Here is a 144179-nt window from a genome sequence, read left to right on the forward strand (position 1 = left end):
TCTACAGCTTTCACTTCGCAACTGAGGTTGTTGGCATTCAACGAGGCACACACTCCCCGAAGCGATTGGTGGACAGATAAAGCTATGTGGCAAAAAGTAGTTCAGCCGCCAGTTGGGCCTGCGATCGGTGTAGAACAAGGCGGCCCACAGGGAGAGAGACTTATCCTAAAATATGTATCGAAATCCAAATGGTCAAGTACATACGAATACAATAAAAACACTGTTGCATGCAAACTGATTATATTATGTACCAGTTTATATAATAATACACTTTCCACAGTAGTAAACACTCTCTGCAAAGGTTATACTACAATATAAAAACATCAACAATAGATAAATGTCTTGAATGATGTTGATTTATTGTCAAACTTTGATTGTTATGTCACATGGACCAGAATTCTGTGGAAGAATTCGTAGGAAGGAACTCATAGGCTTTCGTCCTGAAATTGCTTGTTAATTTCTTCCAAAGCGTCCTTTATGACACCAGCGTTCTCTTTTGTCCATTGAACACTCACCTCGGCTCTTGACAGATGTTCGACAATATAATCTTCTACAGAACCAAATTCTCCTTTGTGATCGTCGTAAAGTTTCTTCGCCTGCAGACAAAGTAAGGTCTAATTAGCAACTGGAACATATCTATTATACACAGCCCTGTTTTAGGCTGGGCGACCCCAATAATAGAAATATCAAAGATACTTATTATGATTATATGATTTGCTCCGATTTTGGGTGGAATGAAAACGTTCCTACTGTGAGCCACTAGCCTCACCGTGATTCAAGTCCCTATCTTTACCATGTTTCAGAACACTTTTGAATGCAGACACGTTCGTCCAGAAGCGGGATAACAAACTTCACGGGGAGGGAATGTCAGGGGAATCGAATTGCAACACCAATAAAATTTCACACTAATATTTCAAAATTCCCCTTACTTCTGACATATAATTAAATTAAGATAATTAAATTAATTTAGATAAGACTGCACAAGCATGTCACCGCCATTCCACAGCAAATTGTTCATTGGCTAACCGTTGAAATATCTGCAAGAAGTTGACATTCGGTGCGACAATTTAAATTCGCATTACACCATCCCTGCACGTGCATATGATTGAGTTTTGGTGAAAAAGAATATTTAACTGTTATAACATATTCCTGGTTAGCAAACAGAACTATGATAAAATGTATTCATTCTTTTGGCTTTTAATTATAAGTCGTTTATGGCGTAAAGTACGTTCTACGTTACATTAAAGTGGATGAAAGAAAAGGTGAACATGGTTGCCAAATTTCTAAACTACTGTCCGAATGCTCTGCCACGTTATTGATTTTTTTTGTGAAGTGGGTGACTTATCCCCTTCCCCCCATCCCACCTCGTGAATTCATCACTGATTCAGGAACAATTAATTTCGAAGTAACCACGAGAGATTTATTTCTTTCTGATCTAATTCAAATTTGTTCTAAGTAATTTTATGCTTAGATAGGCTAATCAGAACTGAAGTGGGATCCCAGCCACTGTGCAATGTGCCTCCATCGGGATCGAACACTGCACACGTTAATTACAAGGAAACAGCGCTTCGAACAGAAATAAATGTTGAATGTAATTTTACCTCTGACTGAAAAGAAAATAATTAATAATTGTAAGAACACACATTAGAAATTTCCTCATTCTTACAGTTACTCAAGATTGTTGCTAAAATTGTTAATACATTCCAATTGCATTTGGATTTATTCTAGGATATAAGAGGGTGGCACGTTCACTTCTCTAGCTAAGAAAGTCCCAGTACTCATTGGAACGCACCTTTACTTCAAAGAAAGTTCAGGAAGATGAGTTTCCCCCTGAAAACCATATGTCAAGTCCATGTTGACCTCAAAATATCCTCCCCTCAAACCTTTCCCACCAATAGCGTTCGTTTAAGTCTCTGTCCACGTGGATTAAATTAGATGTTGCCAATTCAGTTTCTCTATAAATATCTTAACATGAAGTTGCAGTTGCGTTATCTTTGATCGGTTGTGTTGTGTTTTTTCTTTTTACAATGTGGAGGCCTTGAGAGTATAACGTCGCAGAGAATGAATGGATGTCTAAATACTGCAAGTAAAAGTGACAACAGCGCTTTTCAGAAAAAGACAGGTGCTGGCTCGAAACCAGATACGAGACCGGACGGTTTTCTCTCGAGCTGTGTCAAAGATACCAAACTGGCGTTCGAATGAGGACTGTAACTATTGCCGGATCTACAAGCCGCAAAACCCCACAGTGCAGGGGGTCCCGCAGACAAGTAAAGGTAGGTGTTTAAAGGTAGGTAAGTAGAGGGCACTTTGATAATATTTTGCGGGGGGGGGGGCATTAAATCCGGCATTGACTGTAACCATAATGTTGCACATCAGAATCAACATTGGCTCCACAGACTGAATAACTGAAAGTATAGTCTATGCTGTATGGTATATTTTGTTGTACAGTTAATTTTAAATGGTGGATGGGAAGAAAATATATTATTACTCCATTTATGCAAATGGCATCAACGTATTACGTCGAGAATTCCTTGCCACCAATGGTCTCTCCGAATGCCTAGTGGTAACCCCTTGTAATAAAGGGTTTCTGAAGGCACATAGTGGTTCGTTTTCCACTTTAAGCTCTAGGTCCTGTCTCGATTAGCCTATATGTGCAAAAAGTGGCTGAAAACAAAGTAAAACCTTACCATCAACTTTGAGGATCATTCTGCAGGTGAAGTATATAATCCTGAAATGTTATGCCACCATACTTACAACGTGCTCTTTCTTAACTATAAGGTAAACTAGAATCATTTATGGCTCTTACCGTACACCTAATGCTTTGAAAGCAAAACAACGAAGATACCCAGATAGCACGAAAGCTTTTGGCAACCTTGATGTGTAGCTTTCTTGTAGCTAGTCAAAGCCAGTTGAATACGGCAAGCTTGATATTAACATAATGCAAACTTGTTTCATTCATGAAGCTTTCTGTGACAAGCTTGCTTGACACGTGGTAAGTAGTTGGCTTGATTCAAGATGTCTGTCAACCTGTAGTAGCACCATTTTGAATTCGAAAAATTCCTATGCCATGATGATCTATGGGTTTTGTACAGTTTTGAACAACCTTTAAAAAGTTTTGAATCCGATTCAGTTTTTCGTAATAACGAATTCAAAAATGCTACTACAGGTTGACGCCTCAGTAGCACTTTCACCAAATTCAACGGAAACGATGCCATTTCGTAGTCTAGGTTATGTATCGTTTTGAACAACCTTCACAAAGTTTTGAATTCGAAGGACAACTTCAAAAATTCAAATTCAAAACTGCTACTATAGCAGCACTTGTTTTAAATTCGATAAATTCCTAAACGATTATGATCTGTGGATTTTGCATTGTTTCGAGCAACCTTTGAAAGGTTTTGAATTCCAATCGGTGTTTCAAAATGACGAATTCAAAAACGCTTTTTCAAATTTGCAACTCAGGAAAGTTTCAACAAATTCTACCGTTGAATTTTCCATTTCTTAATACACTCAGGACTGTGCACATTACACTAGAAATTGTTTCATCTTAACACGTAATATTGAAGTTGATAGTGCCTTAGAAAAGGGGCCAAGCCTTATGATTTTGTCCGGATTGCAGGAGCGAAATACTGATAAAATAGTGCGGACAGATATAATGTTTATGAGTTTTACAAGCACGTATTCTCTGGCCCTCTTACTCTCATTCTATCTCCTATTTTTTTGTTTTTCTTTCGCCTTTTTTCTTTGCTGCTGCATCACGTCTTATTTACCCTTTTCCACCATTGTCCTCTGCTTGTAATCCAACCACATCGCGCTAAGACGCCAGGTGTCCCAGGTTCGAATCCTGGCCTGGGCATGGATGTTTGGAGTGTCCATTCATCAATTTCATCACATCATCACTCATCCCCATCTTCGAAAGTTAGCCAAAAGTGACACAAATAGCGAAGCAGAATAAAGCAAATCAATCAATCAATCAATTGTATTACAGCCCTCTCTTCCACTTTCACCGTTTTTCTAATGTTCTTGTTAACTGTGTCAGTTTTAGTATCTCTATCCATTCCAATCTAGAAAGAAGTAGGGAAGGGACTCGATGTTGTCACCTGTTGTAAAGCAGCTTGTCTACCATTCCTATCTCTCCTGTTTCAATCTTCACATAATCTCCCTATTTCACTCCCTCTTGAGTTTCCCTAGCTCCGGTCTCCGTGGCGGAATGCATAGCTCGTTTCTCGGTTTTGAATCCCGGCCTGGGAATAGGTGTCCCTTCAATCAATTTCATCTTAGCATCACTCATCTTCATCTTCGCGATTAGCCATAAGTGGCAGAAAACCGAAACAAAATAAAATAAATCAAATGAAAGTTTCCTAGCCTTCATTTTATCCCTGTCCATGTATTTCAGTTGCTCGCTGTGGACTTTTCTCTTTAAGTTATACTAGTATATTAGGTGAACCAAGCAAATTACATTAATTGATATGAATGACTTGTATCATTTAGATTATTATACTGGCTTTGAGTCCAGATGTCAAAGGTTTGTTAGTCCGCAAAATGCAGTCTAGGGTGTACTAAGTTAGCATTTAGGGAACAGATTAGAGTATATTGTTTAATTCATGCGACAATTATAAAAAATATGGAAAATTTTCTTTAGAAGTGCAAGTGACACCCAAGTTATACTATAGCCGTCCGTAGGAGAGGAGCAACGTTTCACATTTCATGGATGGAAGCAAACGAGCAGCAAAACATTTTGAAATGTAAATTTAGCGTTTTATATTCTGAAAGCAACTTATGCCAAAATTCGAAGTTTACAGTTGCACCCTTAGTTACTACTACTAACGCACTTTTCAAAAGGAAATACCTTGTTTTTTTCTTGCTATACAAAACAATGTTGTTTGTGCCGTATATTTTCAAGGATGATGACAAAGAGACAGATATTGACAATAGGGTTCTTGCGTGTCAAATCATCACAACTCCCAGCCCTAGCATCTAAGATTTTCATAAAATTTGGTAGAATGGTAGAGGACATGAAATATCTTACATGTGTAAAATTTTAGCTCTCAATGATACACGGTGTTTCTGCAGCAGGGATGCCAAATTCATAAAAAATGTCAAATTTATTCTTACAAGGCCAACAAAAGATATCATGACTTTTCGTCTAATTATTGTGTAACTTTCATCTTGGGCTTGTTTTGGAACTAAGGGAGCATAGGTTTCGTAAAAAATAGTCTTACATAAGAAAAAATTAAGTTTCTTTACTTCTTTACTTCGAATACCTAGCAAAGCGGATCTTCAATTTTGGTGGGAATAAGGTATGTTATACAGTTAAGTGTATTGTCTGTTTGGTGTACGTTTCATTTAGGGGTTGATTTGAGAACAGGTATAAAACAAATCTGACAGTAGTATATGCTACATTGAGTGAAACACCTTAGAACTTAGTCTAGTAATGTCGTCTGGGCAACTAATTGCAACAGAAATGAAACTAACTGCCTCCATAGCAAAAAAAATGTGACGAATCCGATTTTAAAGAGTTTACAACTCTCTAATCTGTAACTTCGACGACATCTTGAAAAAGGGCGCCAAGATTTAACGTTGAAAATTTAAAAAAAGAATATCTCGAAACCGGTGAATTGTGCACTAAAACTGAAGATAACCAAAATTAAAGAGCAGACCATTTGATAACTTATGGTTTTTGTTTGATAAAGTTATCTTATATCTTAATTGAATTAGAAAGCTCCAATTATTTACTTTAATTTGGGGATTAGAGTAAAATTTAATTTCTTTATTTGATTTATTTTACTTCATTTTGTGCCAGTTTTTGGCTAATTGAGAAGATGAAAGATGATATGATGAAATTGATGAATGGACATTCATAAACATCCATGCCCAGTCCAGGATTCGAACTCGGGACCCCTGGACCTCTGACGTCGTAGTGCAATTTGCTAACTACTCCCCCAAGGGGCCCGACTACAGTAAAAGTTGGTTTGTGACATAAATAACAGCAAATATGTAACAAACTATGTAATATATGTCCTGAAGACACTGAACAAAATAAATATATATATAATATTCTGGATATATTTGTGTTGAATGCAGATACATAACATTCAGATGAGCGTCAACGTGTGTTTTATAGCGACATGTTAGTACCTCGTTTATGTGAAAATGTGAAGTTTAATGTAAGCAAAAGCATGTTATATATTATCGCATTTACAAAGAAAATCTAAATCACACTGCCAACACACTCAAAGACTTTGTGAATCCAATCGAAATTGTAACAATATCTACAGCTGAATGTGAAAGCGGGGTCAATGCTATGAATCTAGCTTTATCAGATGAGAGAAATCAATAGAACCGTTTCGTTTTATCAAGTCCAAGGATCTCAGTGCCCTTCACACAGCAACTGGTTAACCATCAGACCTGCAGGAACAGTCCCATTCATTTGTCTAATCAACAGATTTATATGATTTTTCCTATAGCTTGATTTTAGGATTTAACTTTGAATGTTTGTAGTTTGATTTTAGAATTTAACTTTAAATGATGTTAATTTGTGTTCCATGTGATAACAAAACTAGATTTTAAGCAATTAACATGGAATTAATAGCACACTTAATTTATAGATAAAAGATATAGTGCATGCGAGGTTTCAATTAATAGAAACCTGTGTGTCTTGGAAACTACTGGCACACACCTACAAGCTTACTCAGATAGTAAACTCACAACCTATTCGAAATATTATCGAGATGAGACGAGTCGATACTTGTCACAATCTCGTTTCGTCTTGTGTATGGTGAGGCCCTTCTCCTTGTTTGTGTTTGTTCTCGTCTGAGTATAGACTCAGACGTTTGTAAAAAAAAACAATCTAATCGGGACTGAACCAGGCGATTAAATTGAAACAGAAATACCTATCTGCAAATAATTTATCTGATAAAAGTATGTGACCTTTTTAATTCATTTATATATGCATACAATGAGGAAAATATCAATTCTTCTTAGTGATGGAATACAAAAAGTTACAATATATATAATTTCATAGGTAGTAAAAATTCCTACAATATCTTTTGTGTGAATTGTGTAAGTACGGTATTTAATTTCGGAAAATTATTTTTAAAAAAATCTGAGGGAAAGAAGGCCTGCAGCATAGTCTTCTGAAACAAATTTACATCTTATCAAGCAATCGACGCAGTGCGGTATCTACAAGTCTTGGGTCCCCCGCAAAATATTACCAAAGTTTACCCCCCCTACCTCCACCCACCTACACACACCCACCCAACTATTTTTTTTTAAATGGCAAGGGGGTTATGTGATCGTATATAGTACACTGTTTTCTCACACCTGGAAAATGATGCATTTGTTACAATCATGCAGTCATATTTTTTTCCTGATTAAAGATAGGTTGAAGAAACCTTCACCACTGCATTTCTCGTAAAATTCTAGCCTGATTTGATTCTAGTCTGACTGCCACGCGGGAGAACCAGGGTGGGTGATCTAAGGTCGTAATTTTTCCGGCTTTGTCCCCGTATAAAGCGACCCTAGGGCCCACCCAACCTCAAATCAAATGGAATCTGGCCGGGGACACCTATTCCCAGGCCGGGATTCAAAACCGAGAAACGAGCTATGAATTCTGCCACGGAGACCGGAGCTAGGAAAACTCAAGAGGGAGAGAAATAGGGAGATTATGTGAAGATTGAAACAGGAGAGGTAGGAATGGTAGACAAGCTGCTTTACAACAGGTGACAACATCGAGTCCCTTCCCTACTTCTTTCTAGATTGGAATGGATAGAGATATTAAAAATGAGACAGTTAACAAGAACATTAGAAAAACGGTGAAAGTGGAAGAGAGGGCTGTAATACAATTGATTGATTGATTGATTTGCTTTATTTTGCTTCGCTATTTGTGCCACTTTTGGCTAACTTGCGAAGATGGGGATAAGTGATGATGTGATGAAATTGATGAATGGACACTACAAACATCCATGCCCAGGCCAGGATTCGAACCTGGGACACCTGGCGTCTTAGCGCGATGTGGTTGGATTACAAGCAGAGGACAATGGTGGAAAAGGGTAAATAAGACGTGATGCAGCAGCAAAGAGAAAAGGCGAAAGAAAAACAAAATAATAGGAGAGAGAATGAGAGTAAGAGGGCCAGAGAATACGTGCTTGTAAAACTCATAAACATTATATCTGTCCGCACTATTTTATCAGTATTTCGCTCCTGCAATCCGGACAAAATTATAAGGCGTGGCCCCTTTTCTAAGGCACTATCAACTTCAATATTACGTGTTAAGATGAAACAATTTCTAGTGTAATATGCACAGTCCTGAGTGTATTAAGAAATGTAAAATTCAACGGTAGAATTTGTTGAAACTTATCCTGAGTTGCAAATTTGAAGAAGTGTTTTTGAATTCGTCATTTTGAAACACCGATTGGGATTCAAAACCTTTCAAAGTTTGCTCGAAACAATACAAAATCCACAGATCATATTCGTTTAGGAATTTATCGAATTTAAAACAAGTGCTGCTATAGTAGCATTTTTGAATTTGAATTTTTGAAGTTGTCCTTCGGATTCAAAACTTTCTGAAGGTTGTTCAAAACGATACATAACCTAGACTACGAAATGGCATCGTTTCCGTTGAATTTGGTGAAAGTGCTACTGAGGCGTCAACCTGTAGTAGCATTTTTGAATTCGTTATTACGAAAAACTGAATCGGATTCAAAACTTTTTAAAGGTTGTTCAAAACTATACAAAACCCATAGATCATCCTGGCATAGGAATTTTTCGAATTCAAAACAAGTGCTGCTAAAGTAGCATTTTTGAATTTGAATTTTTGAAGTTGTCCTTCGAATTCAAAACTTTCTGAAGGTTGTTCAAAACGATACATAACCTAGACTACGAAATGGCATCGTTTCCGTTGAATTTGGTGAAAGTGCTACTGAGGCGTCAACCTGTAGTAGCATTTTTGAATTCGTTATTACGAAAAACTGAATCGGATTCAAAACGTTTTAATGGTTGTTCAAAACTATACAAAAGCCATAGATCATCCTGGCATAGGAATTTTTCGATTTCAAAACAAGTGCTGCTATAGTAGGATTTTTGAATTTGAATTTTTGAAGTTGTCCTTCGGATTCAAATCTTTCTGAAGGTTGTTCAAAACGATACATAACCTAGACTACGAAATGGCATAGTTTCCGTTGAATTTGGTGAAAATGCTACTGAGGCGTCAACCTGTAGTAGCATTTTTGAATTCGTTATTACGAAAAACTGAATCGGATTCAAAACTTTTTAAAGGTTGTTCAAAACTATATAAAACCCATAGATCATCCTGTCATGGGAATTTTTCGTATTCAAAACAAGTGCTGCTATAGTAGCATTTTTGAATTTGAATTTGAATTTTTGAAGTTGTCCTTCGGATTCAAAACTTTCTGAAGGTTGTTCAAAAGGATACATAACCTAGACTACGAAATGGCATCGTTTCCGATGAATTTGGTGAAAGTGCTACTGAGGCGTCAACCTGTAGTAGCATTTTTGAATTCGTTATTACGAAAAACTGAATCTGATTCAAAATTTTAAAGGTTGTTCAAAACTATACAAAACCTATAGATCATCCTGGCATAAAAAAATTTCGAATTCAAAACAAGTGCTGCTATAGCAGCATTTTTGAATTTGAATTTGAATTTGAATTTTTGTAGTTGTCCTTCGGATTCAAAACTTTATGAAGGTTGTTCAAAACGATACATAACCTAGACTACGAAATGGCATCGTTTCCGTTGAATTTGGTGAAAGTGCTACTGAGGCGTCAACCTGTAGTAGCATTTTTGAATTCGTTATTACGAAAAACTGAATCGGATTCAAAACTTTTAAAGGTTGTTCAAAACTATACAAAACCCATAGATCATCCTGGCATAAAAAAATTTCGAATTCAAAACAAGGGCTGCTATACAGGGTGGGCCAAAAGTCCCTTACCACCCCTCGTAAAAATCGTTTTAGTGGAAATTGATGAATAACAACCATGTGTGACCACATTAGGCCTAGGGTAAAGTCATAAGGTGGGGGTGCCCTTGACGGCGGCCATCTTGAAAGCCACCATCTTGGATAAAAGTCCAGTTTTGTAAATGGGAAGGTAGGCATGCGATACATAATTTTAGGCTAGAATTTGATAAGGAAAACAATGGTGAAGTCGTAATGTTGAAACCTTCATTTGTTAAAAAGTTACAGGCATTCAAATGTTGGAATCACACCTTCATTTTTATTTGTTGCAGGTGCCTAAATCATGCCACTAACCACAGAGGAGAGGAAAGAGTTAATAAAGGCATGGGGTGGAAGGAGTGCAAGGGTTGTAGCAGCTGAATTTAATGAACGGCACCCAGATCGACATTCTGTGTCTCATGTGAGTGTTGCCAACCTCTTCCAGAAATTCATGGATACTGGTTCAGTAGTGGACAAACCCAGGTCTGGAAGACCCACTACTGCAACAGACGAAGGCACAACCATAGCAGTGTTGGCATCTGTTGCAACATCACCACACCGCAGTACTCGTCGCCTCTCAGCGGCATGTGGTGTCAGCCGTACATCCATCAGACGCGTCCTAAAGAAAAACAATTGGCATCCGTACAAATTGCTACTTCAACATTATTTATCAGAAGACGACCCAGATCGACGCCTGGAATTCTGTGACTGGGCAGTTGCCCAACTTGAAGCAGATCCCACATTCGCCTCAAAAATCCTGTTTTCCGACGAAGCGAATTTTTATGTGCAAGGAGAGGTCAACAAACAAAACTGTCGCTATTGGTCCGCTACCAATCCTCACTGGGTTGACCCCTGTAAATTGGTAGGAGCTGGTAAAGTTATGGTGTGGTGCGGCCTATGGGGTACCAAACTAATTGGTCCATTCGTCATTCCTGGTAACCTTAATGCTGATCATTATTTGGCAATGTTGCGTGATCTCATCCTGCCGTCCGTGTTGTCCGAGGATGGCACATTTCCCTTATTTTTCCAACAGGATGGTGCACCTCCACATTATGGATTAAACGTCCGTGATTATCTGCATGAACAATTTCCTGGACGGTGGATCGGGCGTCGTGGTCTCATTGAGTGGCCGGCACGTTCACCCGATCTGACTTCATTGGATTTTTATTTGTGTGGTCATTTAAAGGCCAAGGTATACGCAGAGAAGATCAGGAATGTTGCTCACCTGGGAGAAAGGATCTTCGAAGCCTGTGCTGATATTTTACTTGACACACTTAGCAGGGTCATGGACAATTGGGGTGAACGACTACACACGTGCGTGGCGCTGGAGGGCGCTTACGTAGAGCACATAGAGCACCATCTGTAAAAGTGTGATTCCAAGATTTGAATGACTGTAACTTTTTAACAAATGAAGATTTCAACATTATGACTTCACCATTGTTTCCCTTATCAAATTCTAACCTAAAATCATGTATTGCATGCCTACCTTCCCATTTACAAAACTGAACTTGTATCCAAGATGGCGGCTTTCAAGATGGCCGCCGTCAAGGGCACCCCACCTTATGACTTCCCTCTAGGCCTAATGTGGTCACACATGGTTGTTATTCATCAATTTCCACTAAAACGATTTTTACAAGGGGTGGTAAGGGACTTTTGGCCCACCCTGTAGTAGCATTCTTGAATTTGAATTTGAATTTTTGTAGTTGTCCTTCGGATTCAAAACTTTCTGAAGGTTGTTCAAAACGATACATAACCTAGACTACGAAATGGCATCGTTTCCGTTGAATTTGGTGAAAGTGCTACTGAGGCGTCAACCTGTAGTAGCATTTTTGAATTCGTTATTACGAAAAACTGAATCGGATTCAAAACTTTTTAAAGGTTGTTCAAAACTGTACAAAACCCATAGATCATCCTGGCATAGGAATTTTTCAAATTCAAAACAAGTGCTGCTATAGTAGCATTTTTGAATTTGAATTTTTGAAGTTGTCCTTTGGATTCAAAACTTTCTGAAGGTTGTTCAAAACGATACATAACCTAGACTACGAAATGGCATCGTTTCCGTTGAATTTGATGAAAGTACTACTGAGGCGTCAACCTGTAGTAGCATTTTTGAATTCGTTATTACGAAAAACTGAATCGGATTCAAAACTTTTTAAAGGTTGTTCAAAACTATACAAAACCCATAGATCATCATGGCATAGGAGTTTTTTGAATTAAAAATTGTGCTACTACAGGTTGACAGATATTGATTCAAGCCTGTTGTAAGCTTACAGCAAGCTTGTTCGCTTTACATGAAAAGCTTGTCTGAAACTTGAAGAAAGCTTACTGTGCTATCTGGGTAGGGAATGGTTCAATGACAATCAACAAATGGAGAAAATTGATATGAACCTCACGGCTCATATCCATGTGCCGTTAATTATTCTGGGTTATTTTATATTAGTTAGTTCTTATTATTTGATATTTAATATTTCATATTTCATAATTTTTGATAAATAGAAAGATTATTACTAGACTTATATAATCCACTAATATTTACTTTATTGTAACAATAAGTGTAAACGCAGCCTAATGTAATAATCTATATGTTAATTTTCTGACCGAATCTTTAATATTGGATATGTAAATCTGTGTTCTTTCACGGCAGAAAAATGTTTATGATTTAGATTGACATAGATTTCGTTTAACAACAATGGGAAGATCGAATCTGTTCTTTTAAGTTTAATGTATTCAATAAGGTTCAAGTTGCAACGGGGAATGATTCGTGTTTAGTCTTTATTAACAGAGGCGAATCGTTCCCCTTATACAATTTTATTTGGTTTTGCTGCAACGTGGAAATTAGTTCAACTTTGATATTGAGATTGTGAATATAGACATTGATGAGTATTTAGTTTTTGGAAATGTCGCAAGTCGCGCTGTGCAAATTACGTAATGCTTAACAAGTGAGCATCGATTGGAAAGGTATATAAGGAAATGCGGAGCTTAGTTTGCACGCATTCCATCAGCGTCGGCTCTACGATATAAACATCTAATGACACTTGGGAATAAAGATACCTGTATTTCGCCAAGCACAATTTATACTTCGAAATTTATAATGTTATGGGACGACAGGTTAGGATCGGCCGAAATCCTTTGAGGTTAATGACGCTTGCCTATTGGACATGTATTTGTCACTGTTGACCCATATATTCTCATTCTTACGGATAAATGATAGAATTTCAGATCTCCGAACTTTATTTTGGCCTTCTTCAAAATTTATTCAACGTAGACTTATTTGGGCAAGGAAGCAAAACTAGACATGTAATGCAATGTCATCATTGGCGTGTATCTTGATGCAAGCTTTGCATATTAACGTTTCTCGATCCCAAGTACTCAGGGGAGCCCGTAGATTCTATTCTGCTTAAATCCTGCCCGTATTAACATCGATACTCGTGACACATTTTGGTCGCAATACTGTAGGAAGGGGCACGTACGAAAGTTTTTGTCCGCTACTGAATGGTAGGCCGTAAGCTTCGTCTACGGTTGCAAAAACGACAGGGTTCTCTTCCCTGGTACGGCTTCCTCCTGGCAACACACATACACACGTAACTATTCCCTGCACATATACATATTTGGATTTTTCCCGTGGAGACATGCAGCAAATTAGAATTCTGGATTCATCGAATCAAATATTAACGAACAGGGGATTCTGTATTTCTTTTAAATTTAAGGATATTCATGGATTGTAAATTGTAACTTGAGTGTAATGTAAGCTTTCGTATGTATTGGAAATAAACCATCTCCTGGATAAAAATGAATGAAAAGAAAGGTCAAAGTAACCTCCCAGAAGATGCAGTTGCCAATCTTAAAATTTGAGAAGAGTCGTTCATTTATTTTATGATTCACCATCTACACCCTTAAGTTCTCGATGCTTTAATTCACCAAGCCCGTACCTGAGAGGGGTCAGAGTATCCCATTTAGCCGCCTGAGTTTTAGCCGAGGTGAAATTAGAACATAAGGTATTTGGAAGATTGAGGCAGGCTAGGATTACCATAACTTGCAGCTCTGTGTGTGTGTGTTACTGAAAGACTATCTATAGTGGAGAGTGAGATAACACACAGTTATAGTTATATGAACATACATATATATATTACGCAGATGAATTGCGTCTTACATAAAGCTAAAGTCAACCCTCATGCGTGAATAAGCGCGCGTAACGGCCATAGTAAGTCTCGCAGGTAGGTAAGACGAGCAGAGCCGCGCTCGCTGTGAAAGAGGTTGAGTTGACAGTAGCGTCGAGACGTTCGTCGCGTCCAGTTTAGCAGCTGCCGTGCGACCGATCAGTGGTTGTGCGTTTTTCTTCGCCTGTGCCTCATTTGTCTACAGTATATTTGGGTGGCGTAGTTATTGTTTTGGTTGCGGCGCATCATGTCGCAAACTTACGACCGTGACAAAATCTATCATTAATCTAAAAGAAAAAGAAACAGAAAAAAAATCATACCTTCTGAAGATATTCCTCTGTAGTGATACGACGCCTAATGGAAGATGTATACAAATATATCCACAATGGAGGGTGGTCAGCATCCCTGCGAAAGAAGAAAACACGCATCAGTGAGTTCATGTAGACTGCAGGCTGCGCGGCATGTCACGGATGCCGCCATTTTCGACTCGTGACGTCCCGCTTATTTTTACGCAAAAATCTTTAGCTTGCAAAAAATATATTGTATAACGAGTATTAACCTGTGTTATAAGAGTTCTTCAAAGTGGTGGCCAACTGCATTCTCGGCACTTTTTGATGACATTTGTGACATGCAAGAGTTCATCTTTAGTAATTCTTGCAAGTTCTGTTCGTACATTATCTTTCAGTTTATATATAATGTGGGCATTGTTTCTACATACTCCATTTTTTAGGATTCCAAACAAATAATAGTCAGTTAGTTCCTTAGTTCCTCTTTCAGTGCTGTAGAAACACTGCCTGGGTAAATTTTACCCAACGCGCGGTCATATGTTTCAGTTTGATATTCCAACGTGTTAATTGTTCCTCGTCTTATCAAATGTGTGATTCAATTCAAATGTTAAAAATTAATAAAATTATATTAATGGATGAAGGTATTACTAATTGCATGCCTTAAAACAATTACAATTCAGACTAGAGAGGTACTTCTTTATCTGGGTATTTTTTATCCATGACGCGTCCTGCAGGGGTTAACAATGGCAAGAAAACAACTTGCAAACAGAAGAAATACGCCAATCAAAATTTCATAAAAATATTCCGGGAATGGGTGAATGCAATTGGCCACCACTTTGAACAACTCTTATAACACAGGTTAGTACTCGTTATGTAAGATAAATATACATGGTAAATATGTGTACTTAAAAATATGTGGGACATCACGGGTTGAAAATGCCGGCATCCGCGACATGCCACGCTGTCTGCAGTCATGTGCTATCTCGGCCCAGGGCCAAAATGAATGATTGAACTGGAAACTAATCGTATTTTAAAAGTATGTGAAAGCGTGAAACTTAATAATACAAAAAAGGAGTCAATATGTATCACAGTTTTATGTAATAAGCGATTAATAAGAGCCCCATGACTTTCGCAATACGCTGTACCAATGTACAAAGCTAGTTATAGATTTCTATGTTCGGGGCGAGAATATAATCCGTTCCCCCAATACTTTGGTCAAATGTTACAATTATCCATGTACCCTCTCTTATTTTAAAATACCATACGAAAATAGTAAATCGAAACCAGAGGATCCAGGTTAGAAAACTGATCTGATATCGATGTATCATTGTGTTTATCCTATTTTCATTTCCATATCGTCGCGATTAATTCAAGGATTATAAGACATACACAATAACAAAAGCAGAAAATATAAGCACAAGGCAGAACTTTGTAGTGGAATTTTGAAATTTCCTTGCGGTTGGTCACGTGAATACTCAAAAATTAATGTCCAGAAGAAGGGCAATTGGGTGTTTTGTTTTATAGTTCTAGATGTTTTTCCTCTCTATATATTACAATTATGTACATTTATATGAAAACAGTCTGTGGAATTTAAGAATATATCTCCCAATATGGAGCTCCGCATTGAAAACCTAATCAGAGAAGATATGCAAATTTCAGAAGACTTTACAATGTAAATGTTATCTTAAAGCCAACTCCAAAATGATATGGTGGTTTTTGTGAAAATCCTTAACATAATGGAAGCCGTTAATTTAAACAGATGCTGCAATTAAAACCAGTATTGAATTTCCAAACATTATTTCTGTAAATTATGACTGTACACCCTTCTTAAATATCCAAAAGTACCATTATACAAGTGTAGACATTATGCTAAGTTTTCCCTGACTGGACCAGAAAATATGTTTCTATACAAACCCCTTAATACTGTATATAACGTAATTCTTCTTATTTTATATGACCCTACTACGTTTATATCCTGTTGACTTTGGTCAGCATTTCTGTGATTGTAGTTCTTCCGTGCTCGGTAGATTAGTTTGTCTTATTTCCCAATAACACCGATTGAAATCAATTATATAAACAATATCTTAAACAATGACTGGGTGTGACACCTTGATACACCTGCCCTACACCGAGTGTCAAAAAGTGCAGCGGAATATTTGTACGATTTGAATGTTTGTTTGTTTTGCACCTGTGTATTTTTTGTGCGTATTCTAAATTGGATATGAATGATTTCTTTTAAAAATTGTTTTTGATCACGCACTCAAACCTAATGTACCATTTATCTTGTATTAATACTAATCTATTTTTGACACATGATAGTAATTCTTCTCTGGAAAAAAGAATCCAGCCTATTTGTCACTACATCATAAATGTTAAGCAATAAAAATGGAATGTAGTGTTAAGGAAAACGACTATTTAAAATACCAAGGACTGGAGAAATAGGGGCGCATAGTACCTCCTCCAATATTTGGATAAGGTTACTGTATCCCCCTAAATCCTTCAATCCGAATTGTACCCAATGCAACCCTTCCAAAAATCTTGATGAGCAGAAGATACTGTCGTTCAGAGAATCTCGTTCTTGGTAGCTAAAGACACAAACAAAAAGGTTATCTTATATATATTATCTCCCTATCCAAAAGAATTCAAACTATCGTGAATCTATTATAACTACTCCATTTTGGTAATAGCGTATCATGCCAAAGACGTGACTCGAACCCGCGACCCCTGGAGTCATAACTCGATAGTCTACACAGAGAAAAATGTTTGTTTGGATTAACCAAAAAAATGGTAGTGGTGAACAAATCGTTATTTTATATAGGCATCAACCAAACAATTGTTCACCAGTACCAAAAGATTTGGTCAAGTTCTATTTCTTTGTTGTAAACATTTTTTTGGTTACCAAAACCAAATATTAACCAAATACTTTCGTTAAAATTACCAAACTAAACGATTTGTTACATAATTTATTCACAATTACTTACCTTATGATCTGGCTAATTTTAGCTAGAGTGGATAGTGTGTAGAGACTAAATGATTTCAAACTACACATTCAGAATGGAAAGTTCACGTGAACTAAACGTTTTCGGAGCGTGTTTGTATTTCTGCGGATAATAAACCTTTTTTTCGAGCAAGGTCTCATCTCCAGGAAGCTATCAACTCTGGGCAAGCCACGGCACCTAGCGACCTGTTGAGTGAGATGACTGAAGGCAAAATGGATAATAAACCTTTTCCTGCTCCTACAAAAATATGCAATAATTAGTAAGGAGAGGTCAATGAACTAACCGATCTGTAACTACGCACTGGTAATGATCAGGCTGGAAAGTTCATATGAACTAACCGATCACTGATTTCCTCATTTTGTTTTTGCATTTCTGCGGTACTTTTTTTTTTTTTGCGAGTGTTAACCCGTTGAGAGGGTTATACCCTCACTTCGGTAAGTGATTTCATTGGAAGTGATATGTCTTTCATCATTTTGGAGGGTCTAAGTGTTTTTTATATTGCAGGGTCCTTTTCTTATTAAGATTGGTGATTCGTATGTGTTAACTTACTTTTGGGCATGGTTGAGAAGAATGTAAATATGGATTTCGATATTTGGAGTCGGAGTATTATTGGTACACTTAGGCTGTAGTGGTGGGATAAATATGGCGTGATAACTGCGATGGATGATATATATCGTACTCGTGTTTCTGTGGGTCTAGATTATCTAGATAACATGAATACATGGTGAGCAGGTGTTGTAATGGCGTAGACATATGTGTAGGTGCTGCATCATGTCTGATATCAAGATGAATGGTATTCCAGAATACCGGGTTTTCGGATATCATGGCTTTGTTTATGTATCGTTGGCGAAGGTGGCGACGTGATACAAAATAGTCGGGAAGGAAATTCTGTCATACAGTAATATTGTGGGATAAGGTAATTTAATCCGGAAAGCCAATCTAAATGCGTGCCGTTCAAAGATTTCTAGTTGGTCGTGGAAGGAGGAATATGAAAAAAATGAAAGACGAAGAAGTTATTAGTGAATATGTAAGTAAGGTACAGAGTAAATTGAAGGAGAAAGAGAATAACAGACTTCGAGTGGTTGAGGAAGAATGGGAAATAATAGAGGGAGTGATAAAGGAGGTAGCACAAGAAACTTTTGGAGAAGAGAAAACTAAAAGGAATGAGTGGTTTGATGAAGAGTGCAGACAGGTTATAGATGAGAAGAATAAAGCTAGAGAGAGAATGCTACAGAAGGAAACTCGAAGTAATGCTGAGAAGTATAAGGAACTAAGAAGGAAAGCACATAGGGTATGCAAAGAAAAGAAGAAAATGATGTATAAAAAGAAGATGCCAGAAATTGAAGAACTAAATCAGCAAAGTGAAATAAGAAAATTCTATAGAGCTATAAATAGAATGAGAATAGGATTTGAGCCAAGAATAGAAGTATGTAAGGATAAGAATGGGAAAGTAATTGTAGAAGAGAGTCAGATACTCAATAGATGGTAAGAGCACTTTAAAGAGATTTTGAATAAAGTGGAAGACCAAGAAGAAAAGCAGTATAATGGGAATATAGGAAATAGGGATGGTCATGATGTACAAGTACCTAGTATTGAAGAAGTTGAATCTGTAATGAAGAAAATGAGTAATCATAGAGTTCCAGGCGAGGATGAAGTGATAATTGAACTTATCAAACTTGGTGGTAATGCATTGTTGGCAGCAATACATAGATTGATTGTAATGATATAGGAAAATGAAACAATGCCCCATAAAGGAAATCTGGAATAATATGCCCAATTTATAAGAAAGCTGATAAATTAATATGCGGAAATTACAGAGGCATCACACTTGTTAGTGTGGTATATAAGATCCTGTCAGGATTGATCAGTGAGAGAATAAAATGTTACACAGAAGATATACTGGGAGAGTACCAATGTGGATTTCGCACTGGCAGAAGCACCACTGATCAGATATTTATAATTAGACAGATGATGGAAAAGTTTTATGAACATGATGTGGATTTGCATTTTTTATTTGTTGACTTCAGACAGGCTTTTGACAGTGTTAATCGAAATGAACTGTTTAAGGTACTTGAAGAGTATAATATTCCTCTCAAAATAATAAGACTAATAAGAATGACTATGAGTGGTACTAAGGCACGAGTAAAAGTTTGTAATAAACTGAGCGAAGAGTTTACATTCAATACAGGAGTGACACAAGAGGATGGCCTTTCGGCAGTATTATTTAATGTAGCATTGCACAAAGTAATGAATGTAGTTGACCAAAAGGGAACCATATTTGGAAAGTCCAGTCAAATATGCGCATATGCAGATGATGTTACAATCATTTCTAGAACAATAAGAACACTTAAACAAATCTATGAGCAAATGGAAAGAGAAGCAAAAAAAAAAATAGGGCTCACTGTAAATGAAAAAAACGACATAGTATATGAGAATCTCTAACTCTGAGATCAGAAGAGCACCTCAAGATCTTACAATAGGAGATAATAAGTTTGAGGGAGTTCCTTGTTTTAAATATCTGGGGACAATGGTATATAGTGATAATGATATGAGTAAAGTAATAAAGGAAAGAACACAGGCAGGCAATCGTGCATAATTTGCAAATATGCAGTTGTTTAAAAATAGACTGATCGCAAGAAATACAAAGCTTAAAATTTATAAGACACCGGTACGACCAGTTGTCACTTATGGATCAGATAATTAGACTTTGAAACTGTCAGATGAAAATGCCCTCAGAATATTTGAGAGAAGAATATTAAGAAAGATATATGGACCTGTGAAGGAATATGACGACTGGAGAATAAGATATAATGCAGAGCTAGATGATTTAATAAAAGGCCAAGATATAGTGAGATTTGTCAAAGCCCAGAGAATAAAGTGGTTGGGGCATGTGGAGAGAATGATGGAATACAGGATGCCAAGAAGAATGTTGAAAGAAAAGCTTCACCATGCAAGAAGAAAGGGCAGGCCCCGACTTCGATGGATAAACGACGTCGCTGCAAACTTGCGGAGAATGAAAATTAAAGGATGGAGGAGAAGAATTGATGACAGATTGGAATGGAGGCTGATTGTGGAGGAGGCCAAGGCCTACCAAGGGCTGTAGAGCCAGAAAGAGAGAGAGGAGTCGGAGTATTGTTGGTAGTGCTTAGGCTCTAGTGGTGGGATAAATATGGCGTGATATATATCGTACTCGTGTTTCTGTGGGTCTAGATCATCTAGATAACATGAATACATGGTGAGCAGGTGTTGTAATGGCATATACATATGTGTAGGTGCTGCATCATGTCTGATATCAAGATGAATGGTATTCCAGAATACCGGGTTTTCGGATATCATTGCTTTGTTTATGTATCGTTGGCGAAGGTGGTGACGTGATACAAAATAGTCGGGAAGGAAATTCTGTCATACAGTAATACTGTGGGATAAGGTAATTTAATCCGGAAAGCCAATCTAAATGCGCGCCGTTCAAAGATTTCTAGTTGGTCGTAGAAGGAGGCAGAAGCGTCCATCCAAGCAATATGCCCGTGAGTGATGGCTGGGCGCAAGAACATTTTGTAGGTGGTTAGGACTGTTGTCGGATGTAATCCCCAAGATGTACCCACAAGTTTCCATAATAGATTTAGGCAGTTCTTAACCTTCTTCTTTATCCTTTCTAAGTGTGGACGCAAGGTTAGTTTTTCATCTATGGTAACGCCAAGGTATGTTACGTGATTTGAAGGTAAGATGCGTCTCCCCTCTATTTTCATCTCCAAGTGTTTGAGGTTTCGGTGTACTTTGGAGCGATAGTGGGGAGGTAGGAAAACTACTGCCTGAGTTTTGCAGAGTTTATTGATAGTTTCCATTGATTGCACCAGCGAATAAAGGAGTCTACGGCCTTTTGGGGTGTTTTATTAATGGATTGAATTGTTTTTCCAAGAGTTAGGAAAGCAGTGTCGTCTGCAAATTGGAATACGTGTGTGTTGTTATCCATGGTCGGCATATCAGTTACATACATTAAATATACCAGCGGCGACAAAACAGACTCTTGCGGGACTCCTGTGTGCGAGAAGATTGGATAGGATGTTGCCGAGTTCAGAGAGATGTATGCCATGCGGCCTGCCAGGAACGAATGGATAAGGCGAATGTAGCATTGTGGAAGTTGGAATTTGTGTAGTTTATATATTAATCCCGAATGCCATACTTTGTCAAACGCCTTTTCCAGATCGAATAAAAGAAGACACGATGGCAAGGACTTGTTATAGTGGTTTGTTATAGTTGTTATCAATCTCAGAAGTTGGTCGTCGAGGCTGATGGATGGTCGGAAGCCTGCTTGATGTGCAGGAAGGAGCTTCTCGGATGAAAGGTGTCGGTGCAATCTGCGTACAAGTACTTTTTCAAAGATTTTGCTGAGGGTCGATGTGAGCTGTATTGGTCTGTAAGAGGATACTTCGTGAACAGGTTTCCCGGTTTTGAAGAGCAGCATTTTGGAAACTTTCCATTCTGTCGGAAAGTAACCTGTTCGTAGTATATGTTCATTGTTAGGTTTGAGAGCTCGGTTATTCGGGTTTGAGACACGTTTTACTGTACGTGATAGGGGTGTTTTGTGTATTGGTTCAGTTTGTGGTGTGAAGATATCTTGAAAATGTTGTGAAAGTGTACGGATTTTCCATCGACTATAATGGGATATGTAGTTCTTGACCTTTTCCCTGTGAGTTTGTTACATTTCTGCCAGTATTTGCACGTTTTTATCCAATTCCTTCTTTTATATGCAATGATATAGTTTTGTACCGTGCGAAGGAGTTGTCTATGATGCCGTAACGCTTCGGGATTTCTTGTTACAACATACTTTCGGAAGGCACGCCTGGAGGCTGAAATCAGTTTCAGATAGTTCGGCGGTAATTTTGGTTTGAAGTGGGATGGTACTTCTCGCAGCTTCAGTTAAGGCAGAAGTTAGTAATGGGACTACATCATCCAGATCCCTATCATTTGTTGGCGTATCTGCGTTTTTTACAGCGTTCTCGATTGCATTACGATATTACGATATTTTTCCCAGTCTGCTTGATCGTAGGAGTACCTTGTTATGAGAAAGGGTTTGTGAGAAGTTGTTGCAGGTGCGTCAACTGTAAAGATTAAAGGTGCGTGATCGCTACCAATGGGTTCAAGTACATCCACGTTGCTATTTGTAAGGAGGGAAGTCGATGTAAGTACAACATCTGGAGAAGTACTGCTGATTGGTCTAGATGGTTTCGAAAGTTGGTGGAAATGGCAATTTTGGCAGTTGACTATAGTTTGGTGAAACTGTCGCTTTTCGGCTTGTGGTCGACTATGGAGATTTATGTCGGCCATGATTATGTAATGCTTGTAGCTCTTTTCAATGTAAGTGATAAAGTAGTATGGTATAGGATGTCCAGGCCGAACATAGATGGTTGCTAGGGTAATGCTTCTGTGCCTCAGATATATTGTTGCTATGCTGTATTCCGGCAGGTTAAAATGCGGTGGTAATGTGTGTTCTCTATGAGGATATGATTTTCGAAAGCCAATTGCAGTCCCTCCATTTGCACGTTGAGCTTCCGTAGGCCCAACATGTCGAATCATAGTATATCCGCTGATCTTGGGTTTGAGTTTTGGCGTTAAGAATGTTTCGTTGAGGGCGAAACCTGATATATTCTTTTCCTGCAAGACAGTTTCAAATAAGATTTTGTGTTTTGTTAATGAGCGAATATTTAAAAAGAGAAAAGAATAACCCATGATTGTTATGAAGAGTCTGAAATCTGTTTTAGGATGTACTTGTATTTTCAAGAGGGTTGATATTGAAATGGACATGTGGGCTTGTATACGTAGCGTGTAACTGTAGTTTGAAAAGTGCTTTTTCAGCGAGTATTACTTGGTCCAGAATATGTGTGCGCAGAAATGGCTGGATGTTTTGAGTTGTAATGATAAAGAATCGTAGCAGATCCTCTACAGTGATTGGGTCCATTAGTGAATTTGCCGGTTTGGTTGAGCTATCTATAGTTCGGATGGGAACAACAAGCTCAGGGTGATTTGGTTCTGGGTTTGGTCTGGTTGGCATTTATAGCTGTAAGTAGGATGTCCTTCAGAGGATGTGTTGCATTTAGGCGGGTTCTGGATGTTTGTACAAGTGTTGGTAGAATGTGGCCCAGAACAGTATCCACAAATGGCTGAATTCGGACAGTTGGTTGTAGTGTGCTGATTGTATGTTTGACAACGTTCACAGCGCACTGGCAGTGGTGTTGACATCTTGGAAGGTTCGACTCTGTGCTTTCGACAATAAGCTCGTATATAGGCTCCATTGTGCAATAATTCGTCCACGGTATCTTTATCCACTGTCAGTATGCGAAACATATAGGTTGGTCCGTTGTAATTTCGAATTCTCATACACTTGTTGATGGTATGTCCTTCAGCCTGAATTTCTTCAACGATTTCTGCGTCGGTGTATTCAGGGGGCACACCCCGAATCACCACTGATACCATTGGTGCTCGTTTAGGCGAAGGAGGTTGCTTTGGACGTTTAGAGGTTAGTGGCTTCATATTGGCATTTGTACCAAAAATTTGGTAGGAGGCGTTGTCTCTCATAATGGTGGAGAAATGTGTCTCAGTAGTTTCTGGTGAAGACAATTTCATTAACTGAAGCTCTTGGCACATATTTTAGGATTTGATTTAGCATATGTTTTGGCGTCAAAGTTGGTGAGCAGGAAGTTATATAAGCTGGTATCCTCGTGTTTGGATTTTACAGTGCGATCGAAAAGTCCCCGAACTCATACTTTGAAAATATGCTACGAGGTCAGTAGGCAACATGAGTTGGCAACGTTGTTAGTAGTGACTGGCATTACCTTGAAGAATGCGATAACGTCCCGTGAGAGCTGCACTGCTATTACAGTCTGTGGTGTGAGTCATTATTGTGCAGTCGGTCGACAATGCCTTTTAAGCGAGCGCAGCGAATCGCTTTGTTAGAAGCATATTTTGAGTTGCTACGTTCCCCGGTTTAGTCTCAATGGAACTACTTAACGTTTATTCCTCAACGGCGAGCCTGAGACTTATCAGCCTACTATGAAGCCCTCAGGTTGTGGGAAATCAGATAAGGATATACTTACGTAAACCTTACTAACTCTCGCACACAAAAACATATTTAGAAGTCAGTTAATGTTAATATATTACACTTGAACTCACAATTAAACTTCTTATTACAAACAAAAGTGTATTTAGATTATAATTGTTCTTCACTACACAAATTACCACATTCACATTTCCAAAATCACTTCCATTATTCCAGCAACATCCATAATATCCTTCTCCTAACAACTCCCAATCGAATGTTTTAAGGTTAGTCCATAACCGTCACAGACTACTCATTTGAACAAAACAAATTACGTCATAATAGACAATTAACATATTAAACATATCAAACACTTAAAATTATACAATAAGTGGGTGCGTATCATGGCATCCTCCCACAAACAAAAAGAAAATTAACGAAATGAAAATGGAGTAAATTTTCTTTTTCAAAATTCTAGGGCCATCCACTCAATTCAACAACTGCTTCTCAGTTTCTTGGAGTGTAGGACGGGGCAGACGTATTCCAAGTGGTAACATCTAATTGTTTAACACTAGTTTCTCCACTATCGAAATCTTCCGTCTGTGTAGCACTTTCTTTCCTCCTCCAATTGTAGTTACCTCTATACCGGTTATAGCGATGTGAGTAGAAATTATTATTACCATATGAACTTCTTCGGAATGGCGTTCTTCTTTCTTCTCCAGAAGATCGCTGTGACCCCTCGCAGTTCCTTCTTCTGTAGAACCTGCTTCTATTTTCTTCTCCTGAAGGATTGTTACTTTGTCGAGCGCTACCACTAAAGTTCTCATTATCAGATCTTCCGTTACCAGCAGGCACCTTCGCTGAATCGAGTTGATTTCTGGAGAACGTCAATTGCCTAACTCTAGCTTGGTTGGTTCTTCTGTCCTCGAATCTCGGGTTTTCTGTCCTCCATCCGTCGAGTTGCTCCGAGGCTTCATATCTTCGTAAGAAGCTGGTAAGTTGGTCCATGTTGCGTGGATCGCGAGTAAGTACCAACTGACGCACTCGCAGCGGAAGTTGACTAATAACTAAGTTCAGCGCTTCGCTTTGGTCAACGCTATCCACAAGATTACAATAAGAGCCATATGTGTCCCAGCAATATTCTTCAAGTGAGAGGCCACAGCTCCTCGAATACCGTTTGTTTCTCAGCATCTGCATTTCTCTTTGCTTGGCATCAGCAGAGGCATATTGTTTTCTAAAGGCAGCACAAAAATGTTCAAAAGTCTTCCACTTCTTCTCATTTGCAACAAACCACGCCTTAGCCTTTCCTACCATAAGAGAGGGCAATAATTTCAATCTAAAAATCATAGGGACATTCATTAGATCCAGGTATGTTATTAGCTCTTTTAAATACCTCTCAGCAGAGACAGTATTAATCTCTCCAGCAAACTTTGAAAGAGCGTTAACATCAGACATGCGAAAAGATTTGTAGGAACTATTCTTATAGGCATTGTCACGAGATATCTCATCCTGTCCCCATCTCTCAGACTTTCCATTATTATGTCTCTTCCTGGGCTTTGTAATTTTCCTAGTTTCAGTTTCCTCAGAACTAGAGGAAACTGCAGAGCAAGAACTTGACGAGTAACGATTTCTTTTCCTCATCTTCCCCTTGGAATCACCTCTCGTTGTTGAACCGTTCATTCCCGGTTGAAATACAGCTTCACCATTTTGAGAAGGTTCTAGAACCCGACAGCCTGCCATTAACATCTGTAGTTGATCGACCTGCCTATCTACAGATGCGACTTTCTCCGTAACTTCTTCAAGTTTCTTTTCTTGCCTTCTCTGATTTAGCTCTAAATTATCAAGTAATTCTGAGGAACCCTGTGTTGCTTCTGGCCTTGCAATTATTTCAACACTCTCTATTCGTCCCCTCAATTTCTCAATTTCATTTTCCATTTCCTTTTCTTTAGCTTCTCTAGATGTTTTCTCCTGTGTCAAGTCTAAGTTCCACTTGTCATAATCCTGCTTTTGTTTTTCTTCCAGCTTTAGAATTAATTCAGCTACTTGCTGCCTCTCACACGCAATTTCCTTCCTCAGAGTCTCCTTAATTTCTCTAAATTCCTTTCGCCCCTCTTCTATTCTAAATAATAATTCTTCCTTATCTTGACTGAGCAGCTTCATCAATTCTCCTCTTTCTTCATTCCTTTTTCTATCTTGTTCATTTCTTATACTTTCCCGTTCCTCTTTATCTTCTCTTCTGATTCTTTCTTGTTCATTTCTTATACTTTCCTGTTCCTCTTTTTCTTCTGTTCTGATTCTTTCCTGTTCCTCTTTATCGGGGTGTAAGGGGTGATTTTCCACGTAGTACACCCAACTGTCAACCTCACTTCCACGTTAGTACACCCTGGACTGCGTTTTGCAGACGAGCGAGGCTCTGGCGACTGGCAATCTGGCCAGTATAATTGTGTGTTTGTTGTCCTGTTCTTTTGTCCTTGTGTGTGCTGAGTGCCCCTTTACAGCCTCAGCTTTTAACGAAAGTCAGAACATTTTAAGCTTTTAAGATTTTACTTATTCAACCTTAGAGTTGTTCTTTGTAAAGATAAGGGGCTGGACCCCGTATGGTGTGACGGGTGCAAAATAGCCTAAGTGCTGACGCACCCAAACTTTTAAAATCAAATCAAATCAATGTTCCTCTTCATCTTCATTTCTTTTTCTATCTTGTTCATTTCTTATCCTTTCCTGTTCCTCTCTATCTTCTTTTCTTCCCATTTCGATTTTCTCCATCAGTGTTTGAAACAACTGTTCCAAACAAGGACTTCCTTTGTTAGCCTTCTCTTTACAAATTATACATTTCAATTCTTCGCCCTTATACTGCGATTTTGGCAAAGGATAACCAGCACAACGTAAGTGGAAGCTTCTTTTACAATCGTTGCACTCGACCTCTTCATCATCAGCTTTCCCTTTATCGGAACAGCAACTTAAAGTATCCATTTTTAACTTACGACGATCACTTCTTAAATTACGCTTCTGCATACCCTACTCAAACACATGTATCGAGTCCCGCGTTGCGGCGCCAAAAAGTTTACACCTGCTACGTTCCCCGGTTTAGTCTCAATGGAACTACTTAACGTTTATTCCTCAACGGCGAGCCTGAGAATTATCAGCCTACTATGAAGCCCTCAGGTTGTGGGAAATCAGATAAGGATATACTTACGTAAACCTTACTAACTCTCGCACACAAAAATATATTTAGAAGTCAGTTAATGTTAATATATTACACTTGAACTCACAATTAAACTTCTTATTACAAACAAAAGTGTATTTAGATTATAATTGTTCTTCACTACACAAATTACCACATTCACATTTCCAAAATCACTTCCATTATTCCAGCAACATCCATAATATCCTTCTCCTAACAACTCCCAATCGAATGTTTTAAGGTTAGTCCGTAACCGTAACAGACTACTCATTTGAACAAAACAAATTACGTCATAATAGACAATTAACATATTAAACATATCAAACACTTAAAATGATACAATAAGTGGGTGCGTATCAGAGTGTAAGACATACAGAGGTTGTGTGGAGAAATGGAGACGTCTATTCCCTGATGATCCGGTGCCAGGAAAAAGTGCAGTGCATGATCTTGTTCGCCGATTTCGTGAAACAGGCTCAGTGCATGATCGACAACGAAGTGGAAGACCCAAGGTCGTCACACACGAATTCCTAGAGAACGTGAGTCAGCGAATGGTGCAATCTCAAAGAAAATCTATACGACGTTTGTCACAAGAAGTTGGAGTATCATATGGATCCACACAGAAGGCACTGAAAGTAGCCAAGTTTCACCCATATCGTGTGAAAGTCATCCAGGAGCTGAAAGCGTTAGATAAAGATAAGCGTATCAAGTACTGCCGGTGGTTCCGTGCTTTCACACGCAACAATGTGGCCATTCTGGATAAAACTTTTTTTTACCGACGAAGCATGGTTTAATCTCATTGGATACATCAACTCACAAAACACCTGAATGTGGGCAACTGTAAACCCACATGCCCTGCATGAAGTACCGCTACATTCTGCAAAGATCGGTGTCTGGTGTGCCATTTCGCGACGAAGGATTGTTGGACCCCTGTTCTTTGAGGACACAGTGGATGGCGATGTGTACAGGGATTTTGGTGCAACAATTCGTGGCTATGTTGGAAGAGGATGAGCGTGAATGTTGGTTCCAACAAGATGGGGCAACGTGCCATACTGCAAACGACACAATGGCTATGTTGCGCGAGTTTTTCGGGAACCGCATGATCTCCAAAAATTTGTGCCCCCTTCGTTCCCCCGATCTCACGTCCCCCGATTTCTTTCTTTGGGGGTTCGTGAAAGAAAGAGTATATACACACAACCCTCGCACATTGGATGAACTCCGACAAGCAATTTCTGACACTATTGCTGCAATTCCAGCGGAAACATTGAGGAAGGTGTCGCGGAACATGTGTAAGCGTGTAGACATGTGTTTACAGGAACATGGCGGTCATTTTCAACACTTCCTATGAACTGGAAACCAAACACTATTTTGCAATGTCCATAGAGAGTGCAGCATAACCTCCATTGTGTGTTTATGTGATTATGTTCTGTTTGTGTTGCGTTATGTTTGTGTTTTGGAAACTTTTTCCTCATGCGCTTAAAGTTATATGTCATCTTGTTTGTGTTTTACCGACCGTTGCCATTACAGTATACCTCACTTTTGGTTTACATTTATTTTTCTGTGTAGTACAAGCACTAAAGCATTTATATATGTATTCCTTTCGTTCCCATGTGTATTACTTTCTACACAATAAATTCTTAAAAAGTGAGTGCGGGGACTTTTCGATCGCACTGTAGTTGGTTTGCATGTGCTGTATTTGCTGCATCTCGTTTTATTGGTGATAGAGATCGTTGTCGTTGAGGTAATCCCTCATAGAAATTGCGACATCGGCGTTTGGTGGAATAGCTGGACCTTTGCATTGGATCATTGGTACTTCGTGAATCGAGCATCGCCTCGGAGTTTGGACCGTCCGTCCGTTTAGTACCTCCGGTGAAGGTTTTCACCCCTTCTCGCTGTCGTAGCAGCGTTGCAGGAAGACCATGATGCATATCAGAAACCACAACCGTCAGTTGTATATATGATCCAATGGAACAAACGCAAATCCTGTGGGAAAAAGGCACAAACTCAAACCAACTGACAACTCAATCCAATGAAGCAATTCCAAACTAATTGTAGAGCCCAAGACAACCAAGAAGAGGAAGGATGAACGTAATAAGGGAAAACAGTTTAAAAAAAATAGTGTAAGTCGTATGTCTGGTCCACTGAACGTGTTCAACCAAAAGGTTCCTAGCAATCACCTAACCACCGTATAGGCACCGTTTGTCCGTTCCAGACTTACGGCTTCCACCTGGAGTAATTGCGTGACACAAGAGAGACCGTCCTACGAATACCTATACCTGTTGATGTCTGCGTTGGATAATAAACCTTTTCGAGCAAGCCCTCATCTCCAGGAAGCTATCAACTCGTGGCAAGCCACGGCACCTAGCGACCTGTTGAGTGAGATGAGTCAAGGCAGAATGGATAATAAACCTTTTCCTGCTCCCACAAAAATAGGCAATAATTAGGCTGGAGAGTTCAATGAACTAACCGATCTCTAATTACGCCCTGGTAATGATCAGGCTGGAAAGTTCATACGAACTAACCGATCACTGATGTCTGCGTTACTTTTTTTTTCCCGGTCATCCGTTTAGAGGGTTATGTCCCTCTCTTCGGCACGTGCTAGATACTTTAAATATATAATAATAGTAATAGATAGGCGAAGTGCACTTTTTTCTATTTTTGGGATTATGAAATGAACATTAACCTAGTCTTGCAATGTCCTTGGATTTTTATTGCTATATTATATTACACCCTACTTTCATTCTTATGTTAGTAAATAAATACCCTTTCTTGTAGTTTGATTATTAGTTGCGATATGAAGGGTATAAATGTGGTCGTAATTGTGGTGGATGATGAATGGTGTATAGTTCATAATCGGCATGTCTGGGCCCGATGGTCAGAGTATACAGAGTTAAAAGATGTTGTAATGGAGTATACAATCTGTATGGGTAACAGTCGTGTATTGCATCTTCACGGATTGTGTGAACCAACGGTGGGTGTTCTTTGTCCATCTTGTTATTTATATATTCTTTTCGCAATGCCTCTAGGTGAAGTGTTATATGTGGAAAACTTATTCGTGTGTATAAGAGTCGAGTTGGATTTGGTAGCTTGATTCTGTATGCCAGTCGACATGCATGTCTCTCTATGATTTGTAGTCGTTCATAGAACGAGTCCCCTGCTGAGAGCCGTGCTGTATGTCCATACGTAAGTACGGGCCGAAGAAAGGCCATATAGGTATTTAGGAGGATATTTGCTCGAAGTCCCCAATTCGTGCCGACAAGTCTCTTCATCAGCTGTAGTCTGTTTTTGGCTTTCTTTTTGATGTTCTGCAAGTGTGGTGTCCATGTTAGTTTTGTGTCAAATATGACACCAAGATATTTGACGCTGTTGGTAGGAATTATGCGTGTGCCACGGATCTTAAGATCTAACATACTTGGATTTCTTTGTACCCTTGAACGACATCCAGTAGGAAGAAATATTATGGCTTGAGTTTTTGCACTATTGATGGTGAGTCTCCAAGTGTCGCACCATCGTTGAAATACATTAATAGCTGGTTGCATAATGCGATTTATTGCTTGAATTGTAGAACCACAAGCCAGTAGAGCTGTATCATCTGCGTATTGGTATGTTGACACCTGAGAGAATGTTGGCATATCTGCGACATAAAGTAAGTAGAGCAATGGAGATAATACCGATACTTGCGGTACTCCGGCGTTCAGGAAGATAGGGTGAGACAGATTGTTATTTATTGTTACATATGCCATTCGGTTGGTAAGAAAGTTGAAAATTAATCGAATGTAACAGAAAGGAAGGCGAAACTTATGCAGTTTATATATGAGGCCGGTGTGCCACACTTTATCAAATGCCTTTTCAAGATCGAATAGTATTAAACAAGAGGGTTTAGATGTATTGTACTGGTTGTAGATTCGATTTGAGAGTCTTAGTAGGTTATCCAAGGCGCTAAAGTGTGGCCAAAATCCGGCTTGGTGTATCGGGAGATAATTATTTGACAATAAGTGAGAATGTAATCGGCGGATTAAATTTTTTTCAAGGATTTTGCTGAGTGTTGACGTTAGTTGTATAGGTCTATAGCATTTTGGGTCTGTACGATCTTTATCAGGCTTCGGAAACATGAGAACCTTCGACACTTTCCATTCGACAGGGTAATATCCAGTGCGAAGGATTAAGTTGTATATCACGGCGAGAAATGACAACATTGCTAGTGGAGCTTTCTTTATCAAGACATATGTGATGGAATCAAACCCTGGGGAAGTGTTTCTTTTGTTGCGGACTGCGTTTGTTATATCATCTGTGGTGATTAAAGTAGTAAGAGGGTGATTTGCGTTGATAGTATGATGAGGACTGGGTTGCAGTTGTCTATTTTCAGGATGTACCTTCTTTGTTATTTGAGATTCTAATCTGCTATTAGGGGCAAGTGGAAGCGGAGGAGTAAATGTGTCTTGGAGAATCTGTGCAAATTCATTTGCCTTTTCGTAATAATTCGTAAGAGCTTGTTGTTGTGAAAGAAGAGGATACGTAGTACTTGTATGTTTTCCTGTAAGCATATGAAATCGTTTCCAGAATTTACTAGGATGGCTTTCAGCATCAAGGTGATTGCAAGTGTCGATCCACTGACGCTGTTTGTGTGCCTTTATGTAGTTATGGACAGTTCTTATCCATTGGCGGTGAACTCGCAGACATTCAGGGTTCCTTGTTTGTACGTATTCCCGATAGGCACGACGTGATGCAGTCACTAGATGAAGGTATTTAGGTGGTAGTTTAGGTTTAAAACTGTTCACAGTTATCTGTGGTATATGTGTGCTTGCTGCTTGTTTGACTTCTGACGTGATGTTTTCTACAGCCTTATCTAATTCGTCAGAGTTCGTTGGAGGGGTGAGATTTTGAAAGATAGTGGAGAGATCTTCTCGATAACCTTCCCAATTTGCTCTGTTATAATCGTAGATCCGCTTTGGAGGAACCTGTTTGTGTTGAGTATAGTGGTGCACTGGCAGAGTTATTTTAATTGGTGCATGATCACTTCCTATCGGTGCGACTTCTATGTTAATTTTGTCAGCTAAGGAAGGTGACACAAAAACTACATCGGGGGTTGTGTTGCTCTCTGGACGAGTTGCAGATGGTAAATCTTGAAATATACCTGTAGTATTGTTATCGATGGTAGTATGGAAAGCTGTTCGTTCTGCATTTGTTCGACTATGTATATTAATATCAGCTAGTATGAAGTAATGACGGTATGTAGAAGCGATATAAAGAAAGAAGTCTGTAGGTAGAGGGCTAGTAGGTCGTATATATACAGTTGCCAATGTCACATTTATGCTTTTGAGATAAAGTGTGGCAATAGAATATTCTTGGTATGGAAATTGAGGTGGTAATATATTTGTTCTATAGGGAAATTTTGGCTTGATCCCTAGGGCTACTCCACCACATAATCGTTGCGCCGTTGTAGGACCAGGTGTATGTAGCAAGGAATACCTGGGTATGTAAAGGGGTGTGGCTTTGGGGATACGGGTTTCATTCAGTGCAAAGAAATGAATGTCTTCTTCCAGGAGAAGTTCCTGGAATATAGCTTTATGTTTCGGTAGAGAACGGATGTTCATAAATAGGAAATTATATTGTATATAGCCCGCCATAATTATATAAATATCAGTTAGGTTTCTAAACTTCAGTTTCCAGTGGTACAATTTGAAAATGTACATGTGGACCAGAATATGTAGCGAACAGGTGGACACGAAAAAGAGTCTTAGCTGTCTGTACTATCTGTTGTAATATATGTTGGCGTAGAAATGGGTGGATATTTTGTAGGGTTAATGTTTGAAATCTAAGTACATCTTCAACAGTCACTGGTTGTTTCAGAGAGTTCTGTGGTGGAGTTGTAGAGTCCATAGTTCTTAATGGTACAGTTAGGTCAGGGCGTGAGGCTTCGGGGTTTGGGCGTGCAGCACAGCGGTAACTATATGAGGGATGAGCCTGTTTGCACGTGTTACACTTGGGTGGTGCATTTAGATTCGTGCAATCTTTAGTTGCGTGTTGGCCAGACCAATAGCCACAGATAGATGTTTCGGGGCAGTTTGCCGTAGTGTGGGAGTTGTATTTCTGGCAGCGTTCGCATCGTAATGGAAGGGGTGCTTTTGAATGTGAATGTTCAACCCTGTGTCTTTGGCGATATATATAAGCCCCTTCATGAAGTAAGCGATCGATCATGTTGGAACAATCTGTTATGACTCGCATCAGGAAAGTTGGACCATTATTGTTCTGTATTCGAACGCATTTTAAGACTTCATGGCCTTCCAAACGCAGTTCTTCTAATACTTCTTGATCAGCGAGTTCTGGATCTACGCCTCTGATAACCACTGACATGTGTGGTGGTTTGTTTGGAGGTGGTGGTTGTTTGGTGGTTTTGGGTGTCAGTTGGGAAGGAGCAGCCTGTGGTCCAAAAATTTCAAACGAAACTTTGTTTCTCAGAGTGGAGAGAAATTGTGGATCTTTTGATTTTATAATGATGCCATTTCTGGTGAATATAATTTGTTCTACTTGTGCTCAGGGGAGGTATTTTTGCAACTGTTGAAGAAGTAGCTTAGAAGTTCTATACTTGGGGTCGTAGTGTTGCAGTAGGAAGTTGTAGACAGTGGAATTTACTTCAGTGCGACCATCGGTTTGTGCAGTATCTCTGGAATTGAACTTTGATATGCGTGCTTGTTCTTGATATTTTTGTTTCTTTTGTAGTTGAAGAGGAGATCGAGAGCGATCCCTGGATGTTTTTGAATCGGCTGAATTGCTTCTTGAGTTGCCTCGGTCTTGTTTTTGGATTATCCTGTCTGTAGAGTTTGCACCCCCAACTTGTTGGGGGAGCCCTTTATGCATGGTGAGCGAAGGGAGGCAACCTAGTAATCCTTTTCAAAGACGAAACAATTAGGAGACAGAGTTATTTCAGGTGTTGCAAAAATAAGCAAAGTACAAGGTGCTGCAAACGAGAATTGTAGCACAGTTTGCTTCAAAATAAAGAGAGTACAAGTGCTGCAAACGTGGATTGCAGCACAGTTTGCTTCTAAATAAGCAGAGTACAAGTGCTGCAAACGAGGATTGTAGCACAGTTCGCTTCTAATTAAGCAGAGTACAAAGTGCTGCAAACGAGAATTGTAGCACAATTTGCTTCTAAATAAGCAGAGTTCTTACCAGTGTTTGCAAAACGTGATTAGCAAACAGTTGCTCCAAAGTAAGCAGTAATGGTTGTATGTCCCTTCACAGCAAGGCGTTCTGCCGAAGGCACCTCGAACACACCAAACCACTGTATAGGATTCAGTTTCCTACAGCCGTCCGTTCCAAACGTGCTGAAACCAAACCCACAGTGAATGTGTCAAGGGGGACCAACCGAGAGAAATGTCTGCGTTACACTTACCTTCTACTTATATAGTCCAGAATCAAAAAGGTTGTTCATGGGAGATTCACTTTTATTCACTGCAGTACATTTTCTTCTTTAATTTGTAGCTCTGATGTTCACACATCTTTCGAAGAGTGTTAAAGCACAATTCTGCACTATGATTATAATCAAAAGTACCATTATTTGTTGTACAAAAACTTATCTTTCTGTAAAACATTTTAACAGAACCATCTAGCGGCCGATGTAGAAAACTCAGTATAAAGGAAGTATATTCTGAGCATTTTTTGAGAATATTAGGTTACGCAACAACATAAAGACTCGCTTAGAGTAATCATCTATCTACATGAGTTTCAATTTTCGACAAAGGATTTTCATACTATACTCGACGAAACTGGACAATCGTTATTTCAAATTCGAAAGCACGCTCACGCACATATCGTAAATTTAACCAAACGTTTTGTTTCTCTTTACTTACAAATGTATCATTTTGTTTACGAGTACCATATTTCGTCTGACCAAATTTTTTGGTATTCTTAAACAAAATGCTTTAGTAATTACAAGCAAAATTTGGTTATCGGAAACAAAAAGCATAACCAAACAACTCAACCAAATTTTTTTGGTAATTCTAAACAAACCAGTTTTTTCTGTGTAATCACTACATAAAGAGAACCGGTCGAAGAAACTGGAAAGGGCTTCCTACAAGCACACACCGGCAATAGACAATCTTGAGCGGATGAAAAATCCGCTGACACGAAATCGTATGAAACAAAAATAACTAAACGCAGCTTTATGCTTAAAGCACCGTTTGCGACAGATGCGGACTCGCCAACTGTTTTAGCGATCGAATTTCTAATCCACCATTAATAGCTGGAGAGATCATTTCTCAGTCCCAGTTGCACTCAGAAATTTAACGCGTGAACAGTTCTTGCCTCCACGTTATGGGCTGTTTATCGATTGATACGTAAAGCGTTACCGCGGGGAGTGGTGCGCTATTGAAGTGTCATTTCAGGGACCGTGTCGTCACATCTAGATCTACAGGTAAACGAACATTTCATTATTTCCCTTCGTATTCTTCTTACAAACTTGCCAGACCAGTCATCCCCGAAGTGTTAATATCGTATGACTAAGTGTTGTTCTCCTTTCACAGGGGCGAGCCCCTCTGGTTCTGTTAGTATTCCATTATTTATCTTGGGTGTCACCTCATCACCTTTGCGTCCCTCTTACAAAGCGAGCGAGTCGCTTCCGGCTGTCATAGTCGTAGATAACGATCCCCACAATCTACCTTAGATTTTATATATTTATTAATTGATTTAGTTTATTTTACTTTGCGGTTCGTGAATCTTGGCTAATTTGCGAAGATGGGGATGAGTGATGAAATTATGATATTGTTGAATGGACCTTCACAAACAACAAACTCGAGCGGGATTCGAACCCGGGACCCTTGGCGTCGCCTACCTTAGATTTTGTACGTGGTGGAGTTTGCTTTGCTTTTCTTTCATCAATTTCCCCCCGCCAGATGCATGTACACTTTTCTTTTTGTCTTTTGGCTACGTTAGTTTGTACCCCATCTTCCGATTAGGGTATAATTTATGTCCGGTTCTTTTGGATCCTGGCCGCTACATTTAGTTTAATTTTTTTCCACCCTCCATTTTTCTCACACGTTTTTGTTAGTTCTTCGTCGTTCAGGCCGCCCGACGTATCTAGCGCGTCTCGCTACCAAGGGCGTAGCCATATAGACCAGTGGGGCTAGACCCTACAGTCTCGCCACACCTTATGGTTTGCAATTCCTTTATAATTTTGTGATCTCTCCTCTCTCCTTCCTTTCAATTTTTACAAGTTTTACACTTTATTGAGTTTTTACATTTTTATATATAGTTTATGGATTTTCTTTTTACGTGACGTTTTAGTGTCTACACTCTCAATCACATTTCTTTTTGTTAATATTTTGTAACGCAGTCCTTATAGGATATTTCTTATATTACTGCTATAGCTATCGTAACCAATCTCCTCCGTCCCATAGTAGCGAATATAGTTACTCGGACTGGTCTGGTTTATCTTTTCTTTCTTAGCTACTCCCTTACCCTACCTTCCACACCGTTCGTCTCAGCCAGCAAGGCCGCCAAAGAGGTACCCGGTACCCCTTCCTCCATAACACAAGTCAATCAATCCTCCCTCCCGGATTCATCAGGTTCCTAAGCAGTAGTCACCAGGAAGGTACGTGACCAGCTATCAGCAGAACTTCGTTCGTGACCATCAACCTCCAGAAGTTTGTTCCTGAACAGAAATTACGAGAAGCCCCCCCTCCAGATTCATCATGTTCGTGACCAGCTATCACCAGAAGTTCGTTCATGACCAGCAACTACCAGAAGTCTGTTCATGCACAGTCCCCCCCAGATTCATCATGTACAGGAACAGCAACGCCCAGATAGTCTACGCTAGTACGCCCAAGTCCCATCTTCACGCCTTAAGTGATTAAAAGTGCAGTCGCCGTCCGTCCACCCCAGGATCCACAAGAAGATGCCCCAACTGAAGGTAGGGTCTCACATCAAGAATGTTCAGGGCTCCACCTGCCATTCCCCTATCGGCAGCCGCCTCTCTTCCAATGCCCAATTTATCTACACATCAGTCCGCTCCAGTGACATCGTCGCACCTTCCAGGATAACAGTGCAGTCGCCGCGCGTCAACCCCAGGTTCGCAAAGATACATCCAAACCGTTCGTGTGTTCGACCCCCGTCGCTGGACCTTTCAGAACATTTCTGACGATCTCCATTACCCAATAAACGTTCACCACAGCGATTGCTAATGGAGTATACTACGTCAGTGAATAAAGAACGTGTCATAGTATTTATTTTCTGTTCCCAGTGGCCTCACATCGTTTTCAAGCCTATACTTCATGTAGAAAAGACAAACTTATAGAGTGTACCATCACGGAACAGTTTATTTTTATGACATCGCAGAAAGACTTGACAAACTTTTTAACAAAATTTCTGACATCAACAACATTACTTTAAAAAAATGAAATGTATCAAACAGACGGACAATTTTTGGGGGGAGCGGCACGGCCCATGTATTTATCTAATATTTGATTTTTTTTTTTTAAAAAAAATCCTTGTCTATTGTATATAATTTCATTATTTGTTTGACAGACACTCCACAGGTAAACCGCTCAGGTTATTCCTCTGTATATATTTTATGCCAATTTTCTTTCTTCTCGAGTGTGCCTAGATAAGTTTTTTTTAAAAAACATATATATGAAATTAACGGTTCAAAGTGTATGGAGAATCCGAGTGACCCAAAAAATGTTCAAGAGAGGCTGACCCTTTGACAAGGAATCGCCAATACGCCTCCATTTTATTCTCTCTCAACGTGTGTTTAAGAGCTTTAGTGTTCCGTGTGACGCGTGATAAACGTGTTCGACGTCAGCACCTGACATGAGAGAATGCTCTGTAAGCAGCAGCTGAAGTCTCATAATACGCATGCCGTCGGTATAGTGAACCGGAAAATGGTCCAGTGCTTATATTCCAGCATGTTTAGAATATTAAGTGCATGGTTTTCTGTTGTTTTTTTTCATCTTTTCACTCCCCTTGTATAACATTATTTTTTTGGGTTGGTGTAAATAAATTGTCTTCTCCAATTGACTGGACTGGCTGGGTACACGTCACAAACAAAAAATTAACTTCCCTTCGTGAAATCAATGTTTTTGCTCCAGGCAGGTGTTTCGTATCATGCCAAAAGGCGTGACTGGAAGCCGCGATCCCTGGCGTCACAACTCGATAGTCTAATTACTTCATAAAGAGGCCCGGTCGAAGAAGCTGGATAGAGCATCTTACAAGCACACATCGGCAATCGGCAATCTATAGCGGATGGAAAATGCGCTGACACGAAATCGTATGAAACAAAAATAAGTAGACGCAGCTTTATACTAAAAGCACCGTCTCCGACAGACGCGGAGTCGCCAACGGTTTTAACGATCGAATTTCGAATCCACCATAAATAACTCGAGAGATCATTTCTCAGCCCCAATTGTACTCAGAATATATCACGTGAACATTTCTTGCCTCCACGTTATTGGCTGATTATCGATTGATACGTAAAGCGTTACCGAGGGGAGTAGTGCGCTATTGAAGTGTCATTTCAGGGACCGTGTCGTCACATCTAGATCTACAGGTAAACGAACATTCCTTTATTTCCCTTTCTATTCTTCTTATAACCCTGCAGCCGGCCCTCGTGGCGGAGTGGTAAGCACATCGTGCTACGATTCCAGGGGTACTGGGTTTGAATCCCGGCATGGGCATGAATGTTTGTGAGTGTCTATTCATCAATTTCATCATGTCATCACTCATCCCCATCTTCGCAAATTAGCCAAAAGTGGCACAAAAAAGCTAAGTAAATAAAAGCAAATGAATAAACAATCAATCTTACAAACCTGCCAGACCAGTCATCTCCGATGTGTTAATATCGAATGTTTAAGTGTTGTTCTCATTCCAAAAGTGCGAGCCCCTTTGGTTGTGTTAGTGTTCCATCATTTATCTGGGATGTCACCTCATCCCTCTTGCAAAGCGAGCGAGTCGCTTGCGGCTGTCATAGCCGTAGATAACGCTCCCCTATATCTACCTTAAAGATTTTCTTCGATAGTTACTTTACTTAATTTGTACTCTAACTCGGAAAATTTGATAAGGAAGTAAGAACCTGTTTAAAATGAGTGAAAAACAATTGAGTGAAGGCCAGAGCTTCATCTGTCCGTGTGTAGTTCGCTGCACTTTTTGACACTAGGTGTAGTGTCAGTGTAGTATCCAGGTGTCAGGCTGGTGCAAGGAAATTACATTCAACCAAGTAAGCGAATAGCTGTGTTCAAGTCCAGAAGAATCAACAAATCCCTGTCTGCTGCTTTAAACGTTCATTTGATTAGTTAGCACGCACCACGTGACCATACACTACACACTACAAACGGTGCAGACACAAGATGACCTACTTGATACCAAATCCACGAAATAGACGAGTTGGTGTTGCACCTTGTAACGTGTAACCAACTAGACGCGTGAAACCAGAGAGAGCCAAAAGGTGCAGGGAACTAGAAGGGGCTTCTGTTTCGAAATTGGTTTTGAAAAGGAAATTTAGAAATAGGAAACATACAGGGTGATTCAGAGGTAGTAATCATGTTTCAGCAGTTGTTTCACATGAGAAAAATATTCATCTACAAGCACCTTAATTCATCAAGAAAATCTGTGAATATTGAACTCTTACTTACAGTGATTTCCATCCGTTAAGATTGGAAATGAGATGATTCAGCATCATACCGTAAGAATTCTCCCTCAAATAAAAAATCACCCTTCTAGCTTGACGGATGGAAATTCCTTCTTTCTTGGCCAATATATGGTCCAGTACTCTGCAAAAATTAAAACTAATTTTAGATAGCTTAGCGATGAAGTCATATTAGATCATTTCAATGAAATTACTTGCATTTAATTACAGTAAACAAACCAATTATATGGAAAAACAACCATCAATATGTCATCAAGTTATAGATTTCTTCCTAAGGATTGAGGTCCTTTTTCTTCGAAAATTGTAAAAGTAACTAAGTTTTTTGAACCAACAATTTAACTTTTGCCTCAGACTTATTTATTGATATTGCCTTGTTTCAATTACTTTCATTTTATGAAGTTCACTTTATTCAGGTAATGCAAGCCAATTTTCCATTCATAATGTTCCCCTCTCGTCTAATATGAAATATTTAAGATAAAACTCCACAAGAATAAGCAAATTCATATATTACTACAATATTGCCCGAGTATTTTAACACACAGAATCCCTTGTATTAAAAGAGGAACAAAGCTTTTGAGAATAAAATGCTCAGATTTGTGTTTGGACTTGAATGAGATTAAACATAACACCGCACGCACTGACTCGCAGTGAGAACCCACAGTTTCCACGGTTAAAAGGTCATTGCTGTGTGCGGTGTTTCCAAGTTCTACGTACATCTTTACTTGATTGAATAAAAAATTGTTAAAAATCGGTTTCGCAAGTATAAATTAACAATGATATGGGTTTTAAAAACAGAAACAAACAGCTTTAAAACAAGACCAATATTGTACTTGTAGGACTATCCAATACTGAAGAATAGGTGTTTGAAAGATTGATAAGAACAAGACAAATTCTGAAAGTCTGAAAATCAAGAATTATGTCAAGAACATTTCTGCCTGCACCGTACTAGAATTGCACACCGATTGAACCACCCGTTTTTTATTTATAGCATTTCTAAGAGAGCGATCATTTGCAACACTTAAAAGAAAACACCATGTTTTGTTCTCACGACGATAACAAATAGAAGGCATCCTTGAAATAAATTTGGTTAGCATAGATTAACGCATAATTGAATAAGCTAAATTTTAGCCTAACTCGTTTTATGTAGGTCTGTCTACTGGTTAATTTCTAATTGGAGTCCAAACTCGAGTATCAATCATTTTATTCTGACAGTAAGGAGAATTCTATCTCATGATGATGAAATATTTTATTTTGTTTGTTGGGATATAACTATATCATTACTTTCAATAACATTTGCTCGTGCTTCTCTTGCAAAATGCACCAATGGAGATCATGAATTACCTTCTTGATTTGTGATAACCCAAGTCCCGCTCTAGACGAGAGCATTTTCCTTGGCATTTTTCTTAACATTTTCTTAATTCTACCGTGGAAAGTGAAATCTTATATAATTTTGTTGCCATAGCATATTCCATGACATTTTCATAGATAGAATCGGTTCTAATTCTCTTAGCATTTGGAGTACCATAAGCAATCAGAATGCGAGCTCTAGGTCACGAGTTTAGATGTAATGGCGGCCGAAGGATATACCAAAGACAATGCATCACTTCACATTTATGAAAGCCAATAACTATACAACTGAATGGAAAAACATTTAATACGTAACCATTTTAGGTACAAATCAATGACGTTTCTTAAATATGTACTTTTTAGCAGTACACGTACAGAAGAATAAATATTTATTTTCAATTGTGAGCACCGGACACTGGCAGAAATATCTCAATATATAGGTGAAATTTATGGTTACTCAACGCCAAAAGAAAATATGAAGGGTTTCACTTTGTATACACGGTATCTTGTAAATTAAATAATCATTCCTCTTATAAATTACATCTCTTCGTCTTTACAATTATTAGTTATTAAGTGAATACCGCGTAACTCGTATGCCTTTCGTGCTGAAGAGTATCCAATGTTTACTGCACGCTTCGCATCGCATTTGCAAACGGAAATGTTACATGAAATGCTACCGTGTAAACACTGTCTGTCATAAAAATGCTATAAGATTTTTGAAAGCATTTATGCTAAAAGAAAGGCTTCCGTCTAAATCGAATTTAAGTTAAAATCTTCAGCGAGTTACGCAGAGTTAAATCCATTACTCACCTCTCAACCTTATAACCGTCCCTACCACAGGAAGCCAGCTTCGAAAGGAAGCGGTCTCTGCTGTTGGAGTCGTAAGAGCTAGGCAGGTTGAGATACCTCTCGAACAGGAAATCCCACTCTTCTCTTGATGCAAAATTTGAAATGTGGCAAAGAGCACGGCTAGAGATGCTAGGGGAAGAAAGCAGAATCCGTAATTGACATTGGAAGAAAAGTGAAACTACTATGCTATAGACATAGCAATATATATAATATTAAATGTATTGAATAATATCATGCTATTGTTTGTGAACCACATACCACTTTATCACTTATTTTCACCTTCACTGTGAACAAAGCATATCCAAAATTAAGTTGAATTAAGAAACAAGGGTGATGACAGTTGATGCTAATTATTTCATTAATGATAATTTCTACACGCATGGGGGGCGATGGGACGAAGGCCTCTCCATGAGATAATAAAAAAACAAATGAAAGCAAAGGAGATCGAGAGAAACAAACGTGGTAAATGCCATCTCCCACAAAATGAACGCCGAATACCATCTTCCTTTTTCAACAACTTTTAAAACGAAGTATAAAAATGGTAATTACACATTTACTACCTCTACATACATTATTAATAATAGAGGAAATAAACGATTTCACCCGGACATAATTGCAACACAAATGTTTTTTTGTGCCAGATTGTGCGGAATGGTGTATTGAATATACATTAAGTATCCACCATCCAAATGTTTGGGGAAAATTCACCATCTTAGAAATTGGCGGCAAAGATTTACCTTGAAAACTAAAAACATGTAATATATCGAAAACGGTGCATTGTACATAAAGTGTAAAAATAACCAAAATGAAATAGCAGAAAATTGCTAAATTATGTTTTTTGTTTGATAGAGCTACTATAAATCTTAATTGAATTTGAAAGATTAAAATATTTCTTTCATTTTTAGAATTAGCGTAAAAGTTGTTTTCTGACAAAATTATAACACCATTAAGCCTTGTTTCCATGATTATGAAAAACTAAATATGCTGACCAAGGCAGTAATTTATTTTATTTAGTTTTTATTTATTTTTATTTTTAGCATATTTAGTTTTTCTGACAAAAAACAGCAAATATGTAAGAAACTATGTAATGTACGTCCAAAAATTACTGAACAAAAGTCATAGCTTATGAATTACTCTAGATATTGCTTTCTGTTTAGCGTTTATATTTATTTATTTATTGAGAAAATTTCAGATACAGCACAGGTGGCCATTTTACACTGAAATTGTCAACAATGAGAAAGCAATAATTATAATATGCATAAAGAAATAAATAAAAAAATAAAAAATAATTAAGAGTAACAAAACAACATAAAAGTGTATAGCAAAATGAACAAGAAAATAAGTAAAAGATGGTACTATGTGATATTAATTACAAGCATTTCTTCTGATGGAAGACCGAAAGGCAAACTCAGAGGAAAATATATCAATATTTGAGGAGAGATCATTGTATTGTGCTGCAAGTCTGTAAAAGAGAGATCTTTTTTGAATTTCTAGTCTAGGTTTTTTTGTATAAAATAACCTTGGGTAACAGTTTCATGCATCGGAGACACATTTCTTCAATTTTACACAAGAAACTACTTACGGAAATGAGTTTCTCCAAGGTTTACAACCTTCGTCGATATATATTCTTCCTAAAACGTCATCGTACAATGCAGCAGAACAATAAATAATCACTTTTCATGTAATAATATTGCGCATTTTGTGAAAATCGACACATCATGCCGTTGTTTCCAAGATGTACCTGCAGATGGCTCTAGCGTCGGAAGTCACGCGATCTTGGTAGTGGAATCAGGGTTCACAAACGCACGATTTTTTTCGAGAAACGCGCGTTTTTTTTCGAGAAGCGTGCGGTTTTTTTTTCGACAAAGGAAAATTGTTTTTCGAAGAATTTAGGGCTGAAATGAGTGCTAATGGAACCTAACCTAACAGGCCTAACCTAACCTCGTGTGAATGGTTCGTGGGGTTTTACGAGAAACTTGCGTTTTTTTTTTTTCGAGAAACGAGCTGTTTTTTTTTCAAGAAACGCGCGCTTTTTTCCTAAAAACGCGCGCTTTTTATCGAGAAAATGGCATGTCATGGATGTGACGTTAGGTTGTTATCGGGCGTAGAAGATCCCTTGGAGTTTACAATCCAACACGGTGTATTGAAGGAAGAAGTTGATTGCGAAAAATGTGGCAGTGCATGTAAGGTGCATGTTACACGTGATGGGAATTGGTTATATATTTGTTCGAAGAGAGTAGATGGACAAGGTAGATCACGTCGGAAGAAAGTTCCGTGCGGATTCAAACGTTCTGCAAGGAATGGCACGTTCATAGGTTCCAGTAACCTGTCTGTTAATAAAATAATTCATTTCTGCAATTTGTGGCTTCATCTGCCGTACCCAAGACAAGCAGTAATAGAGGAGGAATTAGACATGAGTAAGAGAACTGTTGTTGACTGGTCGAACTTTTGTAGGCAGGTTTGCGAGGAATGGGTAACTGAAAATCCCCGTCCCATAGGAGGTCAAGGAGTTGTTGTCGAAGTAGATGAAGCGAAGTTCGGCAAGACAAAGAGGTGCGTAAATAGAAGAGGACGTCCAGTTAACGGGCAGTGGGTGTTCGGCGGAATAGAAAGAGGAAACCCGAGAGCATTCTTCATGGTCCCAGTAGACAATAGGGATGAACAAACTCTGCTGCGAATCATACGCAAATTCATTCTTCCTGGCACAACTATCATCTCAGACTGCTGGAAAGCCTACATAAACTTACAGGAAGCAGGCTACAGACACCTGCGAGTGAACCACAGTATAGAGTTTGTTGACACGCCTGCAAGTGGACATATACATAACGAAAACATGCGACGGATGTTGCGAGATGACATTCCAGTCCACTCCCAAAACATCGAACGAGCAAGGCGTAATGTACGTCATTCCATACCAACCTTTGGACGAAAGAAGAATCACTTCACAGGGTACCTAGCAGAGCACCTGTTTAAGGTCAATTTCACACCGAAGACAAGAATGCACGCATTTTTCAAACAAGCCGGTACCATGCAATACATGTAACTTGAAAAGATGTAATGATGTGCCATGCAATAAATATGTGAAAGATGCTGTGATGGTAAGTTAATCTCTTAATTTTTACTAACGTAACCTAAGCAAACCTAAACTAACCTAGCAACTTTGCATGTTTCGTGACTTGAAAGTATAATTTAAAAAAAAACGATAATTCATGGAACATAGGAATTTTCATGCACAATAGAGTTGGAAACGTTGATATTCGAAAACAAAAGAAGCGTTATCGTTCGCAAAGCAAGCGATATCTCTCCGTGACGTGCTTTCCGCAGTATGAAGGAAAATGGTTTATTTTAGCAGAAAAAGTGTTTCTTTTCGTGCAAAAAGCATAATGCCACCTTCTACCATGTTCCGCAATACATAATTGGTAAGTACTAACCACGAGAAAGACAAAATATCCGATTTGAATGTGTCTCCGATGCATGAAACTATTACCATAATCTTGTGTTGCATGTTGTGCGCATAGGTACTCGAAAGTGGAATTCCTCAAGAAGTGTGTTGTAGCGAATTTTGCCATTCACAAGTTTGTATAAATAACTTAAATCATTCTGCAAACGTGGCTGATAAGCAGTTTGTAAGTTTAGAAAAGACAAGAGATGCGGAATGAGGGAACCCTGTGACGGACTATATCTAGGAAGAAGTGATACACTGAATCGATTCTAGAGAGATGAGTGGGACATGCCATGGACCAGACGGGAGAGCAGTTTTCTATTATTGGGGAGATGAATGATTTGAAGTACAAGGTGAGGGCTGAGATGTCCCTAATTTCAGTGAAACGGTAGAGTAAACCTAAGAGACGCATGGCCTTTTTTGTGGTGCATAAAATATGTTCCTCAAATGTGAACTTTTGGTCGAAAACAATGCCTAGGTCTTTGTGAGAGGATACTGCTTGGATGTTATTGCCACAGATGGAGTAAGATGACTAAGAGATTCTTCTTGAGAGAGATAGTGAGAGTAGTACACTTGTAAGGATGTAATGTAAGGTTCCATGAAGTGAAATGAATGTTGCTATGTCATTCTGAAGAACATGAGTATCGTCGGAAGTGGAGATTTCTCTGAAAATTTTACAGTCATCTGCGAAAAGAAGGTAATTGCCAGAGGGAGCTGTGAGATGGTCGGCAAGGTCATCGACAAATAATATGAACAAGAGAGGTCCTAGAACACTACCCTGTGGAACTCCAGGGAGGACAGGAAGAAAGTTAGAAACAGTTCCTGGAAGAACGACACGTTATTGGCGATCGCTAAGGAAATTTATGAGAAGGGTTAGAAATTTGCCATGAATGTTGAATCTATTACATAATTTGTGAATCAGAAGACAATGATTAACAGCGTCAAGGGTTGAGGAGATATGTAATTTAAAGCACAGTCATGTGTTTCCCGATATTTTACGTGTTCTATTTCTTATGATATTGCTAAGAACATAATACATTGTTTTCTGCAGTGTTTCGTTCACTTCCGTTTATTACGTGTAGTTTTTGTTGTTTAAAAATGTATACACACAGTAGCAGCGATTATGTGTTTGAACTGAGCAAGGGAGGGGGAGCGGCATGGACAGTTTACTTTCTTTATACCCTACTGCAATTAGAAGGAATCGTATTGAAAATGGAATTCAGGCAGATGATTTTGGGTCACATCCACTGGTGGGCAAAGCTTAGCATTAGGAGACACAGTGCTGGGACAAAAAGTGTGTATGGTGGGGAGGGGGATTTCTCCCCATTCCCCACGTCTAATTGCCGCCACTATCAACATATTGAACTATTATGATACAGTTTTAAATCAGTCACTTTGCCAGAGAGTATATTTGCAGAATTTTTTGCAGATACCTGGTGCTAACATGTTAAATTTCATCATTTCCTGTACATACGGACGTGCACTTGTAGTACAGGTACTTCCCCCTGATGCAGCAAAATGAGAACATATGCATAACTGGTTGAAGATGTAAACTCCACATCCAAATACGCTTGACTTTAATGAAATTCGGAAAAATATCGATCATCCTAATGTATTGCATTAGCGTCTACTTCTGAATTGAAAAGGCCAAAGCTTATTGAACGCATCTCAGAAATAAGTTCATTTGCAAGATGCACTCTGCTGCTTCAAGTAGCTTGAAGAGTGCTTCATATACTATGAAATGATCCCTTGTGTCTCTGGCTAAGGCTTTTTCGAATTTATTTGATCTGCTTTAGTTTATATTACGTCGTTTTTCTGCCACTTTTGATTAATCACGAAGATAAGGATGGATGAATGGACAATCACAAACATATATGGACCACACAACACAAGTCTATCTGTAGCAGGTCCTGCGGCAAATAATCGAAAAAGGTGATCATCCAGGGAAACCAGCGATTTCTTCACTTCCAGATATGTATTCAATACACATTCCACTATATTTGTGGGCACTCAAAGAGGTAAATCACACACACATCATCACATTGATCAACCAATATATCTAAAAGCACACTGTATGGTAGCCAGTGAGGACGCAGATATCCCTCTGAAGCAGCCCATATTAAGGCTGGGTGGTCTTCATATCAAGATCAGTTTCCTGAGATGTGTTGCTTATCTAATGGCAGGTTCAGGCCTTCAACAATTCCTTGAGATCATTTACGGAGGTAATACTGTTAAACCTATGATAACCAATGATCACCGGAATAGGCCCTCACTTCCAAGTAGTGCACCTTGGACTGCATTTTGAAGACTACCGAAGCTCTGACGTCTGGACTCACAGTCAGTACAATCCTCTGTGGGACTCGTGTTGTCGCCCATATTCTCCCTTCATTCATCTCACCATATCATCATCAGTCCTCGAATTCGCGGTTAGCCAAAATTGACAGATAAACGCCGTAGTATGAAATAAAACATATCAAATCAAACCGAAAAGGCCATAGCCAGAGACACAAGGGGTCATCTCATAGTTTATGCAGCACTCTTCACGCTACTTGAAGAAGCAAAGTGTATTGCAAATGAACATATTTCTGAGATACGTTCAATATTCGTTGGCCGACTCAATTCAGAAGTAGACGCTAATGTATGAGACGATGTATTGACGCTTCCGGAAGATTGTGGATAACAATAATGTTGAAAAAAGGTAGCCACACAGAAACCATTTTGAGTGGTGCAGATGTAAAAATCGTCTTACTTAATGTGACAAATCAACGTTGTAAATTACCGAGAATGATCGAGGACACCTTTAACACGCAGGCCAACCTCCATGCAGGAGTGGTCAGTGTGAAGCGTCATGAAGAGAGGGAGGCCAAGTTGGAATATATAAAATTACTTGCACGTCCCATTTCATCCATTATATCTTCACTCATCGTCGCGATTAACCGAAAAGGTAGAAACGCGACTTTGTACTTTATTATTTATTTATTTTCTTCCTGGTACGAGCTGTACGAACTACATTTTTTCTCTTTCCTCAAAGTCGTGTATTAATATTCCCCTCTTTAAGTTAGTAATATACCCCTCTTTACATCTCCCAGGTATTTCTCCACTTGCTGTCCTGCTTCTTGTATCTTTATTGTCATCTACCACTTCTATCACCTCCCTCCATGTTAAGTTTTTCATCTATTTGTTCCTTAGGTCATGTGTAGAGGGGCAGTTCAGTAGGATATGATCGTCCGTCTCATCTCCATCGCACAAATAACATATAGTTTCCCCTGCTTCGTTTCTCTTCTTTAAATGCTTCCATCCACCTAGTCTGAACCATGTCAGAGCACCTCTTTCTTTTTCCCCCCACAACATTGATATATTTCGATTTACCCCTTTCTCTTACTCTTTGCTGTTCCCTGATTGAGGTCTTCGTTTGGTAGTCTGCTCTGATTTGGTTTTCTGGTGAAATGTCCCCCCCCCTCCTCCCTCTTCCCATACCCAACCGATTCTGCTATTGAATAGGAGATTTTTCAAGTCCGAACCCCAAGTGTGAACGTTTTCCTCCCTTGTCTGTATTCCCAAACATTGTCCCCTCAGCGTAGTTTGGTCCTCTTGTGATAATCGCACCCAATATTTAACAACCCTCATCCGTGATTGTGCCGTGTCTCTGTTCAACCCCAATTCCTTGAGGATCCCACAGTTGGCCGTACCTCTGCTTCCGCCCATTACCCTCTTATAAAATTCTGTTTGCGTGCCGGTTGTGTTATACTCCATAGTTTAATGTTCCTAATATTATTGATGAATATATGTTTTGAATGACCGGGAAACGCATTTCAGGTGGCTTAATTATTGTCCTTATGACTTGTTCTATTGCAAATTTTGTTTTAGTTTATCTTGTTCTTATGTGGTGTGTCCAGCTTCCTGTTATGGAGAGTGTTGATCCCAGGTATGTGAAGTTTTTAACCCGCTCGATTATATCCCCCGTATATCCATGTCTCCTGTCTGCTAAATATTTAGCCATTTTTGAAAGCAACCATTTTCTTTTAATGTTTACATTCATTTTATATTTGTTGCACTCCTCATATAGCCTATGCTATCTGTGCTCCTTTGGAAACCCTCTATTGTCTCGGACAAGATGACTATGTCGTCTGCATACATAAGGACTGTTATACTTTGCACTCCTATACATGTGATTGAATCCTGGTCCATTTTAATTTCATGTGCTACCCAATCTATGAACAAAGAGAATAGCACTGGTGATAGGATGCGACGTTAAAGGAAGTGAAAGAGCAAAGGGTATAAAAATGTTATATCATGTTCTTTAATCAACTTAATATCCGATCTATTTACATTGCACAAATCCCAAATATTAAACAAATTTTTGGGAAAATCGATGTTGTTTCATTCGATGGGGACCGCCAATACCGACTGCACTGCAATGCCGGGCCGACAGGTGGTGAGGGTGTAACATGTTAGCACCAGGTATCTGCAATGGACTCGAAAGAAAAGTGACGGATTTAGAACTGTATTTTACCGTATCATATTAGTTCAATGTATTGACAGTGGCGGTGATTAGACGTGGGGGCATAGGGAGTAGTTCTTCCCCCCTCCATACTCCTATCGCACACCGCGTCGTCATTTGGCAAATCAATGTTAGAACATGCTCAGAAGTTTTTCCGTTGAGTCGACTCCTTTCAATCACGAATCGGGCAATTGACAACTTGTGGTTTTTCGATATTGTCGTTGGTGGAGATGTAAGACTAACAGAATTGGAGACTTGATGACGTCATTCCTGAGGTGTGTGGCACGATCAGGTCATTGTTCCACGCACGTGAGTAAACTTTTATTTGTTATTATGAGTAAGAAATATTTTTTTTACAGAGGATGGGTCTAATATTTGTTAATGTTCAATTTGATGTGTCCAAATATGATTTTGTGAAATTCATATCTTTTGGGGCAGCTAGATTTTTAAAAAATCTGTTGTCGTTATTTGCCAACATTGTGAGTTGTGACTTAAGATTACAAAGCAATGAGTTCGTGAGCCAATATTGTTACAAAATATTTGGTACACTTTTGTGTATTTTAAGTTATTTTTTATCCAAATGTATATAGTGGCGTAACCAGGGATTGGTGCTAGGGGTTAAAACCCCAATTTTGATTGAATATTTTCTTTAAGAAGAAATAATTAAAAGGAACTAAAACGTAAGAAGAACTATGAAACTCTTGGGCAAGTCACTGTTTGCGTGCGCACGCAGGGGTGTGTATGTGAGGGGGGTGTCTTGGCGTGTGTGCGAGGGGGAGGGACGTGGCTTTTGTGAATGCTATTAATATCTTTATTATTATTATTATTATTATTATTATCTCAATAGGGTTACAATTAAGCCATACAGCATTTCATGTAGAAAAATATTAATTCAAATAATGACTTGATGCCCTATGTGGTAAAAAATATACAAAAGCTACATCTAAGGAAAATGAGATGAATTTACATGAGTATACAGTATAAAGTGTTCTATAGTAGCAATGAAATAAAGAAAGTTTGAGAGTTATACACATTTAGAAGAAAGGAAAATGTAAGGGTGTGTGGGTTTGGGAATGAGTGTGTATGAAATTAATGTTCGAAGTACATAATTGAACATTTTAAAACATGTGTGTGTGGTGGGAATGGTGGTGTGGGGGGGGGGTGAAATCTGAAATTATGTTACTGGAGTTAGAATTTATATGCATGTGAATGTAGAAAACGACAGAACTGCGCTTTGCTGGTACTGAGTTTGACCTTCGTCGGGAGTGAATTCCAGGTTACCGCTGCTAGGTACGAGAAGGACTTCTGGCCAAATCTGGTTTTGTTAGGTTTGAGGATTACTAGGTCTGTATGTAAGGACGATCTGGTGTTTCGGGTACTGAACTCGAGCGGAGCTTAATCCTATTATGCAATGGAGATGATTTGTTATGTATACTATGAAATACCTTATTCAGGTAGATGTAATGTATTCTCGAAGTGACTGTGGGTATGTTGTAAATCTTGCGCAATTGTTGAGAATTATTTTCTTGGGAGTGCATGTGAATAGTTCTTAAGCAATTGTTTTGGATTGTTTCAAGTTTCATCAAATGAGTTAAGTTACCGCCATAAATAAGACTAGCTCCATACTCGAATACGGGACGGATAAAGGAAAGGCAGAAATGTCTACTAAGATTTCTATTGAGATATTTACGAATTTTTTGAAATATGTAAACATGGTGATAGATTTTACGAATATAGTTATTTATTTGGAGATTAAAATTTAGCTGGGGTCTATAATGATTCCTAGATACTTTAAATGATTGCTGAATGGTACTCTGGCGTCATTAAGGGTAGCCGGGATTCCCTTACCGGTGTGAAGCAACGTTAAGCTTCAGGTTGTTGACGTTGTACCAATTTAGTACTTTGGGGAATGAGTTTTCCATTTTCTCCTTTACATCCTGGTACGTTTCTCCAACATTGTCGAGAAGGCAGTCATCTGCGTACAGAGTAATCGACAAATCTGAATTTATTAGTGTGATATCGTCAATAAATAGGTTGAATAATTTTGGGCCAAGTATAGAATCTTGTGGAATGCCCGAGGACACTTACTGCTCGGTGGAAAGTGAACATCCTACTTTCGTTGAGATTTTTCTATTCGCGAGAAAACTTTCCATGCAGAGAATTGTTTTGCTATTGAAAACAAATCTGTTTTTTAATTTTTCTATTAGCAACTTGTGATCAACGGTATCGAAGGCTTTACATACGTCCAGAGAAACTAATCCAACTAGGGAACTGCTTCTTTTTGTCCAGTGTCTCGCGCCATTCATTAATTAGACTAAGTAATAATAATTCCGAGGATACATCCTTCCTGAATCCATACTGTCGATCATATATCAGATTGTTGACTTCCAGGAAAGTTTTCAGTTGCTTCTCTATTACTTTTTCCATAACTCGGCTTAATGTTGGGGTTAAGGAAATCGGCCTGTAGTTACACGCTAGGGCAGGAGATTTAGATTTGTGAATTGGAGTTATTATAGAGTGATTCCAGCTCGTTGGAAATTGGTCACGTTTGAAGGACTTATGTCGGCGAGGGGCTTCGCTATAAGTGGGGCCAACACCACCAGAACGCTCTTGGGAATGTCATCCGAACCTCCTGCCTTTTTAACGTTTAATTTATTAAGAATTGCCAAAACTTTCTAATTTTCATTAGCTGTTATATTTTACCATTTATGAAGCTAAGGAATTACATATATTTTCTCCTCTATTGAAGGCTCTAAAGATGTCAAAATTTGACGTGATGTAATTGCCACGAGAACTGAATGACAGTGATTGATTTATGCACATAACATGGATGAAGGGAGTAGTGCGCCTTTATAGGAGGTGTTGACAAAATGGACTTCCATTTATTCTTGGTAAAGAATATTTTTCAAGTCATGAAAGTGGACCTTGGAAGTAATACTTCATTTCGTTGACTTAGTGATTTGCAGTTGGAATAAGAGAACCTAAATTATACATATAAAAAAATAGCGGGAATATGAGAGAGAGAGATATGTTATGTGGGAGAGAATCATGAAAAGAAATAAATGATCCGTTGAACTTCAGACGAGACATTTCAGAAGCTCTAATTATGAGGATTGATAATAGGAAACAAAACAGAATAGAAAACAGATAATATTGCAACAGAAATATATTAATGGTATTCATGTGTAGAAGGAGTACAAAACGATGAGATCCCTTGAATCCAATGACGTCATTTGTCAACATCCGATTTTTCAATCTTGATATCCCTTGAATCACAGTGACGTCATTTGACAACATCCGATTTTTCAATCTATGCAGACACAATGTATAAAAATATATAAAATATCATTTAGGAAACCGATATACTTACGAGCTAGAGAACATTTTTTTAGCAAGAAAATAAAATATCTGTGAGCAAAAGTCACTATGGTCTCTCAATGCTAAGCCTTTGCCTACCAGTGGATTTGGCCCAAAATCATCTGCGCGAATTCCATTTTCAATACGATTCTTTCTAATTGCAGTAGAAAGTAAACTGTCTAGATAAATTCATAAGCTATGAATTTTGTTTAGTAATTTTTGGACGTAAAATACGTAGTTTCTTACATATTCGCTGTTTTATGTATTATTATACTCTAATTCTAAAAATGAAAGAAAATATTTGAATAATTCTAATTCAATCAAGATTTATAGTAGCTCTATTAAACAAAACCATAATTTATCAACTTTTCTGCTCTTTCATTTTGTATATCTTCACTTTTTATGTACAACGCACCGCTTTCGAGATATTACATTTTTTTAGTTTTCAAGGTGAATTTTTGCCGCCATTTTCCCCAAACATTTGGATGGTGAATATTTAATGCATTATTCACTACACCATTCTGCACAATCTGACAAAAAATACATTTGAGTTGCAATTATTTCTGGGTTAGGCCATTTTTTCCTGTACGTTTGCTCTACTATAAGTTAAGACACAATGTTCACGAACAGAGCTAAAGACTTAAAATCTACTACAAGATTCATACTTCAGGTTTGTGCATCTTACTCACTTTTATATATATTCTTTCGTATTTCTAAATTAAAAATACAAAGTTATTTATTACTTACGTAAAATGAGTATCTATTTTGTACACCGAAAACGTTACGGGAACCACTGGATAGATATTAAACCTTTTGGATAAAAAATCTTTTCCTGCTCCCACAAAAATAGGCAATAATTAGGCTGGGGAGTTCAATGAACTAACCGATCTCTAATTACGCACAAGTAATGATCAGGCTGGAAAGTTCATACGAACTAACCGATCACTAATTATTCGGCTGATCACTTTTCGGGAACCATTGTTCCCTTCTTCAGGTCCTATAGCTCGGCTACTACAAGGTCACATAATATTCACCTAGTTGTTCATATCTGGCCTCGCTTCATAAAAAATTAGCCATACTTTCTATTCCTACAGTTTGTATTGGGGGGAAAATGAGCAAAAGTACTCACTCCACCGGCATCTCCTTGTCCGGGTTCTCCAACTCCATCCATTTCTGGACTTTCTGCCTGTACCATGCAACCTGCTCGCTGGCCCCGAATGATTCCCTTATTTCTATGACGTTTGTCCTCGCCTCTTTCCTTGATGGGGAATCCCCTTCCTTGTCCTCTTCTCCCAGTTCCTGATAGGCTGGGTTTGTCAGGTAAATGAGGTAGTTCTGCAAGGGACACCCAAACATTATTTTAGACAATGCAGCATGTTGCTGTAGGGTTTCAAATGAGAAACAATCATAAAATATATAAATTCTTGTTATAAATAAAACACAGAAATGAAATTACGAGTTTTGTATATTACACCATATCCCATAATACATTTTAGAACTAACAGTGATGATGAAATGTCGTTCTTCTTATCAAAGATTTTTATCGTTAATACATTTAAATTGTGAATGTTATAAAAAGATGTTATAATAACCTCCCCTGCTGAGCTCAATAAAATATAGGCGTCATACTGTGGTTAACCTCAATGATACAAGTTCTTAATTATACACATCAAAGAGTGACATAACATTCAACATTCAAAACAACTGTTTATACTATAACAAATCTTTCAAAGAATAAAGATCAATTTTGAACTACATTTATACTCTTGCACATGTTTGCTATCATTCAGTTTAAATGTCCAATATTATACATTCGTCGAAACAAAATAATATTTGCAATTAATGACACATTTTGATATTTGAGCAATAAATTAAATAAGTTATCAGCTACTCGAGCTTCACAATATCTATTGTCGTAACCCTTCTGATGAATTTCAGAAGCTAGATAAACAATCATCCACTGAGAAGATTCAAACGACAAAATTTTACAAAATCCAAGAATTACACTGTTCTACAAAGGTTTTATTTCTTCTAAAGGGATTTGGTATTGGAAATTCAAATCCGTAATTAGAATATCGCTATCAGGGACAGTTTTTTTAATTATATAAGGAAATGAAGAGTCTCATTTTACTCAGATTCACCGTTCATGATAAATGCAGGGAATTGTCAGATGAGCAGTTGGCAACATCTGCTTCTGAGCTTCTGTTTCAGATGTTGGCAATTCTGTTACTAAGCTACATAATGTGCCTGCAAGTTATTGTCAAAATACTAAGCATTGTGTTTGCAGCTTTTGTTTAAGTTGATATACTTTGTCGAATTCAACCAGGTAGCTTCTGCTACATCTGTGAAGAGTTGGCCTTTGTAAGGCAGAAGAAGAGGATTCTCTCTATCATGAAGAATTACTACAAACATTACCTTGGAATCGACCAATATAATCTCCACCCCAGCACAAACTTTACTAAATTTAGGCAAACGTGCCTATTTTGAAACTGAGCACCTACTGACTGATTGCAACGACATTAGTGGTTTAATGAACGTTCATACGTTCTTCTGATGTCACAAAGAAAGCTGTGAGATATTAAAAGCTAACTAAGTAACTCTCTAGCTTCTTAAGCCCAAAGGATTATGACTGCAGCAACACAAGCCTTCCATCTGTCCCCATCCTAGGCAAAATCGATCCAACATTTTCCATCCTTACCGATTTCCTTTAGGTCCAGGGATATTAGAAGAAATCCATGGAATATAATGAGCATAAGTGGAAGATAATTGGCGACTTCAAGATAGTTGCAATGGTTTTGGGAATGCAACATGACTACACAAAGTATCCCTGCTTCCTCTGCAAGTGGTATACCCGTGACAGAAGAACTCCTACACAAAAAAGAATTTGTCTCAACGAAATTGACAAGTGGGAGAAAAATTATACAGCGTGTGATACTCCTCTTCCCCCTCTTCACACCAAGCTAGGCCTTACGAAACAATTTATAAGGACTATGGACACAACTGGAAGAAGATTTAAGTGTATTTCAAACAAATTGCCTCGTCTCTCACCAGCAAAGCAAAAGAAACGTACTTTGTGGGACCTCAAAGTAGAGAACTTCAGCAAATCCAGACTTTGAAGCATGTCTAACGGACAAAGGAAAAAGAGCATGTATATAATGTTATATGCAATATAAATTGCAAGAATTGTAGATAAAATGAAAATCACGATTACTCGTAAACTATTCCTGACAGATAAAATCTAAATACAGATTTGAAATCAGCACAGAATTTGAAATCGGAATCAGAACTTTTTCCTCCAGAAAAGAGAAAAAAGTTTCTCTATATAGAACAGTGCTCGAAACAAAAGGACATGATACTTCCTTACCACCTCAATTACTGAGTTCAACAGTAGACATACGATAATTAATTATTGCACTTGCACTTGTGCTCTCAAAACCAAATAGGCATGTAATTGTTTAACTACAAATAAACCCACGTGGACAAATTCATTACCTAATTTCATAATGGCATATTTAAATCCTACCACTTTTACACGCTGTTCACCCGCGATACAAGCGAACTGAATTCCATCCATTTGTTCCAGCTTTATATTTGGCAGTAAAGAACATAAAGTGATCCAAACCTTATTATCCAACAAATTACATTGACTACCTGTGTCAATTAAACTTTTAAGAAACAAGTCAATGATAGATTCAGTATATAATGCAAAGGTAACCGAAACCATATTCTGCGTTGGTTACCATGACGACACGATTTGGTTATGTGGATGGTACGAACATCGACTAAAAGTACACATGAATATGTTATGGTGTGAGAAACGGGGAACGAGACGACATTATTTATATTGTCACAAATTCTTCGCTGTATTTCTGGTGCTTCAAGTAAAGGTGCAGGAGTTCCTTTATCTGTAACAGTCCACTCAGGCTCTGAGTAATCCACTCCATCAAAAATGCAACAGTTAAAACTTCATCTTTCTCAACGTCTAAATACTTAACATTATTAAAGTCACCGAGACAAGACTTAACATGCAAAAGGTATGGGTCATAATTACAAGCATGCCTTATATGGTCATCCTTTGGTAGGCAGGGCGATTTGAAACGCATTTCACCGCTTTCATTGTTTAATGTTCTCGCAGAGATTCCACTAGTAACATTCGTTATTGTACAACATTCCTGATTTAAACTAATATCACTGCAGTTCATTTCATGTCGGAAAATTCCATTGTCCCTTGCTGAAACCTCTGAGTTAGTGATAGTGGGGCCACCTTGTAATTCTCAAGAAAAATAAATTGTTAAAATTTCATCACCAGGTGCAAATATGACGCTGAAACCTGGTGCAACAACATCCTTCTGCATAATCATTGATCATGCAGTCTTACATTTCCAAAGGGTCATTGACGCATATTGAACATTGCTGTACCGACGACGACAACGAAAAAAATGCACGTCTAACTAATGGTTATTGATAATTTTTTCAGCGCCATATTTCCTCCGAATTAAAGACTTTTGATATAAATATAGAAATTACGAAAAATTATCAGAATAACGAAGCATGTGCGACGAGAAGCAGTTTCGGTTAGCTGCCACATCAACAAAGGTTGACACACAGAGCATTTGTGAGGTGTGTACAAAAAACGTTGGGAGAGTTTATCATTCAATTCGCATCAGAATTACTATTGTCAGTTCCATTTTTTATCCGTAGTAAATTTATAATGGTCCACAGACAATAATCACACTGTAATTTACACTTGACGTTCACCAGTTCTATAATGATAATCATAATAATACCTTGTAATACTCCCATGCATCTGTACCGTCAAGGAATGAGTCAAGAAAGATGCTATTCATTTTCATGAACCATGGCTCTCCGGTATCCAGGTCTCTCCGAAGGAAGAGCTGCAGGCGAAAGTGGTGGGCGTAGGAGAGGTCGCCTGACATACATAGGTAGGCACTGTAGTGGATCAGCTGGGCACGAGTCAGGGCGGGGATGTTCTTGAAGTTGTCGCTGTTCAAATACCGGATGATCAGGTCCCAGTTGTCGGTGTCGTAGTTAACGTAGTAGAGACCTGGAAGATTTCAGACAATGGTATAAAAAGAAAAAAGAACCAGTACACACTTTAAAAGAATAACTCCCTTGTAGCTATAGTTAGGGCATACTAAATATGCCTGTAGTTCAAGAAAAACTTGTAGGTGTGATTCACCTACGTCACAATCTTCTGAATTGGTACTTCGAGCAGCCTTGATGGATGACAGTTCTTGTAAACTACGGAATTCAAGCGAGAGATTTGAAACATTTTTACGGTGGTACATTATGAAGTATTCGGTGTTTCAAACAGAAGCTCACGTTATTTCACATTTTCTTGCTTACGCAAACATGCAGGCTGTGCGCACTCTGACGTCACATGAAAGTCGCTTGTACAGCAACATTGTTGGGATACCTAATAGTAAATTATATGCTTCAAGGTCAAGTCTAAATTGTAAGGACATTGTTGTAATGTTGACGAGGATGAGTGACGATATGATGAAATTGGACACTCACAATAACCACCCATGGCCAGGCGGGATTCGAACCCGACTGCCTTGAAGTCGTGGCGCGCTTTGAATACCACTCTCCCACAGAGGTCGGCTCAAGTCGCTTATGCAACGCGACTTATAACTATTAATTTTTTCAATGGACGAAAAATTAAAATTCAGATGATGTATTGGACTAGTGATCGCTACGGAAATAGGTGAGAAGATGAATGATTTACTTTGTAGTTAGTGATTATAAAATCCACCCACCACTTGCATTTATTTTTAAACATCACGTGATTTGAAATCAATAGGTGATTCTGGAAGTATTTTGAATGCTGATCACGGAATTGACATCCATTTTCCCCCATCACGTCAGGATTTTTCACAATTTTACAATGAAAATTATCATATTCGCCATAGCATTAAGTCCATGACAGAATGCAAAATAATAAATTTAAACACAGGAAATTTCGGCTGTTTACAAATCAATAGGTGATTCTGGAAGATTTTTGTGCACATGACATATATTTCTTCCCATCACGTCAGGTTTTTCCCGTAGATCATTATTTTTCTCCACGTCATTAAGTTCAATCAACACACTACATTATAACATTGAGTTTTGGTAATTTTTTAAAGGAAATCGTTATGGGGATTTCAAAAATTGAATTTACGTAATCAAAGTTTACAATTTCCATATCCATGTGTCTTTTGATGATGGAAGGTGGATTAAATGCTTAATATTCTATGTGCATTTATATTTCGAAATTGGACGATTTGTAATGTAGAAAGCCAATATTTACCCATTATCTAAACAGAGCCATCTATTAAGGAAATCATGGAACTACACATTTTATTGTGAAATTAAGGCAGTTAATATATTGCTATTTTTTTTTTTAAAAAAATACACGTGATGGGTAAAAATGGATTTCATTTATTGAATCAGCATGTTGAAATAATTCAGGGGCAACAGTCATCTGTGAGTCATCCAAACCCATGCAGGCCTGTGAATTGTTAATGTTTTCCTCTAGAGCCATTGTTTGAATTGGTACGTAGTACTAAAAATGATAACTTCATTCATTTACTGTTCTGAAAGGACAATTGGTTTCTTAGCAAAATCCCACTTTAAAGCATAAGGCTTTAATTGACACGCTGAAAATGTACGGAAGAAACCTCCTCAAATACAAGATACATGTCACACATGGAAGCGAATTGATACGTGGTACAGAACTCACCTACATACTCTGGATTGGCAAGGATAAATTTGTTTCTATCTGGAAGCCCGGTCAGCACTCCTTCCCTCTCTTGTAGGAAGATCTTAGCTCTCCTATCAACGAACTGAAGCTCGTCTTCCGTTGTGTAGGGGATGGGAATAGTCCACAGCAGGTCCTCATCTGTTTCTTTGTTTTTCCTTACAATGTAGACTTTCTGTAATAGACGTATGATAACATTCCAAAAAAATTCATTTCTATTCTTAAGTGTACACTCTAAACAATATAATAGTCGCATATAGAACATAAAGCGTTGTAAACTGATGAAAGAGGGAGATATTGCTTGATTTGGTTTATAATACTTCTCTTTTCTACCACTTCTCGCTAATCGCGAAGATGAGAATGAGTGATGGATGATGAAATTCATGAAAAAAGATACATTCACAAAGAACATCCATGTTCAACCTGGCATTTGAATCCGGAAGCCCTGCGTTGTATCGCGATGTGTTAACCACTCTGCCACGGAGGTCGATGTTAGAAAGAGAGAGATATGTTGCTGCGGTAATCAACTTCCGGGGTTTGGGGATACCAGAGGGTTAGTTAATATTTACTTTCCACAAATTGTCAATGTTTCATTCGGGAGGAGACTCACCAGGAATTCATGGCGTTGGCATAGTACTTGAACCACGTGTAAGAGATTTAGTAATATCAGTATGTTATGTGGATGAGAGCAGTGGCGAAGCGTGGTGTCACTGGAAGGGTAGGCACATGCTGTGAGTTCGTGTTGTTATGGGTGAGACTTTTTTAAAATATAAAAAATATAACTTTAAAGTTATTTTTGAAAATGTAACAACATATTCTTAACTCTTGATGTGTGCTAACTTGTAAATCGTATTTCTTCATTTTATTGTGAATTGATGCTTTAGATGTCATTCGAGTGACAGTCTTCAATGCCCCTTCTTTCTTCCTATGCCCTCTAATAGGCTTCTATGCTTGTTTTTGTAGCATTCCAGAGTAATACAAGTTATTTTTCCCTTGCTCACTTCTCGCTTACAAAAATGAAACCCGACCCCCGTGGCGAAGTGGTTAGCACATCGCGCTACGACACCAGGGGTCTTGGGATGGAATCTCGGCCTGGGCATGGATATTTGTGAGTGTCCATTTGTCAATATCATCATATCAACACTCCTCCCCATCTTCGCAAATTAGCCAAAAGTGGCACAAAAAGCGAAGTAAAATAAAGGAAATCAATGAAAGAATTATAAAAAAATAAATGAATGAAAAGAAGAAAAGACAAGATAAAATATAATAATAAAAGAACAAAGCAACAGGAGTAAATCGAGAAACTAACGAAAACGCAGAACACTGTGATAGAAACATTTTTCGCCCTCTGAACAAATTGTATTTACCTTTCTACCGTCACCTTCCCTTTCCCCTCCTTGGACACCCCGCGTTGAACAAGAAACAGATGTGAAACCCAGTTTTGTACCGTGTCTTCAGCATTGCCAACCTCCCAATCAGGAAAAGTGTGCTGATTAAATTCTTAACTTTGCTAAATGCAACTAAATTGTGCTCGGATGACTTAGGTCTTATGTTCATTTTATGTATCTATTTTGGGGGCAGTTGTGATGTGAACATGCGTTGTTGTTTAGTTAAACGATATTGGTAATTTCCACCCATCAAATTAATTACAACGGTTTAACCAATATAATTGATTCAATCGCTTGACAAAGTTTGAGAAAATTCGACGACTACAAAAGGCGGCGGCTTTTTTATCTGTGACCCTAACTTTCTAGCAATTTCCTCCCATAAAATGTTCCTCGTGAGCTAAGTAAGGAAAGATAAAGAAAAGATGAAAAGAAGGCGGTGGACCAGATGTGGCTGGATCGGCATGCTACCTTTTGTTTGAAACAAATAAGATCTGATAATAATCAGATCAAATGATCAAATAGGATTTTTTTAAATTTATTTTTTCAAAATATATTCCTCTGAATTCAACTTATCTGTCTCCTAGGGGAGCATGTTTATAGATGATGCTATATTTTACCATTATTCCAAACACAGGGTGCTAGGTGCCAAGGAAGTTCAAATTGTACTACATTTAGCACAATTACGCTAGGGTTAGCATCATTGCGTGAGGCCGTAATCACTGTCTCCATTTCGGGCGAACGCGCCCCTAAAATTATGCTTTCCCACATGAAGCACATAGAATGTTATGGGACTAGCTGAGGCTCTATGAGAAGTGGCTCGACATGCGACGACAGAGACTCTGGCAGGGATGGAAATTTGTGGTGATTATCGTAAGGCCTAAAATTGCAGTTTTCTTGTATTATGGCGTCGTTTAATGAAATTATAAGTAATAATATAATCTTTAATAGCCAAGTATATTAGGGTAGGCCCGGCTTCCGGGCCTCTTATGAGGCTTTGCCACTGGATGAGGGAATAATTATGGCACGACTGAAGGGAAAGAAGAAAGACCAAGTGCTTATACAAGTCTACATGCCACATAGCGGTTTGCCAGACGAGTAAGTGGAAGAAACCTACGACAAGATAGAAGACATAATGAAAAAATAAAGGAAGAGAGCATACATTATCGTAATGGGAGATTGGAACTGAAGTAGTAGTAGAAGGCCAGGAAGGAATCGGAGTAGGAAGATATGCATTAGGGGACAGAATCGCTAGAGCTGAATTGCTGGTCAACTTCTGCAAGAGTAACTCACTCATTGTTGGAAACTATCTCTTACAATAGCATACGAGAAGAAGATACACATGGACATGCACAAAGGAGAACAGAAGATATCAGATAGACTACATCCTGGATATTTAGAAACTGCCTCAACGATTGAAAAACCTTACCAGGAGCTGACATAAATTCGGACCATGCACTAGTAGAGGGAAAGATATGCTTGTCTATGAAGAAGATAAAAAGAGGACAGAAAATAAAGAAACCTGATATCGAGATACTAAAGGGAGAAAAACAAAGGAAAAGATTTAAAAAAACATAATTTAAAGAAAGTGTATTTGAAGTGATAAAGCATGTTAAAATCAGTGACACGATGTGGGAAGGAATAAAAGTTTCCCTTAACATAGCCGTCGAAGACACCATAGGGTGCAGGGAAAGAAACAAATGCAAGGAGAACATGGATCACGGAAAGTATGCTCGAGAAATTGGAAGAAAGGAGAAGATAGAAGAGTATTAATGCACAGGAAGGAAGAAGACTATACAGAGAACTCAATAAACAGGTAAGAAGAGAAGCAAATAAGGCAAAAGAGAAATGGATGAAACTAACGTGCGAAGAAATAAAAGAATTAGGAAAGAGAAGATTATATATACCGTGAAATTCAATCCCTTCGCTTTACAAAAAGAAGTGGGAAGCTATGTGGATGATAGAAGATGAGAATAGAAACGAGATTAACGACAAACAAGAAATACTGAGAACATGGGAAGAGTATGTAAAGGATCTGTAGGGGAGAGCGAGCCGACCAAATACATGATGAATAGAAAAAGAAGGAGGGCAAGAAGGGCTACTCATGATGATGGATGAATTGGAACTCGCACTCAAAGAAATGAAGAACGGAAAAACAACAGGAAGTGACCAAATTCCTGTAGAGCTCATAAAGTGATCTCGACGAAGGATATAATGAAGTGCTACATTTATGCAATGAAATGTATGATGAAGGTGTATGGCAAAAATATTTCATGGAAACAATCTAAGTAACTCTAAAGAAGAGAAGTAACGCCAAGAAATGTGCTGAATATAGAACAGTCAGTTTGATATCACAATCAGCAAGAGTTCTCTTGAGAACTTTAAATAGATGCTTACACTCTGAAATAAACAGAGAGATAGAGGAAGAACATTTTGATTTTAGAAAGGGAAGAGGTACGAGAGACGCCATAGGAATACTGAGAACAATTGCAGAAAAATATCTGGAAAAAGGTAAATAAATATCTGTACCCTTTGTCGATTTAGACAAAACGATTGATAGAGTGAGTTGGACCAAGTTTTCAGGGATCATTTAGAATATTAGGGTAGATTGGAAGAATAGGAGGCTTATCTGCAAATTATATATGAAACAATGTGTCAAAGTGAGAATAGGAGAAGAAATGAGCCAAGGAAGTGAAATTGTAAGAGGGGTACGACAAAGATGCTGTCTTTCTCCTAACTATATTTAGAACATATAGCTAAAACTGTTCCCATTGCAAGAGAGAGAGTTAGTAGCAGTAGGAGGAAGGACAATATCTTGTATATGACTTGCAGATGACATGACCCTGTTGGCAGAAAATGAAATAACCATAAATGCCATGCTTGCAGAAATGAATACCCACTGTGAACAGTTTGGGATGGGCATGATGATAAATGTGCAGAATACGAAAACAGTAATGATCGGAAGAGAACCGAGAAAGGCAAAAGTGAGCGTAAGAGGTGAGATAATCGAACAAGTAGAAACTTTTAAATATCTTGGATGCGTCATAAACGGTGATATGAAATGCAGTCAAGAAATAGAAGCGAAGGAAGCCTTTAATAGGAAGGAAAATATTTTCTGTGGATTTATGAACAATGATCCGAGGAAAGAACTAATGAAATGCATTGCACAGAGTGCAGCTCGATATGGTGCGGAAATATTGACACTGTTAACAAGTGACAAAAAGTTAGTGGAAGCTCTAGAAATGTGGCTTTGGAGACGAATAGAACGGGTGAAATGGACAGCAAATGTAAGAAAGGAAGCAGTGCTAGAAAGAGTTGGGGAAGAGAGTTCAATGCTGGAGATAATAACGAAGAGAAAAATAAATTGGTTCGGTCACTGGATGAGAAGAAATTGTATAGTAAGGAATGTCATTGAAGGGATGATCAATGGAAAGAATATCCAGGGAAGAAGAAGATACCAAAAGATTTACGACGTCTAAATAAGTGACTCCTACTATGCTACAAAGCTAAAGGCTGAAGATCGAACAGCATGGAGGTTGGAAGGAAAGACTTGCCCTTGGGCAGAAAACAATAAGTGAATGAATGAATTTGTCAATATTCCCAAAAACCTTTGGTAACATTTTTCTAAAGAAAACATCACAGTTTCAAATCGATAACTAATAAAGTAATTAAGTAATTTTCTCCCCCACCCGTTTTTTAATGAGCATCTGAAATATATCTAGTGTTCCGAATGAGCAAGGACATTAGTTCTTACCAAGTTAATTTCTGTTATACTTTAAGGAAACAGCCGGACACCTTTTGGAGAGGAGAAGAGAGTACTAAAAAGGAGATCGCTTTACATTTAGAAGACAATGTGTGTCACGTACATTATAAACTATGTTAGGGCTGAGCCGATACCCCTTTGAATCGATACCAATACTCTTACGATTCTCACCGATACCGATGGTTGGAAATTGTTGTCCAATTTTTTTATTAATATTGGTCAATGAGTATTCAGTAATAAGCATCAATTTACCAGAGTTTTCCTTAAAAGTAGTAAAGAAATACTTCAGGATATGAAAATATCTGTTATTTAATCTCAAAATGCAGGTTCTTTTACACAATGATAAAAACATATGCCTCCATAAAGTATCTTCGAGCAAGGTCTTGGATTGAGTCTTTTTAAAAAACCTGATAAATTTCGACCCATTTTTCCATTGACAAGATTTGTACTCGTCAGAGATATCCAATCCAATGTTATTGATTTGTCTTGTGTCATAGTTTCTTGACGCGATACTGTGATTTACCTTAACACATCAACCAAATACATACCCTGTTTAATTGTTGCTTTGATCCGCTTTGTAATAATAACAATATCAATATCAATAGGTATCCATAGCAATGAATGTGCAAGAGACATCAAGTTCGTGAGGAGTGATTTTAGAAATGATTTTTAATCTTTTTCCTGTTTGTCAACGAATGAATTTCACCCTGATAAGAATGGTACAAAATCAATTGAAACTTCGAATTTTACTTAACTTTAAGGATAGTTAGATTTCGCGAAAGTGTCGCGCATAGTTTTCAACCATCAAAACACCGCCAAAGTATCGGCCACTATCGGTAAATTAAATCCATCCGATACTTTCCGATACCTCGCCATCGGCTCAGCCTTGATGTATAATATACAGGGTGGTTGGTAATTCGATTTATTCCTGGAAAGGGGTAATACTAGAGCACATTTGCAACAAATTTTATCATATGCACAAGGGGTCGGAAATCAATGGGTTTCGGGATATTCCAGTTTGTAGATTTTCGTGACATATTTCGACTTGCGACCTAGAAACTACTAATTGTGAAAACACTACTACACCCTGGGCAGTTAATTGACTCGTCGCTAACAGCTGACGAATGAGTGACTACTGGGACAACAATTAATGCCCAAAATTGCCATACCCACAGAAAGAAACAGTCATTGGAGCACACGTCATTAAGAAATTTGGAAATTATCGTTTAAATCGAAGAGGATTACTCAAAAAAATGGTAACACACTTAGCATAAAAATTACGGAAAAACTTAATCGCTTAATAAGCTCTCCAAAAAGATACAAATGTTGTCAACTGGCACACGGGTTGGGGAAAAATCTGAATAAAAAGCTTAGAAGGCGCGTTGTAGACCTCTTTGTAAAGTGAAAATAAGTTGTCTGTTGTGAGAAAAAAGGGAACGAAAATGAGTGAAGTAATAATGTTATTTACCATTCTCATGATTCCAGGTTGTCAGAATTAACTGTTACAAAAACTACAAATCCTGTTCAATCCTCCCCCGGTTACGTATGCAGGCAATAATTCTATCTTATTTAATTAAAATATTGTATTTGTGCGTTTTCAATTTGGCAAATATTTATGATGTCTTAGACAACTAGTGTCAGATAGAAAATAAATTAATCTTGATATGCCAGGACCTGGCAACATTTAAGAAACTGATAGATTTATCAACAAGCAAGAAATATCACAACAACTAGGGAAGATGGTGGAAAAGATGTCTCTCCAAAAAGAGAGCTTATGAAACGAAGATGTTTTTTCCGTAATTTTTACGCTAAGTGTGTTACTATTTGTTTTAGTAATCCTCTTCGATTTAAATGATAATTTCCAAATTTCGTAATGACGTGTGCTCCAATCACTGTTTCTTTCTGCGGGTATGAAAATTTTGGACATGAATTTTTACCCAGTATTCACTCATTCGTCAGCTCTTATCAACGTGTCAATTAAGTGTCCAGGGTGTAGTAGTGTTTTCGCAATTAGTAGTTTTTGGTCGCAAGTCGGAATATGTCACGAAAATCTACAAACTGCAATAATTCGAAACCCATTGATTTCCGACCCCCTGTGCATATGCTCAAATTTGTTGCAAATGTGCTCTAGTATTACCCCTTTCCAGGAATAGGTCGAATTACTAATCACCCTGTATATACGCATTGTTTTCTTAAAAAATATATTTTATATTACCTGGCTTAGAGTTGCTGTGTTGTTCTCGTAGTTTCTGTTAATGGTAACAACAGGAATTCTGCTGTAATTGGTCCATGTGGTTGCAACATCAGGGAGAGATATGCTGGCAGGCAATGATCCATCCTCGTGGCAGAGCTCATCAAACGTTTGCCAGAAATATTTCTTGTCGTCTTCGTGGTATACTCCTCGTCTTGATTCCAACCTCACTTTACTTCAAAGAAAGTTCCGAAAGATCAGTTTTCCTCCTAAGAACAACAACATGTCAGATCCACGTGGAGTCAAATAAATCGTCCCTTGAAACCTTTCCCACCAATAGCGTTCGTCCAAGAAATAACAGCTCTCGTCAATTCCACGTGGACTAAATGAGATGTTGCTAATTCATTTTCTTTAGAGATTTTTTAACGCGAAGTTGCGGTTGCGTTATCTTTGCTAGGTTGTGTTATCGTATTGTGCTACTTTTTAATACAATATAAATACCTTGGGAGCATAACCTAGCAGTGAATGAATGGATGTCTAAACACTGCAGGCAAAAGTGACAACAGCACTTTGCCGAAAAACAGGTGGTGGCTCGAAACCAGATACGGGTCCGGTCGGCTTCTCTGAAAATTCATCTCACTATCTCTTCTCTCACTTTTTGTGTGCATGCGTGTATGTGGCAGAACAGTAAACAGTAGAAAGAGAGAGAGAGAGAGAGAGAGAGAGAGAGAAAGTAAGATAAGGCAGTAAGCACAGTAAGTGTGTTAGAGCGAATTCGCATTTGCTTTGTTTTAAGTCGCTTTAGCAAACATGTGAGGGTAGACAGTGATTGGATGAAATGATTTATCCCTTGCACATAATAAGAAACATAACACATATCTATCAAAGGATAGTTTGCATGCAAGACCGCTTTCCCAAATGGTCTCCTGATTATAACCCTCAAGCGAGAGACGCATGCAAAGAGAAAAATGTAACACCGACAAACTGAAGAATGAGATGATGAGAGAGAAAAAGTGGATGAGAAGAAGAGATATAAGTAGATAAATAGCAGCAGCTTAGACATATTCACAGGGAGAAAGAAGAGAGATAGAGAGAGAGAGAGAGAGAGAGAGAGAGAGAGAGAGAGAGAGAGAGAGAGAGAGAGAGAGAAGGTGAGAGAAGGGGAATTGGAGAGAAAAATATAGGAAGAGGGAGAGAAGAATAATAAATAAATACAGGGAGAGAGGGAGACAGATAGACCAAACCTGAGCGGGATTCGAACCCCTGGACACTTGGCGTCGTAACGCGATGTGCTAACCACTTTTTTTTTCATATAAAGGAAATACCCCCTACACGGAGGTATCCCCCACCATTCACAATTTTTCTCACTTTTACACTTTTCAATTGTTACAGTTTCTCATTTCCTTATCATCTGGACAAACACAAATACCCATGCCTTAACCGAGACTCGAACCCGGAACCTCTGGTGTTGTAGCGCGCTCTGCTAACCACTCCGCCACGGAGGTCGACGTACTCGGCCACAGGGGCCGGTGCAGGAAAGAGAAAACATTCACAAAGAAAAAGAGAGAGAGAGAATTGAAGAGAGAAAAGCAGAAAGCAACAAGGAAATCAATGAAACAAGAGAATAGAGAGAGAGAGTGAGTGTGAGAATCTAGTGAATGTAAGAACACAGAGAGGGTGAGAAATGCACAAGCGGAATGAAACGTATTGGAACACCAACAAATCAAGGTGTCCCACATTCGACCTCGGTGGAGGCCACCTGAAACTGTAGGTTCAATCCCGATTGTCTTATTTCTGCATAAAATGTTCTTAAACTTAGACAAAGGTTTCAAAACACACACATGGAGATGGCGGGAGTGAGAGAAAAGAGAGAGACGGCACCCAAGAGGGACAGGAGGGACGATCACCCTCCAGTCAACCAGTAATAATGTTCTTTTTACGTGTGTTGTTCTTCAGCTGTGCACTAAATGTAATGCCCCACTCCCAAGTAAATATTCCTACTCCACCCATTACCTTTTTTCTGGCAGCGTCATTAGACACACACACAAAAAACACACATACCATTATACACACATACACATAACTATCTCTCTGAATACTTACCCCTCACTGTCCATTTTATTCAACGTCTTCTGGTAATTAGCTGGAGAAACTGTTTCGTTGAACATTGACCTAATCACAAGTTCTGGAAAAGAAAAGAGACGATTCTCAGTTCTTTAACCAACCAGAAATGTAATGGTCATTTTGGTATTAACTTTACATCTAGATTGAGGGGTGGCTCCAGATAAAATTTTCACCCGTGTGAGGTGGATTTTTGGCGTCCCTTCTTTTCCACCCTTCCATCCTTTCTTTTCCCCTATTATCTCCAATGGAAATATGACAACGTTATAAATTTATGGTTTTAATAATTAAAAATACCGTTATTTTTTTAATGTCTCACGTGTTACCATTCAAAAGAGGTTCATCTTAGGCATGTGTTTAATTTGTACATAATGACATTAAAATGAGAGGAATCTCTTAGCTTAAATTGCTACATGATTTTGCAGTATAATTATTATGTTATGCAGCAGTAACTTCAATTAATCCTTGTATACACAAATCCAAATTCTTAAGAATTTGCTTACCTAATCAGACGTGAAGTTTTGGCGCTACTCAAGCGGGACTTCCCTTTTGGTGCCCCCGAGGGTGGCGCCCCGGGATGTTTCCCGAGTTACCCGGCCCTTAAACCGCCTCTATTATATTCCTTCTAGGTCTTGAATTCTTCATGAAGTCGTTAGAATTAAACGCAATACTTTTGCAGATTCCATTGCTAACCTTATGGTATTAAACTCTTACTCATTTGAAGTAATTATGATAATCTAAGGATTCCAAATCTAAAATCGTGTAGCTATTTTATCCACAATATTTAAGCAAAAATATTTACACATTACACGAGAATAATCCTTGTGTTGTTTTATATTAAAACCCAAATATAAATATTCCAACCAATGCTGGTTCTCAAGTTTGGCAGTTTTTAATTATTTGGGTGTACAAGTAGAAAATTTATCTTGATGTGCTGAAACAGGAACATCCAAACATAGATCTCGAAAGTTTATACAGAGGCGTAATTTGGTTGGCGTTGGGCAAAGAGGACACTTGCCCACAAATTTTCAGTCTAATAGAAATTTGTATGTTAATGGTACTTTTGTTAACATCCTGGAACCTTAGTATCAAAGAATCCAGTAATATTTACGATTTCTCAAATGTAACAGGATATTCTGGCTTTCAACAATAGTCCTAGTTGATATTTTTATGGGGTTGAAAACTCTTTGATTCTGCCTCCCAAAGTTAAGCTCCAAGTTCGATTCTGACCCACCAAAGTTAGGTCCTAAGTTACACATCTCGTATATATATATATATATATAAAAAGAATGAATAATTAATTTAAAAATACTGTACCATGTTGTTGTGAGTCTCTTTTGGAAATTCCGTTCTCTCGTCCGTAACCAAAACGGTGAAAGTTCAAAAATCTCCTTCTTAATCTGAATGTGGGATCATCCTTTTGAAAGAATATCGAGTTAGTATATTGGAAAATTGTATACATATACTATGATTCATGCAAAATTCTGCAATACCACAAAGAAAAACATTCCGCACAAACAACATGCAAGAATACTGCAAAACAATAGAATCACACATAGACCCTATTGGGTAAACGTGCACTACACTCCTTAAGATTCTTATTGTTATCATGTGTAAAAATTGATTTGGAAATCGTGAAAAGAAAACGGCTCTTTTGGAAAGAAACAGGAGGTTTTTTTTTGGTTGGGCTTCTTTCCATAAAAAGTATTTCAAATCAATGAAAATACATTACTTGGCTGCGCTTTTCATGTTCCACAGCTTTAATTTATTTCTCTACTGTAAAAAGACACTCATATCTAAATGAAAATACAACTTTCAACAGGGAATTCATAACCAGACACAAGCAGTAGTTGCAAAAATGCAGACTTCTTCGAATGGAAGTGTGAACTTCCTATTTCAGTAGGCTTGTTAAATACATCTATGTAGTACATGAACATTCGCATAACTAGAGTAGTTTTGTATGTATTTTGTAAATAGAATCTAATAGCATATGATGTGATATTCATTGTTTGAATTTGACTAATGAACATGAAGGAAAGAAACAAGAAAGAAAGAAAATATTGCTACATCATGACCCAGCACTCATCATCGAGGGGGCCAATATGGTCTTCTTGACCCCCCCCCCCCCAGTCGAGTCATAAAAAAATGTACTATTTTCTTCTGCTCATTTGTGGTTCTGAATAAAATTTGAGAAAATATTTTTACATTCGTCAAATGAACATAGGCTGAAGTTTCCGCTAACAGCAAGAACAAGACAGATCGCTAATCAGAGTTGGAATGGCAGTTTCGTCTTTAAAAAGCCAGTGCAAACGTGAATTATCCGTCCTAGGAATTCCCTCTTCCTGTCTCCAGTTCCAGCAGGTTTTCTACAGATACACTCGTTCGTAACAATGTTCCAGGGAAAGTGGAGGGAAGATGTCGGTGCACTCAGATATGAACGGTCTGTAGTTCCGAAATAGATCCAAGCCGACATATTTCCGCGAAGCAGGTGTTGTGGAGGAACCAAATATCCTATGAAGAATTCCTGGCCTCCCTCCTACCATTGCATGTCCACAACACCGTTGTCCGGGAATCATTGTCCAGATGGGCGTTTCGAAATATGATTACGTCTCTCCTAGCTTTGCCTTGAACTTTTCAGTTGAAGTTTGGTGTTGGTCAGGGTCAGTAGTCAGTTATCGGGTGCATCGGAAACTTGTGAATAACAATAAGTCCGTCGACCACCGCGTCGTATCATTGTTAACATAAACATATCAAATATGTTTCTGAAAATGTGGATGCAGGGGAAGAGAGAAAACTTCTTTTTGGAGGTAAGCAGTAGAATAAAATTATTCTTGATCATTTGATCATTTACATAAGATGAAGCTATTGTGGAATGTTGATCGCACGCTAACACATCGCACCACATTTCGTCTCACGCTGGATTTTCTTGGGGGGATGGGGGAGCGGTGGCAGAGCTACATTGATTCTTTTGACACACTTAAAAATATCCCAAATTATAGAAATTATATTTTAAACAAGTACTAAATAAAATTCGTGTTCAAACATTTCAATGAAAAATTGCTCATATGCACTATTAATTATATTATAAAATGAGGACGTGGTAATATTAATTTACATGAAACAATGTAAATTCACAACAGGGCGTCAAAATTAAATATAATGAACGTCTAACCATGAAAAGAAACACCAATTTAGAACCTCACATATTTCTTGGTTTGTTCTGCCTGCTTATTGCTCTTACGTAATAGTAGAAAATTGCGATTGTACACAACACTGTACTTTAGACTAAGGAACAAAAATATTCGACTTTTTAAGATTTCTGAAAATATTTTGGTCACAGGCTCTGAGTATATTGTATGGCCCCGACCTAGGGCCAGCCAGGGTGGGTGGGGGTAAAATGTTCTTTGTCTGCCTTTCCAAGAATCATTTCGCTATTTTAAATTCTGAAAACAAAAAATGTTCTAAGGAGCATTAAGAATATTTTTAATGGCTTGTATGATATTTTAACTTTTTTTGCTATCATTTAGTTAAAATTCCGAGAATAACTTAACATTACAGAAACTGGCCGTTCACCGATGATAGCGTAGTGGCTAATGCAGTCGTCTTATCATTAAAGGGACAGGGTTCGATTCCTAGGGAGAGGGGACAATTTCAATGCTTCGGACCTATGTATCCCGCTCGAAATAGCATATAAAGTTGATTATAATTGACAATAGTAAGTTATATTCTTGAAAATTCATGACAGTTTTGAAAAGTTATCCCTAACGTCACATCTTTATAAAGTTAGATTAAACGCAACGATGATTGGAAAGGAGTAACTCACCAATACGAGTGAGTAGGTGATAGGAGACGAGCGAGACTATTTTGAGGGAAGAGATTCCAATTATAACACCATTAAGCCTTGTTTCCATCATTATGAAAAAAATATAAATATGCTGACCAAGGCAGTAATTTATTTTATTAAAAACATAAACTAAACGTACCGTTTCAACCTTCTAGCAAGGTCTTCTTCAGACTCTGTATCAAGTACAAAAGTGTAAGATTCTTACGTGAGATTTTTACGAGTGAATATACATTTTACGAAATGAAAAGCTGGCAGGAGAAATTTAGAGAGAAAATAAAAATAAAGTTGAAGAAGAAAGGAGAGGGACTAGGATGGAAAGAAGAAAGAGGAGAAGAAGAAGAAGAAGAGGATACCAGAAGAAGAGTTGTGGTAATAGGGAATGTAGACCTAACAATAGAAGAGGAAGCTTTTTTAAAACTAGGAAGAGGTTTCAAAGTTAAAGAAAGAAATGTAGATTATGAGGAAGTTATATATGACATTGAAGATACAGTGCTCCATATAAAAGAAGAACCAGAAAGAGACAAGATTAGAAGAAGAACAGCAGCCATACTGAAGAAAGAAATGGGAAAACAAGGAAAAGTAGATAATTTGAGTCAAAAAGAAAGGGAAGGGATGAAGAAAATCAAGAAAAGAAATGATGTGGTGATAGAGCAGGCAGATAAAGGAGGAGCAATTGTGGTGATGGAAAGAGAATGGTACGAAAGGAAGTTTGAAGACCTAAAAGAAAACGGATATGATGAGATTTGTGGAACAGAAGAAGAACAAATTATAAAAGAAAGGGCTATACAAGACTGTAGGAGGAGTGGATTCCAGAAATGCATAAAGGAGACAGGAAGACTACCAAGTTTGAAAGGCTTTCCAAAGATACACAAAGAGGAGATAAAGTTAAGACCAGTAATGAACTGCAGAAACAATATTTTGGAACCTTTGGAAAAGAAATTAAAGAAAGTTATTGAAGTGTTAGTAACACAGCAAGAAAGCAGAGCAGTTAAGAACAGTGAACAAGTAGTAGACCTCATAAAAGGACTTAAGTTAAATGAGATTAAGATGACAATGTTTAGCTTAGACATGAAAAGTATGTTCTCGGGCATGAAGAGGGGGCACGTTTTGGACATTATTAAAAAGAGAATGGGACAAGAAATTATAGGAGAATGGGATAGTGAAAGGGTAGTGAAGGCGCTGGAAACCATTTGAAATAACGGTTACAGTATAATGGGAGATACAATAATGTTAATGAGTGAAGGACTGAATATAGGTTCTAGCCTAAGCCCAGCATTGGCTGAATTGGTTATGAATGAATGGGAAAAGAAAGTGATAGAAAAAGGAGGTGACAAAATAATTCTGTTTTGCAGATATGTGGACGATTGTTTTGGCATATGGAAGGGAACGAAGAGGCAGCTCGACATTTTTGCCAAAGAAATACAAGATGAAGAAAGAGGGATATTATTGGAACTTGAAATAGAAGAGGAATACAAGTTAAGCTACCTTGATATATTGATGAAAAGGAAGAGAGGAGAAGAAATTGAAACCGCTTGGCATCAGAAGAATTGTGCAGCAGGGGTATTCTGCCACAAAAGAAGTGATGTAAGTGAGGTGACAAAAATAAATTTTATAAAGAATATGGAGGACAGAATAAAGAAAATATGCACGAAGGAATGTGAAAAAGAAGGATAAATAAATAGCCTATAGAAACAGCTGGAAAAGAATGGCTATGGGAAGCAGGATAGACTGGACATAAACAGAAGAAGGAAGAAAAGAGGAAGGGCAGAATTGGAAGAGAAAGAAAAAGAGGAAGAGAAAGAAAAGAGAGAAGGTTTGGAATAAGGAGTGTGGGGAAGACCACAGAAAAGATATACAAAGTGCTTTGGAAAGCGGGCATTAAAACTTACAGGAAGGGAGGGAGAAGCATCTTAGCAATAGCGAAGAATGCAAACAAGAAAAAGGAAAACAGAGAAGAGGAAGGGATTATCTACGAAGTAAAATGTAAAGAATGTCAGAGTGTGTACATAGGAGAAACGAAAAAGAGACTGAAAGACAGGTTGAAACAACATAGGGATGATGTACGACTCAAGAGAGAGAGAAATGCGACATTTAAACACACGAGAGAAACAGGACATGACATAGAGTGGGATGAGGGTAAGCAGATAGGAAGGGAGAAGAGAATGCTAGTGATAAAATGGAAGGAAGTCAAGGAAATAGAGAAGAAAGGTATAGAAGACACAATGAATTGGAATGGGGGACTGAAGTTAAAGAATGGAAGAAGGTGTTAGAAAGAGTGGAAAGGACAAGAGAGAAAGAGGAGGGGGGAAGGAAGAAAAATGAAGGAAAAAGAGCGTGAGATATAAAGCCCAACCACATTCTATATGGAAGTAAATATGTTTAGCCTTTTAGGTGAAAGTACAGTTGACAAGGGAAAGCTACCTGCTAGAAAGTTCCAGAACAACTTTCTAATAGTCTGGAGGGAGTAATGTTTGTGTATATATAATGTCCTGTTTTTTGTATCTTGTTACTTTTTTACTTGATACAGAGTCTGAAGAAGACCTTGCTAGAAGGTTGAAACGTTACGTTTAGTTTATGTTTTTAATAAAATAAATTACTGCCTTGGTCAGCATATTTATATTTTTTTCATAATCATGGAAACAAGGCTTAATGGTGCTGTAATATGTCTGCACTGATGATCAAATCTGTTATCCTTTAATACAAGACAACAATGCAATTGGGAAGGCACAATCACAAAATCACATATGGTAAAAAGAAATTAGCAACTACAGGGTATAAAGAAAGTTATGCAAACATGATTTGAACTTACGTAATTTCGTACAAAAAGAGAAAGAGAGAGAGAGAGAGAGAGACATGAATCTCACATTGGCAATTAACTCTGCTGTGTGGATATTTCTTTTAAAGAATAAAATAGATTATCGTGCTGTGCATGAACTAAGGTTTAATAATTTTAGCACGAAGTGAAAAAAATATGGATAAAAGACCGTTCTGGAATAGCTTGCAAAAATTTTCGATGTGTATTGATGATCTCTGTGATTATCTACCGATTCGATGAAAATAATTACACTTACTCGGGCAAGAAGCGGCAACTTTAAAAATCAACCTACCAAAGCAGTCAGCAGGGAAACGGGATTTTGTCAAAATAACCGTTCTGCGCTGTAATTGGACACAGGGAGATACAATGGGAGGAATGTAAAAAATGAACTTCAAAAGCAGGAAAATATGCAAAAACGAGTAGGTACTGGTTACTTGAAATAGTATACGTAATACTCCCTTCGAAAATCTTACGCACACTACTGCACATTACTACCATAAAAATAAATAAGCTTATTGACCACATCTGCTCACCTCCGGCATTTCAGCAGAGCGCACACTAATTGATTTTTCGTGGAGCTTGATATCATCCGACCATTCCTCCGTGGCCAGGCTGTCTATCCAATGGTCAGCTGTGGTTCCATCCAGAAGAGACTTTTCCCAATCAGTGACCACGATTTTATAGTTGCTGACTCTTCTCATTCTGTGCAGAGGTTCCGCCTCCTCAACAAAGCTTTCCTGGGATTGTTTGAAATTGCAAATTGCAAGAAACAATAACGGCAACAATGCCTTGCTGGTCCACGCCATGTGTCCAGTCTTCATGTTCTTTCACCGGCGAAAGACTTCGCTGTAAAGCGCTCTTGGAAGCAATGTTCACTATCGTTGGCTGATGATCTGCAAGAACAAGAACAATACAAGCTTGGTTAGTTTAAAAGCCACAAGTCATACACATTCCGAGAAAGTTATTTTGTATAATCCCCGTTCCCCCAAAATTCATACACCTTGTACACAAGATGAAAGATTTTAACATTCAGAATTTATGGGTGCATTGGGTTTTCTAGCCCAAAGTCTAAATTATATGTTTGTTATAGTTTGTTTCTAAGTCCTCTTTATACACAGAAAGGCTAATCGGGACTGGATCTACGGTTTAAAGTGGTATCCAAACCACTATGTGACTGTGCCGGGCATCAAACCAGGAACTCCTTTATAACAAGGCGACGATGTTAGCACTATGTAATCAGGGTGTCTATAAATCAGTTTTAAGATGGGCAGGGTCATGCGATATGAGTCAATCGCATAAAGTTTCACCTCCTTAGCTAGAAATTAGAACAATAACTCTCTACCAACGATCGAAATGGACCAAAATGAACTTCATGGTTTCATAACAGATGTACGTATGAAAGGAAGTGCGCACACACGTCACAAAAGCCACATAGGTGGACGAGCGGGTTGAGTGGTTGACTCACGTAATCGTCACAGAAGATCCTTTGTTCCAGTCTCGGATTTAGCACGGGTAAATGTTGCTTCGTCAGTGCAATATTCACCATTCATCCCCATCGACGGGATTAGCCAATAGCAACCGGAATGCGACGCTACATATTAAAAATCCAAATAAAAAAATGTATATCTTATATTGTGTAACGTTGTCAACCTTCAGTACACGGATGACATTGTTGATACGTGACTGGACGGGTTGTGCTTATCAGGAACAAAAAAAAATCAATTAAATTAAAAACAAAAAACTTTTGTAAATAAAATAGCTATTTGTTTGAACAAATGTGTGTATTACTAATTGATGCATAATTATGGAAACATGAAAATCATGATTTTTAAATTCTTTAACTTTAGTGTTAATGAAAGATATCGGGAAGGCACATCGTATAGAATTTCGGATGCCACTTAAAACTGTTTTTCCAATTTTGTTTATCCCAGCTAAGCAAAAAATGCACGAAAAACAAACCTTTTCGCTTATGTTACCCTTACGTTTTTCAGATGTTTTAAAAAGAAAAAAAAATTTCCGAGTAAAAAGATTTTTCTATATAGCAGCGTGATGCATGCCACCTTCCGTGCTCTTTCAGAATGATTGCGTCATCATCGCCTACAGTTCCGGTCAGCCAAATAGGAAGTATAATGACAATGTGCATTTGTTAACTGTTCAGAAAAGAAATATGGAAGATGTCCTTGCCAACATGAATTATTTCCGGTCATGTAACACGTTAGTTGTCCTTTTACATACCGAAGCGTTGGAATGGCATTTCCTGTATGGAAACTGATTGCACTTTCTTCAATCTGAGCGTTGATATTGTGATCAAAAAGACATTACATTAGTCATGATAGCAAAATTAAAGTTAAAAAGGAGGGAATGTAAATATAAATAGTTAATGAACAATAGAGAGTCGTTAATTATTGTATGGACAAAGAAACCGATTAAAAGGACCTTACAGATAGGCTTACGCAGAGAACGTGACTGAGTTTGCAATACACGTTCGGTTAAGCTTCTTGGTAAACCTAAACAAGAATTTGGTAGCCTTTTTGCTAAATCTAGTAAAAATGACCGGCTTATTTTGGTGTCTATGAACAAATATCACGATTACTAATTCAAATTAGTCCTGGTGAACAATGATATGTTTATTGCCTATTTTAAACAATTTTTTGTACATTAGAAACTATACGTTTAGTAAATAAAACCTTAAAATGATGACCAAAGCAAACTTTAATTGTATAAAAATATACATAAGAACGTAACGTTTCCACCATCTAACAGGGTCTACTTCAGTCGAATATTCACAATAAGAATTTACGTTACGTTTTTATGCATATTTTTTTACTATAAAAGTTTGCTTTGGTCAGCATTTTAAGGTCTTATTAACATGGAAACAAGGCTTAACAGTGACACGTTTTGTCTGAACAATTCCCATGTAGGTTGCTCTGCCCTTTGGAAGGAATGTTTACGTTTTTGATTCCATGTGGAATGTCAGCGTTACCGTCATGAGAACAATTTAGAAGGTACTTGAATGCAATGGTGACACGTAGTACACTGTGAAAATGTCAGAAAAAGAGCAAAAATTGATATTTTTGGTGTAGTTTTCTTTATTTAGCGTTGCTATTCTGTCTGAATTTGGTAATGCGACGATGAGATGACATTGATAAAAACAACATCATAGAACTCGAAATCAGAAACCTCAGTTGCTAAAACGACAATGAACTCGATGCGCTGACCACACGTGAACTGGCTCTAGGCTCTCAAAAGGCCTGTGAAACTGAATATAGTTGTCTTCTCTTTTTGCAGGTGGTCTCAGGCCATATTTTTCTATTCTAGGTACATCTTCTAAGTACTATTTCATGTAGTCAAATTCTCGTAATGTATCAGAAAAACTATGGACAGAAATACTTAAATTCCGATCGTATTACAATATAAATGATGGATATTTGCTCGTCTGTTCATAAGAGCAGGTAATCAACATCGAATGTCTCTTGCGACGTGTCAGATGTTGAAGCATTACATATTTGATTAAATAAAAAGAACGTCTTTAAAAAAGGATCAGTTATACAATGGATCTTGTCAATGTTACATTGTTGGAATGTAGCAACTTAACTGTGAAACAAGCAGTGTGTTTTATTGTTATTTAAGATGAATAATGATGTTATTTAAACGTAACAACAAAAAACATATGTTTTTATGATTGTAACAACCGTAGACTACAAGAGAATTAGTTGTATCATTTAAGTTAAATTGTTCATTGATGGTAAATAATTTAGTTGTAAATAATAATAATATGTGTGCGTGTGTTAGCCCCTCTTGAGCCTGATTCCTTCAACATTAAGCCCGTAACGCTGGTCGAACAGAAGCTAAACAAAATTATAAAGTATAGATTAATCGTAGTCAAAAAGGACTTACAGAAGTTAAGTGCTCATTGTAAAATGACAAGTACTGCAGCATGCATACAGGTTTCAGGATTTATATACTAAGTTTCAGCAATGAGGATTAAGACCTGATCAAGAAAAACTCGTGTTCAATTTACCTGTATCTTCCGTCGACTCTCTCTGTTTGTGATCAATGTTGATCGTCTGAACCAGATCAACCAGACTGCAGGATTGCCTAGTAGCAAAAGGCCTTTTATAATTATATCCTTAGCTTTTCCTATCGTTCGTAAGCACCCCTCCCCCTTTCCAATCTCATCATTATCACATTATGAGAGATCCTCACAATGGTCGCCAATAGTGTTGAGTCAACATTTTTCTCTATCATGTTCTTACCACGTAACTTACATAATATTCATATCCCCTGCCGCTGTTAATAATGAATATTATCTTTTATTATTATTATTATCTCTTTATTCGCTTCACCGTGGAATGACCAAGGATGTATCATGAAGCAAACAGGAAGTTAGAATGGCATGTTTTCCCTTTTCCTCCTGATGTTATCTTAGTCACGACAGCTGATGATCAGAAGCTCCATCTATTTCGCTGCACTCTTTGACTCTCTCTGCACTCGTGCGTGTAGTTGGTTTCACGGTGCAACGTGGACTCACCTACAACCTACTTCCTTGAATTTGATGTCAGGCAGTGGCGGCTCGTGGTCTGGCTCTATGGGTGTGCACTTTAGTGTTATAACACCCCTGTCAAATACTCGCACCCGTTCTTGAGCACATATTGATGCTTAAAATATTGGCAACCCAACTTTTGATCCACTTTCACTGAAAATGAGGCTATGATAGAGTTATAATTCATGATTTTTTCAAATGGATTTTTTTACAAATTTCAAATATTTCGGAAATTATCCAGTCAATCACGAGAAGAGCGATGTTATTGTGCAATGTGTAATTCAGCATTCGATAATCTTACAAAATCACTCAATACATAGAAATACTCATCTACAATATCAATACTATTGTCGATTTGCAAAATATATTTCATAAGCAGTTCCTCCTTCGCTCCGCTCATATTAATGAACAAGGAGAATAATAACATTGGCGTACACCAAAGAAGCCGATCCAAATACCAAATGGAGGAAATCAACTGTAATCTATCAAGCTGTTCTTTATTTCTAATGACAGACTGATCGAACCAAGGAAATCAAGCGAAATCAAGAGGAAAATAAATCTTAAAGAAAATTACAGTACTCACTCAGTTCACACTGCCCTGCTTTGTACTTCAGAATGTTTCCTCCCCTTCCGCGTATACATATATTGCTGCAAAATTCAATAACGTTAAATATTAAATCTCTGCTTTCGCTATGTAAAGTTTCCCTATTCATCAAGAAATCAAACAGTTTGCACTGAAACCGTTACGAGATTTTGACAGCGCTAAACAATTTTGCAACTCAGTAAAAGAAACACACAATGCAAACAGCTGGCTGATTGATGTACGCTCCCTTCGCGTGGGTTCATAATTCGGCTACTGCGCCACAGAGACAGTTTATTTTGACCAAAATGCATTAAGCAAAGGCAATATCAGGCATGTTTAAAACACCCGTCTCGCTTTCTGTTGCCCTCCTCACCTTCCCCTTTTTCTTCCCCTATCATGCACGGGACACAATTCGGAGGCACAGTATACCATCGAAATTTCACTTAAAAAAAACAACTGAATTTGCACTGATGTATGGGTTGGCTCGACTCTGTCATACGATCTCTAATGTAATGGGTTGCAACACTACATTTACTCGCACACTGATCGCTACGTTCACAGCTTTCCTAAATGATGCAACCTCCCCTAATACGGCGCTCAAGCCAAATACCTATTCAGTGTCCTCTACGCGACTGCTTCAACAGCGTCATAGGGAGCCAAAGTAACATTGTGTCCAAGCCCCAAGCGCGACTCGATCGACGCGGGTTGATATCACTGATCGCAGATTTCTTCAATATCTCTCTTGGTGGAACGGCGTGGGAAAACTTGATGTTTCAAAGGAGATAGAGTTCAATGAATAAGTACAGTAATAATGTTTTGCATTACAGATTTATTTGGTTGTGCACGTGCGAATGTGCGAATAGGCAGAAACCGCTACTAGTTCCAAGGAATATATTAAAAGAAAGGTAAGCTTTCCAACAGGATTTTTCCTAATTTGCCAATTCCTGTACGTTTAGGCTTCTTAGTGATTATAAGCAAAAAAAGAAAATGGCAGCCTTTTTGCAAAATCTAGTAGCACGATTACTAAAATAAATTAGTTCTGGTGAACAATAATGTGATTGTTGCCTATTTAAACAAATATTTGATCATTAGAAACTATTGTTTGGTTATTACAAACAAACGTTTTCTCTGTTGAATTCCCACGTAGCTCTGTCCTTAGGAACCAGCGGTTACGTGTTTTTGAATCCACGTGGAAATGTAAATTTTAGTGTTATCATCATGAGGACAATTTAGGAGCTACACGAACACGGAGTTCACTGTCAAAATAATAATAATAATAATAATGCCGGGACTCGAAACCAGAAAGCTCAGTTTCTACAAGGGCAATGAACTCGTTGCACTGGCCCTGGAAAGGCCTGCGACACAGAATATAGTTTTCTTATCTTTTTGTAGGTGGTCCTACACAACGTTCTTTTTATCGGCACATCTTGTAAGTTCTTTTACTTGAAGATAAATTTTGTAATGTTCCAGAAAATATATGGACTGAAACACCAAAATTACGATTGAATTGAAATATAAATCATAGCAATTAGTTCGCTTTTTAGAGGAGCCAGCAATCAATACAGAATGTCTTTGTGCAGTGTTAGAAACCACAAACCTCAAATCTGATGAAATCCAAAAAGGAAGAAAATATATTATCTTGTTCCAGCATAAATTATACTGATTTTTCGTGTGTGAGTCAGCAGTCCAATAACGCATCTGCAAATTCAGTTCAAACTTGCCTTATGACGTTGTTGGTTGGTTTACTTATATAAGTCTTGTAACATTTCAATTCTAACTAAACGCAATTCGTGTCAAATATCCACAAATTATGCATTCACCAAACCGTAGTAGGATGAATAAAAGTACTTTATGTCAGTGTGTGCATCGGAACAAATTTGTGGCTTGCTAAAATAAGTTTATGACTCCGAGTCACGAATATGGAGTAAGTTACGAGAATGTGCAGGATATTGCATTGTGTTGTTTTCGAAATACCGATCTCTCCTCTCTAATGAAATTATAAAGCCCTTCTCTATTTCATTGAAATACCTGTAATGCGAAAGGATTTCTCACTCTATAAATGCAATTTATTATGTACGTTACAATATTCATTTAGGCCTACCAAGCTTCCTCGGCTCTTGAAAATGATTTAGGGGTCAATCCATATGAATTCATACAACCTGGTTGCTTGACCATTTTTAAAAAAGTTTATTTTTTGTGGGGTGTGAGCCTCATTTATTGGCAGTTCAGAACCACTCTTATTTTATTTTTACTATCACCGATTTGAAGATGGCGGGCATTTTTTTATCATGGCGCGCGTCATTTTCTCCATTCGTAAGCAACAGCGGCAACTTTTTTTTTCTCAGCTCTGGTAAGTCCTACGACAATGAGACAAAATCTGTGATATTAAGCACATTATAGGCTACAATTATATTTCTGTGTAATTTTCTAAATATTATTCCTTCATAATAAATTTGAAGGTCAAAATTGTGTATTTTAATCGCTCAAAATGACATTTTCGGACATTTTTTTGGTGGGGGGGGGGGGGAAGGCAGTTTGTTTGACACTTGAATTTTTTTGTGCAAGTACCTGTGTACCAATAGAGTATGTAAAAATTATTTGAAGCTTGAGACTTTAATATTTGTTTTTCTATAGGGTCATAAACATGTACTTTTTGTTAAAATATTCCAAGTTCAGGGTTAAATATCACTGGTGGGCAGTTGTTTAAAAATCTGAAATTTGTACACAATACAGTACTTCATGATAAGTAACTTCAGTAAAAATTTTGAGTTTGAGATTTAATTGGTTTACGAGATACAAAACTCGTGAAAAATTTCACACAGCTGAAGAAATCTGAGCTATGTGAGAGAATGGAATGAAAGGCCGCGAAATGCAACTGATGGAGGTCATCGGAATCGTGTTCAGCTGGGGTTATCTTTACGAGCATGAACAGCCCACGATCGTACAGCACTGATGTCTACACATTCATCCCCTTAAAGTGCCCTCAGTCTCAGATGAATGTCAATTTGTAGCACATTTTCTGCGTTAGGAACTCGATCACTGAACGCTACTTCAGGCGATCCACCGACATTGAATGGTTACATGCTGCCATTTTCCTCGCAATAGTTCAGCACCCCCTGGCGATAGAACTTTGAAACCTTCAATTGAGAAGCGGGAAAGTCTTATAAGTGCAATGGATGGTTGCTCAAAATCCAAAATGCGTTTACAAGGTAACAAAGAAAATAAAAATATAGGAAGCGTTACTTTTCAGTACGCCCTCGTATATATACTTTATTGCAGAGCCATTTCAGGATTGTAATGTTGTTCATTGACATTCCAAATTACAGTTTGCAGAATTTCAACACAAAATGTTAATAAGAAATGAAATTAGACATACCATATTTAAAGCAAAATGTTGAATTTTTCACGAGTTTTGTATCTCTTAAACCAATTAAATCTCAAACTCAAAATTTTTACTGAAGTTACTTATCATGAAGTTCTGTATTGTGTACAAATTTCAGATTTTTAAACAACTGCCCACCGGAGATATTTAACCCTGAACTTGGAATATTTTAACAAAAAGTACATGTTTATGACCCTGTAGAAAAACAAATATTAAAGTGTCAAGCTTCAAATAATTTTGACATACTCTATTGGTACACAGGTACTTGCACAAAAAATTCAAGTGTCAAACAAACTGCCTTCCCCCCCCAAAAAATGTTCGAAAATGTCATTTTGAGCGATTAAAATACACAATTTTGACCTTCAAATTTATTATGAAGGAATAATATTTAGAAAATTACAGAGGAATATAATTGTAGCCTATAATGTGCTTAACATCACAGATTTTGTCTCATTCTCGTAGGACTTACCAGAGCTGAGAAAAAAAAAGTTGCCGCTGTTGCTTACGAATGGAGAAAATGACGCGCGCCATGATAAAAAAATGCCCGCCATCTTCAAATCGGTGATAGTAAAAATAAAATAAGAGTGGTTCTGAACTGTCAATATATGAGGCTCACACCCCACAAAAAATAAACTTTTTTAAAAATGGTCAAGCAACCAGGTTGTATGAATTCATATGGATTGACCCTTAGTTGAGTTTAGTTGGTGTTTTAGGTCCACTTTATGCAGTGTAAGGCTAATCGGGACTGGACCTACAGTTTAAAGTTGAATCCGAACCACTATGTGCCTTCACGAGGAATCGAACCCGGGACAATTTAGTTAGTGTGTGTTAAACCCTCACGAACCGGAATGCTGGTCGATCATAGCCTTTACATAATTATGTAATAGAGATTAGTCGTACACAAATAGGGTCTAAGTATTGCAGCATATTGAACATCGCGTTCAGATTAAGGTTTATATAAAGCTGTGATTGCGACCTAAGTTTCAGCATTGAGGATTTAAATCTGATGAAGAAGAATCGTGTCCAACTTACTTGTATCTTCCCTCAACTCTCCTGTTATATAATCAATGTTGATAGTCCGAACCAGATCAACCAGACTGCAGGATTACTTAGTAGCAGAGGGCCCTTTAATAAACCCATCTTTAACTATTCCTACCATACTTAATCCCATTCTATCCAGTCTCATCATTGCTTCATTGTGAAATATCCACACAAATGTGTCAATGATCATCATGTTGACTGTCAATTTCTTTCTATCACTTTCTTACCACGTAGCTTTTATATTCATATCCCCAGTCGCTGTATTATTTTTTCATGTGCTCCATTGCATCGTACTAGAATGACCAAGGAGGTATCGTCAAGCAAACAGGTAGTTACAATGGTATAATTTCTGTTGCTGATGCTATCTTAGTCACGATAGCTGATGATCAGAGGCCAAAATTGGGGACGTGGCTAGGACAGTTTACTTTGTCTTGGTAGACAAGACCTTAACATTAAGAAGCCGTAGTGAGTGGGCCAAAAGTAGTTTACGAAAACTTTTCCTGTTGTATTGGAGATACTTCTGTACTATGTGCGACTCATGCAACTTTTGTTTGCTGTATTTGTTGCATAATTTGCGCACTGTTAGGTGGGTAAAATCATTGTGTTGTACGTCACGGACACCTCTGGGTTGTAATAATCACATTGTCTCGCAATGGAATCCTTACAACCCAGAAGTGTCTGTGACGTACGAGTCCATGTATGTATTATAGTAGAGCTTCACGGATGCCTCGGGAGAATGTGTCTCATGCGTTCGTAAAGTGTCAGACTTCCTGCGTTTTCTGTTGTTTGAATCAGGGAAATATGCGGTGGTTAAACAAAGTTCTAGGTTTTATCACTATAACGATTATTCCCACCCCCTCCCTCCTTGCAGGGAATATAGACTGTCTTTTGGTTCACTCTGAAAACTTCTCTTGTCTATAAGAAACGGTTTAACATTTAGTTATTCGTGCTATGTTGCATCGCATGGCCATATTTGAGCGGCATACCATAATTTGGATAAGATATACAGGGTGTTTCGTAAGTTCGTTTACAACGCTTGGGAGGTGATTGCAGGAGTGAAAATAAGGTGGAAAGTTCATGTAACGAAATTTCGGAAACGGTTTTGTTACCGAGTTATTGACGTTTGAAAACGTGGGAAAAATGATTTTCCGAAGTGAATAATGGCAAAACGGGTGGAGAGAAGTCTTCGGTGTTGGGCGGTCCCGTAAGAAATTGGGTACGCTCTTGTCAAAAAATCACGCGGCAATGTTGTGCAATGTCGGCGCAAGGGATTCCCTAAAGGACGCGAACGAAGATGTTGACGGGAGTGGGGTGGGTGTGCGTTCTGCGTGAGCTGGTATCGACGAAAATTGGCATGTTTGTTGAATGGCACCAAAAAGCAAAGAAAATTTCCTGAGCGAAGGGCACCATGACGTAAAAACGAAAAAATGAACTAAGAGATACCGGATTCGATTCCGGTATGAACTGTATACATGAGATGCCTAGCTTGAGCTCATTACGCACACATTTCATATTTGAACTGTTGCCAATACTTGTAAACCTGGTTCCAGCACTTCTATCTAAAACCACGCAAGAGGGTTTTATCTACTTCTCAATTTTTTTCTAGCAAATTTACAAATCTAAAGATTAATAACATTGTTCTTCGTGTATAAACCATTAAGCTAATGAGTTCATTCTGCATTTAGTTTCCCGAATAATGGCTGTGTATTTCGCGAGAGTATATCCGTAGACTGTTGGGGGCTACAGAAGAAAATGATGTTCCTTTCTAATTTACTGATTGATTGAGTTGGTGTTTTAAGTCCACTTTATACACAGTAAGGCTAATCGGGACTGGTTCTACAGTGTAAAGTGGGATCCGAACTACTATGAGCATCCACCGGGTATCGAACCCGGAATCCTTTGATTACAAAGTGACGATGCTACCATGCGCCACCGAAGAGGCCCTTGAACCTTTTCTTTTCAAGACATACACACACACACACACACACACACACACACACACACACACACACACACACACACACACTTCGAACACACATACATATACGCGTATACTGTATTTATTTATTTATTTATTTATGCTTTGCACTTCTACAGAGGATTGAACCTCCAATTACAGAAGGCGTACACTGTGTTTGATTAATACAATAGAAATTACATGGAAATATACAAACACATATTCATTCATTCACGTACAACATACAACATACGTAACGCATGATATATATATATATATATATATATATATACTTATCTACATACATTTAGGCAAGAGGTTTATATGTGATTCACAAATATTGCACACTGGAAATGGTAACATTTATTTTAAACAATCTATATTCTATCAGAGTTTCTATAGCACTGAATCTATTATTCTTTTATATCTGTCAAATGGAAGTGAAAAATCCACACATTGATTGTTTGCAACAAGGATATTGTAACCGTGACACATTCTACAGGGAGTCCATAAAGTCCTGCAAAAAACTAAAACTCTATAACTTGAAAACTATTAAGTTTATTAACAAAATATTTTGTGTGTACTTACAGAAAGGTTCAAAGTTTATTTCCTGCTTGTTATGTTCATCGCCAAACCTCCAATTGTGCACCATTCACGTCCAAACATTGTTGCAGTCTTTTCGTGAAACAGAGAATTGCGTGCTGACGGTGCTCTCCTGGGATATTCAGAATCACATCTCTTATTTTTTCTTTTAGGTCATCCAGATTAGCTGGTTTCTGTGAATACACCTCGGTCTTTACATGTCCCCAAAACCAATAATCGCAAGGTGACAAGTCTGGTGATCTTGCAGGCCAAGGTGTGGGCCCCCTCTTCGGCCAATCCATCTACCTTGAAATTGTTCGTTAAGAAACTGCCGAACTTCAAGGGCAAAATGCGGCCTTCTTGTTGCATGTGGACGTCATTGATGATGCCTAAACTATTAAGTTCTGGCACAAGGAATGTCAGTAGCATTGGACTCCGGCCCACGCTGTCCTGCACTGACTGAATCACATCATTACTCGATCCTGGCCTTCCACTGCGTGTCAAATCTGACATACTTCCCGTTGCCTTGAACTTTTCATACCATCTCTTGATACTTGAATTTGCTGTGGATGGTTTCCCATATGTTGTCTGGAACTTTCTCTGCACTGAAACAAAAGATTATAACTCTGCAAACCACAGAACACACTGTGCCTTTTCCTGGATGGACGCCATCTTAAGTCACATGATCACGTGATTACCAGTGCAAGCATCACTGAGCAGTGTGGCCAGAACAAAACTTTAAACTTCCACCCTTCTCACCCAAAAAAATGTGTATTGTTCAACGCAACAGCTAAAAAGTTATAGTGTTTTAGTTTTTTGCAGGACTTTATGGACTCCCTGTACGTATTTATTGGTGAGTTTCTATATTTCTGAGTTTTTGAAATTTTAGAAGTTAGAATATTTCTATTACGCAGATTATTTTTTCTTATATTGAATTGTATTTGACCGAGAAAGGAGCTGTTGTCTAAGACATCATTAATTGTTTTATACAAGTACAACCTTTCTAATATTTTCCTCCTATTACTAAGACTCTTAAATCCAAATATGTCAAGCAGATTAATGTAATTCACGTTATTTTGTCGTGGGGACATATCATATTTTTTGTAAAAGAGATACTTTAGGAAACTTTTCTGAATTCGTTCTATGCTATTTTCGTACGATCTATACATTGGAGACCAAATAACGGATGCGCATTCAAGTCTACTTCTTACTATGCTATTATATAGAGTTGTAATACAATGTATACTATTAAAATCTCTAGAATTCCTTATAACAAAACCTAATGATCTGTAGGCCTTATTTACCATATATGATATGTGTTCTTTGAAGGTCAAAGCAGAATCAATGAAAACACCAAGATCTTTGATTAGGTTCACCTCTGGAAGTAATTTACCACAAATTGAATATGTACACCTCAAATTATTTCTTTTATTCGTTAGTTGCATAAAGTAGCATTTATTTGTATTAAATGTGAGATCATTTAAGCAGCTCAAATCATATAGTTTCTCTATATCTTCTTTGAGATCTATTGTATCGTCTAGACCATTAATTACTTTGTACAATTTAATATCATCAGCATACAAAAGAATCTGTGAGTTCTTAACACAAGTTGGTAGATCGTTTACATACAAAATAAATAAGAGAGGTCCTAGATTAGATCCTTGTGGGACACCGGAGTTTACAGTATATTCACATGATTTTGATTCTTTGTAAGTTACATATTGTCTCCTACCCTGAAGATATGATTTCAGTAAATTCAACATATTATTTGTCAAACCAAGGCCTGATAGTTTATGCAGAAGAATATCATGGTTGATTTTATCAAAAGCTTTTGCACAGTCAATATAGATTGTGTGTACAGCAGATCTACAATAGAATGCATTATATACATCTTGCACAAAATTTGTTAAATTGGTTGTAGTAGATCTACCTGGGAAAAAACCATGTTGGCAATCGCTTATGTAGTTTTTGACATGTTTGAATATTCTTGCATATAAAATTTGTTCTAACACTTTAGCAGGTGCACATATTACAGCAATTGGTCTATAATTTTCAATTCTTGTACATTCACCTGATTTTAAGATTGGGCTGACTTTAGTTAATTTCCAAATCTTGGGGAAACATTGTGTCTTCATTATTAAATTATAAATAAAACATAATTGTTTCTGAAGCACTTCGGCGCAAGCCTTAATTACATATGGAGGAATTCCATCTGATCCACTGAATTTTTTCGGTTTTAATTTTTTTACTGCATACCAATATTCCTTGTCAGTGATCCCATAATTAGTGAGTGAACTAGATACCTTTAATTCAACTTCATCGGTAATTTCGTATGTGCTAGGATAATCAGCATAAACAGATTGAAAGTATGAAGCAAAGCTGTCAGCTATACTTTGATTTGTTTGTAAAGTTCTGCTGTCATGTATCATAGTTTGATTGCGTTTCTACCCTTCTTATTATGTACATAATTCCAAAAAGATTTTATATTATTGTTAATGTTATCCTCGGTTTCTTTAATGTACATACGATATGCTTTATTTATAATTGCCTTTGCCTTTTTGCGAGTTTCTCTATAATTTGTTTTACTATCATCAGCGTATTTCATGCGTTTTCTATGATATTCCTTAAGTTTTAAAGTTGTAATAATTTCTCCAGTAAACCACTGAGGGTATTTGTATTTTCTGTGGACCTTCTTCTTTGGTACAGTGTTATGAAATACAGAGTTCACATTTTCATAAAAATAGTTTACAGTCTCTTCCACTTCACCCATGCAAGTAATGGGAGCCCAGTTTATGTCTCGTAACATTTCGTATAATGTTAAAAAGTTTGCCCTCTTAAAATCTAATATTTCGACTGGATTTCGTTTCAACACATTTGTTGATATTTTAAAATGCACATTTAATATTAAAGCCGGATGGTGGAGATCTTCCTTGACAAGAGGCATCTCATCCCTATTTACGAGTACGATGATATTGTTATGTACATTTGTTAGAATTAAATCTAGGGTTCTACTATTGTGATTTTTAATATTGTTAATAAAATGTAAGTTATAAAGATTCAAGAAATTGCCCAAACTTCTGTAACAAGTTCCACCTGTTTGCAGGTTATAGTTGGAAACTACAATTTTCGGCAGATTAAAATCACCAATTACAATAATGTTATTGTTTTGCAATTCTTCGTAGTCTTCAAACAGATCATAGAACGATATATAATCATTCAGAGTTGAAGAAGGGGTGAAGTATACAGCAATTACATAATATATTCTGTTATTTAAGTTTACTTTTACACATAAAATATCCCTATTATTGTCTACAATAATATTATCAGATCTTATATTATGCTTAATAGCAATTAATACGCCTCCTCCTCTCTTATATTCTAACCTGTCATGTCGGAACACATTATAGTTATCATCAAACAATTCATTACTGTATACACCACTATTTAACCAAGTTTCAGTAATAACAATTATATAGTAACTATTCACAATATTATTTACATAAAACTCTTGTGTTTTTGTATTAAGACCTCTAACATTTTGATAGTAAATGGAAATGTCATTTGGGGAAGCCATTTATAGTCATGCCAATTTAGTAATATCTTCAATTGTCTTTAAAACAAAAACATTCCTGTCGCCTTCTCTTTTTCTTAGTTTAATCCTACCTGAACTGTCAACCCACAAGAATGAATAATTTTTCTCTCGTTTTATTTTTCTTGCTTGACCATATATGGTCTTACGAAGTGGTATTAAGCTTTCGTTAATATATACACTGTCATTACCAGAAAATCCTACATGGGTACAATTAAGATTCCTTTTAACCTTTCGCATTTGTACAATTTTCTCTTTATCTGCCCGCCTTACAAACTTGACAATAATACCTGCTGATTTTTGATAGGAAAGTTTCCTTAACCTATGGCAAGTGACTATCATTTCATTTTCCACTTGCATATCTAGAGCCCGTCCTACATTTTTCACAATTTCATAAGGATCTTCATTTGGGTTTTCGGGAATGCCGAAAATTTCCACTGTATTTCTTCTCCCGTATTGTTCAAGTTCATCAAGCTGCAACTGCGTCTCCTGAAGTTGTTTCTTGAGTTGAGTGTTCTCCTCTTGCAGCCGTTCCACCAGTTCAAGACATGTGGCGATTGTCTTGGATTGCTTTTTTATTAAATCAACATTTTCATTCAGTTTTTGATGAGCATAATCCAATGATTTGCTCAATTACCGCTTTGTCTCTTTATTTTGTTTCCTCAGTTCCTCCACTAACTTTGATAGCGTTTGCAATAGTTTGTATACATCCAACATAGACGGCTGACTCATTTCACTTGGTTCCGAAACACTTTCAAGAGATATACTACTGCATCTATCCTTTACACAATTTTTACAGCGCCATACTTGTTTCGTAGAATTTATAAATTCTACATCTGCGTCTTTCAGCTGAACACATTTCGTATGAAACCAATTAACACAGTTGCTACACTGTATTTTTGATAAAAGTTCTTGCCTCGAAACAGGTTTCGAACACACTGAACACGCATTCATGCCGAACGATTGTGCTCCAATCGTGCTGTATAAACGATGTGACTACACTTGTTGAAACTGCTGTTCTTTGTTTACATTGTATTGAGCGACGTGAAATGATTAAATATATCACTTTACATTACTAGTTTCGAGTGATTTATGTATGTATATAATCTACAGTACTTACTGCATTTGTTTTATAACAGGAATATCCAGTATAGACAAAAATCTGAGTAAATTAAACAAATTTGCGGAGCACAAACAAATGTTTGTTACTGCTGCTTCTTCTTCTTCTTCTGTATGTATACAGCATAGGCCTATAGGGTGTATAAATAGTGTGTTAATTTGTAAGAGTTCGATAGAAAAAATCTTACGTTCGTGCCTCCCCCCCAAACTGATCAAACTAGCTACGCGTTCATGTGAAATGCTACACAACCGCTTCATACATTTCCTCTTTGATATATGGTCCTTCGAATTCGGTCGCTTCATCTGGATCAAAGGTCGGTGTGTGGTTGGTTATGTACTTGCATTATGTGACTTTTGCTACATACTCGTGAGAGTATATTGTTCTAAATAGTTGTATGCTATCTGTTGAATATTCTTTCCTTTATTGTGTAAAGCACCTTGTGGATCATACATTTCCGTTATATAACTTTCCGTTCTGTCGCTGATAGATATTGGTGACGTGAGTTGAATTATTTTTGTCTTCTGCATCTAGGTTTCGGAGTTCGTATTCGTATTTCGTCCAGTTTTGGTTGCCTTTAACTTAAGTAGTTGTACTTTAACTTTTTTCATTTTGCTTTGAGTTTCATTATCTCATTGCTGTTAAACATGCAGTTCATGTAATACTGCGTGGTGGAAATTGCATTTGTTGTAAGATTATTGTTGACAAAACTTTTTAACATTCCGCTTGAAAATTTTGTGCCATCACCGGTGGATGTTTTCCTCATATAACGGCCGTTTAATCCATTTTGCCCTGTGTTGTTCGAAACTTATTCTAACTGCTTCATCTGTTAATTGCGATGTGTTCACCTTCCAATAGCCCCTCCCAATTCTTATTAACGGTACTGATGATCTCATAGTGGTAATCAAAGCCTTATGATCAATGAAGATTGTAGGTAAAGGTCTAACTTACGTAATTGTTGATTTCAACGCGTGGGAAATGTAAACCCTGTCTAGTTGTGAAGCAGTATTTGCGAAAACGTATGTATACCCTTGTGCATTTCCTTGTTCTTCTTCCCACACATCCTAGATTTTTAATTTATGGACAAAGTATTTAAGAGCTAATGAAAAGTTGTATACCGGTGTTTGATATGAATCAAACAGCACAGAAATGAAGTTCCCTGCAAGGTACAAAGAGCCGGCTCTCTCTGCAATAGCCATACATTGCGGTACGACTTGCACATAAAAATTACGCCTCCGTCTTCGGTATCGTGATCCTGAAGAACTATACACGTTAACTATAGACAAGGACCCTATTCTTCCGTTAGGGTAATTTTTAACTCGGGTGAAGGCTAATCCTTTAAGTACTAAAACTGCTGTGTTTCCTGTACTATTGGGAGTGTAATTATTAGGCTCGATATATATGTGATGGCAATCTAAGCACTTTCTACCGACTTCCTGCAGTAGTGCTACATCATTACTTGAGTTGAAGAAATCTACGGAGAGACTTTGTTTCACTTTGTATTTTAATTATACTTATGTTTGTCACCCGTATCACTTGCGTTATTATCCAATTTTACACTACAACTAACCAAATTAAAACTAGTATATACTTTATGTTGTTTATATTCCCCATAATTATTTGTTACACTGGTCGTCATTTTCATGTACCACTTTCCTCACTTCCAGCACCGGTGTTGGTTAACATTGTGACGACCCTGAAGACTTAGACTGAATTTTGAAGAACTGTTCTGGTAGTAGTTTCCCATTTTTCTGGTAGAACGTCGATTAGCTACTGAATTTGCTTTTCCCTCTAATTCGTGTTTCGGTTTTCTTTTAAACCTACTTTGACTTAACTTCATTTTGTTGCGGGTGTTTCTCTTGTAGTTTGAGAACAAGTCGCTGTCTTCTTCAGATTCCCTTTTCTCATTTTTCGGATTGGGTCGGCTTGTTGCGGTAGGGGGTGAAGGTGGGAGATGTTCGCTAACTACCTGTTGTTGGACACTTCCGCTGGTAAATTATATACGCGAATTAATTTCACTACCCTATCTGCATCGCTAAATGTCACATTCGCAACCGTCCCATTATCGTAGATGGTTCATTTCACAGTGGTATTGTTCAAGTAATATCGTCACTGTTCGCAGTCGCACTAGTTTCAAACAAACACATCTTCCTATTTATCGGAATCTGTATTGCCGAGATTTCGTCGACGTTAAGGGTAAACTCTCCACATATAAATTCATGAACGTCCATTTCTCTTAGTTTTGCAAGCCAGACACAAAACTTATCAGAATGGTATTTTCTAGATTTATATTTCGTTAAACAAAAGCACTAACACAGTTCTAGGTTCTTGTCCTATTACTCACTTGCCCCGTTCTCGGCAGCTCACGGTATGACTGCACTCACGTCAGCTAAGCCGCGAGGAATGAACCTTCTTGACGCGGGCTCACGCACGAACTGGCGTGGAACACTTATGACCGACTTTACAGCTCGCAGTTCCCACCGGCGGCTGGGAAACAACGAATCAGCGATCAGTTAAATTCTCTTCGACTGACATCAGGCATTTCAGGGAGGGGCGAAACAAATGAGCGTCGGATACACAGCATGTTGCCAAACGTCCTGTAAAACGGGAGAGGTAGACCAAGGCAGCCCACAGAGGGAGAGACTAATACTAAAATATACAACTAAATAAAAATGGTCAAGAACACACGAGTACAATAAAAACACTGTTGCATGCAAACTGTGATTGTATTATGTACCAGTTGATATAATGATACAATTAATGACAGTAGTCGATACTCTGTGAAAGATTATACTACAATATAAAAACGTCAACAATAGATAAATATCTCGAATGCTGTTGACTTTAATTGTTATGTCACATTGATCAGAATACTATGGAAGAATTGGCAGGAAAGAACTTATAAGTTTTCGTTCTCAAATTCGCTGTTAATTTCTTCCAAGACTTCCTTTATTACACCGACGTTCTCTTCTGTCCATTGAACCCTCACGTTGAACCCTCTTGTCAGCCGTTCGACAATCTCTTCTTCTTCTTCTTCAGAACCAAATTCTCCTTTGTGATCATCGTAAAATTTCTTCGCCTATAGACAAAGTAAGGTCTAATTAGGTACTGGAACATATGTATGATACACAAGATAACCCTGTTTTAGGCTGGGCGCTCCCAATAATAGGAATATCAAAGATACTTATTATGAGAATATGATTTGCTCCGACTTTGGGGGGAATGAAAACGTTCCTACTGCGTACTGTGAGCCACTAGCCTCACCGTGATTCAAGTCCCTTTCGTTACCATGATTCCGGACAGTTTTGAATCCAGAAACTTTCCTCCAGGGAATATACCAAACTTCGAGCGGAGGGAATGTCAGGTGCATCGAATTGTGACACCAATAAAATCAACACTAATATTTCAAAATTGCCCTTACTTCTGACATGTAATTAAATTAAGTTTAAATTTCGATACGATACATATTCCTAGTTAGCAAAACAAACTATATTAAAATGTATTCATTCTTTTGACTTTTAATTATAAGGTGTGTATGACGAAAAAGTCACAAACAGTACGTTCTACGTTAAATTAAAGTTGATGAAAGAAAAGGTGAACATGGTTGTCAAATTTATTAGCTACTGTCCGAATGCTCTGCCACATTATTGAATTTTTTTGGGAAGTGGGGGACTTTTTATCCATCCCCCCGGCCATCACTGATTCAGGAACATTTAAGTGGAGGCCTTGAGAGTATAACGTCGCAGTGAATGAATGGATGTCCAAACAAGGCAAGCAAAAATGACAACAGCGCTTTTAAGAAAGAGAAAAACAAACAGGTGCTGGCTCAAAACCAGATACGCGTCCGGACGGTTTCCTGTCAAGCTGTGTCAAAGATACCGAAGTGGCGTTGGAGTGAGGACTGTAACCAGTGCCGGATCTACAAGCCGCAAAACCCAACAGTGCAGGGGGTCCCGGAGACAAGTAAAGGTAGGTGTGTAAAGGTAGGTAAGTAGAGGGGGTCCTTTGATATTATTTTGCGGGAGGTGGGGGCAAGATTTGTAGATCCGGCATTGACTGTAACCATAATGTTGCACATCAGAATCATCAATGGCTCTACAGACTGAATAACTGAAAGTCTAGTTTATGCTCTATGGTAGATTTTGCTGTACAGTTAATTTTACATGATGGATGGGAAGGAAGGATATTATTACTCCATTTATGCATATGTCATCAACGTATTACGTCGAGACTTCCTTGCCACCAATGGGGTCTCTCCAAATGCCTAGTGGTATCGGCTTGTAATAAAGGTTTTGTGAAGGCACATAGTGGTTCGGATTCTACTTTAAACTCTAGGTCCTGTCTAGATTAGCCTATATGTGCAAAAAGTGGCTTAATAACAAACTCATACTAAAACCTTATCATCAACTTTGCTGATCATTCTGCAGGTGAAGTATAAGTATAATTCTGAAATGTTATGCCACCGTGCTTACAACATGCTCTTTCTTAACTATAAGGTAAACTAGAATCATTTGTGGCGCTTACCGTACACCTAATGCTTAGAAAGCAAAACAACGTAGATACCCAGATAGCACGAGAACTTTTGGAAAGTTTGATGTAGCTTGCTTGTAGCTTGTCAAAGTCAGTTGAATACGGCAAGCTTGATATTAACTTGTTTCCAGCATGTAGCTTTCAGTGACAAGCTTGCTCGACACGTGGTAACTAGTTGGCTTGATTCAAGCCTGTTGTAAGCTTACAGCAAGCTTGTTTGCTTTACATGAAAAGCTTGTTTGGAGATTGATGAAAACTTACTGTGCTATCTGGGTAGGGAAGGGTTCAATGACAATCATCAAATGGAGAGAATGTATCATTAATCTAAAAGAAAAAGAAACAGAAAAAAATCATACCTTCTAAAGAAATTCCTATGTGTTGGTACGCCAAATGGAAGATGTAAACAAATCTATCCACAATGTAGGGTGGTCAGCATCCCTGGCAAAGAAAAACACGCATCAGTGAGTTCATTTTGACTGCAGGCTGCGCGACATGTCACGGATGCCGCCATTTTCGACTTGTGACGTCCCGTTTATTTTTACGCAAAACTCTTTAGCATGCATATATATATTGCATAACGAGTACTAATCTGTGTTTTAAGAGTTGTTCAAAGTGGTGGCCAACAGCATTCCCGGCACTTTTTGGTGACATTTTGTGACATGCAAGAGTTCCTCTTTAGTAAGTTGCAAGTTCTGTTCGTACATTGTCTTTCAGTTTATATACATATAATGTGGAGATTGTTTCTACATACTCTATTTTTTAGGGTTCCAAACAAATAATAATCAGTTTGTTCCTTAGTTCCGCTGTTAGTGCTGTAGAAACACTGCCTGGGTTAATTTTACCCAACTCGCGGTCATATGTTTCAGTTTGATATTCCAACATGTTATTCTTTTCCTCGTCTTATCAAATGTGTGATTCAATTCAAATGTTACAAATTAATAAAATGATATTAATCAACGAAGGTATTGCTAATTACATGCCTTAGAACAATTACAATTCGGACTTGAGTAGTATTTATTTATCTCTTTCTTTTATTTTACCCAGGGAGCGTTCTTACGGTATGGCAGAAAAGGCTCCTCTTACCGTCTTTTCTCTCTCATTTTTTCTCAACTTCATCTTTGCGTAACGAAATAAAAATGTTCAAACTTAATGAAATTAGGTTATTCGTTTAAGATATTATTACTTACATGCTTTGATACAATTAAAATTGGAACTTGAGAAGCAAATTTCTTCTTTTTTTTAACAGGGTGCGTCCTGCCGGGTTAACAATGGCAAGAAAACAACTTGCAAACAGAAGAAATACGCCAATCAAAATTTCATAAAAATATTCCGGGAATGGGTGAATGTAGTTGGCCACCGCTTTGAACAACTCTTATAACACATGTTAGTACTCGTTATGTAAGATAAATATACATGGTAAATATGTGTACTTAAAAATATGTGGGACAGGACGGGTTGAAAATGCCGGCATCCGCGACATGCCACGCTGTCTGCAGTCATGTGCTATCTCGGCCCAGGGCCAAAATGAATGATTGAACTGGGAACTAATCGTAATTTGAAAGTATGTCAAAGCACGAAACTTAATAATACAAAAAGGTGTCAATATGTATCAGTCTCATGTAATAAACTATTAATGAGAACCCTGTGACTTTCGCAACACGCTGTACCAAAGTACCAAGCTAGTTATAGATTTCTATGTTCGGGGCGAGAATATAATCCGTTCTCCCCGTACTTTGTTGAAATGTTACCATTATCCGTGTACGCTCTCTTATTTTAAATTACCATTCGAAAATAGTAAATCAAAGCTAGAGGTTCCAGGTTCGAATCTTGATTTGGCATCGATACATCATTGTGTTTATCCTATCTTCATTTCCTTATCGTCGTGATTAATTGAAGGAGTATGAGACATACACAATAACAAAAACAGAAAATATAAGCACAAGGCAGAACTTCGTAGTGGAATTTTGAAATTCCTTTGCGGTTGGTCACGTGAGTACTCGAAAATTAATGTCCAGAAGAAGGGCAATTGGGTGTCTTGTTTTATAGCTCTAGTTGTTTTTCCTCTCCATATATTACAATTATGTACATTTATATGAAAACAGTCCGTGGAATTTAAGAATATATTTCCCACTATGGAGCTGCGCATTGAAAACCTACTCAGAGAAGATATACAAATTTCAGAAGACTTTATCATGTAACTTTTTTCTTAAATCCAACTCCAAAATGAGAAGGTGGCTTCTGTGAAAAACCTTAACATAATTGAAGCCGTTAATTTAAACATACACTGCAAATAAAACCAGTATTGAATTTCCAAACATTATTTCTGTAAATTATGACTGTGCACCCTTATTAAATCTCCAAAAGTACCATTATACAAGTGTAGACATTATGCTAAGTTTTCCGTGACTGGACCAGCAAATATGTTTCTATACAAACTGCTTAATACTGCAAATAACGTAATTCTTCTTCTTCTTTTATATGACACTGTCAACGTTTATATCCTGTTGACTTTGGCCAGCCTTTCTGTTATTGTAGTTCTTCCGTGTTCGGTAGATTAGATTATCTCATTTCAGCAGTAACACAGATTGAAATCAAGTATATAAACAATATCTTAAACAATAATTGGGTGTAACACCTGGTTACACCTGCACTAAACCTAGTGTCAAAAAGTGCAGCGAACACGACACGGACTGTTTGTACGATTTGAATGTTTGTTTGTTTTGCACCTGTGTATTTTTGTGCGTAACACTCAATTGGGTATCAATGATTTCTTTTAAAAATTGTTTTTGATCACGCACTCAAACATAATGTAACTTCTATCTTGTATTAATGCTAATCTATTTTTGACACATGATAGTAATTCTTCTCTGAAAAAAAAAAGACTTCAGCCTATTTGTCACTACAGCATAAATGTTAAGCAATAAAAATTGAATGTAGTGTTAAAGAAAACGGCTATTTAAAATACCAAGGACTAAAGGAATAGGGACGCATATTACCTCCTTCAATTTTTGGATGGGGTTACTGTATCCCACTAAATCCTTCAATCCGAATTGTACCCATTGCAACGCTTCCAAAAATTTTGATGAGCAGAAGATACTGTCTTCAGAGAATCTCGTTTTTTGTAGCTAAACACACAAACATCTCCCTATCCAAAATAATTCAAAGTATCTTGAATCTATTATAAATACTCCATTTTGGTAATAGCGTATCATGCCAAAGGCATGACTCGAACTCAGGACCCCTGGAGTCATAACTCGATAGTCTAATCACTTCATAAAGAGGCCCGGTCGAAGAAACTGGAAAGAGCTTCCTACAAACACACACCGGCAATCGGCAATCTTCAGCGGATGAAAAATCCGCTGATACGAAATCGTATGAAACAAGAATAAGTAAGCGCAGCTTTATGCTTAAGCACCGTTTGCGACATACGCGCACTCGCCAACGGTTTTAACGATCGAAATACGAATCCACCATAAATAGCTCGAGAGATCATTTCTCAGCCCCAGTTGTACTCAGAAATTTAACGCGTTAACAGTTCTTGCCTCCACGTTATTGGCTGAATTATTAATTGATACGTAAAGCTTATAAAGGGGAGTGGTGCGCTTTTGAAGTGTCATTTCAGGGACCGTCTCGTCACATCTAGATCTACAGTTAAACGAACATTCTTTTGTTAACCTTTCTATTCATTTTACAACCCTGTCAGACCAGTCATCCCCGAAGTGTTAATATCGAATGATTTAGTGTTGTTCTTATTTCACAGGGACGAGCCCCTTTGCTTGTGTTAGTGTTCCATTATTTATCTGGGGTGTCACCTCATCACCTTTGCGTACCTCTTGCGAAGCGAGCAAGTTGCTTCCGGCTGTCATAGCCGTAGAAAACGATCCCCAAAATCTACCTTAGATTTTATTTATTTATTAATTGATCTAGTTTATTTTACTTCGAGGTTTGTGCCTCTTGGCTAATTTGCGAAGATGGGGATGAGTGATGAAATAATGAAATTGATGAAGGATATTCACAAACAACCAAGCCCGAGCGGGATTCGAACCAGGGACAATTGGCGTTGCCTACCTTAAATTTTGTACGTGGTGGAGTTTGCTTTGCTTTTCTGTCATGCATTTCCCCCCTCAAAATACTTGAACACTTTTCTTCTTGTCTTTTGGCTCCGTTAGCTCGTATTCCCCTCCTCCGATTAGGATATAATTGATGTCCGGTTCTTTTGGACCCTTCCCGCTACATTCATTTGAATGCTTTTTCACCCTCCAACTTTTTTCACACGTTTTCGTTAGTTTTTCGTCGTTCAGGCCGCCCGACGTATTTAGCGCGTAACGCTAGCAAGGACGTAGCCATACAGCCTAGTGGGGCTAGACCCTACAGTCTCGCCACACCTTATGGTTTGCAATTCCTTATTAATTTTGTGTTTTTTGGGGATCTTTCGTCTTCCCCTAATTCCTGTTTTTACACGTTTTACATTTAATTGAGTTTTTACATTATTATATACATTTTATGGATTTTTTTACGTGACGTTTTAGTGTCTACCCTCTTAATCACAGTTCTTTTTGTTAATATTTTGGAATGCGGCCCTTACAGGAAATTTCCTATATTACTGCTATAGCTATGGTAACCAATCTCCTCCGTCCCCATAGTAACGAATATAGTTACGCTAGAACCTTGCCTTTTTTCTCGCAATTGTTTCATAAAGAAAAAATTAGAACATAAGCTCCTCCCATATACACATTGAGTAGAATACTCCGAAATATTTTTTTAGCTAGTCCCTTACACTACCTTCCACACCGTTCGTCTCAGCCAGCAAGGGCCGCCAAGGAGGGACCCGGTACCCCTTCATCCATAACAGAAGTCAATCAATCCTCCCTCAAGGATTCATCAGGTTCCTGAGCCGTAATCACCAGGAAGGTACGTGACCAGCTATTACTAGAACTTCGTTCGTGACCATCAACTTCCAGAAGTTTGTTCCTGAACAGGAATTACGAGAGGCCCCCCTCCAGATTCATCATGTTCGTGACCAGCTATCACCAGAAGTTCGTTCATGATCAGCAACTACCAGAAGTATGTTCATGCACAGTATTACCAGAAGCCCCCCAGATTCATCATCTACAGATAGTCTACGCTAGTACGCCCAAGTCCCATCTTCATGCCTTAAGTGATTAAAAGTGCAGTCGCCGTCCGTCCACACCAGGATCCTCAAGAAGATGCCGCCCGAAGACAGAGCCTCACATCAAGAATGCTCAGGGCTCCACCTGCCATTTCCGCATCGGCGGCCGCCCCTTTTCCATCGCCCAATTTATATACGCATCAGTCCGTTCCAGTGACACCTTCCACGATAACAGTGCAGTCGCCGCCCGTCAACCCCAAGTTAGCAAAGATACGCCCAAACTGTTCGTGTGTTCGACCCCCGTCGCTGTACCTTTCAGAACATTTCTGACGATCTTCATTACCCAATAAACGCTCACCACAGTGATTGCTAATGGAGTATACTACGTCAGTGAATAAAGAACGTTTCATAGTATTTTTTTTCTGTTCCCAGTGGCCTCATATCGTTTTTCAGCCTGTACTTCAAGTAGAAAAGACAAACTTATAGAGTGTAACATCACGGTACAATTTATTTTTATGACATCCCAGAAAGACTTGACAAACTGTTTAACAAAATTTCTGACATCAACAACATTAGTTTAAAAATGAAATGTATGAAAGAGACAGACAATGGTTTTGGGGGGCGCCACGGCCCATGTATTCATCTAATATTTGATTTTTTTTAAAAAAAATCCTTGTCTATTGTATATAATTTCATTATTTGTGTGACAGACACTCCACAGGTAAACCGCTCAGGTTATTCCTCTGTATATATTTTATGCCAATTTTCTTTCTTCTCGAGTGTGCCTCGATAAGTTTTTTTAAAAAAGAAACATATATATGAAACTAACGGTTCAAAGAGTATGGACAATCCGAGTGACCCAAACAATGTTCAAGACGGACTGACCCTTTGACAGGGAATCGGCAATACGCATCCTTTTTTTCTCTCAACGTGTGTTTAAGAGCTTTAGTGTTCCGTGTGACGATGCCAGGGCTCCTGGGATTGAATCCCGGCATGGGCATGAATGTTTGCGAGTGTCTATTCATTAATTTCATCATGTCATCACTCATTCCCATTTTCGCAAATTAGCCAAAAGTGGCACAAAAAAGCGAATTAAATAAAAGCAAATGAATAAACAATGAATCTTACAATCCTGACAGACCAGTCATCGCCGAAGTATTAATATCGAATGTTTAAGTGTTGTTCTTATTCCACAGGTGCGAGCCCCTTTGCTTGTGCTAGTGTTCCATCATTTATCTGGGATATCACCTTAGCCCTCTTGCAAAGCGAGCGAGTCGCTTCCGGCTGTCATAGCCGTAGATGACGGTTCCCTAAATCTACCTTAAAAAAATTGTACGATAGTTACTTTACTTAATTTGCACTCTACCTCGGAAAACTTGATAAGGAAGTAAAACCTGTTTAAAATGAGTGAAAAACAATTGAGTGAAGGCCAGAGCTTCATCTGTCCGTGTGCAGTTCACTGCACTTTTTGACACTAGGTGTGGTGCAGGTGTATCCAGGTGTCAGGCTGGTGCAAGGAAATGACATTTAAGCAAGTAGACGAATCGAGGTGTTCAAGTTCACAAGATTCAACAAATCCCTGTGTGCTGCCTTAAAGGTTCATTTGATTAGTTAGCACACACCACGTGACCATACACCACACACTGCACCGCTTTAGAACGTAGTGCAAACGGTGCAGACGCAAGATGCCCTACTTGATACGAAATCCACGAAATAGAACAGTTGGTGTTGCACCTTGTAATGTGTAATCAACTAGACGCGTGGGAGCAGAGAGAGCCAATAAGTGCAGGGAACAGGAAGGGGCTTCTGTTTCGAAATTGGATTAGAAAAAATTATTAAAACAAATATTTGCAAAAAAACAGATATTTAGAAATAGAAAAGATACAGGGTGATTCACAAGTAGTAATCATGTTTTTAGCAGTTGCTTCACCTCAGAGAAATATTCATCTAAAAGCACCTTAATGCATCAAGGAAATCTGTAAATGTTGAACTCTTACTTACAACGATTTCCATTCGTTAAGATTGGAAATGAGATGATTCAGCATGTTGTTCCTACCGCAAGAATTTTTATTCGAATAAAAAAACACCCTTCTAGCTTGACGGATGGAAATTCCTTCTTTCTTGGCCAATATATAGTCCAGTACTCTGCAAAAATTAAAACTAATTTTAGATAGCTTAGCTATGAAGTCATAACAGATCATTTCAATGAAATTACTTGCATTTAATTACAGTAAACAACCTAATTATATGCAAAAATAACCATCAATATGTCATCAAGTTATAGATTTCTTCCTAAGGATTGAGGTCCTTTTTCTTCGAAAATTGTAAAAGTAACTAAGTTTTTTGAAATAACAATTTAACTTTTGCCTCAGACTTATTTATTGATATTGCCTTGTTTTAATTACTTTAATTTTCTGAAGTTCACTTTATTCAGGTAATGCAAGCAATTCATAATGTTCCTCTCTCGTCTAATATGAAATATTTAAGATAAAACTCCACAAGAATAAGCAAATTCATATATTACTACAATATGGCCTTAGTGTTTTAACACACAGAATCCCTTGTATTAAAAGAGGAACAAAGCTCTTGAGAATAAAAAGCTAAGATTCGTGTTTGGACTTGAATTAGATTAACCATAACACCGCACGCACTGACTCGCAGTGAGAGCCCACAGTTTCCACGGTTAAAAGGTCATTGCTGTGTGCGGTGTGTACTTCTACGTACATCTTTACTTGATTGAATAAAAATTTGTTAAAAATCGGTTTCGTAAGTATGAATTGACAATGATAATGAATTTTAAAAACAGAAACAAACAGCTTTAAAACAAGACCAATATTGTACTTGTAGGACTATCCAATACTGAAAAATAGGTGTTTGAAAGATTGATAAGAACAAGGCAAATTTTGAAAGTCTGAAAATCAAGAATTATGTCAAAAACATTTTTGCCTGAACCGTACTAGAATTGCACAACGATTGGACCACCCGTTTTTTATTTATAGAATTTCAAAGAGAGCGATCATTTGCAACACTTAAAAAAAACACTTTTTTGTTCTCACGACGATAACAGTGTAAAGCACTGTCTGTCATAAAAAATGCTATAAGATTTTTGAACGCATTTATGCTAGCAAATATGCAAAGAAAGGCTCCGTCTAAATCGGATTTAAGTTAAGATCTTCAGCGAGTTATACAGAGTTAAATCCGTTACTCACTTCTGAACCTTATAATCGTCCCTACCGCAGGAAGGCAGCGACGAAAGGAAGCGGTCTCTGCTCTTAGAGTCGTTAGAGCTGGGCAGGTTGAGATACCTCTCGAACAGGAAGTCCCACTCTTCTCTTGATTCAAAGTTTGAAATTTGCAAAAGGTTCTTCTAGAGATGCTAGGGGAAGAAATCAGTATCCGTAATCGACATTGGAAGAAAAGTGAAACTACTATGCTATAGACGGTGCGATTAATATTTAAATGTATTGAATAATATCATGCTTATTGTTTGTGAACCACATACCACTTTAGTATATCACTTATTTTCACCTTCACTGTGAACAAAAAATATGCAAAATTAAGTTGAATTAAGAAACAAGTGTGATGGCAATTGATGCTAATTATTTTATAAATGATAATTTCTACACGCAAGGTGGAGGGGGGCGATGGGACGAAGGCCTCTCTCTGAGATAATAAAAAAGACAAATGAAAGCAAAGGAGATCGAGAGAAACAAACGTGGTAAATGCAATCTCTCACAAAATGACCTCTGAATACTATCTTCGTCTTTCAAGAACTTTTAAAACGAAGTATAAAAATAGTAGTATTATTGACCTATTAGTCAGGCGAGAAAGTCCCCCTCAGACTGATTTGGATATACTTAAAAGTATGTCAAGATGTCGATATGAGTTTATTGCTCAAGTGTGCTACTCTGTTGAAACCAGGCATTTAGTAAAAAAACCTTCATGGATTCCCTGAGAAAGTACCACCCCCCTCAGATTGATTTGGCTACAGTTACAAAAGCTGCATCTGTCAGATTTTTGTCCATAGGATCGTAAAAAATATGCCCCTCTTGGCATTGTTTTGGCTACACTTAAAGCTAAGCGAAGATGCTCATATGAGCTTATTGCCTTTAGTGTAATATTCTGTAAAGTGTGCTTAAATACTTGACAGTTAGTTCAGAGTATTAATATGTTAACCCGAATATTTTATTTGGGCACCAGGCTCAACTCATATATCTAATACTAAAACAATGCATTGTGCAGAGGTCTTCTAAAATTGCTCTGTGACTCTCTCGTTTATTATATCATAAACATATGATTTTTCACCTATAAGAATAACACTACATATAGTGTCGGCAGGGAGTGTATCATGGAATTCACAGATAATTTTAATGTTTGTCCTGTCATTAACCACAACCTGTTTCCTTTTTGAGGTGTTGATGACAAAAATGGGTATCTGTGCTTTGAATTCATCTGGTGAGTAATACATATCGGTATTCCCGGTTGTAACTCTTTTGGATGCAGTATATGCCTCGTATAATTTGAGGAAATCATCCTTGGACATGTTTAAATTATAATTTTCTCTGGGGAACACCTCGTTTCGGCCATTTTTAAGATATATGTTCTTGATGTTGCAGCTATCAAACTTACTTGAATTTTTTTCTTGGTTATTGTTTCTTCCGGTCTGAAACAGTACCACTACAAAATCTGGCATGTCATATTGTATACTGGAGAATGAGTTCGTAGCATCAAATTCATAATAGTAGCAGGTTTCTGGACACATTGATATGTATAAAATTGTATAGGCACCTGTGGATTTTTTAGTATATCTGCTTTGTATTTGACCTGTAGGAAGGCTAAGACGAAGATGGAGGGACAACGTTGAGATGGACCTAAGGGAAATTGGTAGGGATGGAAAAGAGTATATAGATCTTGCTCAAAATAGGGACAGATGGAAGGCCTGTGTTGCTGCAGCCATGAACCTTCGGGTTTAAGAAGGCTAGAGAGTTAGTTAGTTAGTCTGCTTTGTATTTAAGAGCATAACTAGATTCATATTCAACAACCGGGATTCTTAGCTCCATAGTCTGAATAAGACATTTGCCTTCATCAGGTAGGGTATTAGGCAGAGCTGCACCAGTAGAGTTTAATGTACTGTACCGCATCAAAGCATTATTATCATTGGCGGCTCTTCGAAATGTGATTCTTAAACCACCCTTCCACATAATGTCTTTGTAATCTGAGAAGAATCCAGGTAACAGGTGCATCGGAAACAGTACAGTGTGGCTCTTGGTTATTATTTTATCGCCAGCCTCAAATCCACCGATTTTGTAGTACGAGGTCTCGGTCTTGGATAAGTTCAGTGTGGCCAAAGTTGTAGATGTAATACCAGGATAGTCTACTCTGTTTATGACAACACCATGCTTTCTGATCTCGATTTGAGAAAACAGATGCTGTACAAAATTGTCTACCAGTCTTATATTTGAGTTAGCCGGATAATCTGTACCATCGAGCTTTACAACATCAAACTTGATATAGAGGTCTGCTCTGTGGGGGTGTATAAAGCCATCCCCTACATCAAGGTCAACCTCAATCTCTGTGTTGGGTTGATTTAAATTTGCAAAGGTCCTACGGTTCGGAGGGAATGACTGTAGCTCATAACTCTCGATATTTTCCATTTTTTGTATGTATTTTTATTTAAATATTAATTTCTATGATAGCAGTTGTTGTGGCTCCAGCAAAATCAACTAATTCTTCTTTTTCATTAGTGACCATCAACTCAATATATTCTATTCTATTATGGCACACTGGAAAATATAATGTTGGTGATGGAGTGTAGATGATTGGCTCCATAAATTCAGAGTTAGGTTTGAATGTTGCGATGATGCCAGTTTGTTTGTGAGTGCCTATGCCATCGGATTTGGTGATCATACCCTCGGCCACATTACAATGAATATTCAGAGTCTCTAGGGCTAAGAATTTAGATATATTAATAGCAGTGTGTTTGATGGCTGGTTCAAGTTTTATGTTGTTCTGGAAGCCTAATAGCTCTCCTATAGTACCCAGATCTATTGTCTCTGTAGCAGACACAATCTCTACTCTGTGAGTGACAGAATTTTGAGTTAACAATATACCTCTGGGTAACTGAGCATTTAGAGTAGACAGATTATACTGCCCTGGAGTGATGACAATGTTTTGGTCACCAACTGCAATCTTGTTGTTGTGGTGTGTAATATTGGGGATCAAGTACATGCCATAGAATGCTCTAAGAGCTATTGTTTTATGATATACTATATCATCATGTAGTCTGAGCTTCAATATTGAATTTTGGCTGGTAAGATGGAATACTCCCATGATGTTTCAGATACCACAAGCCTTTTTGAAAATCTTCAATTGATGGTTTAATTTAATTGAGACAGATATCTAAGAATAGATAAACACAGATGTCCACAATTAACATCTTTGAAGTTTTGAACACGTTCATTATTGTAATAAAGATTAGTTGATTTTAGATATTTTACTAAATTCTCAGGTGGAATACCTCCAAATGAATCAAATATAAATGCCTCATTGTTTGAATATTTAAGATAGCAGATCCAGTGAGTGCCCTGATTTTTGTACCTATCCAAATTGACTATTCAGCACTCTGTTTTGAGTGGTTGTCTTGGTAAAGAATCAGACATGTACACACCTCTAAAATTTCTGATGCCCAGTGGTTTGAATAAAGCTTCAATATCTTGGTTTGTAAGCGGCTCTTGTTTTTTTAAACTTATTCATGGCTCTCTTAAGAGCTTTGCCTTGTCTCTCTATGGCCAGATTATGGCGCCTTAGTTCATCTAATTCTGCCTTATTTTTTAGGTCATCCAGAAAACAGCTGGATCAAAGCAGACAAAGTGATACTATGAACGCCTGGGATGTTATAAAGCGACTACCAGAGCCTGAACAGCAGACTAAGAGAAATGGCAAGCTGCTGCCTGATAATATTCGCTGTCTTATTGTTGGGCCATCGGCTTGTGGTAAAACTACACTAATGGTTGATAATTTTTTATTGGCACCCAACTGGTTAGACTGGAAAAACAGGCACTTGTATGTCTTCTCTAAGAGCTTAGAACAATTAAAATATCAACAGCTGATGAAGCTATATGATGGACTGGATATAGCCACTTTTGAATCAGATGTTAAGCCACTCGACGACTGTCTTGATAACTCTGTTGTTGTGTTTGATGACATTATACTGGATAACCAAAACAAGGTTAGACATTTTTTACACAGGGGAGACACAAAAACATAGATTGCTTCTACCTGGCACAGACTCTTTCTAAAATACCAAAGCAGCTGATACGAGACAACAGCAATTTTATATGTGTGTTTCATCAAGACCATACCAACCTCAAACACATACATGACGAGTATGTAGGTGGGGACTTGAGCTACAATGATTTTTCTAGGTTTTGCAGTAGGTGCTGGAACCAGGACAGCTATGGGTTTGTCACAATTGGTATGACAAGGAAACCCAATAGTGGTAAATACAGAAATAAATTCAACAATTTTCTAGACATTGAGACATATATAAATAACCATGAAAAGGCCAATCATTGATGATCTTAAATTAAGAGACTATCTTGTAAAAAGATTTAAGGGATGGAAATCAGAGAACCGAGGTATTTATGAACAACACAAGCTCACAGAACAGCCTATTATTGATGCTATTGGGGAACTAGGCAAAGATATCAAAACTATTACAGAGCAAAATCAAAATTTGATCACAGAGCTTGTACCAGTAGCTGCTAGGAACATATTAGATTATCCAATCACCCCACTCTCTAGTATTCATACACCTAGTCCTGTTCCTCCTCGAAGAATTGAAGCTAGTCAGGATCCTATTGAATTGGGACTTCTTGGTTAAAAATATTTAAGCACACCTATAGACAACAAAGATGAGGTTTTTGGTTTATATGCTGACACAGAGCTTGATGGTAGCATCATACATAAAATTGGCAATTTCAGGGTAACATTTATGGGAGATGATCTAATAGTATATTCAGAATCTCATCTTGGAGAAAGAGGCAGTTTCGTTAAGTATCCTGGAACACCTGGATTGTGGGAACTGATGACTCGTAAGCGGCCTGGCAGCTATACAGCTCAAGACTATGAGCACTACAAAGAAATATTAATAAAATCAGATGCTCTATACCAGAACAATGATCCCACACAAAAAAGAGTCAAGTCTAGCAGTGGAGCAAAATACAACAACTTAATCAAGCCCATATGGACATAGATCAAGACTGGTAGCGGGATCAAACAGTACAACACCCTGCCTAAAGAATTTGTCTGGGTTGATGATGTCAGGAAACTTGTAGATAGGTTGCTGGTCATAGCTGCTGAAGAAAATGCCGGTAACCATAATTTTTACAATGAAAAGATTGGAATTATGGACATGATAGCCACCAAATTGTCTAATTTTATAGTGAATGACACTAAGGGGATTGGATATCTTATAAAAATTATTAATACTCTACCGCCTAAATTTTGGAATATCTCTGAGGGTCGGGGGCTGGTTAATGACATCATAAACAAGCTGCCATTTGAGCTACACATTCCAGGCTATCAGTATTGTGGTCCTGTTACAAAATTGGACCAGGGACTAAAAAAAGGTGACCCTGGTATAAATCCCCTAGATGTAGTTTGTAGAGACCATGACATAGCATACAATACACATGCCAATCTTAATAGGCGACATGTGGCAGACAAAAAATTACAAGAGGCTGCATTTGATAGATTAGTAAGCAAAGATGTTTCTTTGAGTGAGAGAATAGCAGCATTGGGGACCACCATAGCTATGAACACCAAACGAAGACTAGGGTGGGGTTGTAAAATACTCTATACAGATTAAATAAACTGGTTACAACTTAATTGAGCTAGTCAATCCCAGAATATATATATATATATATATATATATATATATATATATATATAATAAACCTACAATGAAAGCCAAGGGTGTTAGGTATCAGATACCATATGCAGGTCTCAAATCACTTGGGACTATTGACAGTCTTCTAACAAAAAAGCAGCGCAAGAAAAAATCTCTTGTCTTGCCAAGGGCCATGGTATGAAATTGTTACTTACTACCCCCAAATTAAAAAAATTACAGCATTCCAGGAAAAAATTGCATAATGGAGGTTTCATATTTAGTATCCAAGCTATCTTAACAGCACTCGGTGCAGTTGGCAGCTTAGCAGAGGGATCGGCTGCCATAGCAAAAACAGTAATAGATGCCAAAAAAATAAGGCAGTATTAGATGAACTAAGGCGCCATAATCTGGCCATAGACAGACAAGGCAAAGCTCTTAAGAGAGCCATGAATAAGTTTAAAAAAAACAAGAGCCGCTTACCAACCAAGATATTGAAGCTTTAATCAAACCACAGTGCATCAGAAATTTTAGAGGTGTGTACATGTCTGATTCTTTACCAAGACAACCACTCAAAACAGAGTGCTGAATAGTCAATTTGGATAGGTACAAAAATCAGGGCACTCACTGGATCTGCTATCTTAAATATTCAAACAATGAGGCATTTATATTTGATTCATTTGGAGGTATTCCACCTGAGAATTTAGTAAAATATCTAAAATCAACTAATCTTTATTACAATAATGAACGTGTTCAAACTTCAAAGATGTTAATTGTGGACATCTGTGTTTATCTATTCTTAGATATCTGTCTCAATTAAATTAAACCATCAATTGAAGATTTTCAAAAAGGCTTGTGGTATCTGAAACATCATGGGAGTATTCCATCTTACCAGCCAAAATTCAATATTGAAGCTCAGACTACATGATGATATAGTATATCATAAAACAATAGCTCTTAGAGCATTCTATGGCATGTACTTGATCCCCAATATTACACACCACAACAACAAGATTGCAGTTGGTGACCAAAACATTGTCATCACTCCAGGGCAGTATAATCTGTCTACTCTAAATGCTCAGTTACCCAGAGGTATATTGTTAACTCAAAATTCTGTCACTCACAGAGTAGGCTTCCAGAACAACACAAAACTTGAACCAGCCATCAAACACACTGCTATTAATATACCTAAATTCTTAGTCATAGAGACTCTGTATATTCATTGTAATGTGGTCGAGGGTTTGATCACCAAATCCGATGGCATAGGCACTCACAAACAAACTGGCATCATCGTAACCTTCAAACCTAACTCTGATTTTATGGAGCCAATCATCTACACTCCATCACCAACATTATATTTTCCAGTGTGCCATAATAGAATAGACTATATTGAGTTGATGGTCACTAATGAAAAAGAAGAATTAGTTGATTTTGCTGGAGCCACAACAACTGCTATCATAGAAATTAATATTTAAATAAAAATACATACAAAAATGGAAAATATCCAGAGTTATGAGCTACACTCATTCCCTCCGAACCGTAGGACCTTTGCAAATTTAAATCAACCCAACACAGAGATTGAGGTTGACCTTGATGTAGGGGATGGCTTTATACACCCCCACAGAGCAGACCTCTATATCAAGTTTGATGTTGTAAAGCTCGATGGTACAGATTATCCGGCTAACTCAAATATAAGACTGGTAGACAATTTTGCACAGCATCTGTTTTCTCAAATCGAGATCAGAAAGCATGGTGTTGTCATAAACAGAGTAGACTATCCTAGCATTACATCTACAACTTTGGCCACACTGAACTTATCCAAGACCGAGACCTCGTACTACAAAATCGGTGGATTTGAGGCTGGCGATAAAATAATAACCAAGAGCCACACTGTACTGTTTCCGATGCACCTGTTACCTGGATTCTTCTCAGATTACAAAGACATTATGTGGAAGGGTGGTTTAAGAATCACATTTCGAAGAGCCGCCAATGATAATAATGCTTTGATGCGGTACAGTACATTAAACTCTACAGGTGCAGCTCTGCCTAATACCCTACCTGATGAAGGCAAATGTCTTATTCAGACTATGGAGCTAAGAATCCCGGTTGTTGAATACGAAACTAGTTATGCTCTTAAATACAAAGCAGATATACTAAAAAATCCACAGGTGCCTATACAATTTTATACATATCAATGTGTCCAGAAACCTGCTACTATTATGAATTTCATGCTACAAACTCATTCTCCAGTATACAATATGACATGCCAGATTTTGTAGTGGTACTGTTTCAGACCGGAAGAAACAATAACCAAGAAAAAAATTCAAGTAAGTTTGATAGTTGCAACATCAAGCACATATATCTTAAAAATGGCCGAAACGAGGTGTTCCCCAGAGAAAATTATAATTTAAACTTGTCCAAGGATGATTTCCTCAAATTATACGAGGCATATACTGCATCCAAAAGAGTTACAACCGGGAATACCGACATGTATTACTCACCAGATGAATTCAAAGCACAGAGACCCATTTTTGTCATCAACACCTCAAAAAGGAAACAGGTTGTGGTTAATGACAGGACAAACATTAAAATTATCTGTGAATTCCATGATACACTCCCTGCCGACACTATATGTAGTGTTATTCTTATAGGTGAAAAATCATATGTTTATGATATAATAAACGAGAGAGTCACAGAGCAATTTTAGAAGACCTCTGCACAATGCATTGTTTTAGTATTAGATATATGAGTTGAGCCTGGTGCCCAATTAAAAGTCGGGTTAACATATTAATACTCTGAACTAACTGTCAAGTATTTAAGCACACTTTACAGAATATTACACTAAAGGCAATAAGCTCATATGAGCATCTTCCCTTAACTTTAAGTGTAGCGAAAACAATGCCAAGAGGGGCATATTTTTTTACGAACCTATGGACAACAATCTGACAGATGCAGCTTTTGTAAGTGTAGCCAAATCAATCTGAAGGGGTCGTACTTTCTCAGGTAATCCATGAAGGCTTTTTTACTAAATGCCTGGTTTCAACAGAGTAGCACACTTGAGCAATAAACTCATATGGACATCTTGACATACTTTTCAGTATATCCAAATCAGTCTGAGGGGGGCTCGTACTTTCTCGCCCCAATAATAGGTCAAATAATACTACTAAAAATTGTAATTACCCATTTACTACCTCTACATACATTATTAATAATAGAGGAAATAAACGATTACACCCGGACATAATTGCAAAACAAATGTTTTTTTTGTGCCAGATTGTGCGGAATGTTGTAGTGAATAATACATTAAGGGTGAAATCCTCCATCTTTGGAAATGGCGGCAATGGTTTACCTTGAAAACTAAATACATGTAATATATTGAAAACGGTGCATTGTACACAAAATGTAAAAATAACCAAAATGAAAGAGCAGAAAACTTACTAGGTTTTTTGTTTGATAGAGCTACGATACATCTTAAATGAATTAGAAAGATTAAAGAACAGAAAATATGTAAGAAACTGTGTAATGTACGTCCAAAAATTACTGAACAAAATTCATAGCTTATGATTTCCTCAAGATATTGCTCTTTGTTTCGCGCTTATAGTGTCAAGGGTTGAGGAGATACGTAGTTTAAAGCACAGTCATGTGTTTCCCGATATTTTACGTGTTCCATTTCTTATGATATTGCTGAGAACATAAAGATTGTTTTCTTCAGTGTTTCGTTCACTTCCGTTTGTTACGTGTTGTTTTTGTTGTTTATAAAATTTGTACACACAGTAGCAGGGATTAGGTGTCTGAACTAAGCAAGAGAGGGGGGAGGGCATGGACAGGTTACTTTCTATATAGCCTACTGCAATTAGAAAGAATCGTATTGAAAATGCAATTCAGGCAGTTGATTTTGGGTCAAATCCACTTGTAGGCAAGGCTTAGCATTAGGAGACTACAGTGCTGGGACAAAAAGTGTGTATGGGGGGAGGGGGATTGCTCCCCATGCCCCACGTCTAATTGCCGCCACTATCAATACATTGAAGTATTATGATACAGTTTTTAATGAGTCACTTTGCCAGAGAGTACATTGAAGTTTCGTAGATACCTGGTGCTAACATGTTAAATTTCATCATTTCCTGTACATACGGACGGGCACTTGTAGCTCAAGCGTTGCCCCTGATGCAGCAAAAGGAGGACATATGCATAACTGGTTTAAGATGTAAACTCCACATCCCAATACGCTCAGCTAAAATGAAATTTGGAAGAATATCAAGGATCCTAATGTATTGCATTAGCGTCTACTTCTGAATTAAAAAAGCCAACGATTATTGAACGTATCTCAGAAATATGTTCAATTGCAACATGCACTTTGCTGCTTCAAGTAGCTTGAAGAGTGCTTCATATTCTATGAAATTATCCCTTGTGTCTCTGGCTAAGGCTTTTTCGAATTGATTTGATCTGTTTTACTTTGTATTGCGTCGTTTTTCTGCAACTTTTGATTCATCACGAAGATAAGGATGGATGAATGGACAATCACAAACATATATGGACCACACAACACAAGTCTATGTGTAGCAGGTCCTGTGGCAAATAATCGAAAAAGGTGATCATCCAGGGAAACCAGCGATTTCTTCACTTCCAGATATGCATTCAATACACATTGCACTATATTTGTGGGCACTCAAAGAGGTAAATCACACAAATATCAACACATTTGATTAACCAATATATCTGAACGCACAGTGTATGGTAGCAATGAGAACTCAGATAGCCCTCTGAAGCAGCATATACTAAGGCTGGGTGGTCTTCATATCAAGATCAGTTTCCTGAGATGTGTTGCTTATCTAATGGCAGGTTCAGGCCTTCAACAAATCCTTGAGATCATTTACGGTGGTAACACTGTTAAACCTATGATAACCAATGATCACCGGAAGAAGCGCTCACTTCCAAGTAGTGCACCTTGGACTGCATATTGAAGACTACCGAGGCTCTGACGTCTGGACTCACAGTCAGTATAATCCTCTGTGGGGCTCGTGTTGTCGTCAATTTTCTCCCTTCATCCATCTCACCATATCATCATCAGTCCTAGTATTCGCGGTTAGCCAAAATTGATAGAAAAACGACGTAATATAAACTAAGACAAATCAAATCAAACCGGAAAGGCCATAGCCAGAGACACAAGGGTTCATCTCATAGTTTATGCAGCACTCTTCACTCTACTTGAAGAAGCAAAGTACATTGCAAATAAACATATTTCTTAGATACGTTCAATAATAGTTGGCCCCCTCAGTTCAGAAGTAGACGCTAATGTATGAGACGGTGTGTTGAGGCTTCCGAAAGATGGTGGAGAACAATAATGTTGAAGAAAGATAGCCACACAGAAGCCATTTTGAGTGTTTCAGATGTAAAAATCGTCTTACTTAATGTGACAAATGAACGTTGCAAATTAAAGAAAACGATGGAGGAAACCGTTAACACGCATGCGAACGACCATGTAGTGGTAGTCAGTGTGAAGCGTCATGAAGGGAGGGAGGCCAAGATGGAATATATAAAATGACATGCACGTCCCATTTCATGCGTAATATATTCATTCATTGTCGCGATTCTCCCAGGTATATCCCCACTTGTTGTCTCGCTTCTTCTATCTTTATTCTGTCGTCTACCAATTCTATCACCTCCCTTCATGTTAAGCTTTTCATCTATTTGTCCCTTAGGTCACGTGTGGAAGGGCAGTTCAGTAGGATATGCTCGTCCGTCTCCTTTCCATCGCAAAAAGAACATATCGTTTTCCCTGCCTCGTTTCTCTTCCATAATTGCTTCCATCCACCTAGTCTGAACCATGCCAGCGCACATCTTTCCTTTTCCCCTCACAACATTGATATATTTCGATTACCACCTTTCCCTTACTCTTAGCTGTTCCCTGATAGAGGTCTTCGTTTGGCAGTCTGCTCTCATTTGGCTTTCTGTTTAAATGCCCCCCCCTCCTCCCTCTTCCCATACCCAACCCATTCCGCTATTGAATAGGAGAATTTTCAAGTCCCAACCCAAAGTGTGAACGTTTTCCTCCCTTGTCTGTATTGCCAAACATTGTCCCCTCAGCGAAGTTTGGCCCTCTTTTGATAATCGCACCCAATATTTAACAACCCTCATCCGTGCTTGTACCGTGTCTGTGTTCAAGCTCATTTCCTTGAGAATCCCACAGTTCGCCGTACCTCTGCTTGCGCCCATTACCCTCTTGTAAAGTTCTGTTTGTGTGCCGGTTGTTGTGGTGTCCCCTTTTAACCCCCACAGTTCTATTCCATTGTTTAATGTTCCTAATATTATTGATGAATAGATGTTTTGAATGACCGGAAAGACATTTCAGGTGGCTTATTTATTGTCCTTATGACTTGTTCTATTGGAAATTTTGTTTTACTTTTTCTTGCTGTTATGTGATGTGTCCAGCTTCCTGTCATGGAGAGCATTGATCCCAGGTATGTGAAATTCGATTAATTCGATGTGTGTTCGATTAAAGACACCTAATCACTGTTACTGTGTGCATACATTTTTAAACAGCAAAACAACACTTAAGCTAATCGGTTCAACGCCACAAAAAGGATGAGCCCCTTTTTTACGATTTAACCTCAGTGATAGCCTTTCATGACGATTTATTTGTGGATTTTATAACGTTCATCGAAATTTTAATGCAATTTTCATGTCAACTAGATTTTTACCAAAGGATGAGACCTTTGTGCCCTTTTTTTTACGATTTAGCCTCGTAACCTTTCATGACGATTTTTTTTGTGCAACTAAATTTTGGTACCTCACGATCTTACGTTATATTACTTAACCTATTCACTGATTATTTTTTTTTCTCGGTCTAAATTAACGTAAGCGTTACCGGGTCATATGGTGCAAAAGAGAGGTACCCCCTGGGAGGACAGAGGACACCGAGACTCGACCAACACACTAAACCCCAGACCTCTCTACGCCTACATGTTCGGAAGTTACGAGTGATCGAAGTTTTTGGTGGATGTGCAAACACCCCTTGCCCTTCAATTCATGACCACCAAACTTTGGCATACATACTCTACATCCCGAAAATCGACAATGGGTGGTGTTTGGGGAGATTTTTCGATTTATTTTTTCTCTATCTCTCACCGTTTTCGAGATATATTTGCAATTTTTTAACGCTGGACTTGGAAAATTTTCGACAGAGGGGTCAACCATGAAAACCTATGTTTATTTTGTTAGGAGCCGATGTTAACGCATGTCTCTACCATGATGCTATCGAACGATCGAAAAAAAATTTCGGCAATTGGCACACCCTTGAACTTTTACGACTACCAAACTTGCTATACGTACTCTACATCACCAAAATCGACAAGGGTGTCAACGGGGGAGATTTTTCGATTTATGTTTTCGCTATCTCTCACTGTTTTCGAGATATTCGCTGGACTTGTAAAATTTTCAGAGGTTGTGCGTTCCCCTCACAAATTTTGATGCTCTAGAACTGTTCCGTCACCCTTTCGTTATTCACATCTTGGACGAAGGACTTCTGGGCGACCAGGATGACGCTGCACACGGTATCGTCGGGCAGTTCATTGTGAAACTCGCACACGATCTTGATGTTGGTGCGATCGTTGACCACCACTTGCTTCCTCTTCGACCTGTTGATGACGGGCATGGGTCTGTTCGTCTTGAATTCGTTTGGATTGTAGTACACGTCAACGTTTCCCTCGATCACTCTCTTGTAAGCGGAGTACGCTTCGTACAATTTGAGAGAGTCGTCGTCGAGGTTGTAATTCTCGCGCGGGAACACTTTATTCCTGCCGTTCTTCAGATAAATGTTCTTGATCTTGCAGTCGTCGAACTTGCTGGAATCTTATTGCTGATCGTTATCGCGTCCGGTCTGAAAGAGCACTACGACGAAATCTGGCATGTCGAACTGCATGTTGTTGAATTGCGTCGTGACGTCGAATTCGTAATGGTTGCCGGAAGCGAGTTTCTGCACGCAATGGTAAGTGTAAAATTGATTGTGTACTTGCGGATTTTTCAAAATGTCCGCTTTGTACTTGAGAGCGTAGTTGGTTTCGTATTCCACCACCGGAATTCTCAGCTCCATGCTAAGTTGGATGCATTTTTCTGCTTCGGGCAGAGTGTTTGGTAATGGTGTGATCCCGTCCGGACCCAAGTTGCTGTATCGCATCAAAACGTTGTTGTCTTCCGAGGCTATGCGAAAGGTGATTCTCAGTCCTCCCTTTCACATGAACTCCTTGTAGTCCGAGAAGAAACCCGGAAGCAGACGCATGGGAAAGACCAACGTGTGACTTTTCGTCGATATTTTCGTTCCCGCTTTGAATCCTCTCACCTGGTAGTATGCTGCGTCCGTCTTCGATAATTTCAACGTTCCCGCCACCGTGGAAGTGATGCCTGGATAATCGATTTAGTCGATGACCGTTCCATGTTTACTGAGTTCGACCTGCCATAACAGGTGAGACAAGAAGTTGCCTACGAGTTTTAAATTTGCTGCGGCTGGGAATGCGTCTCCGCTATCTTTTTTCACCACGTCAAACCGAACAAAGGTCCGATCTGTGAGAATGAACGAATCCGTCGCCTACGTCCACATCGTACTCGATTTCCCGGTTCGCTTCGTTGAGATTGGCGAACATGCGACGGCTGGGAGGGAAAGATTGCAACTCGTAACTTTCAATCTGTTCCATGATGTATGGTTATTTATTATATGTTGATCTCGACGATGGCCGTAGTTGTGGCACCTGCAAAATCCACCTCGTCTCCTATCTCGTTCGTCACCACTAACTCTATCTGATCTATCCTGTTGCGACATACTGAAGAATAAATCGGCGAAGAGGGTGTGTAGATGATCGGTTACATGAACTCGGATCTGGGTTTGAACGTGGCGATGTTTCCCGTCTGCTTGTGACTTCCTAATCCTTGAGATTTCGTGATCATTCCTTCAGCCACGTTGCAGTGAATTTTTAACGTCTCGATGACTAGAAATTTAGGAATGTTTGCTCCTGTGTGCTTGATGCCAGCTTCGAGTTTGGTGTTGTTCTCGAAACCTAATAGTTCTCCTATCGTGCCCAGATCCACCGTCCCCGACGCGGACCCAATTTCAACTCTGTGCGTGACGGAATTTTGAGAAAGGAATGTGCCTCTAGGTAACTAGCTTGCAAAGTAGAAACATTGTATTATCCTGGTGTAATGATGATATTTTCACTTCCGATGCTTATTTTGTTATTGTGCTCTGTAACGTTAGGTATGAGGTACATGCTGTAGAACGAACGTAAAGCTATGGATTTAGGATAGACGATGTCGTCGTGAAAAGTGAGTTTCAAGACCGAAGTCTCGCTCGTGAGATGGAACACGCCCATGTTTCAGGTTCCACAGTGCTTTCTGGAAATCTTCGATCCGAGGGTTATTTATTTTAGAGAGAAACATGAGCATGGAGAGACAGAGATGACCACAGTTCACTTCGTCGAAACCTTGAATTCTCTCGTCGTTGTAGAAGAGGTCGGAAGCTTTGAGATATTTTACTAAAGTCGACAGTGGAACGCTTCCGAATTAATCGAAAACGAAAGTTTTTGCATTTTTCAGGTAGAAAATCCAGTGCGTGCCTGGATTTTCGTAATTGTCCAAGTTAACGACTCCACCCTCTTTTTTCGTTACGGTGGAGGGTATAGAATCTGACATGAAAACACCTCTGAAGTGTTTGATTTGTAATGGTTTGATTAAAGATTCGATGTCGCGGTTACTGAGCGCTTCTTCTTTTTTTAAACTTGCTCATGACTTCCTTCCCTTTTTTTCCATGGCCAGGTTGTGACGTTTCTGTTCTTCCAATTCCGCCTTGTCTTTTTTCGAGTCGATGACAGTTTTCGGGATGCCTGCACTTCCACCCGCCAAATTCCCACTGCACCCAAAGCAGCCAGGATTGCCGGAATGCTGAATATGAAACCACCAATGTGGTGTGATTTTTTTCTCGACTGCTGCAATCTTTTCAATTGAGGAGTGCTGAGCAGCAATTTCATTCCGTGACCTTTCGTCAAGCAAGAACGTTTCTTCACGCGCTGTTTCTTGGTGAGTAATCCATCGAGGGCACCCAGATTTTTTAGACTCGAGTACGGTACTTTGTACATGACACCCTAGTGCTTCATCGTGGGGGGAAAAAATTGTCTCTCGTAGATTTTTTCACGGTATGTTATTTATATGTTCTGAGATTTTTTGTTTTTGTCTCTTACATTTTTTCACGGAATATATATTCTATGATTTTTTTTACTGCAGCTGTTAAACAAATTCTATTACACATTGGGGTCTCACGACGGGCATAGCCCGCAGTGCACTTATAGTCAATGTGGACGAACGACGGGCATAGTCCATCGTGTGGTATGCAATCGCATTGCCGATTGAACGACGGGCTATGCTCGTACTTCGTCTCATGCGCGTGTTCATTCAAGCCCCTCTGTTGAAATTCCGACCGCTAGGTGACTCATGTGCTACTTTTATCTCGCACCTGTGACTGTTTGTTGTTGGGTAGATGTACTGTGCATTGTTTAGAATGGCGTCGTTAGATCCAGTCTGCATAAAGGATTCTGCCTCAGAGTTTGAAGTTAGCGACTATTTTGATGATGCAGATGAATTTGAAGTTTTGGAAGGTAGGTTATATTCGTAATAGTTATTGTCGACAATATAAGCGGTGTTGCAAACTCTAGTATTTTATGAATGAAGTGAGAAGAGGTAATTTTTTTGGGTTTATTCATCTTGCCTCTTGCTTGATTTTCCTACATGCACTGATGTATTTTTAGTTTTTCCATTCATTATTTTGTATAGTGTATGTAAAATGAAAATTTATTTTATTTATTTAGTTTATTTATTTATTTGTTTAATTTTTACAGATGACGAAGAACCAACTGATACATCGTCTGGTCCTGTCCTGCAGCCACTTTTTCTTACAAAAATAATTACTTGTAATTTGTAATTATCTTTGTTATGTGCACACAAGAATTATTCTTATGCAAGATTCAAAAGATGTATTGATAGTTTATTTAGTTAATTATTGAAATTTCGAGATTACGAACTTAAAATATCTCTATATTAACATTTGTTACAATGTTGTACTTTTTTCTTCTTCACAAAACATTGCTGAAAAAAAATTTAAAAAACGTCTGAAAATGAAAATAAAATTTAACAAATTTTTGTTCATTGAAAAGAGGAAGTTTTGTAGGTTTAAGAAATATGTGGTAAATAACAACAAATTAAAAATATTTTTTCTATGATTTTTTGAAAAACAAATAAAAACCGCAGACCAGAGGTAACAATGCTGTATTTTGAGGACAGACCCGAATGTGTTAAACAAATTCTATTACGTGCTTCGTTTTATACCAGGAAGTTCCTTTGTCCCCTTGTACATGATTCGAGTTTTGTTCTCGATTAAAATAAAGAGCTTCTGGTCAGATAACATGTTAGCGTATTGATCTGGTAAAAATAGGCTGTATTGACTGTCGAGCAACAGACATATTTTGGGACCATTCTGGGTTGTAGCAATTTCACCGGAAGTTATCGTGTAAGGTTTTTTTTCTTCCAATTCCTGAATTTTCATATACTCGACTGACAAATTTCGCATTTTTTTAATGCTCCAGCTTCCTTTTTTCACGGTGTTATTTATATATCGACAAAATTTTATTTGTCTCGTAGATTTTTTCAGGGTGTTATTTATATATCGAAGAAATTTTTTTGTCTGGTAGATTTTTTGGGTCGTAGATTTTTTTAACGTTTATTTATATATCGAGATTTTTGTCTCGTAGATTTATCCTTTTTACGGTGTTATTCATATATCGAGAATTTTTTTGTCTCGTAGATTCTTTGCACGGTGTTATTTATATATCGAAGATTTCTTGGTCTCGTAAATTTTCTTTGACGTACATTTTTGTCTCGTATATATTTTGACACGTATTTGTTTGACGTAATATTTTTGACACGTACATTTTTTGATATGTACATTTTTTTAACATTTTTTACGTAAATTGTTTTTTGACGATGCAAATTTTTCCACGACCTTTTTTTGACGATACATTTTTTTTAACGATGCACATTTTTTACGACAAGGCAACTTTTTTCTGACGATGTAAATTTTCCCGACAATTTTTTTATGCAAATGTTTCCACTTTTTTTACGATACATCATTTTTTAACGATGCAAATTTTTACGATAAGGCAACTTTTTCTGACGATGTAAATTTTTCCATTTCTTTTGACGATGTAAATTTTTCCAACAACTTTTTTTGGACGATACATAATTTCTTTAACGATGCAATTTTTTTACGATAAGGCAACTTTTTCTGATGTAAATTTTTCCAACTTTTTTTGATGAAAATTTTTCTACTTTTTTTGACGATACATCATTTTTTTAACGATGCAATGTTTTACAATAAGGCAACTTTTTCTGACGATGTAAATTTTTTCACCTTTTTTTTGGCGATGAAAATTTTTCCACGAATTTTTTTGACAATACATCATTTTTTAACGATGCAAATTTTTTACAATAAGGCAACTTTTTTCTGACTATGTAAATTTTTCCGACAAATTTTTTATGCAGTTTCCACTTTTTTTTTACAATACATCATTATTTAAGGATGCAAATTTTTACGATAAGGCAACTTTTTCAGATGTAAATTCTTCCAACTTTTTTTTTGAAGATGCAAATTTTTACACGATTTTTTTTGACGATACATCAATTTTTTAACGATGCAAATTTTTTACGATAAGGCAACTTTTTTCTGACGATGTCCACGACAATTTATTTTTGACGATGCATTTTTTTCCACGCCTTTTTTTACGATACATCATTTTTTAACGATGCAAATTTTTTACGATAAGGCAACGTTTTCTGACCATGTAAATTTTTCCAACTTTTTTTGACGAACATTTTTCCACGACCTTTTCTTTACGATACATTATTCTTTTAACCTTCTAGCGGGCGCGTTCATAATCGTGTCACCAGCGGGCGCGTGACGCATTTTTTCGTCATTTAGTATCATTCATTATGAGCAAGAATTTTTATAATATAAACGAAAATGTTTTTGGGTCTACATTTATTTATATCCAATCTGAGGTTAACATAAATGAAACATATTGAAATACAAGTTAGAATGCTGAAAAAAGAAAAAAAAAACAGTACGTAACTTATTACATATTTATAGCGCACCACGCTTTTCATCAGCAGGCGCGTGTCGTACTTTTTACGACAGATATTCCTGCTGAAAACCTAAATATTACAAGTTTATGTACAAACACTTTACATTAAAAGTTCAAAAGGGACCGAGTCGAGTAAAAATTCTCTACGTCATATGAAAAATTATGGGGAGACTATGGCAATATCCTGTGTACACACTCCCGCCTCCCCTATCCCTCACCGTGCGCGCGCGCGCGCACACACACACACACACACACACACACACACACACTCACTCACTATATCTCGTATAAACTAAGTAAAATAAACCAAATAATAAGAACTTACTTTCACATTTTCGGATATGTCCTCCACAAAACATCCTGGGAACGAGCCTTGCTACCAAAGTAGGTCAAGTCGCGATTAGCCTTTCTGTGCATAAAGCGGACTCAAAATCAAAATCAATCAATCTATTCTATTCGAGAAACTTGAGGATACGCTGAATTTTGCTAACGTCTACGTTTTGTCGACTCATTTTCAACAATGACCTGACGAAATAATTACAGAACAGGAGCAGGCGCCCAGCGCAAACTTTACGACACGGTGTTTTGATCTGAAATAAACAACAATTGACAGAGTACAACATATGGATTAGTAACAATGACTGCTAATATGCAACACAAAATACTTCTTTGAGGAATACATAAAAAGCATAGGTCGATGAATTCAAAGGAAACACAAGAAAATTAAAGAAAATTGCTTTCGGCATAAATTTTGCGCAGGCGCGCCCGCTCGAAGGTTAACGACGCAATTTTTTTACGATAAGGCAACTTTTTCTGACGATGTAAATTTTTCCAACTTTTTTTTGAAGATGCAAATTTTTCAACGACTTTTTTTGACGATACATCAATTTTTTAACGATGCAATTTTTTTACGATAAGGCAACTTTTTCTGACGATGTAAATTTTTCCAACTTTTTTTGAAGATGCAAATTTTTCAACAACTTTTTTTGACGACACATCAATTTTTTAACGATGCAATTTTTTTACGATAAGGCAACTTTTTCTGACCATGTAAATTTTTCCAACTTTTTTTTGACGATGCAAATTTTTCCACGAATTTTTTGAAGATACATCATTTTTTTAACGATGCAAATCTTTTACGATAAGAATTTTTTTGGTGTCGTGTTCATGGCGATGGTGGTACCCAAAGCTACAAATCGTTCTCCCAAAGAAGCATCCCTGCTGATGAATCTCCCGAAGGCTGCATGTTCCAATTTTTTATTTGCTTCGTGACGTGCATCTAGATCGGTGTGTACGTCGTAAGCGATGTTGTGATCTTTGCATGCTGCGTCCAACGCATTCACTCCCCTGTCTCCTTTTTCCAAACGTCGCTCGAGTTTCGTACCCGGTCCGCAGTACTGATAATCTGGGATGTGCATTTCAAAAGGTAACTCATTGATGTCGTTTACGAGTCGCTTGCCCTCGGCCACGTTCCAAAATTTCGGCGGAAGCGTGTTGATGATTTTGATCAGGTAACCTATTCCATTGCTGTCGTTCACGATGAAGTTGGAGAGTTTCGTGCTGATCATGTCCACGATTCCTATTTTCTCGTAAAAATTACGATTGCCTGCATTCTCTTCACCTGCGATGACGAGTAGACTATCCACGAGTTTCCTAACATCGTCCCCCCACACAAATTCTTTCGGTAAGGTGTTCTAGCGTTTGACACCGCTTCCACTTTTGATATCGTTCCAAATGGGTTTGATGAGATTTCTGTACTTCTCTCCGCTGCTGGATTTCACCCTATTCTGTGTGGCATCATTGTTCTGGTACATGGCATCCGTCATGAATAAAATGTCCCTGTAACTCTGGCAATCTACGTACATGCAATCTTTCGGATATTTTTTGGCATCGACTTTCCACAATTTAACTGTACACGGTTACCTAGACCAACTGTTCTTCTCACCTAAATTAATTTTCATGTCGTTGCCTTCGAAGGTGAAATTCCATTTTCAAATCTTCCACATGACGCCTTCATTGGTTTCCATGCTCGGGTACAATCCGAACACCTCGTCCTTGTCGAATTTCTCCGTGCTCAGGTAGTTTTGTGCCAACGGACCCAACTCGATCTTCTCCGAAGAAGTGCTGCCTATGGCTTGACGTCTTGGCGGTTGCCTAATTTCCAGAGGAGTGTGAATGCTGGAGAGAGGCGTGGGAGGAAAATCTTCATAATTTCGAGCGGCAGGAGGTACGAGTTCCGTGATCAGATCCTTGTTCTGTTCCGTGAAATTTTTAATTTCCTTGCCGAGACCGCTGATGGCGTCGATGATAGGTTGACCTTCGCGCTTGATCTCTTCGTAGAATCCGAGATTCTCGGCTTTCCAACCTTTGAAACGTTTCGCGAGGTAATCGCGCAGTTTAAGATTGTCGTATTCGATTTTTCGTTTCGTCATCACGTTATTTATACGTTTAAAAAGTCGTTGATTTTGTTTCTGTATTTTCTGTCGTTGGGTTTCCTCGTCATGTCGATCGTCGCAAATCCGAAATCGTCACTGTTCCAGCAAGAAGAGCAGCATTCCGAAAATTGATTGTAGTTCACGTCTCCGCCTACGTAGTCATCGTACGCGTGCTTGAGGTTGGTGTGAACTTGATGAAACAAACAAATAAAATTAGCGTTGTCGCTTAGTAACTGTTTTGGAATTTTGGAAAATGTTTGAGCTAGGTAATAGCAATACATTCCTTTGTAACGACCTTGAGTGAAAAAGTTGCGATTGCATCCTGGTTTTCCAGGATGACGTCGTCGAACACCACGACAGAATTTTTGTGACAATCGGCGAGTGATTTTATTTCCAAAGCGAACGTTGCAATGTCCAGTCCATCATACAGTTTCATCAGTTGCTGGTATTTCGATTGCTCCAAACTTTTAGAGAACACGTACAGGTGCCTGTTCTTCCAATCTAACCAATTCAGCGCGAGGAGAAAATTGTCCACCAGCAACGTGGTTTTCCCACAATCGGAAGGACCTACGATTAGACAACGGATGCTGTCGGGAAGCAACTTGCCGTTCTTTTTAGTTTGACGTTCCGAATCGGGTAGACGCTTCACCATGTTCCAAGTACTCACAAGATCACTTTGTTCGCGTCGATGCAACTCTTTTCCGGAAGTCCCAGCCATTTGACGAACAGTTTGTTATCTTTCCTACGCAATACATTCTCAATGAGGTACGTGTCGGCGTGTTTCGTTTTAGAGAGTTCCTCTTGGTAAAAACTTCCTTTCAAAATTTCACCGCTACTATCTTTTATTATATACGTGTGATGGTTTCCGGGTAAAACTCGAACCACGGTAAAAAAAATCCCTTGCTCCAATTTTTGGTGAATCCTTTCTCAAAGGTGCGTTTGAATTTGCTGATCCTCACCTGGTCTCCAACTTTGAATTTTGATTTCTTGGTCGTCGGACTGTATTTTGGACAATAAAAAGTAGAAATTAATCGCTGTTCGTCGGATTGTTTAACGTCCGCTGGATTCATGCGTATCGTACTGTGAATTGTGTGATTGTAATCGTCAACGAGTTCCGGCAGGATGTAGACCCACTTGTAATTTCCCCGAAGCGTGAATCGTTTCCACATGTGCGTTTTCAAGGTTCGATTAAATCTTTCCACGATGCTGGCTTTGATGTGACTGAAGGTCGAATAATGCCGAATGTCATGTTTTGAATGAACTGCCTGAACGTCGAATTGTAGAATTCTTTCCCGTTGTCCGTTTGAAGAAAACGAGGACGTCTGTTATCGAAAATGGTTTTGAATGCTTCCACTACGCATGTTTCCGTTTTGGCTTTCAACGGCAGAGCCCATGCGAATTTTTAAAACGTGTCTATGACGGTGAGGAGGTACTTGCAACCCTTGTTCAATTTATGTACATCTTTCAAATTACCGCTGTTCATTTCGACGAGGTCCGCCTGCCGTAGGTCGTCGATACCCTTTGTTACTACAGCTAAACGTTCGTAGTTGCGACGTGCAGGTTTGTCCAATTCTTCAACGATTGCTTGCCTAGACATTGAGTGCGAGATTTCGCTTGAAGAGAATAACTAACGTGATGGGATTCAAAGAGGGTGGTACCTCACTTGTGTTTTGAATGATAAGTTTATCACCTGCACTCACATCAAAGACAATAAGATCTTCGTCTTGATGTATTTCATATATGTTGTGTGTGCCAAAGGAATGTTTCCTGCTTTCTGGACACCACGATTCGATATTAAGGTCATAGTGGTAACACTAGCTTTTCTGCCGTGAGACCAATACGAAAATTCGTGTATCTCAATAGTGCCATCGATGAGAAACTTGTAATACGGACGATATGGATGTAAAATGTACAGTTTGTTACCTTCAACGAACGTGGAAATTCTCTGCTGATTCGGTACGCTGTTGATTTCAATAGCATCCGGAGAATGCAGTTTAGCAAATTTAGTATCGGCACTACCGAGGTTACTGTGAAGCTGTCCCAGTGTATTTTGTATGGGGAACAAATGTTCGACGATGGTATCCGTTACGGAAGAAAACGACGGTTGAATTTTTACTTCGACGTTCAGTTCTTGCAACTTGGCACCAAAATCGGCCAGCGTTGATTCCTGAGTGGCGGCATTGGTTTCGAGAACGCCAACCTGTTCCCTAACGCCGACGACAATCTGCTGAAGATTTTAAAGTAGATGCAATTTGGAACTTTTCTCGCTAAGATCGTTTATGATGCTTCTGATGTCGGTGAACTGAGCGTGGAGATCGTTCACACTCTGCGATGTCGGCAACGTGGACACCATGTCTCGAAGCGAAGCAATTTAATCTCGAATCTGTTCCGTGTTCGTCTCTTCGCTTTCTAATCGTTTCAGTATGCGCGAAATGCTTCTTTTAAAGGCGTGAAGTTCTTTCGACGTGGGAAGATTGCCTACCGTGTTTTCGAGTGCTGTCAAAGAAATTTTTATATTTTCCACGTCGCTAGATTCGGACAACGTAGACACCGCCGCTTTCAATTTTTCCAAATCTTCGTTCGAAGGCAGGCTCGTCTGCAAAGTTTCGAGATCACGCTGTATGTTGTCCAGTACGTGATGAAAATGATTGACATTCGATTCGACGTTCAAATTTTCTAAATAATCGATCTTATGCTGAACCGTGGTTAACGTGTCTTGAATGCTTGTCAACGCGCTTGCTTGAGCGTGAATATTTTTAATCTCTTCGTTGATCAACTCCAAAGACGCCTGGAGCGTAGCGATCGTAGTTTGAATGTGTTCGAAATCTTAGTATGCTTCCAATTTAATCTTGATGTTCGCTACGCTCTTGCTGATCACTTGTAACTCTTAGGAGGAAGGTAAATTCATGATGGTGTCTTCCAAAATCTGCAATTTATTTTTAATTTCTTCGAGCGTCTTGTGAATTTCTTCCTCTTTGATCACGGCCTCGCGTAATTTAGAGATGGCATCGTGTAACTGTTCTGCATCGATCGAATTTTAAAGTTCGGACATTTTTTTTCTATGTTGGAAGTTTGCTCGTCGATTTCAAGTTTTAATTTTTCCAAATCTTTAGTTTGAAACTGTTGCAATTTAGCTAATTCGTTCTGAAGCGAATCCACGCTCAACTGTATATTTTGAACGTTATCAAATGAAGATACGTCGACGTAATTTTTCAACAGAGATTTCAGTTCGGAATCGATTTTGAGAATGGGATCCAAAAATTGTGACTGAAGACTGACAATTTCCGACTGCAGACTGGTGTTGAGTGTATTTTGCAAAGCAACCAGGTCGCTTCTCAACTTTTTAACTCGAACGTCCAGCATGAGAATTTAGTCTACATGGTCCACTCACTTCGTGATTCCGAAAATGTCGTTAGGCATTTTTTATGGTTTATTTATTATCGCATACGTGATTTTCAATTCCACGAAGAGAAGAATGAGTTTGTCGTAATCTCCCAGAAGTTCAACGTAAAGATAATCTCCTGCAGAAACATCGTACGTGGTCGCGGAATCCATCTTGTCGTGCTTGATTCGGTAAATGTTCTTGCCGGTAGAAATTTTGATTTCGCCTGCGTTCTCCGGATTCACGGTGATCCGAAGTTTCCCGTCGATCGGAATTTCGTAGAAATTTAAATTGTTGTTCAAGACGTAAAACGTTTTGCCGACGTCGTCGTCGAATTTCGTCCAAATGCTATTCAAGTGAATGATCAACAGACCGTTGAGTTTGGATAACATGGAAGGTAAAACTTCATTATCTGGTATGGATGCCATGATGATCTGTTTTTTGAAACCAAACAAATTCATTGGCATGATGGTTATTTTATGTGAAGTGTGTGCTGGTGCGAAGAAGAATGCATACTTTTTTACGCGCATTGAGTGCAATTCTTTCCATCTTTTAAACGATGGTGTCCCCATGGGAGAGTGTGAATCCCACAATCGAGGATGGATCTTTTGTCGTCGTGTGGATCCAGAGTTACTTTACGCACCTCGTTGGTTGTGATGATATGACCCACGCTTTGATCCTTTTCTCACCTTTCAGTATCGGCGACGATGCGTTAAGACAATCTACGTAATCTTGAAAGGTGAATTTGTTCTCCACCGTGTTTCTTCCCACACCCTTGGCCTTCTTGATGATGCTACCCTCGGCTCGAATCGCGTACATTTTGGATCTCAAACCGACGAACTCGAGGATGATTTTACCATTTTACTCATATTTTAATTTTCCAGGTACTTTTTTGTTACGAGATGGAATGTTGTACCTGTTTGGCTGAGGATATGCAGATGTATCGAAATACTCTAGCATGAATTGATCTTTTACGTCTTCATAGAGGTTTGATGTATTTATGATGTACACAAAGCTGTCGGTGTCCATGTATAGAAGAGAGACGATCGTCATAGAAGGGTTTCATAATATCATAGTGTAGCTCCAACATGTGAAGCTTGGACAAATCCAGAACAGTTGCTCCTACATATATGGGCTTGTTGAATCGAATAATCTTCTTGTCAATGACAATCAAGGCAAGCTGCTCGTGGTAGATCTTTCGCAACTTGAATGTTGGTTTTGCACTTCCTGGCATCTGAAATCAACCTCACATCCACATGATTTCTTACATTTTCCATTGTTTTTCATACACCGTGTTATTCATCAATTTATAAAAATCTTTGTCCAGATCAGAAGTGACAGCGGTTCTATATTTTGTGTTCGTCTCGATGTATGGCCTCAACCACTCCGAATTCGTGAATTTAAGAATCCTTCGGATTTGCACTATACGAATTCCCTTCTCCATCAAAAATTTCAGATTCTTGTAGTGCACGACGTATCTCTCTTTAGATTCAAGAGACATCAGAAGCTTCTTTTCTTTTGATTCGGGTGGACATTTGATTTCGAGTGCTGGTGGTAAGTCCGAAAACATGTTGTGTAAATTTTTTGGGAATTCGAGGTTTACCTCTGCGAAGAAACCTCATTTGATATCGTTGAAATTAAAAACATCTATCGAAGTGGGATCAACCCACTCGAATCCTCCGTATGGAAGCTTCTGCAGCACGGAATGTCCATACAGATTGTTTACATCAACATAGAAGATGTAACTTGATGGTTTATTCGAGTTATATTGATTCTCAAACATATGCATGTTGTTGGCTTTTGCATGTCTATGCGAACATTGAACAATTCCACCCCGTATCCCTCTTTCTATGAAGAGAAGCATGTCACAATCCGAAATAAGTTCCAGCTTGATTTTTGTTCCGAGCAACATGGCCGACCACGCCAAACAAGGAAGGCTGTAAAAATATGCAGGATCCAACTTGTAAATATTCACCGACGTTTTCCTCAATGCTTGAAAAACATCAGCGAGTATTGTTACATCTAGTTTTAAATATGCGTCATGGTAATCCCCGAGAGTATCGCATCTCAATTCGTTCCACATTAATTTCGCGTGTTCGTATTCTTCGTTCGTGATTCCGGTTTCTTTCAGCTGACTGTAAAATTCTTTTTTTTGGTGGAAAAGCATGATCATTAAATTTAGATTCATCGGTTACATATTCGTAAGGGTAAATCCCTTTACGTCTAATACGTTTTATGTATACCTTAGGAAAACTAGCTCTAGTTATTTTGAATTGTTCGTCTGAAAGTTTACTCGATAGAGCGTCCAAGCTTGCAGAGAGAAATCTGAACGAGTCGAGAAATCTCATCTCTACGATTTTTTTTTGTTCCTGGAATCTTAACTTTCTTACTTATAGAGATATATCGTTCTACGTTTTGAGCAAGAATATCTAATTTTTGCGTGCTGTATCCAAGATTCCTAATTAAGAGATGGAAGTCATAATTGGATCCATTGTGAAAAAATATTGGTACGAATTTAGGCTTCTGGATTTTAAGGTTCCATGTGTTACAGATTGCACTGATGTAGTTTCCGCTGAAATGATTATGATGAAACACTTTTCTGTTATCAACCGTGAAACCTGAATTGCAGACCGGACAGACAACAGTTGCATTGTGATTTTGCAATTCAGTAGCAGATAACGGAAGCATCGATTTTGATTTATTCAACACTGTACCAATTCTCCCAACCTCTTCAACCATCTTTTTAAAAAAGTGTTTGATTGCGTCCGGTCCTCGGTATATGTATGGTTTATTTATTTTATCCTGCATTACGACAACGTATCCGAAACTATTTGGTTCATGAAGCTGGTACGGTGTTGTGGAAGAAAGTTCTGGATCAGGATTACAATACGAAAGAGGTTTGAGGAAGGCCTCAAAATCTGCAACGATGATGAAAGGATGTTCCAACAAGGCCTTGTGCATTTTAAATTCTTCCACTTTGGGCATCATCATGCGAGCCGGGCTGTTTACACCGAAATAGACTTTATGTTCGCCAAGTTTTTGAGCAGCAATTTGACGTCCGGTGTATTTTCTGTAGTCGACTTGTTTTTGATCGTGGTCAAGCACCTTGTACAGACCTCGATGTTGTGTTCATACTTGGTTGTTTGAATTCTCACCAACCGTGACATTGAACGAATGAGACAGTAATGAAACTTGTCATCGTCAGCAATGAGAAGCAGATTGATTTCCACGGCTTCGTCATCAACAATATTAGTTATCCTGACGGAATGTACAAAATGCTTAACTGAAGTATATGAATAAACATTTATACCTAATCGTTTTCCTGCACTGTTTTCAAATTTTGTTATGTCGGAAATAGCAACAGGGTATTCGATGCCTATCATAGCATATTCAATCTCGTCGATATATTTCTTATAGTGACTAACCCGTTGCGGATGATCTTTCCATAGAATCGGGTGAAGTTCCGCTAAAACGCACCACATAAAACCCTTATTGTCGGTGTTATGAATGTTCAGCACGGCTCTCTTATGCTGAATTTCTACCGGAAGTGGAACGTAGCTCGAAGCAGAAAAAGGCGTAAATTTGTTTAAATAAGCGATGAACGTGTGAGAACTTCCGCATAGAGACTAACCTGATCCCTTAGCCTCGAATTCATCGTGTTTCCTAATCAATTCATTGGTAATATTAGAATATAACTCATTCAAATTATCTGCCAAATATAAAACCTGGTTTTTCGTTCGATGGTAAAACATATTCGTTGTACCATCGGCTTTCTCGTATTCGGAGAACAGATCAACATAAACTTTTATTGAATTGTTTTTCAGTTTATTTTTCAGAATATTTACGATAGATGTTTTCATTTCACTCAAGAAACTAGAAATGTCACAGCCTGGTTTCGAAGTAAAAGAGAAATCCTTAAGCTGGCCGTCGAATGCAGATCTAATTGGTTTATGTTTATTGGATAACTTCATTTGCTTGGAAGTAGAAGCTTCCGTTTCTGAATTATCGATTTTCCTTTTCGTTGCGGTCGATGGTTTGCAAATTTTCAGATGTCTACTTAAATTAGGAACGCTAATCATCTTTCCGCATCGAACCCAAGGCTTAGAAGGTAACAAACGATTTTGAGTAAATTCCATTTTGTTTCTCGAGGACAACACGTAACACCAAATCAAGTCAAAATTAAAAAAAAAACAAATAGTTACAAAATACGATAGAATTCTCAGGTGTTTTTAAATACAAGTTTCTCGGGGACAATGTAGCTTTAAAACTATGGTTGTAAAAATACTCGGGCAACAACAGATGAAATCAAACTTAGTCGAAACTATGGTTGTCGGGCGACAACAATTAAACACTCAATCAAAATAACAAAGTTCTTACCTGCACCAGGGATCGAACCTAGGACATTTGGAGTACGGAGCGACGACACTACCACTGCACTATCGGATGCTCTCCTGGCTGATTTTCACGGTGCTCGCCGCTTTATATAGTTTTTTCCAACCAATCAGAAGAGACCACATCATCACATTACGTCATTTTTAACCAATCACGTTATCGCAATTGCGCAATAGACTACGCTAGAATTAGGTCAACGTATTACGTAATAGATATGAGTCATCGCATTACGTAACAATATGAGTTATCGCATTAAGTAACATTGTGCAAAGCATCACATTACATGCGATAGACGGTCCAATATTTTGCTCCTGGATGACTCTGTCATCCCTGGCCGGAAAAGGGGGAGGGGGTAACATAACACACGCACAACCTCTGAAAATTTTACAAGTCCAGCGTTAAATATTGCAAATATCTCGAAAACGGTAAGAGATAGCGCGAAAATAAATGGAAAAATATCTTCCGTTAATCCCCTTGACGATTTTGGTGTACAAAATTTGGAGGTCCAGGGTGTGTTAATTGCCGATTTGTTTTCGATAGGATCATCGTAGAGCATCGACTCCTAACAAAAATGAACATAGGTTATCATGGTTGACCCCTCTGTCGAGTCCAGAACCCCCGTTGAACCCCTTGTCGATTTTGGTGATGTAGAGTACGTATAGCAAGTTTGGTGGTCCTAAAAGTTCAAGGGTGGGCCAATTGCCAATTTTTTTTTCGATCGTTCGATAATATCATCGTAGAGACATGCGTTAGCATCGGCTCTTAACAAAAAATAATATAGGCTATCATGGTTGACCCCCATCTGTCGAAAATTTTCCAAGTCCAGCGTTACAAAATTGCACATATCTCGAAAACGGCGAGGGATAGAGAAAAAATAAATGAAAAATCTCCCCAAACACCACCCCTTGTCGATTTTCGGGATGTAGAGTATGTATGCCAAGTTTGGTGGTCCTGAGTTCAAGGGTAAGGGGTGTTTGTACACCCACCAAAACTTTGATCACTCGTAACTTCCGAACATGTAGTCGTAGAGAGGTCTGGGGTTTAGTGTGGTGGTCGAGTCTCGATGTCTTCTGTCCTCCCATACCAAAAATTAGTATAGATCATCATGGAACCAAATTTTCATCAATCGAAAATTTTCCAAGTCCTGTTTCTCTGTCAACAGGTGGTGGGCCAAAAGAAAAGGTTTGGGGGAGTACCTCTCTTTTGCACCATATGACCCGGTAACACTTAGCTTAATTTAGTCCGAGAAAAAAAATAATCAGTGAATAGGTTAAGTTATATCACGTAAGATCGTGAGGTACGAAAATTTAGTTGCACAAAAAAAATCGTCATGAAAGGCTACGAGGCTAAATCGTAAGAAACGAGAAAGGGCACAAAGGGCTCATTATTTTGTGAAAATCTAGTTGCCATGAAAATTGCACTAAAATGTCGTTATGTCGTTGAACGCTCTAATATCCACAAAAAAATCGTCATGAAAGGCTATCACCGAGGTTAAATCGTAAAAAAAAGGGCTCATCCTTTTTGTGGCGTTGAACCGATTAGTTTACACTACTGCAAATGAACGAAACACTGCAGAAAAAATGTATTACGTTCTCAGCAATATCATTAGAAAAAGAACACGTAAGATATAAGGAATAGCATTAATCTTCTTTAAACTCCATATCTCCTCAACCCCTGATACTAAAGGCACGAAACAAAAATCAATCTCTAGAGGAATGCATAAGCTATGAATTTTGTTCAGTAATTTGTGTACGTAAAATACGTAGTTTCTTACATATTTGTTGTTTCATATGTTAGAAACCAATGTATACTCTAATTCTAAAAATGATAGAAAATATTTAAACCTTTCTTATTCAATTTAAATTTATGGTATCTCTATTGAAAAAAACATAATTTATCAACTTTTCTGCTCTTTCATTTCGGATATCTTCACTTATTGTGTACAATGCACCGCTTTCGAGATATTACATTTTTTTAGTTTTGAAGGTGAATTTTTGCCGACATTTTCCCCAAACATTTGGATGGTGAATTTTTAATGTATTATTCACTACACCATTCCGCACAATCTGGCACAAAATACATTTGTGTTGCAATTATTTCCGGGTTAGGCCATTTTTTCCTGTACGTATGCTCTCTTATAAGTTAAGACACAATGTTCACAAACAGACATAAAGACTTAAAATCTACTAAAAGATTCATACTTCAGGTTTGTGCGACATACTGACTTTTATATATATTCTTTCGTATTTCTAAATTAAAAATACAAAGTTATTTATTATTTACGTAAAATGAGTATCTGTTTTGTACATCGACAACTTTTCGGGAACCACCGGATGTATATTAAACCTTTTGAGAAAAAAAATCTTTTCCTGCTCCCAAAAAAATAGGCAATAATTAGGCTGGGGAGTTCAATGAACTAACCGATCTCTAATTACGAACGGGTAATGATCAGACTGGAAAGTTCATACGAACTAACCGATCACTGATTATTCGGCTGGTCACTTTTCGGTAACCACTGTTCCCTTCTTAAGGTCCTTTATCTCGGCTACTACAAGGTCACAGAATATTCACCTAGTTGTTCATATCTGGCCTCGCTTCATAAAAAATTAGCCATACTTTCTATTCCTACAGTCTGTATCGGGGGGGGGGGGGGAGAGCAAAAGTACTCACTCCACCGGCACCTCCTTGTCCGGGTTCTCCGACTCCATCCACTTCTGGACTTGCTGCTTGTACTTTGCAACCTGCTCGCTGGCTCCGAATAATACCCTTATTCTTCGTACATACCTCCTCGCCTCCTTTTTGATGGGGAATCCTCTTCCTGGTCTTCGTCTACCAGTTCCTGATAGGCTGGGTTTGTGAGGTAAATGAGGTAGTTCTGCAAGGGACACCCAAACATTATTTTAGACACTGCAGCATGTTGCTGCTAGGTTTCAAATTAGCATTAAGCATAAAATATATAAATTCTTGTTATAAATAAAACACAGAAATCAAATTAAGAGTTTTGTGTATTACACCATGTCCCATAATACATTTTCGAACTAACAGTGATGACGTAATGTTTTTCTTCTTATCACATATTTTATCGTTAACGTATTTAAATTGTGAATGTTATAAAAAGATGACGGTCACAATAACCTCCCCTGCTGAGCTGAATAAAATATAGCCATCATACTGTGGATACCCTCAATGATACAAGTTCTTAATTATACATATCAAAGAGTGACATAACATTCAAATTTTGAACATTCGAAACAACTTTTAACACTATAACAAATCTTTCAAAGAGTAAAGATCAATTTTGAACTACATTTTTACTCTTGCGCATGATTGTTAACATTCAATTTAAATGTCCAATATTATACATTCGTCGAGCTAAATAATATTTGCAATTAATGACACATTTTGATATTTGAGCAATAAATTATATAAGTTATCACCTACTCGAGCATCACAATAATTTGTAGCCGTAACCATTCTTATGAATGTCTTCTTCAGAAGCTACATAAACTGAATCATCCACGGAGAATATTCAAACGACAAATTTTTTGCAAAATCCAAGAATTACACTGTCCTACGAAGGTTTTATTTCTTCTGAAGGAAATGGTATGGGAAATTCAAATCCGTAATTAGAATTTCGTTATCAAGAACAGTTTTTTTAGTTATATAAGAAAATAAAGATTCACAGTTCGTGATAAATGCAGGGAATTGTCAGATGAGCAGTTGACAGCATAACACCATAAGTTTGATGCAGTGAATTTCGGTGACGTCCGGAGGGCTCATTTAGCCAAATCCAATCTTCTCACCTCCTCGTTGGGGCTCCCTGGGATCTTTCAAAATGCGAAAGAGAGACTGGTGTGCGGAAAGCAACGGAAAGCTACCGCATATATATTTTCCCTAGAAAAACTGCAATCATGATGAGTTATTCCAAGGCAAAATATTCCGGACGTAAACTAGCCCCTCATTCAGATGTCTGGGAGGGGTATGTCTGGGAAGGACACATTATGACAAAGGACACTGATGGGGAAAAGAGAAGCAAACAGAAGGTAAGATTAAAGATTGGAACGTGGAATGTCAGAACCCTGTTACAGTCTGGATAGCTAGAAAACTTAAAAGCAGAAATGAGAAGAAACAAAGTAGATGTTATTGGAATATGAGAAGTGAGGTGGGAACAAAATGGTGAAATAGTGAGTGATGAGTTCAAGATGTTTTATTCTGGAGGTGATCAACAAGGAAACCGGGGCGTGGGAATAGTGCTAGGACCACGTGTCAGACATAAAGTTATAGCAGTGCGTTATGTGGATGACAGAAATATAGTGGTGAAACTTCAAGGAAAGAAGAAAGACTTAGCGTTAATTCAAGTGTATATGCCACATAGTGGATTGTCAGAAGAAGAATTGGAAGAAAACTATGAGAAGATAGAAGACTTGATGGAAAAAGAGAGAAAGGGTGATTGGAATGCTGTAGTAGGAGAAAGGCAGGATGGAAGTGCAGTAGGAAGATGTGAATTAGGTGAGAGAAATGAGAAAGGGGAAAACCTGGTAAATTTCTGTAAAAGAAACTCCCTAATTGTTGGAAACACACTGTTCCAGCAACATAAGAAAAGGAGATACACCTGGATATTATGACGAGTTGTCATAAGGCATGTTTGTTATTTGAGTTTCGTGCGTGCATGCTGGAATAAAATAACTCAACTCACGTCCAAAGACGATGCACTTTTTTAGTGTAGAGAATTAACGAGAGGTGGAAGGTCAATGCAGAAATAAAACATTGTTGCTTCCGTGGTTACGCGAAGAGTCGCAAGATGGCTCTGGCCGGTGTACATATTTAAATTGTAAATGCTCAACTTACGCCTCGACTAATTGTCAGTTGCCTAACAAAGTAAAATCCACTTTTGCTTAAGCCCCATGGCAGTTAACTTGGTTTTGGAATTATCATACTTGTCATTCCTTTGTCTGAAATCCGATTTGCATGCGGTTGGCTTATGCACAGGGACATCTTGAAGTGTCGGCCGCTGCACGCATGGGCAATTTGTAGTTATGGCGGTAAATTATAAAATTAGGGTGTTTTGATCTAAGTGTCGTCGTATAGCTAAAAGTAAAAAGTTTATTTCAATATGTATTACAAAAGGATTCTTAACACATACACATGCGTGTTAACGTCAGGTTACTTAAACATGTAAATTGTTGAGTCGTCAAGGAAAATCGTGCTGTGCACAAAAGGACGGGGGAACGAGTAGGAGAAGAAGAGGATGAATGTGGAAGAGGGAAATGATTCCCGCGTTATGGACGCTGAAAAAACGGCATCGCAATGAGGAAATGGTGACAAAAATCTGCGGATTTCTGCGTGCAGGAACGTGCAGGAACGTGCTAGGAACGTTCGGTGAATGATTCAACAAGCACGGGTCATTGGTGATGACAGCTGGATTTTGATTGCTGATGAAAAATTAAGGTAGGATGAGAAACTGATATTTGCCTCGTCACAGCACAATGGAGGTAAGCTGCATTTCTACTATTTGCGTTGCATGAGCTCATGTAAAGACATTGGTTGGTAGATCAACAGTTTGTCATCGCATATCATAGCATGCTAGCGTGTGATCCGTGTGATACTTGAGAAAAGGAATAGATCATTGTTGGGACCGCATGGTCGAGCGCGATGGTGGTGGACGCCATTGATGTTTGAAAATTGAATTTTTAATATCTCGAGCGTAACACGAGTGAGATTCGATTATTAAGTTGCAATTTGGGTGTAAGAAATATCGGACGGTAATATCACCACAAATTTGTACTGCATGATGTACATTTTATGTTCTTAAATTCTCGAAGGTCACATGACCATATTTGTATTGCTCATGAGCAGCTGATTTACAACTGTGTTAAGAAAATCGTCGAGATACAGTTAACCTCAAGTCTAAGCATTGCTCTCGGCTCACAGAGAATTATGTAATGTTGTATTTGTGAATTACTCGTAATTAAGTTGCCAAAAGAAGGAATAAGAGAAAATTAAGATTTAATATTCCTCTAGTTTATAGTGTGAATTCTGACAATGTAAAAGTTGGTTTGCATACAGTATATTACGCGTGTGGTAGTATGGTGATTATGATATAAATATATCTTCTAGCCCAATAATGATATACAATTCTCGGAACTAAAATATTATATGTTTCAGTTAAGGATGAAAAGTTATTTTGCACCTTCTCTTAAATCAATACAAGAGTAGTGCGTATTAGCCGTTTCAAAGTAGCACTTTGTAGGTATCCTCTTTTTTTATCAATTGAATATCACTTTTTGACATATTTTGACAATTTTTTGTCAACGTTTTAGCGTTTAGCGATGTTTTTAGTACAATTTTCAATGCATTATTTTTTTTCCCACTCGCACTTGGTAGGTATATCACGATCTTACGTGATATAACTTAACCTATCCATTTTATTCGTGCTAAACTACACGAGAGCCTCTACAGTAGTGTCACAAATATGCCTTCTAGTACAACCCTGATTTCTTGACTCCACGACCACAAAAACCTCAAAAACTCACTTTCTCTCCACGTTCCGCGCCTCATTTATTGCGCTGACGATGTTTCACGGCGCAGAAAAGCAGTGATGAGTGAAATTCACTCTCTCATCCTCTCATCCTTCAAGGATGAGTGCACCTTATTGTAATTTTCCAAGTCCGGGACCAATGTTTATATATCGTGACCTTTGTAAACCTCTCTCGGGAACGATGTGCCACACGCGCGCGCGTGCCTCTCATTATTTCCGTATTGTGACGCAAACAAACAAATAATAATTGTTGTTTTTTAGGATTCCTTAGGTTGTATGCTTCGTTCTGGCGCAGCCCTTTGACCTACTTTTTATTTTACGACGTTTTACGGACTAAACTAACCTACAATGAGAGAAAAGTGGACAGAAAAAAAGCTCTGGCATCATTTTTTTAAGCTATTTTTTACCTCCTGCAAATTTTGCTCTTATGCTAACTCGTCCTTTGACCTACACTTTTGAAATAACTTACGACATTTTCCTATAAGGAGGCTGTCTCCTCTTACTGTAAGGTTCCTCAGTGTAATCTACCACGACCTTGTGCTCTCAGCGTAATCTGCCACGATGTTTTTTTTTGTTTTTTTTTAAACTCGTGTGATCTTCTACAATGTGTGTGCCCTCCCCCCCTTGCTACGACCTAAACGGGACACCTCTCTCCTACGATGTTTTTGAGTCCCCTCTCCTCCTGCTACGATGTTTTTTCTCCTCATGATGCAAAATGATATTGTAGCGACTGTGCCGCGTGAAGGGCACACACATGTTCAGTGAACAAATAGGAGAGCTTGGGAGAGAGTACAAGCAAGCGCCGCCCCCTCAATTTTTTTTTTCAAGAAATTCGATTTGTCAAGTTAGTTTTTTGATCCTAAAAAACACTCTGCAAACCTATTGGAGTGCTTTGGATGTGTTTTAGATTAAAAATTTTGTAATTGGGATTGTAGAAAAGCCATTCTTGCTTGTTGGCGATATTTTTTTAAAACTGCTCTGTGACCCTCTCGTTCTTCACGTCGTGAACGAAGGACTTCTCGGCGACCAGGATGACGCTGCATAGAGTATCCTCGGGCAACGGACTGTTGAACTCGCAGACGACCTTGATGTTGGTTCGATCGTTGACCACCACCTGCTTCTGCTTCGCCGTGGGCCACACGATGCTCGTGACGATCTGTTCCACCGAGTCAGTGGTGCGATATCCCGTGTTGAAGTATTCGCCCCATGCTTTCTTCAAGATTGTGAGTAAAAAATTTCTCTCTCGCACGTCTATGGCGGTCCTCAACCCTTTGAATTGCACCTCGTCGCTGTCGGCCAGCTGCACGACGTATTTTTTCTTGGTCAGCGCGAAAAAGTTTTTCAGCACGAATTCGACCTTCACCCGCAGTTCGGGAACCAAACGCTCGTGCAGGTAATCGATCAAGTTAGCCTGATGGCGTTTGCCCATGAGGATGAAAAGCGAATCCGTGTCCATGTACATCATGCGCGGACGCGGGTTCGAGGGGAAATTTTCAACCACGTCGCAAGTTTCTCACAACGTTGCAACGTTTAGAAAGTCGTTGATTTTGTTTCTGTATTTTCCGTCGTTGGGTTTCCTCGTCATGTCGATCGTCGCGAATGCGAAATCGTCACTGTTCCAGCAAGAAGAGCAGCGTTCCGAAAATGGATTGATCAACAGGCCGTTGAGTTTAGATAACATGGAAGGTAGAAATTCATGATCTGCCGTGCGGTGTACAGTCTCCATTGTTTGCTTTCGGAAACCAAAGAGATTCATTGTCCTTGCTAGTTATTTATTGTGTATGTGATAATTTGAGACAGTTAAAGTTTTTTTTTAGTTATAGTTATTTAAGTTTATTTTTTTCAATTGCATTGCCTACAATTTTTACTAATTTCTAAACGATAGTGTCCCCAAGACAACGTGTGAATTCCACAAGACAAAATACATCTTTTATCGTCATGCGGATCTAATGCTACTTTCCTAACTTTGTTTGTTGTAATCACATGGTCTACACTTTTGATTCTTTGTTCTATACTTAGTATCGTCGATTGTGAGTAAAGGCAATCGATGTAATCGTGGAAGGTGAGTTTGTTCTCCACCGTATTCTTGCACACACCTTTTGCTTTCTTCGTGACGTTACTTTCTGTTCTCATGGCATACATTTTCGAACGCAAACCCGCGAACTCGACAATAATATCACCGTTACATTCATCTTTCAGTTTACCTAGGACTTTTTTTGTTGAGGGAAGGAATCCCAAATCTGTTGGGTTGAGGATATGCAGAAGTATCGAAATACTCGAGCATGGAAGGATTTTTTGTCTTCATAGAGGTTAGGT

At 38.2% G+C, this 144179-nt stretch overlaps 1 protein-coding gene across 2 annotated transcripts; it reads right to left on the bottom strand.

Moving 5' to 3' along the window:
• Positions 1 to 223: 223 nt before the first annotated feature.
• On the bottom strand, positions 224 to 80754 carry LOC145986686 (aminopeptidase N-like). Of its 2 annotated transcripts, XM_083120997.1 has the most exons (12): positions 80642 to 80753; positions 77154 to 77513; positions 71279 to 71378; positions 69944 to 70025; positions 67865 to 68075; positions 60484 to 60676; positions 58526 to 58803; positions 54868 to 55073; positions 42400 to 42567; positions 40229 to 40366; positions 14429 to 14513; positions 224 to 596 (listed from the first exon to the last, which is right to left on the bottom strand). In XM_083120997.1, exons 2-12 carry the CDS (start codon positions 77439 to 77441, stop codon positions 426 to 428), a joined length of 1920 nt encoding a protein of 639 aa, XP_082977123.1. In that variant the 5' UTR covers positions 77442 to 77513; positions 80642 to 80753; the 3' UTR covers positions 224 to 425. The 2 variants fall into 2 exon arrangements, with proteins under 2 accessions (XP_082977123.1, XP_082977124.1); XM_083120998.1 differs by lacking the exon at positions 40229 to 40366 and having other exon boundaries at positions 80642 to 80754.
• Between the last annotated feature and the right edge of the window lie 63425 nt (positions 80755 to 144179).

The sequence above is a fragment of the Lepisma saccharinum genome, chromosome 4 (genome assembly GCF_977018435.1).
Source record: "Lepisma saccharinum chromosome 4, izLepSacc3.1, whole genome shotgun sequence".
NCBI classification, from domain to species: domain Eukaryota; kingdom Metazoa; phylum Arthropoda; class Insecta; order Zygentoma; family Lepismatidae; genus Lepisma; species Lepisma saccharinum.

Coding starts and splice junctions, on each gene's coding strand:
- LOC145986686 (XM_083120997.1), bottom strand. CDS start 77,441: ATGAAGACTGGACACATGGCGTGGACCAGCAAGGCATTGTTGCCGTTA. Junction 71,379..77,153: donor GCTCTGCTGAAATGCCGGAG/GTGAGCAGATGT, acceptor TTCTTTCAAAAG/GATGATCCCACATTCAGATT. Junction 60,677..67,864: donor ACACAGCAACTCTAAGCCAG/GTAATATAAAAT, acceptor CGTCTATTACAG/AAAGTCTACATTGTAAGGAA.